This window comes from Acomys russatus, chromosome 1 (genome assembly GCF_903995435.1).
Source record: "Acomys russatus chromosome 1, mAcoRus1.1, whole genome shotgun sequence".
NCBI classification, from domain to species: domain Eukaryota; kingdom Metazoa; phylum Chordata; class Mammalia; order Rodentia; family Muridae; genus Acomys; species Acomys russatus.
The window spans coordinates 86,187,144-86,327,397 of NC_067137.1; the positions used below are offsets into that span (position 1 = coordinate 86,187,144).

The 140,254-nt window shown below is 45.2% G+C and overlaps 3 protein-coding genes and 1 pseudogene across 3 annotated transcripts; 3 read left to right on the plus strand and 1 right to left on the minus strand.

The window, feature by feature from the left end:
* Positions 1 to 3,378: 3,378 nt before the first annotated feature.
* On the minus strand, positions 3,379 to 31,030 carry LOC127196411 (nuclear mitotic apparatus protein 1-like). Its single transcript, XM_051154081.1, is given in 10 exon segments — positions 3,379 to 3,537; positions 6,626 to 6,826; positions 9,647 to 9,853; positions 12,818 to 12,997; positions 16,012 to 16,317; positions 19,008 to 19,143; positions 20,341 to 20,597; positions 25,474 to 25,602; positions 30,895 to 30,925; positions 30,927 to 31,030. Coding segments are annotated over 10 exon segments (1,710 nt in total).
* Positions 31,031 to 31,231: 201 nt separating this feature from the next.
* LOC127190495 (proteasome subunit beta type-3-like) lies at positions 31,232 to 43,473 on the plus strand (annotated as a pseudogene).
* Positions 43,306 to 106,021, plus strand: Mthfd1 (methylenetetrahydrofolate dehydrogenase, cyclohydrolase and formyltetrahydrofolate synthetase 1). The gene is given in 28 exon segments (XM_051147789.1): positions 43,306 to 43,628; positions 55,084 to 55,168; positions 64,858 to 64,917; positions 65,314 to 65,367; positions 65,507 to 65,643; positions 65,762 to 65,862; positions 68,464 to 68,600; positions 69,573 to 69,684; positions 73,863 to 73,990; positions 74,320 to 74,417; positions 74,602 to 74,775; positions 76,160 to 76,296; positions 78,888 to 78,934; positions 79,565 to 79,672; positions 79,782 to 79,856; positions 83,668 to 83,770; positions 87,246 to 87,322; positions 88,074 to 88,214; positions 89,880 to 89,948; positions 90,434 to 90,545; positions 90,667 to 90,806; positions 92,307 to 92,348; positions 96,723 to 96,823; positions 97,654 to 97,831; positions 100,116 to 100,223; positions 100,397 to 100,549; positions 105,794 to 105,815; positions 105,818 to 106,021. Coding segments are annotated over 28 exon segments (2,772 nt in total). The 5' UTR covers positions 43,306 to 43,587; the 3' UTR covers positions 105,850 to 106,021.
* Positions 106,022 to 114,404: 8,383 nt separating this feature from the next.
* Positions 114,405 to 119,844, plus strand: Akap5 (A-kinase anchoring protein 5). Its single transcript, XM_051147798.1, has 3 exons — positions 114,405 to 114,706; positions 117,323 to 118,496; positions 119,289 to 119,844. Exons 2-3 carry the CDS (start codon positions 117,552 to 117,554, stop codon positions 119,631 to 119,633), a joined length of 1,290 nt encoding a protein of 429 aa, XP_051003755.1. The 5' UTR covers positions 114,405 to 114,706; positions 117,323 to 117,551; the 3' UTR covers positions 119,634 to 119,844.
* Positions 119,845 to 140,254: the final 20,410 nt, after the last annotated feature.

Sequence of the window (140,254 nt, forward strand, 5' to 3'; positions counted from 1 at the left end):
TTTTTTTTTTTTTTTTTTTTTTTTTTAAGAAGAAGCTGGGCATGGTAGCACAGACTTTAACACCAGAACTTGAAAGGCAAGCAGTCATTTTGAGTTTGAAGCCAGATTGGTCTACATAGGAAGTTCCTGGCTGGCCAAGAACTGCATAGTGAGACCCTATCTCAAAACAATAGCAAAAAAGAAAGGAAGGAAAAGGGGGGGGGGGAGAGAGAGAATGAGAATGTGGACCAGCCACAGGGAACTTGTCGAATTTGTGCATGACCCTGGGTTCCATTCCAGGACTAAAAAAAAAACAAAAACAAGGGGGGGGGGACAAAAAAACAAAACAAAACAAACAACACAGAGACACTATATTAGGGTAGCTGTAGAGTAGTTAAATTTTGATAAGCTAAAAAATTACTTATTTACGTGAGAAAATGATAAAAAGTATTTTAAATCTTTGCAGAACTGAGTGCAGATGTATCTTAGGAGACCCTTGTACCGGGAGCACGGGCAGAGCTGATGCCAGCACTGCAAAGTTCTGGAAAACCTCCCAGATCCTCGCATTTACAGCCAGACCACAGTCTGGCTGAACCGGTGAGAGATAGTGGAAAGCCACCCAACGTGCCACCAGCTCCTATCTTGTGTTCAAAGAGCAAAGTAAGAAAAGCTACCCGCCTGCCACAGCAGAAGCCAATAAAAGTGCAGTTCTGGTACCCGCCCCTCCACTGCTTTGGTACCATCTCCGCACTCTGATTGGCTGAAATCCAGGAGCGTTCCTTGGCCAACGCCACGCCCTCTTTGGTGCCACACGCCCTGCGCCAGCTCAGACGTGGTAACCTCTTCTGCTGAACCGTAGGGAGCTTTGGGACCTCAAGTTTGGTCGCACCCTGAAAGTAAATTCTGAGCAAGAAGGTGATCTTGGCCTAGGTGGCCCCTTGGGTAATCTGAACCGCAGGCAAGGACATTAGGTAAGGTCTCTTCTTGTGGAAAGGAACACTTAGAGGTGATGGCCAGAGTAAGATGGAGAATTTTCCTCCCCATAAGCCAGTCAAAGGACAGAGCCAGTGTAGAGTACGCCTTGGGACTGTGCCCTCTAGCTCAGGTGCTTCTGGTACCACGTGCTCCAGTAACTACAGAAAGTGTTTTGTCGGAGTGATTGAAGGTCCCACAGTCGCATCATTAGAAATCAGAGATCCAGGCCACATTAGTCTAATCTTGAGATAATGTTCAGATTCTAAGAAGCTCCAGCCTTGAACCAAGCTGATAGGCATCAAGCAAGAACTAAGCACAGCCTTGTAGAATTTATCACCGTGTTTGTCTTCTGACCTTTCTCAAGGAGACCCACTTCCTCAAACGCATGTTTGTCCACCTTTGGCTGCTGAGAAAATGGAGCATCTTAGTTAACATCTCCCTGTTCATTCCCAAAGGAGATCTGAACTGATGGATCTAGTTGCCATACTTAGGGCGATGGTTCATCATTTGGATAATATGCACCTTGGTACAATTATGAACAGTGCCATATGAGGTCTAGTAAATATCTTTTTGTGGACTATGTACACAGATCTGTTGCATATGTAGGCATGGAATTGCCTGTGTTCAATTTTAGTGGATTCTAACTAATGCCTTCAAAATGTCCGGTCCTGGACCTGATTGTATTAAGTTCCAAGGCAGAAGAGGATTGAGGTTGATAATGGACTGACCTTAAAATGGTCAGCCCTAGGGGTGTAGTTCAGTAGTAGAGCACTTGTAGACCATGTGTGAGAGCCCCAGGTTTGGTCCCCAGTTCTGTAAATATAAAAGTTAAAAAGATAAATAGGGACATCATTCTGGATTGTCCAAATGTAATGACAAGGGCTCTGATACAAGAAATAGAAGAAGCACATAAGAGAACCAGAGAAATCGTAGGGTGACCAACAGTGGAGTTTTAAATGAAGGAACTGGGCCTGGAGAGATGGCTCAGAGCTTAAGAGCACTGAGTGCTCTTGCAGAGGTCCTGAGTTCAATTCCCAGCAACCACATGATGGTTCATGACCATCTATAATGTGATCTGATGCCCTCTTCTGGCCTACAGGTGTATGTGCAGAGCACTGAATACATAATAATAAATAAGGCTGGGTTTGTTGTTGTTGTTTAAAGAAGGAACTGGACATGGTGACACATGCCTTTAATCCCAGTGCTCAGGAGGCAGAGGCACGTGGATCTCTGTGAGCTGAAGCCAGCCTAGTTAACATAGCAAGTTTCAGACCAGCCAGAGCTACATCGCTACATTACAGCTGGAGTCTGTAACTCCAGTGTCAGGGGCTCTGATCTCTTCTGGCCTCCACAGACACTGCACACATGTGATGCACATACATGCACACAGGCAAAACACTTGTAACAGTAAATCTTTACAAAGTCATCAAAATGAAGGAAGATCATGAGGCAGGAATGTGAGCAAGCTAAGGCATACCCAGGGCTCAGGTTATGTGATCATGACTTTGAGGCCAGTCTGAGCTCCTTAACATGTTCCTATCTCAGATGCGTGCATGCACGTGCACACACACACACACACACACACACAGAGAGAGAGAGAGAGAGAGAGAGAGAGAGAGAGAGAGAGAGAACAACCTCTAAGTTCTAGAGTTGGTTTCTAGCGTCTAGAAATTGGAGAGACTGTGAATGTGAAGCCAGCCCTCTCTCAAAACACAAATATAAATGAATGGAGAAACTATTACGTAGAAAATGAGCCTACACTAGGCAGACACTATTACATACCAGGACAATAACCTCAGGCAGTCTATTGCCCATTCTTTTTACAAGGAGTCTTTTTCCCCCCCAAGACAGGGTTTCCGCGTGTAGCCTTGGCTGTCCTAGACTTGCTTTATAGACCAGGCTAGCCTTGAACTCACAGCAATCCTCCTGCTTCTGCCTCCTGAGTGCTGAGATTAAAGGTGTGCGCCACCACGCCCAGCCCTTTACAAGGAGTCTTAATGGCCTTCCAAACCCCTAACATGTCATATCTAATATCCATATGCTTTGTTAAGAAGATAGACGCAATTAACAGAACATAACTTTACTGCATTTCTAAGGGTGGGGTTGTTTATCCAATAAATCACTCATTCAAGACATGGGTTATTGGCTATGGTTATAAATATTACAGATAAGAATGTTTATGATTCAGATTCTTTTACCAGAAGGAATCAGATAAGTGCAATGTGTCACAAGTGACAGTACAGACTGAGCCAGGGATCTATAAAGAATGGTCATCACGAAGTAAAGGTAAATACTAAGCACTGGGGAGAAGAGGGTTTAAGTGGAACTTTCTAGATGCTTTTTATTCACAACGTAGCTGTACTCTGGGTGCTGCAGGAAACCGCTGTATGTACGTTCTTGGCAGCAAGTAGAGGCGGAACTTGCTCACTTGTCCTGTCCGCTCTCACAGTGAGAAGCCGTCTTTGATCTCTTGGAGATTTCATAGACTTGAATGACGAGCTTCAGTTGATTGATGACTTCCTTGTCTGCTGTTTTCATGTTAAACCCCAACATCTTCATAATGGTTTCTCGAAAGTCGGTAAGCTATAACAAAGCACCGCACAAATCAGTATGTCACTGCTATGAGTCACCCTCCCGTTATGTACAATGAATCTGGCATGGACTGAAATCTAGTTTTATGAAACATTTCCTTAATGCAATCTATCTTTGCAGGCTTTAAAGGGTCTTGCTGCACAGCTAAGCTGGCTTTAAACCCTCTTTCTTCCCAGTCTTCCAAGTGCTGCAATTACAACCAGGCTTCCCTCCATGCTGGACTCAAGTAGTATTTTCAAGTTAGAAAAACCCATTCAATTACAAGAATTCTTTAAAGTTTCTTATTCATTCTTATCGCTTTCCCATTTAGTACTTCTGTACATTAAGCCTGATTGTATTACTAATTATACTGCATTCATAATGTAATTAAGAGTTTGCCTTTATTTATTTGTACATGCATGCATGCACGCATGTGGAGGTCAGAGGACATTTTTCAGGCATCAGTTCTCTTCTTCTACCATGTGGGTACCAGAGATTGAACGCAGGTTGCTAGGTTTGGCAGCAAGCACCATTACCCACTGTGCATGTCTTGCCAGCATACTTTTTGTATGTGTTCTGTTACCCAGCCTAGCCTTAAAACACCTGGGCTTGAGTGACTCATGAGCCTCAAACTATGGGAACTATTGGCATGTGCCACTGGGTGTGGCAAACTGCCCTTGGGGTTCTGATTTGCTTAATGATAATAGCAGTCCTCAGTGCATATCTCTTAATCCATCCTCCAAAGGCCAAGGAGATGGACAAAAACAGCAAATAAAAAAGCAGCCACAGAGCCAACTGAAAGAAAATGACAGGCTTTCCTTTGCATGTGAGTGGGAACACAAATAGCCCCAGGCAGAGCAGAGGCAGCTCCAGAGGGTGGCGAACTCGATGTCCATGGGTGTGGAGCACAGATAACCTTATTCCCCACATACAATACCAAGAACAAGCTGGAGACCTCGAGGAAAATGAAAAGAAAGAGGCTAGAAAGCCTGTGAGAACAGAAATGGCCTTTTCTTGAAGGCAAGGTTTCTGAGGGGAGGCTGCAGAGTGTGTGTAAGGGAGAGGTGGGGAGCGGAAAAGAGGGAAAATGAAACTAAGGGATTATATAGGAAGAGTTTTGCAGAAGGAGCTGTCACATAGACTCTCCGCCTCCAAATAAAGAGTTGTCAAGAAACCGCTGGCACCTGTAACATCAGCCACAGTTCAGACCCTGCCTGGGCCATAGAAGGAGTTCAATCCCAGCTCAGGCAACTGAGTGAGACCCTATCTCAAGAGAAAAAGTTTAAGTGCTGGCTTTAGAGCTTAGAGGCAGCACCTCAAAAAAACAAGTAAAAAGCGCCCTTGCTTTGACAACAGAAGAGGGCAGTGTTCAGCTAAAATAATCAGATCCTAGTAGAAACCTGGGAAGTGCTCTAAACCAGAAATCTGAAGAGTCTGCTGCAGGTCCAGAGCCAAATTACCCTGAGCTACCTTGTCCTCTTGAGTGCCGTCTATTGCCCAGCTTTATGTGTCACCTGACAGTCTTGTGTCTGTTAGGGACGTCCTTTTAGAATGTACAAACAGGCCCCTCTCTTCCACCAACGCCAAGGCTAAGGATGTCATCAGACAGCACCCGGGACCCAAAGCACAGATTTCCCACTTCACTGTACAGTACACCGGCATGAAACACGGACCAGTGGATTTTAACAGTGGGGGCTGGAGAGATGGCTCAGCGTCAGAGCGCTGGCTGCTCTTGGTTGCAAGTCCTCACGTGGCCGGTCACAACAACCTGTGACTCCAGTTCCAGGGGGTCTGGCACCTTCTTCTGGCCTCCTCGGGCATCATCAGGCACACACATGGCATGCAGACATATATGCACACAAAACACTAGATAGATAGATAGATAGATAGATAGATAGATAGATAGATAGATGATAGATAGATAGATAGAAAGATGGATGGGTGGATGGATAGATAGATGAAAGATAGATAGATGAAAGAAAGATAGATAGATAGATAGGCAAGCAGGCAGGCATACAGACAGACAACAGACAGATAGGCTGGAGGAATGGACCAGTCATTAAGAGCACTGTCTGTCTGCTCTTCCAGAGGACCCAGGTTCAATTCCCACCCACAACTGTCTACAGCTCCAGTTCCAGAGGATCCAATACCCACTTCTGGTCTCTGAAGGCAACAGGCACACACATGATGCACAGACATACATGCAGACAAAACACCTATATATAAAATGTAAATCATGCTTCAAATGTCTTGTCAGGCTAATGGCGCACACCTTTAGTCCCAGCACTTGGGAAGCAGAGGCAGGTAGATCTCTATGAGTTCAAGGCCAGCCTGGTGTACATAGAGAGCTGAGGTCAACCAAAGTCACATAGTGAGACCCTGTCTCAAAATGAATACTTAAAAAAACACAATGTGTCTTTGATTTTTGTTGTTGTTCTGTTACTACAAAATCTTTGTGAAATTGCCAGCACATTGGAACACGGTATTTGGGGTAATGTAACTCTTTGTGGCTAAACCATGGTCACTCACATTTGCCTTCAGAGTATGTTGTGTTTCTTATCACCTTGGAGGTGACAGCTGTGGGTTTGATATCAAAAGTGAAAATCTAAGCAAGTTTGAGTGTGCTAACCCAAGGACTGTGACACAACATAAAACACAGTTTCCTATATCACATGTTTCGGCCATCCTAATTTGTTAGAGGTTATTGTATACACAAATGTGAGCTAAAAGCAGCACACATCTGGCCCTAGCCATATTGGGTTCACAGGGAGAAGAACTTCCCTTGGGGTTATGGCTCCTGTCACAGAACCTAAATACGAAAGTACATGGCCATGTTTCCTGTCATATGGGGGGAGGGGTGGAAACAGCTGCTAGTGAAACCACAAACTGTCACCATATAAGGTATGAGGTGCTGATCATGGTACTCAGGGACGTGTCTGCCCTTCTGAGAGGTTCAGCAATTCAAACCATCTCTGATGATATTAGCCAAAAAAGAAGAAAAAAGAAAAAAATTCCCTTTTTGTCAAAGTAAATTCTAAGTTGAGGTGTGTGTTGATCACGTCAATGAAACTAGTTTTTAACACAGTCATAAGAAAGAGACCTCTTGCTCTCGTCCTGAGACCCCTTTCGGGGGGCTCCTGCCGGTGGGGGGCTCAACAGGGCCCCGGGCTGCCGCCTGCGGTGCCTTCTCCTGCCCAGCAGCGTCCGGTGTGGTTTTTAAGTTGTCTGTTTTGGTACCTGTCTTCTCTTTCACTGTTTCAACTTTTGTTACAGATTGCCTGAGCCTCTCAATCGTCTTGTCCTGTGTGAGGATAAAAGATAGGGCAAAGGAAGGAGGAAAATGTATTTAGATGTTCCTGGAAATAACAGACAAGATGGTTCATCTTTGTTTCGTTGCTTGTTTTGAGGCAGGGTCTCACTATGTAGCCCTGGCTGGTCTGGAACTCGGTACGGAGACCAGGCTGGCCTTGAATTTGCAGAGATCCTCTTGCCTCTACTTCCCTGGTGCTGGGATTAAAAGCTTGTGATACTACTCCTGGTTCATATGCCTTTAATAATAATTTAAAAAAAAGGAAAGAAGGAAGGAAGAAGGAACTTCATAAAATACATGGGGAAAAACTCACCAATTTCTGAATGAAAAGAATATTTCTTCACTATAATATTCATTAATCGCCTACCTTGTCCTAGCAATTTTATATTCGGGACACATGGAATCTGAAGAGGCTAAACACAGCTGGGCGCGGTGGCACACACCTGTAATCCCAGCACTCCAGAGACAGAGGCAGGCACTGATCTCTGTGAGTTCGAGGCTAGCCAGGTCTACAAAGCGAGTCCAGGACAGCCAAGGCTACACAGAGAAACCCTGTCTCAAAAAAGCTTTAAAAAAAAAAAAAAAGGTTTAACCCATTTTCTATGTCCTCTATGTAAACTAATTATCAGAAAAGACAGTAACTGGTTCTGCAGCAGAGCAATATCATTGATAAGTGCAGGCTAGATGGTCAGTTATCTAGTGCATGTTTGAATTTGATGCAGCTACTCCTTGAAATGGTATAGTTTAAAAAGCTGGAAGGCTCAAAAGCAACAAAAAAGTTAATTACTCATGGAATAAAATTGACCCACTCTACTGACCCAATAAAAATACTATAGTAAAAGCTGAATGTGCATACTTGTGACCCCAGAATTCATCGGCTGAGGCAGGAAGGTCAGGAGTTCCAGATCAGCTTGAGCTATTTGGTGAGATCATTTTTCAAACAAACACTACAGTAAAACAAAAGAAGGGGCTGGAGAGACCATCCAGCCATCAAGAGTGCTTAGTGCCCATGCAGAGGACCTGCATTTGGGACCTATAACCCCATCAGACAGCTCACAACCACCCCCCCGATCCCCGACTCTACTTCCCCGACTCTACTCTTGAAATGCCCTATTCCGGCCTCTGTGGGCATCTGGGTGCATGTGGTACACATAAACTCATGTGGGTGCACACACATAAAATAAAAATACATATAAATACAATTTTAAAACCCAAAACAAAAAGCAAGAGGTTTAGAGTCACGACAGACTAACTACTAGTTACTTTTGAGAAGTACTGAGCTGTGCGCCGGCTTCAATGGGAGCAGCAACATTTTGTTCGGTGGCTACACAGACATCTAACGTATTAGCCTATAGCAGTGGTTCTCAACCTGTGGGTCACGACCCCTTTTGGGGGTCAAATGATGCTTTCATAGGGGTTGCCTAAGATTGTCAGAAAACACAGATGTTTACATTACAACTCGTAACAGTAGCGAAATTACAGTTATGAAGTAGCAATAAAAATAATTTTATGGTTGGCACTATCACAATATGGCAAACACTATTAAATAGAATTAGAATATAGGCTACACTGTCCTATAAGCGTTAATATATTCTGCATGTATACAAAATCATTTTGAGATTAAAGCTTTTAGACATTTCTTGTGCGTGGGTGGGAGGGTGTTTGTGCATGCATGCATGTGTGTGTGTGCATGTGTGTGTGTGTGTATGCACATGCAAGCACTGTAACTAACATGACAGAAATTAATATGTTCTAAGGAGACACTGTGTCTCTCAATCTGACTATCAGACTATTTGATGATCCCAAAGAAATGGGAATTTCCACAGAAATCTCATGCTGGGAGAAGGAAAGATCATGGGCTGTGGGGAAACCTGTCTCCTAGGAGGAGATTTTACACAATTTGTCAGACCAATGTACAGGATGGGACTGAGACCCAGACAGTGAGGGATCAGTGGTAGGGAGAATTGCACCTTGACCAGGATTGTGTTCATTAAATGTGCATATTTAAACTGTGATCTCACTTCAAGACCCCAAAGATGGGTTTGGGCAGGGGAGGTGGGGTCGGCGGGAAAGGTGTCACAGGATTTCTTTGTCCTTCACAAGATGGCCAAACTGAATAAATCTCTTTGTTGTTTGTTTGTTTGTTTTCCGCTATTAACTTGGCTCAGTTTTTTTAAATATATTTTTTATTTCTTTTATGTGTATGAGTGTTTTGCCTCCATGTATGCCTGTGTGTACCATGTGTGTGCAATGCCTGAGGAGGCAGGAAGAGGGTCTTGGGGCCTTGGAACTGATTCCGGGTCCTCTGTAAGAGAAGCCAGTGCTCTTAACCCCTGAGCGGTCTCTCCAGCCCCTAATTTAGCCCTTTCCATTGGCTTATTGAGTGGAGGAACCTGCCTTGGCGCACAGGCTGAGCAAGTTAGCTCTCAGTTCCCATGTGGAGATGGAAGACAGCTGTCAGGAATGGAGTCTCCTCTCCCACTACGTTGATCCGGAGAATCCAACTCATTCTGCAGGCTTGACAGCCCGTGCCTTTACCCACTGAGTCACCCCACCAGCCCTAACACTGAAAATGTCCAGCCTCTAGGCACCATTCATGCTCACACTGTGAGAGTGTTCCCCACTGCAGTCGTCCCTTCGACCCACCCTCACTCCTCACGAGCACCCCCACTTTATTCTGTAAACCCCACTTGACTCCGTAATGAACTAAACAAATACAAAGTATAAAAGGTCACTGGGAAACCTGCAGCGAAAACGGGAAGAGCCCCGAAGCACAGGCGAATGTTTGAAAGCCCAGCCTCTCTCACTCACCTTAAGGTCGTTCATTCTTGTCAGTTGAGTTTTCATGTTTTTGTTTGACAACCTCAAATCACTAAGCTGCTTCTGAAGTCTCTGAATTTTCTCTTCCATCCTTGGGGCTGAAGCCATCTTGGAATTCTGCTCAATATCCAAGAACACCCCTAAATGAGCAAGCTTGCTGGGCTTATCTGTGTGGGCAGTCCGAGTCCTGGAGTTTTCCTTTGTAGAAAGTAACAGTATTGAAGTCGAGAACTGCACTTTAAGATGCTGTTCTGGGTGAGGTTTAGTGATAACTGTATAAGTAAAATGTCTGTCAGCATAAATATGGACTGATAAAATAATCAGGAATATAAAATATGCATAGAGGATCATGACTCAATGCTAGGGAAAGTACAGTTAAACAGTCAATTTTATGATCAGTGCTATGTGTTACCACAGATTCACCCATCTTTTTCTGGGAACGTATTAAAATGTATTAAGAATTCGGATAAAGAGTCACACGCAATACGATGTAAAACAATTTGTAATGGGGAAATATGGAAACTACACAAATGTTAAATCAGAACAGTTAAATTATACATGATAAGATGCACATTCCCCTAGAAATTATTTCTAAAATAGCTATTAAACAAAAATAGTGATATAGCTAAATTCAAAAGAGACTATGCTTATTTCAATTATGTTAAAATATACATAGAATACCAGGTGGTGGTGGCGCATGCCTTTAGTCCCTGCGCTATATTGGCATATAACGCTGCTTGCCTCAAAGTCTTGGAGTTTATTGGTGTTTTGGGGGAGGGTTTGTGAGACAGGAGTTCATGTATCCCTGACTGGCCTAGAACTCACCATCATGTACCTGAGGATGACTTTGAACTTCTGGTCCCCCAGCCTCTGCCTCCAGAATGGCAGAATTACAGGCATGTGCTGCCATGCTTGGTTTATGTGTTGCTGGAGATGGAGCACAAACAGCTGAGGTGCCTATTTAACATGTCAAAGTGGACATCATCCTTTAGCTCTTACCTGTTACAGGGTGTGGCTAGCACACCCCACCCTCTACCCTGAACTCCAAATCCTCGGGGCTGGGATTTTCCTCCCGGGGAAGCTCTTCCCTATACAATCCAGACATTTTGGTTACCTCCCCTTTTTGTACCTTTGGCCTCCTGGCTGCTGTGCCTGGGTCCCCTCTCTCCCCTCTCCCTTCCCCCCACCCTTTCTCGTCACATGGCTTAGGGCTGTGACCACTCTGGATTCTCCCTACCTCTGCCTCTCCCTACACTCTCCCTCTTACCTCCAATAAACCCTCTCTTCCACCATACCTAAAGGATGAAGTCGTGTCCTTTCCTTTTTATTTTTATTTTTCCAGAACCCAGGATTTCCTTTATGCTAAACAAGCACATTACACCCGAACTTCTTCAGCCCACGAGTGTATATTTTTATTAATTATCTACCACCCCTCCCCTGCAGTGTCTTATCAAACCCAGTAGTTTTCTTCCTTGGTGTTCTGAGTATCTTGTATCTCCTGGATCTCGCTTTGCTTTCTTACGTTGTCTGTAATGTATTTCTTTTAGATCTCTTCTGCTCCCTCCTCTTTTCTTCCCTCCCCCTCCCTCCCCTCTCCCCATCCCCACTGTGGTGGACATCAAACCAAGGTTTTAAAATATGCTAAGTACGTGCTCTCCTCTGAGTGCCACCAAGTGTCCCTAGGCTTTTGATTTGTTGTCTCTAGATGACAAAGATATTCTTTCATATTTTTCCTGCTCTACTTATACAATTTGTCTTAGCTGCTTTTCTATTGCTGTGGACAGACATCATGACCAAGGCAGCTTATATAGAAAGCATTTAGTTGGGGGGCTCGCTGACAGTTTCAGAGGGTGAATTCATGACCAACGTCTCAGGCAGGCATGGCAGCAGAGCAGGAGGCAGAGAGAGCCTGGGCCCAGCCCCAGTGACACATCCAGTGACACACCTCCTCCAAAGACCACATCTCCTGATCCTTCCCAAAACAGTCCCACCAACTAGGAAACAAGCATACAAATATATGCACCTATGGAGGCCAGTCTCATTCAAAGCACCACACAACAACTGCATATTTTCACCCTCCTTAAGTAAGCTTGCCTGGCTGGCTCTTTTATCTTTCTAAAGAGCATTTTACTAGTTTGTTTTGACATGTATATTATAGATAATGAAAACATAATAGGCTACAATATAATGTCATTATAATTTTTATATGCACTGAGAAACAAGCAAACAAAAAAATGTCACCAGACTCAGTTGGCTGTGATGTTCACTTATTGCAATGGTAAGACACCACAGCAATGTCTCTGAAAGTTGCATGTCTAAATAATTGGTTTCTGGGATGACAGAATCAGAAAGAGGACTCAGACAATTATTACTACTTTTCTGAAATCTTTTAAAAGAATGGAGGGGGAAATGCGCTATTTGGGTTTTCTTAAAATTTGATAATGTTTAATTTTTTTTTTTGCATAGACATCTATGCCCCTCATAGCTATGCCTATGTCTATCTGTCACAGTACCTTGAATTTCACCACTGAAGAGTCATTCCTTTGACTGCATTTCCTAATAATCCTCATTTAAAAGTCAATTAAGATACACATTAGCCAGGGGAGTTGGCACATATTTCTAATTGCTGCTAGACTATGGAGATGGAGACAGAGACAGAGGGACTATACATTTAATGTCAGCCTTGGCTACTTTGAGAGTTTTATTCTAGCTATTATATTGTTAAACTAAAGTGTGTTAAAAAAAAAAACCATTAAAAAATAAGATTCATATTGACAAGAGCCATCATAGTACTTATAAAATTTAAAAAGAGATGGAAGGAAGAGAGGCTTTTTCAGAACACCAAAAGCAATAACATTTTGAATCAAATTCCCCTTTCCTGTTCTCAAGAAAAGTATAAGCCAGATGTGGTGCACACCTGTGCATACTTGGCTGGCTCAGGTCAGGAAGCTGTGAGTTTGAGTATAGCTAGGGCCACACAGTAAGATGCTCACACACACACACACACACACACACACACACACAGAGAGAGAGAGAGAGAGAGAGAGAGAGAGAGAGAGAGAGAGAGAGTACAAGCAGCTTTAGTAATGTTAAAGCTATTGAAAAAATAAACAAAAACGTGAGCATCCTTAGAGAAGCACGGTGCCTTCAGGAAGCTCTTACTTTCTTCCTTCCCACGTCTAAACCCCTCAGGGAGGGGTTGGCAGGAGCCTTTCCTTCCAGATGTCGCAAGTGTCTTTTCTGTTCCATGTAATTTTCTTCAGCAGCTTCCTCATAAAGGCGGCACAGACTCTCAAGCCTCTTGCTGAGCGTCTGAATTTCCTGCTGCAAGGTTTCCATTTTCTACAAAACAGGACATTAAATGGCCACTTTCCAATGCCCCATGGTTCCCACGCCATTTCAAACTATGTACAAGTTCTATTTCTCTAGACACTGTGCCACACTAAGTTACTAGACAGGTGAGTAGATTTGACATGTGCTTTTTAGTTGTGTGTATAGGTGTTTTGCCTTCATGTATGTCTGTGCACCACCACAACATGCATGCCTAGTGTCCAAGGGACTGGAAAAGGCAAAAGATCTCTTGGAATTGGAGTTACAGGTGGTTGTGAGCCACCATGTGGGTGCTAGGATTCGAACCTTGGTCTTCTGCAAGAGCAGAAGGTGCTCTTAATCACTGAGCCATTTCTATAGCATTGTTTGTTTGGATTTTTGAGACAGCATCTTGTTCTGTCAGCCTGGATAGTCTTGAACTCACAGCACTTCTCCTGCCTCAGTTTCCCAAGTACTAGTATCATATCTAGAGATCATACATCCTGATATACTTGTTTTAATAAAGAAGGAGAGCCGGGCGTGGTGGTGCATGCCTGTAATCGTAGCACTTGGCAGACAGAGGCAGGTGGATCTCTGTGAGTCCAGGACAGCCAAGGCTACACAGAGAAACCCTGTCTCAAAAAATGAAAAAAAAAAAGGAAAGAAGTAAAAAATCTTGATACACAAGAATAAGATAGGTTCATAGTATGAAATAAAGCTGCATAACAATTTTGTTGCTGTCCTTTGTGGCAGGGTCTTGTTACGTTGCCCAGGCTGCCCTAGAACGCACAACCTTACCCTCAGCCTGAGATTATAAACATGTGTTGTCATGACTAGCTAATACAGTACTATTGAGCTAATATATTTTTTTATGGTTTTTTTGTTTGTTTGTTTTTCGAGACAGGGTTTCTCTGTGTAGCCCTGGCTGTCCTGGACTCACTTTGTAGACCAGGCTGGCCTCGAACTCACAGCGATCCGCCTGCCTCTGCCTCCCGAGTGCTGGGATTAAAGGCGTGCGCCACCACGCCCGGCTTAATATATTTTTTTAAAGATTGATTTATTTATTATGTATATAGTGTTTTGCCTGAATGTAACACCTGCAGTCCAGAAGAGGGCTATGAGCCATCATGTGGTTGCTGGGAATTGAACTCAGGACCTTTGGAAGAGCAGGCAGTGCTCTCAACCTCTGAGCCATCTCTCCAGCCCCTAAGCTAATATTTAATTGAACTACAGTAAGCATTTATCATGTATCAATGCATTTAATCTTTGGACCACACTGAAAAGTAAGGAATGACGCCTCTTCACTCCCATTTACAAATGGAACTAAAACCACAGGGAAGAAAGGTGACCTGCCGAGGAACGCACAGCTGGCAGATGGGGGGCATGGGGTCAAAGCACAGCTCCTGCTCTGGCCAAGCTCTGGGGCCTCCAATACAACCAAGGGCAGCCTGTTCTCTTCTTCCACCTAGTGATAAAAAATGCAGCCACAATCACACTGAGGAGCTGGAGAGATGGCTCTGTGCTGTAGAGCACTTACCATTCAGGCTCAGTTCCCAACACCCAGGTCAGGGGCAGTAGGCAGGGAAGTTCCTGCCTCACAGAGAAATACTAGGGAGAGCAGAAATGTTAAGCACACAGGGTTATCTCTTCAACGGGAGAGATGTGCAACCTGTTTTCTGCCCAGAAGGCTCGGAGGGGATGTGATTATTAGCCCGGTGACCTTGGCACTATGCTGCACTATGTGTGTGGCCAAGATGACCACATCGCATCCTCCCCCAGGCCCTTACTGTGAGTTTGTCAATCTATAGAAACTGTCTTTATGAAAGATGTCATGTATAGTAAAATCTATAGAGCCCATCTTAATGGAAAATGTCACATGTGCTTTACAAAGAATTTCTTTTTTTTTTTTTTTTTAAGATGTAGTTATTATTTATACAGTATTCTGCCTGCACATACACCTGCCGGCCAGAAGAGGGCATCAGATCACACTATAGATGGCTGTGAGCCACCACGTGGTTGCTGGGAATTGAACTCAGGACCTCTGGAAGAGCCGTTAGTGCTCTTAACCTCTGAGCCATCTCTCCAGCCCTACAACGAGTTTTAATGAAGTTATGTTCATATTGAGCACACAGGATGGAGTTAAGTATCACTAGGAGTTAAGTTTTCACCAAGTAGTGTTGTGATTAAATATGCCTAAAATAAACTACTCTGGGTCAGACTCTTGAATTTTGAACCAACACCCATTACTGAGTCCTACTGAACTGAACCAACTAGCTTCTTGTCTCCCTCAGATCAGTACTCTGCCGGCTATGGTAGTTGCTGAGACCAACCCCTGTAGTCAGGCGGCTCACAGCTATTTCTATCTCTAGCTCTAGGGAATCTGAGGCCTTCCTCTGGCCTCTACAGGCACGCATGTGCACAAGTAATGCACACGTTCACATACACACACGCACATAAATAAAATAGAAACAAATCGCTAAAAAAAAAGTCACAACAAAGCCGAAGAGCTTATTAATTGACTAATATCACAATCTGCATATTTAATAAAACAGGAGAGCTGGCGAGACGGCTCAGATGGTAAGGTGTTTGCTGTGCAAGCGTGAGGGACCCACGTTTGAACACTCACCACTCATATAAAAAGCTTAGTGCACACTCAACTGCTAGAGGCAGGCAGAACCCTAGAGCCCACTGCCCAGCCAGACTGCAAATCAGAGCCCTCCAGTGAACACATCCAGGCTCAAGCTCAGGACTCCGAACACATTAGCATGCATATGTGTGCATACACACACACACACACACACACACACACACACACACACACATTTAAAAAAACAAAATCAAAAAAAGAATTAAGCTGGGCGGTGGTGGCACAAGTCTTTAATCTCAGCACTCAGGAGGCAGAGGCAGGCAGATCTCTGTGAGTTCCAGGCCAGCCTGGTCCATAGAGTGAGTTTCAGGACAGCTAAGGCTACACAGAGAAACCCTGTCTCAAAGCAAACAAAAAAGAATTAAACAGGAGAGAATAATTTCTCTGACGGTACACTCACAGATTTCCATAACTGTTTGTTTGTGCCCATTTCCTGGATCCTCTCTTTCACGGCTTCCTCTGTGGCTAGGGTGGGGCTGATGCTGTCACTCAGTAGAGTAGCCAGCTGACGGAGGAAGTTCTGGTGATGGGCTTGCTCGGGTGTGGCTTCCCAGCGGCAGGAAGATGGCAGTCTGTCCACCTCAATTGTCAGCTTTTCCTTGTGGATCGAATCTTGTTGACATTTATCCCCAATGTTTTGTCCATCAATTGGTCCTTCAGAGTAAACAACGTTGTCTCTCTCAAGGTTGAAGGCTTCACCATTGTCCTAAACACCAACCGAGGCATTTAAATCCCCATTTGAAACTTAACATGCAGATATCTGTGTCCCTTCTTAGGAACTATGTATACAGTAATAACAGGAAACCACAAGAGAAAAGACCCTTAATTTGAAACATTGGAGTCACATAAGAAACAAGGGCACAGATTTAAAAGGAGAAATGATAACTGCAAAAAGTAGAAATTGAGCCAGGTATGGTGGCACACACTTGTAATCCCAGCACTCGCGGGGGAGGGGGGGCGGGTCAGAGACAGTCGGAGGAATCACTTCTCTCCTTTTATCACAAGGTACCAGGAATCAAAGTCTAGTATCAGACTGTTTAAAAAAAAATGTAGGGCTGGAGAGGTGGCTCAGTGGTTAAGAGCACTGCTTGTTCTTCTGAAGGACCCGGGTTCAATTCCCAGCACCCACATGGCAGCTCACAACTGTCTGTAACTCCAAGATCTGACACCCTCACACCAATGTACATAGATAAAAGTTAAATAAAATAAAAAATAAATAAAAATTTAAAAATAAATAAATAAAAATTTTAAAAATGTGCTTTTACCCACTGAGCCATCGCACTGACTCTGGTTTTTTTGAGAGTCCAAGCTACTGCAAACTAGAGAGCCCATCGCCCAGCCTTCTCCAGTGCCGGGATTTCAGCTGTGCGCCACCATGCCCAGCTGGAAACCATCATTCTGTGACTCCTAATAACTGACTTGGGCAAGGGTCACCAATGACTACTGAAGCCATTATGTAAAGAGCCTTCAGGGAAATGTGTTTTCATCAGGAATTATACTTCTGTAGGGCTGAAACTGTACCTCAGTGGCAGAGTGTTTGCCTAGCATTCTAGAAGTCCTGAGTTCAATCCACAGTACAGCAAGAATCAAAGAATCGTGCTTATCGACTGTAACGACCTTGTTAATGTAAGTGAAAGAAGTTGTATCTCTTCCTCCTGGACTATTTATATTGTAAATATGACAAGAAAGAAGAGAATGTTGAGTGTGTTGTTGTTGTTGTTGTAACTAACGGGTGTTTATTGTTGTTGGGTAGGTATGGTGTATAGGTGGGTGCAGCGCAAGGATAGAGGTCAGAGGACAACTTTGGGGAGTTGATCCTCTCCTCCTGCCATTGGATCTGAGGGTTGAACAATGGTAATCACGCTTTCTCAGCAAGAGAGATATTACCAGCTGAGCCACGTTGCTGGCCCTGCTAAGCTCCTCCCACGGGAGATGTCTGCCTGCTGAGTCAGCAAGTTCAGTTGCTGTTGGGATGGTTCTTGGGTGAAGTTCAGAGATAAAAACCAAAACAAGGGCTGGGGAAATGGCTCAGTGGTTAGGAGCACTGACTGCTCTTTCAGAGATCCTGAGTTCAATTCCCAGCAACCACATGGTGACTCACAAGCATGTGATCTGATGCCCTCTTCTGGCCTGCAGGGGTACAAGCAGACAGAGCAATGCATACATAAAAAATAAGTAAGTAAATAAATCTTTAAAAAAAACAAAACAAGTATAGTGGAAATCAGGATGAGTTTATATCATTAAAAACCTAGAGGGGAAGAGAAATAAAACTGCTTGGATTGCAATTTTTGGAGAATATGTTTTAGACATGAGAGTTTCATAACAGAAGTTCAAATGGGGGGAAATGTTAAAAAAAAAAAAACAATTACTTGCTGAGAGTTGTGGCACACGCTTGCAATCCCAGCACTCTGGGAGGCAGAGAATCACAGTGAATTTGGGGCCAGCCTGGTTTACAAAGTGAGTGTTGGATAGCCAAGGCTAGCAGAGAAACCCTGTCTCAAACAAACACCCCCTCCCAACAAAACAGAACAAAAAAAACCTCAATTACTTGAGATGCATATAAAAATTGGAATTACATAGAAAGTAGTTGCTGCATGTGTGTGTGTTATATACACATATGTGTATACAGATGTGCACAGCTGTGTGTGTGCACACAGAGGCCACAGAAAGGTGTTGAGTGCCCCCTGCTATCACTCTCTGCTATTTTTTTACTTTTGTTTATTTGTTTGTTTGTTTGGGTTTTTCAAGACAGGGTTTCTCTGTGTAGCCTTGGCTGTCCTGGATTCACTTTGTAAACCAGGTTGGCCTCAAACTCACAGAGATCCACCTGCCTCTGCCTCCTGAGTGCTGGGATTACAGGAGTGCGCCACCACACCCGGCTCACAACAAGCATTCTTAACTGCCAGATGATCTCTTCAGCCCTTGATTTTTTTTCCTAAGGGATCCCCCACATTGACTGAGTCACACAGCACACTGTGATCATCTAAGCTCACAGTAAACATTCATGGCCCCCTTGACAATGACCTGCCTCCTCCCCTCCTCTTCCAAGTGCTCTTCCTCCTGGAATCTGCAGTGCTAGACGTTAATCGCCAAAAATTGATGACCAGCAACAACTTGGCTTGAGGTGCCTGGGCCTCCTGCTCCACATCCAGACACACAAAGCCCAGTGTGTTCATCTGCAGGAGCCAATCTGAACAGGAAGTGGGCAGCTCCAGCATCTCATTTCCTCCCTTCCAAAGCTTTCTGCAAAATCACAGAGACCTTCCAGGACTCCTGGCAGCACCACTGGCGTCCGGTCCACCACCCTTCTTTCAGTTTCCCATTCACAAAAGAACTGGTACCCTGTCCAACACTTACCCTTTTCTCCCAGGGAAATAAGTCAAAACTCCTTCTCACCTTCACTGGGAAAATATCCAAGGAGTCTTCTGGTCCTTTCAAATGTACATAGGGGGAGCACCTGCTGGGGCAGGACCACCTTTTCTCCAGAAGCTGAGCCTTTCCTTCTGCCTTCTCTCTTTCCACCAGGTGCTCTCTGTGTCGGGTGCCAGTGGTCAGTGATGCAATGAAATTTGCTCAATCAGTTTTCAATATGACTAAAAAATTGTTTTTGTTGAAACAGGCTTTCTCTGTGTAATAGCCCTGGCTGTCTTGGAATTCACTTTGTACACTAGGCTGTCCTCAAATTCACAAAAATCTACCTGCCTCTGCCTCCTGAGTACTGGGATTAAAGATGTGTGCCACAATGTCCAGACATATATTTTTTTTCACATTTAAAAACATTAATAAATGAGTCAAGTAAAAAAAAAAAAAATCTAAACCGGGTGGTGGTGGTGCACGCCTTTAATCTCAGCACTCGGGAGGCAGAGGCAGGTGGATCGCTGTGAGTTCAAGGCCAGCCTGGTCTACACAGGACAGCCAAGGCTACACAGAGAAACCCTGTCTCGAAAGAAAAAAAAACTAATAAACCTGTAACTTCAACACTATAAGACAAGTAACAAGGTGAGAAAAAAAATCTATATATAGAAAAATAGCTCTTGATTTTTAATAAAAATAAAGGACATTAATTGAAAATCCAGTAAGGTTTGCAAATCTGAAACAGGACACACCACAGTCAAGCTGCTACCAATTAAAAACTGTGAGAGGCCCATGTGAACTTCAAAGAGCAAGGCAGATGGCGACTTTCCAACAGAAATAACAAATGACAGAAAAGAGCATCTATTTTCCGTCTATTGCTGTGATACAGACTATGAGCGACAGCAACTTGGCAGGAAAAGAAGATTCTCCTGTTTTACATTTCCATGTTAGAGGGTAACATGGAGACAAAGGCAAGGCAGGAACTCAGGGCAGGAACCTGGAGGCAGGAACTGAAGCAGAGTCCGGGGAGGGTGCTGCTCACTGGCTTGCTCCCCATAGCTTGCCCAGCCTGCTTTCTTATATGGCCCAAGATCTTGTGCCCTCCCATATAAATCACCAATGAAGAAAATGCCCCACAGTCTTGCCTACAGGCCAGGCTTATAGAGATGCCTTCTCAATTGAAGTTCCCTCTTCCCAGATTATCCACACTTTTATCAAGTTGACAAAAACAAAAACAAAAGTAACTCGCACACACTGAAAGCATCAGGTACTAGGTGAAATTCTATTGCATTCTCTGATCAGAAATATGGGCTTATATGAGATTTGGAAACATATGGCAAAAGACATGTTGAAAAACAAACTAGAAAATCCCTACCTTAGATGGTTCTCTAGGTCTACCACTCGCTCGGTTAGGTTCCAGTTGCCTCTTCCAAGATTCTGCGAATCTGTGTTTTTCATAATCTTAATTTTCATTAGAGAAGCAATAAGGTCCTGAAGGTTCTTAATGTCATCTCTCAGAGACATCATCTGCAGTGACTGCTGGGCGTTGCTTTCTTTGTAACTCTCTAACTCAGTCTTTATCTTTTGCAATGAAGTTTCTTTCATGAAAAGCTTGCTTTGAAGATTTCTCAGCTAATGAGAAGGGGGAAAGAAAGTGCAACTTAAAATAACCTGTCATGATGTTAGGTCCCTACAGCATAAAGTGAAGCCTTTCAAATCTATTCCTTAACAGTATATCTTAATGTCTAAAAGCCCTTTAAAATAAAATACAATGGAGTTGTGCATGGTGGCACATACTTATGATCCCAGCACTCAGGAGACAGAATCAGGTGGGTCTCTGTGAGTTCGAGGCCAGCCTGGTCTACAAAGTGAGTCTAGACTGGGCTACACAGAAAAACCCTGTCTCAAAAACAAAACAAAACAAAAACCCCAAAACCAAACAACAACAAAAATAAAATAAATATAAAATAAATACAATACAATGGAGCAGTACATTTGGAATAGTTTATCAACATTAAAAACCCTAAGAGTCTTTAGTACTTCTGTAACTCCTAAATTACAGGAATAATGGGTTTGGGGATTTCTGTCAGAGAGGAGCGATGCCAATGCCTTAGCTGTCGTGCTTTTTGGTGTGGCTCACAGGTGTGTTCACAGGTCTGTCTCGGCTCCTCATCTCATTTGTGCTAGTGGGAAAAATAGAGGGAGAGAATCCAGACGAAGAGCGGATTAAAATGGCTAATGGTAGCTGGGTGTGGTGGTGCCTGTCTTTAATCCCAGCACTTGAAAAGCAGAGGCAGGAGGATCTCTGTGAGTTCAAGGCCAGCCTGATCTACCTGGTCTACATAGTAAGTTCCAAGACAACCAGGGATATGTATAAATAAATAAATAAATAAATAGCTGTGTGATGAAGGAGAAAGATGGCTCAGCGGCAGTTAAAAGCACTGGTTGTACTTCCAGAGGACCCAGGTCCAATTGCCACCACCCACATACAATCTCATAACTGTCTGTGTTGCCAGTTCCAGAGGAACTGACACCCTCTTCTGGCCTCTGTGGTGCACAGATGCCCATGCAAACACGTATACACATAAAAGAATAAAATAAAAATGTAAAGACAGATAAAGGGAAGAAGAGATCATAAAGTTATGAAAAGAAGTAAGAGAGACAGCTCGCTAGAGGAAAAGCAAGTCTAAAACCAGCAGAGGTCAGTGGAGGAGACCACCAGTGGGGTGTGGCGGCTCGCACTTGTGAGAAGATAAGGGTATTCATTCAGGCCAGCCAGAGCTACATAGAGAAAGCCTGTCAATCACGGTCGTCGTCATCATCACCACCACCACCACCACCACCATCATCATCATCTTCGTCGTCGTCGTCATCCTCATCACACCACCGCCACCCAGTTAATAAAGCCACAGTGATAGATCTAAGCCCATGCTCAGGTTCCAAATGAAAATGTTTAACAACATGAACTCATCAGTCACCAAATCTCCGGATTGAAATCCAGGTGTGTCTAGTTTTGTTTTGCAAACATCCGTTTTGCTCTTGATTTCACCGGCTCAACCGTCTACATGCTGGAAGGAATGAATCTACCTGCCTGGTTTCAGAGCAGCTCCTCCGAAGTGCATCAGCCTGACAGAGCACGGCACATGCTGCCGGCTAGTCCTCCTAGGGCTCAGAAGCTCACTCCACCAGAGCCCAGAGCCACAGACGACCCGGAAGACAGTCAAAGCACGGTCTTGATGGCATTAGACATTGCGCTGATGCCTCAGGCATCTCTCCTCTTTGCCAGGCAGGGCAGGCCGCGGGTCTAGTAATTGGCCACTGGCTCACATGACCGCTGAGCTCCACCGGTCCCGGCTAGGCAGAGCACCGGCCTACTTCCTGTAGGCAGCGTGTGAGAGAGGCTCATTGGCCCTATGTTTTCTTTTCTTTTTTTTTTTTTTTTTTTCTTTTTTTCTTTTTTTTTTTAGTTTTTCGAGACAGGGTTTCTCTGTGTAGCCTTGGCTGTCCTGGACTCACTTTGTAGACCAGGCTGGCCTCGAACTCACAGCGATCCGCCTGCCTCTGGCTCCCGAGTGCTGGGATTAAAGGCGTGCGCCACCACGCCCGGCCTGGCCCTATGTTTTCTATTGTTCCCAAGGGCTTCCCGACACCCTTCTGCATCGGGATCTGGTTCCTGCTGTGTTTGCAGAGACTGGTAAGATGTGTTTCACCGTCTCGCTGTGTTTCTCGTTAATAATTGCGCCACTGTAGGGAACAAGTGAAGCCCCGAGCTACGGAAGTTCTGAGTGTGTGTGCGCATTGTTTGACAAAAGCCTGTCATGCCAAGGACCGAGGAATCAGACCCATGGGGAGAGGCCACTCCACTACAGAGACGTCCTGTGGAGACAGCTAACTCCTCCCCCAGTGCTGCACCTAATAAACGTGCTGAGGTTTCTGATTATTACGGTAGAAGGTGCGGTTCCGTTAGTGCACGCACGGCCGCCTGACCCCAGCTTTTCTATACATGCGTCTGTGTGTCAGTCATCTCTTCATTTCCTCTCCACTCCTAGTCAGGGTTGCAGACCCAAGCCATAGGGGAGGAGTGTGGACCCAACGTCTGTGTTTGCTAGTAAATAAAATACATGCTTCATTTAAGATCTATAGTGACTAAGTAGATCTCTCTCACTGTGTGTGTGTGTGTGTGTGTGCGCGTGCGTGCGTGCGCGCGCGCGCACCTGATGAAGCTCTATGCACACATAGGACAAATATGCCACCACCGAGCTACATCTGCCTGTCCTAAATAGTATTTTGGGGTTTTTTTTTGTTTTGTTTTGTTTTTTGGTTGGTTGGTTGTTTTTTGTTTGTTTGTTTTTGTTTGTTTGTTTGTTTGTTTTTGAGACAGGGTTTCTCTGTGTAGCTCTGGCTGTCCTGGACCTTGCTCTGTAGACCAGGCTGGCCTTGAACTCACAAAGATCAGCCTGCCTCTGCATCCCAAGTGGTGGGATTAAAGGCTGTGGTACCACTGCATGGTTCCCAAGTAGAAGCCTATTGCTCCTATTCTAATCTAATAAACATTACAAGCCAAAGCCAGAGACAAGGGTAAAGGCCTGTCTCCAAGACTGACAACTCGAGTTTAGTCCCCAGGGCACGCATGGTGGAAAGAGAACCATGGCATTTCACACACACACACACACACACACACACACACACACACACACACAATGTTAAAAATAAACATAAATCAAGCCACACACAGTTGTACACTCCTATAGAGCCAGTTGAGTGAATAAGATGTTAAGGCTAAGATTAGCCGGGATTGCCTAATGAGACCTTGTCTCAAACATAAAAATTTGGTGACAGTTATTATTATATGGTATCCTCAGGTTGATGTCATAAACAGAAGTTTTGTGATTGCAACAGGATACCTGCTCCTCAGCATGAGTCATCTTTGCCTTCCCCAGAAACCTAGCATTTAGTCCCACAGGGACCCAATTGTCTCGATAAGGTAGTTCTTCCTCTTCACGGCATGCATTTCAATTTTTTGTTATAATTAAGCTTATCTCTTTGTATAACATACAAAAATAATTGCAACGTGTTCCTGTTCTACAATGGAGAAACAGGTGCAAGAGATCTATATTCGGATAAGGCCAGATATAGAAGGAATAAATATGAGCCTTTTCAGTTGGTGGTTGAGTGGACTGGTTTAGCAAGTATACTGTTGAGATAAAATTCTTGCATAGGTGGACTGCAGCAGTGGTGAGTTAAGAAGTCGCTGGTAATATATAAAGTCGAATATTGTGAGTTGAATAGAAATTCTGTGCATTTTAAAAGCGTCTACCTGCATGTATATGTGGCTAAAAGAGGCTGTCAGGTCCTCTGGAACTGGAATTGCAGACGGTAGTGAACTACCCTGTGGGTGCTGGGTGCTAGAAATGGAACCTGGATCTTCTGTAAGATTAGTGGGTGCTTTTAACCTGTGTGGGAAGAGGAGGACTTCCCAAATAAAGCAGGTGACCACTCTGCACAAGGCTGGACAACAGGAAGAGACGATGGTGCTCCCGCGGAGCACGTCCCGTCGTCTGTCCCTAACATGAAACAGCTCCACGTATCCCCATCCTCGTGCTCCCCTTCAGCCCTCAGGGCTGTCCCTCGGGAAGGCCATCATCACAGCTGCTCGGTGCTCGGTTGCTGAGTGCAGCACGGTGCAGCTAGGAAGTGCGTAGGGCTCCCCGAGGGTCACCTGCTTTCCTTCATATGTCCACTTGAAGCTGGATCGTCTCGGGTGTCAGTGGAATCCCCCTGGAGTTGTAATGGAATCATCAAGTCTAGTCCTTGCTTTTCCTTTTCCCTCATAAACTTGTGTTCTGCACAAAGCCATCCATACTCAGTGTCACTCATACCAGCAGGAAGAAACCCCACCCCAGACTGTGATTGGATGAGGTGTACATTCTTCTAGCCACTTCTACAAATGCTGGCCCTGCTTAGATGTGAAAGTTCACATTGGTTATTATTAGGCCATAATTTTTTATTTGCTTAAAATATTTTTTTAATTTTATGCGTGTGGGTGTTTTTGTCTGCATGTATGTCTATGTGCCACGTGTGTGCACGGTGCCTGTGGAGGCCAAAAGAGGGCACCAGATCCTCTGGAACCAGAGTTACAGACATCTGAGAGCTACTATGTGGGCTCCAGGAACTGAACATGGGTCCTCTGCAAGCACAATCAGCACTCGTCACTTGCCGAGCCATCTCTCTAGCCCCCGTGTCATAAAATGTGGGCATGGTTTTCCGTAAGCAACCTGTTGACTTTCAAAAGCACTGAACTAGGCACCATCTTCAGCATAGTGTTAAAGGTGGCCATGAGTCCAAACTGTGCTCATCAGTGATGGGAGAGTTCGGTATGAGGGGATGGAGGGGGGGGGGCACAGGGACAAAGCTGGGTTAGGATAACGCCTCATGCTGTTAGCAGAAATTTTTCTCCCAACTGTTATGGAAGACATAATACCCACTTTTATTTTCGTAAGCTGTATACCTCAGCTAAAAGAGTCTTGTTTTTCACCAACAAGCTGGCAAGGTCAGGCTGGACTGGGTCAGCTGCCTTTTTGTTGTATGTGATTGGGTTCCCGGTAGAAACCACTTCCAAAGGTACATCAAAACAAGCCTAGAAAGAGAAATGGCCAGTTAATTAACTAAATATGTGCCCTGCGGATCAAAACCCACAAACATCGTTGTCCACACAAACTCATACAATTGCAAACAGGACCTGGATTTAAGATATTTATTTATTTTGAGCCAGGCTCAGTAGTGTATGCCTGTAATCCCAGCAGCACTCAGGGAAGCAGAAGCAGGTGGATCTCTGTGAGTTCAAGACCAGCCTGGTCCATAAAACGAGTCCAGGACAGCCAGGGCTACACAAAGAAAATTTGTCTCCAAAAAAAAAAAAAAAAAAAAAAGTATTTACTCTGAGATACTATCCTAGTAAATCCCCAGTTTTCAGGGAAATAGCCACGATCATGCTAACCTGCTTTACTTTCTGCTAAACGGAATACTCACCTGTCAAAGTTTCTACTGGCAGGAAGCAAATGCAGACTGTCTGAATTGTGTGATGTGATCTCCAAGAGTACAGGAATCAAGACAACGTGCAAAAAACATCTGGAAACATTTCCATGTGTATCTAATAATTCTATAGAGGGCTCAATGGGCAAGCATGAGATCAAGAGTTCAGATTCCAGCAAATCAGAGCCCTGAATACACCTGTAACCCACCCAGGGCAGGGCAGGGTGGACACAAAAGGATTTCCCAGGCTTGCTGGCTGCCAGTCTAGACAGGCGTGGGGGCTAAGGGGGCGGAGGCTTAGAGCTCCAAGCTCAGGGGGCAACCCTGCCTCAAAGAAATAGAGGAAGATAAAGAACTCCCAACATGCTCTTCTGCCTTTCAGGCATGTTTGCAGATGAACACAGATATAGACATAAGTGTGCATATGCCTCACACATACACACTAATGCATGTGCACTAAGAATTTTTAAAGTAGTTTCTGGAGAGATTACAACTTAGAACACATGTGGCTCTTGCAGAAGATCTAGGTTCAATTCCTAGCACTGGGATGGTGACTCATATCTATCTGTAGTTCCACTTCTAGGTGATCAAATACCTTCTTCTGACCTCCAAGGGAACCAGGCACACATTGTGCAGCTACACACATGAAAGCAAAACATTCATGCACATAAAATAAATCTAAAAAGAAAGAGACAAGTCATATCTAGGGCTTAGAGAAAGGTTAGGGGCACCTGATGGTCTTCTAGAGCATGGCACACAAGTCAGGTGGTTCACAGCTACCTGTTCAAGAGAGAGAACGAGATAACTTCCTCTTTTTGGCCTCTGAGAGCACCTATACTCATGTGTACCCACACACACTGGGGGTGGAGGCAGAAGAATAAGACATTCAAGGGCCTCCTCAACTATATGTTGAGTTTGAGAGTAGCCTGGACACAAGACAAGATAGTTGAAACAATCGAAGTGATTTCTCGCTAGTGACCCAGAAACGGGAAAATTGCAGAATGGTGTCTTTAATGTACTAAGAAAAATGTACCATATTGCATCCATTCCAAGAAGCATAAATTTTCATAGTTTCCTTTATGGGGTGTGTGTGTGTGTGTGTGTGTGTGTGTGTGTGTGTGTTTCCTTAGGTGCCATCCACCTTGTTTTTTTTGTTTTATTTTTCAGATGTCTCTCACTGGCTTTTTGCTCATCCAATAGGGATCTGCCTGTGTCTGTCTATTGTCTCTACAGCGCTGGAATTTTGGGCTCATTTGGCTGTGCCTGTGGGCTCTTGTGGGTGCCAGAAACTGACCTCTGGTTCTCATGTTTATGATATATGCAGTTTACAAAGGGAATATCTCTCCAGCCTCCCACATTTTCTTATCTTGGCAGTTGGGGTGGCATCTTAGAAACAATTTGCTTTGTTCGTACTTAGCTGGAAATATACGCTCATACTGAATTAAGTTCTGTCTGGGTGTGTGTTTGAGACAGGGTCTAGATATGCAGTGCAGGCTGGACTCAAAAAACTGTGACCCGCCTGTCTCCCAAGTACTTGGAATATGTGCCTAGATTATTTTTTTACTATTAAGAACAGGCCAGGTGGGCGGGAGAGATGGCTCAGAGGTTAAGAGCACTGGCTGCTCTTCCAGAGGTCCTGAGTTCAATTCCCAGCAACCACACGGTGGCTCACAACCATCTATAATGTGATCTAATGCCCTCTTCTGGCCTGTAGGTGTACATGCAGGCAGAGCACTGTATACATAATAATAAATAAATAAATCCTTAAAAAAATATTAAAAAAAAAAAAAAAAGAATTGGCCAGGTGCATGCCTTTAATCCCAGCACTTGGGAAGCAGAGGCAGGTGGATCTCTGTGAATTCCAGGCCAGCCTGGTCTACAAAGCGAGTCCAGGATAGTCAAGGCTACACAGAGAAACCCTGTCTTGAAACCCCCCCCCCCAAAAAAAAATTAAGAACAGAATAAAGACATTTTATACAAAGAGTTTACTACAACGTGTCCTTACTTTAGAAAGCTTCTAATGATGCACTCCGCAAAGAAAGAAAACAAGCTTATCAAGTGTGAGACACAGGAGGCAGACATGCTGGACGCTGTGGCTAGTGCCTATAATCCCAGCACTTGGGAGGCCAAAGCAGGAGCATTGCTGTGAGTCTGTGGTCAACCTGGACCCACAGAGTATTGCCAAAAGAATCGGGAGGGAGCACAAAAAGAAGAACAGAATAGAATATGGTGTGAGTCCTAAATGGTAGTAGAAAATAAAGGCACTAAAAGGCTGGGCTAGAGGGATGCCTCAGTGGTTATCTCCAAGGCTGGTAGCTGGCTTCTAGCCTAGCAACTGTGTTCAGAGAGATACTGGCTCAAAAGAATAATCCAGAGAGTGATGGAGGATCCAACTCCCTCCTCAGGTTTCCACTTGCCCAGGCACAGGCTTGTACACTCACAGGCACATGTGTCCATATACCATACACAATTACATACATCACAAACATAACACACACACATACACACACACAGTGTGGCAGCTTGAACAAGGAATGCTCCTCCAATCCCATTAGGGTCAAGCACCGGAACACTTGGTCCCCAGTGGCTGACACTGTTTGGGGGAGGTGCTGCTGGAGGAAGAACATCACTGCAAAGGCTTTGCCAGTTTAAAGCATCGTGCCACTTCCAGCTGCATCTCTCTGGGCTTGTGCTTGAGATGTGATCTCTCAGCTTCCTGGTGCTGACATCACTCACACCTGCTCGCTTGCTGCCATTACTTCCCTCCATGGTGCACTCTTAACCCTCTAGGGTCATAAGCTGAAATAAACTCTTCCATAGTCCCTTTCTGTTGTGATGTTGTATCACAGCGATAGAAAAGCAGCAATACAAGCACTTTTTTTTTCTATTTAGAGTCAGGGTCGCACCATGCAGCCCTGGCTCCTGAAACTCAATTTGTAGACCAAGCTGGCCTTGAATTCATAGATCTGCCTGTCTCAACATCTCCAGTGCTAGGATTAAAGATGTGTGCCATCATACCCTTCAGAAATTTCTTTTTTAAAGGTACATTCATTAAGAATAGAAAAAGAGCTAGGCGTGGTGGCACACCCCTTTAATCCCAGCACTCGGGAGGCAGAGGCCAGCGGATCACTGTAAGTTCGAGGCCAGCCTGGTCTACAAAGTGAGTCCAGGATGGCCAAGGCTACACAGAGAAACCCTGTCTCGAAAAACCAAAAAAAAAAAAAGAAAGAAAAAGAGCCGGGCAGTGGTGGCTCATGCCTTTAATCCCAGTACTTGGGAGGCAGAGGCAGGCAAATCTCTGTGAGTTAGAGGCCAGCCTGGTCTACAGAGTTCCAGGACAGCCAGAGCTGTTACACAGAGAAACCCTGTCTCAACAAAACAAAACAAACAGAAAAAGAAGTTAAAGTACTACAAAAGTTTAATATTAAAAAATTCAAATGACTAAGATTTTAGTTAACCCCGCTGAATGAATATATATATATATATATATATATATATATATATATATATGCTACTATAATAAAACTATTAAGAATTTCATAGATGCATAAAGTGTGTTTTGATCAAATCCACCCCAATAATAAAAGCTTTATAGGTGTGGAAATAATCCCCATCAAGGTCATGAACAAAGTCTGTGAACCCAGCAGCACTGCAGTGCACCAGAGGAGAGCTGGACCATCTTGCGTTGCTACTAAACCACTGTGGCTGCTCTCTAGTGGGATTTCCTAGTCTATAAAATGGTGAGACCAGAGACCCTCTGCAGTGGGCTTTCATTTTGACTGGGAGTAATGGGCACTAATAAACTGAACTACCAAAAGTAGGCAGCCCCAAAACTTATTGGAGGTGTCATTAGATCTAGATGATTCGCTTTTTTTCTTGATCTGGACTTAAACTTATGGCTCAGCAGGTACAGGCACTTGCTGCTAAACCTGAAGGCTTGAGTTCTGTCCCTAAGACCCATGTGGTGGAAGGCAAGAACTGACTCTCACAGGTTGCCCTCTGACCTCCATAGATACGTAGTAGATAAATAAATATAACTTAAAAAATGTAAATGGAAAAAGACTGGCATGATAGCCTACCTGTAATACCAGCACTAGGGAAACAGAGGCATGGGCATCAGCATACGTGTGAGGCTTGTCTGATTACGTAGAGTCAGGCCAGTCATGAATACAGTCTCAAAAAAAAAGAAATACAAGGGCTAGGTATGGTGGCTCACACCTACAATCCTAGAAGTCTGGAGGCTGATGTAGGAGGAGACATAAATGTGAGGCTAGCCTAGACTATAGCCTGGGATATAGGGAGAGAACATGTCTCAGAAAGCAAACAAGAAAGTAGAATAGAATTTAACCTCTTTTTTTTTTTTTTTAATTTATTATTATGTATACAGTGCTCTGCCTGCACATACACCTGCTGGCCAGAAGAGGGCATCAGATCACATTACAGATGGCTGTGAGCCACCATGTGGTTGCTGGAAATTGAACTCAGGACCTCTAGAGGAGCAGTCAGTGCCCTTAACCTCTGAGCCATCTCTCCAGCCAACCTCTTTTTTTTTTAACATTTGTTTTTGTGTGTATGATCCAGTGTGTGCCACAGCTTGCATGTGGTGGTCAGAGGACAACTTTTGGGTCTTGGTTCTCTCAGTCCAACTCACGGGTCCCGGGAATCAAACTCAGGTCGTCAGACTCATGCAACAAGCACCGTTACCTGTTGAACTCTGTCAGCAGACCCCTGAATTTATCTTTTGTATAATTCTGAAGGAAAGAAGTGCTAAGCACACCGACAAATGGACAACCAGAAGCAAACCTTCCCTTTCTTAGATTGGCTCTCAACAGTACCCAAACAATAGTTTGCTTCCTTCTGAAAATGGGGACACAAAACATGCCAGGGTCCAACTCACCACTGGAACATTTTGCCAGGCTGCGAAGTGACAGGTGGCTGCCTTCTGGTGGCTTAGCCTCACAGGCCTCTTTGCTTAGGTTATTAGCAAGCCTCCCTGGACCCGAGTGACTTACAGACTGGAGTGGCCTTGACATGCTAGAGGCACAGGAAGCATGAAACGGATCCACCGGTCACCCACGGTGCTTCCAAGGGAAGTTTCTGTATAGTGCTCAGGAGGAGAGGTTATCCTCTGTCCAGGGCCAACAGCAAAGACTTCTAGAAGGTTCCAGTAGTATCTCAGTGCTTAGGCAGGCCTCAGAAGGAGCTGCCTGCCGAACTTGTTTCTTGGAGACAACATGGACCTAGTTCTGAAAAGAATGTAAAATAGTTGAAGGGTCATTTGGAGTTATATGAATGTATTTTTTCTAAAATATTTTTATTTACATTATATTATACATTTAATTTTTAATTATGTATTTCTAATATATGCATAGATATACACATCATTCCTAAGGCTATGTCTGAATCATAGCTCTATGACCTGTGAATTTCCCTCATTTTTAATTTTTCAACCTATCAAAAATACTAACTATAGCACTCAAGAAACATCGAACCTATAAAAGCTCAAATGTGAATTAATAATGTGCATATGATAGTTTATAGAGTTCTTTGTGCCCCAAAGGGGAAAAAAAAAAAAAAAATATATATATATATATATATATATATATATATATATATATATATATATATATATATATATATATATATCAGTGTTCAGGATCAAATCCAAGGCCCTTGAGTGTGCTAGTGTTACTGGAGGCCAGGGTCTGGGCTGGGTGTTCTTTTTTAATATTTATTTTATTATATGTGCGTGTGTGTGTGCCTGAGGTCTGTATGTGAAGTGGGTATGTATATAAGCCCTCAAAGGTCAGAAGGCGGCACTATGTTTCCTGGAACTGAAATTGTGGGTAGTTGTGAAAAACCATGTGTGTGCTGAAAATCGAATCCGGCTCCTCTCCGAGAGAAGTGAGGGTCCTTCATCACTGAAGCCCTCTCTCCAGTCCTGTGTTCCCGGGTTCTTGGTGTCTTACTAAAAGCACTGAAGTAAGCACACACAGATATGCAGAGCAGCAAGGAAAGTGTGTGAAGCAGAGGGCTAGCTCACATCAGACTACCCTAGAGTGGCGGCCACGCACGTCAGGGTACTCAGGGGCCCTGTTCATCATTTAGAACTTCCTTTTATGGCAGCTCAAGAGAAGAAAGATCCAGGTAAGGCTGCTTGCCACCACCGAACGCCTGAAACCTGAGTTTTGATTCCTAGAACTCATCTGGTAGGGGCAAACTTGGCCCCTGAAAGTTGTCCTCTGACCTCCAAATGACATATGTACTTGTGTGTATACACACACACACACACATACCCCTCCTGCAAGTTGTCCTTGCACAATGCTAAGTACACATGTGCACATATGAAAATAAAATTGTTTTATTTAAATGGAAGCTGAGTTCTAGCTAAAATTATTTACAGTCCCAAGCTTATTTTCTACAACTCTGAAAACCTCACCTCATGTTCTCTGTGTGTCTTACTTTCATACACATAAGATATAGTTTGCTATGGTTCACTTAGTAGAAAAAACAAAACATTTTTTTTCTTTTTTTTTTTTTACCATATCACGATCAAGAGAAAATCCCAAATCCAGGATCAATTTCCAGGAGACACCTAAATGAGCAGGCATCCTGAACAATTTGCCCGTGGAATGTTTGCATGCCATGGAAACCGTTGCTAGGTGAACGCATCACAGAGAGCAAGGAAGGCAGGGCCCTCTCAAAGGGGCAGTTAGACCACGGTTATTTTCCTAAGGAAGTAAAAGCACAAAGTCTTTTTCACCAAGGGTTAGTGAACATTAAAAAATAAACAAACAAACCCAAGCAAACAAAAACAATGCTTAAGAAAGTGAGCCTACCAAAGTGAACAAACAATCCATCAAACATAAACATCCTATTTGGAGGCTTTTGTGAAATAGATCCCTAAGAGGATAGAAAATGATGGTTCTACCCACTATTCCAAAGGAAAAGATTATTATCTCAAAAACTAAAATTTTTATTCTAGGAAAATACTTTCACAGCAGAGAAAGTTTGTCATATGTATATATATATGTGTGTGTGTGTAATGTTCTTGATGCCAAAATAACTAAGAAGACACTTCAAATATCAAATATATTGATAGACTGACCTCATTCCAAGTTCTGAGTCGAGGGTGGAGCCCAGGCATAAATATTTTTTAATCTATAAGGTCGTTCAAATGTAAGTTTAGGGATGAAACTGACTGTCCACTGTCTTTATTTCCATATAATAAAATTAAGCAGAAAGAAATTGATTCACAAAAATGAGATTAGTAGATAATTAAACCAGGAAAAACAACATTTTCTCTGTAAGATTTCTAAAATGAAATCCTCTGAGGTTTGGGTGTAGTTCAGTGGTAGAAGGGCTTCCCCGGAGGCACAGAGGCCCTGTGCTTTCAGTGTTGGTAAAAGCTTGACTCAATTCTGAGGCCCTGCTTTTTCTAACTTTTCATTCTTGAAAGTGGCAGAGAAAAAGATCTGCCCTGCAGCACAAGGTGACGTCATCCTGTCAGCACAGGTGTGTAACAGGCCTGTAAATCCAGCACTCAGAGGCAGGAAGTTTAGAAGCTGTAGGCCATCGTCAATTACCTAGGGAGTTCAAGGCCAGGCTGGGCTTATGAGACCTTGTCAAAAAAAAAAAAAAAAAAAAAAAAAAAAAAGCCAAGGAGAGCGTTGGCCCAGAGAAAGCCAGAGCCAGCTTGCAGGGACCATAGTGGTGGCCTCTAACAGAGAGACCATCATGATCGTGAAGGGAAAACTGTGTGGCCATTGCTGCAGACAGGCATTTTGGGATCCAGGGCCAGATGGTAACCATAGACTTCTAGAAGATCTTTTCCATGGGTGACAGGCTCTACATAGGCCTGGCTGGGCTGGCCACCGACAACGTCCAGACAGTCGCCCAGAGCCTCAAGTTCTGGCTGAACCAGTACCAGCTGAAGAAAGGTCGGCCGATCAAGCCTTACACCCTCATGAGCAGAGTGGCCAACCGTTTGTATGAGAAACCGTTTGGTGCCTACTACACTGAGCCTGTCATTACTGGGTTGGACCGGAAGATCTTTAAGGCCTTCATTTGCTCTCTAGACCTCATTTGCTGCCCCATGGTGACTGATGGCTTTGTAGTCAGTGGTACCTGCTCTGAACAAATGTACAGGATGTGTGAGTCTCTCTGAGAGCCCAGCATGGATCCAGAACACTTGTTTGATACCATTTCCCAGGCCATGCTGAATGCTGGGCACCGGGATGCCATATCAGGCATGGGCGTCATTGTCCACATCATTGAAAAGGACAAGATCAAGCCGGGCGTGGTGGTGCACATCTTTAATCCCAGCACTCGGAAGGCAGAGGCAGGTGGATCGCTGTGAGTTCAAGGCCAGCCTGGTCTACAAAGTGAGCTCAGGATAGCCAAGGCTACACAGAGAGACCTTGTCTCGAAAAAAAAAAAAAAAAAAAAAAAAACAGGATACTGAAGGCCTGGATGGACTAACCCCATTTTCCTTTTCAATAAACTCGCCTCTTAAAAAAAAAAAAGCCAGGCATGTGAGATATACATGTAACTGATTGAGAATTTGAGGCCAATCTAGACTACACAGTGAGATCATATTTCAAAAAACATGTAATGACAGAAGCAATAACAAAACAGTATGGACATATGTTATCTGTCTTCACATGTGTATCTACTGTTTCTTTAGCAAAGAGATAGGTTATGATGGAAACCTTTATGTTTACTATTAGTATTAATGTTCTGATTAATAATGCTTTCATATATACGTCTTTCTGTGTAAATATTACCGTAGGATAAATTCTTAGGGCTGAAAACCTAAATTCCCATTTAGGTTTTTTGTGGTCTTTGGTTTTTTAGTTCTTCAAGACAGGGTTTCTCTGTGTATCCTTGACTGTCCTGGACTCACTTTGTAGACCTGGCTGGCCTGGAACTCACAGAGATCCCAGTGCTGGGATTACGGGCATGCACCATCCAGCAGGCTTAGGTTTTTGTTTTGTTTTGTTTTGTTTTGTAGCACAAAATCTGTTTAGCCTAGATCAGCCTTGCACCTCCACAGTGAGGATCTTTGAGGCACTGAGGCATGTACCATTTCACCCTGACTTTTAAATAAATATATATTTAAAACAAGGTCTCAATTATGTAGCTCTGAGCTAGAACTCCCTAGGTAGATCAGCCTGGCCTTGAACTCACAGAGATTCCCCTGCCTCTGCCTTCCAACTGCTGGGATTAAAGGCGTGTGCCACCACGCTACATTTAAATTTTTGATAGATATTATGACATTAAAAATGGGCCTAGGCAAAAATGATACAGAGTATTAGTAGTGACTGCTATTATTAAATATTTTGTCTTTCTAGTCTCAGACAAAGGGTTGTTTTTGTCTTTACTTATTTGCTCTGTCTTCAGTATCCTGCAGAACTGCCTTTTTTTCTATGAAATGCATCCTCATTTGCTTTTTTTAAATTTTAACTTTTTATTGATTCTTTGTGAATTTCTCATCTTGCACCCCAGTCCCACTGGTCTCCCTGTCCCTTTGTACTTGCCCTCCACCCTTGCAACCTCCCCAGAAAAAGAAAAAAAAAATCTCATTGTGGGAGCTGTAGTGTATCACAGTGTGTCTGTCAGTCTGTCCACTTTTGTCCACACTTCTTTACTTGAAATGTTCCTTGCAATGAGTCATTGGTCTGGTGGGAGGCCTCTGGCTTCTGCTACACCATCAATACTGGACCCTCACGGCCACTCTTCTCGGATATCTGGCTGTTGCCCTGTATCATGAAGATCCTGCCGCTTTGGATCTGTAGGACATGGCCTTTCATGCACATCAGAAGTTCATAGATGGGGTAGATGCTGTGGTGGGCCAACTCAAAGCCCTGGCTCTCGGCTTGGATGATAGCTGTTGGTCAGCCCACCAATTCTCCTGCACCCACACGTCTAGGGTGAGCTCTCCAGCACTGCTCTGGCTAGCTCACCAAATGCCAAAGCTGGCAAGGGGCAGAGCTAGCTCTCTTGCTCTTATGCCTTCAGAGCTGGCTCACCTGAGGGTACACCAGGGAAAGCAGGCCCTGTCTAGGCTAGGTGCAGGGCCTGCCTTCCCAAGTGTTATAGCCTGTGAAGGGCAGGCCCAGTTCTCCTGCTCTCACACTCCCATGATGTCCATGTGAGGAATGGGGCCGTGTCTGCACAGCCCTTAGATATCAGCATGCCTCCAGGTGGCAGCCCAGACCAAGGACAGCTGCCTGGTCTTTGCTGGTAACAGACCCCTGCTGCAGGGCCACAGACCCAGATATGGCCCTCGGTGGCCGCATAGGCCAGGACCTCACCATGGTCTTAGGTGGCATTGCCAGGTACTCATATCAGGCTGTTCCTAACTACTCTCCAGTCTCCAGATCCTTCTGCTTCTATAGTGAAAAGTTTTGGCGTCTTAAAAAACTCAGTTATGTTCATATAAACATCTTTTTGTTTTAATCCCAGGTGTAGGATATAAAGCTTATTCAAATTGTCCACAGCAGCAAACTTTTTGCCTTGTGCAGGCTCTGAGAGGGCCTCTTTGCCAACTGCAGATAGTTTAATTCTTAGCGCTCTGGAGAGGGAATAAATGCCAGAGCCAGGAGAGAGACAGGGGGTGCTGAGAAAGAAGGAGGAGGCTGATGCTGCCCCTGCTGCTCCTGGTTGCCGTTGATGCAGCTTGGCGAGAAGCTGGAGATCTCCTGAAACGAAGATTGGACTTGCCCCAAGGAACTCAGTGACCCTAACCAGCAGGAAGTAGTGAAAGAGAGCTATGCCCTCTTTCCCCCACTAACCTTTTCTCCCTTACCTAGTGTTGGGGTGTTGGAAGGATTGGGGTGAAGGGAGGTAGAGGCATTCCAATTGAAATAGTTTTTTTTTTAATTTTATTAATTTATTCATATTACATCTCAATGGTTATCCCCTTCCTTGTATCCTCCCATTCCTCCCTCCCTCCCATTTCCCCCTTACTCCCCTCCCCTATGACTGTGACTGAGGGGACTCCTCCCCCTGTATATGCTCATAGGGTATCAAGTCTCTTCTTGGTAGCCTGCTATCCTTCCTCTGAGTGCCACCAGGTCTCCCCATTCAGGGGACTTGGTCAAATATGAGGCACCAGAGTACGTGTGAAAGTCAGTCCCCACTCTCCACTCAACTGTGGAGAATGTTCTAACCATTGGCTAGATCTGGGTAGGGGTTTGAAGTTTACTGCCTGTATTGTCCTTGGCTGGTGCCATAGTTTGAGTGGGACCCCTGAGCCCAAATCTGCCTATCATAATGTTCTTCTTGTAGGTTTCTAGGATCCTCTGGATCCTTCAACTTTGCCATTCTCTCATGCTTCTCTCATCTAGAGTCCCAATAGGATGTTCTCCCCTCTGTCCCAGTTTCCTGGTTAGTGAAGACTTTCATGGGACACGCCCCTTGGGCTAGTATGCAGATATAAGTGAGTATATACCATTTGACTCTTTCTGAAATAGTTTTTTAAAGTGTACCTCCAAGTTTCTTTTTCTCTGACATCTTTCCACCACTTATTTGCTCAGTAGTAGTGCCCAGGGCTTCTGGGTGTCTGGGGTCATCTCAGGATTGCTATATCCCAGCATGCCATGTGGCACGGAGCAGGGGACATCTTGGTTGTAGTTTGGCCACCCAGGCCTATTTGGCACCGGGCTAGGGGTCTTCTCCGGCTTCCTCCTCAAGTGGTGCCAACTGGGGGTTGCCTCCTTATTTGCTTTCTAAAATAGCAGGCGTTATGGTTTTCCACTCAGATGTTAGACTCTCCTTTCCTTCCTTTTTCCCCTAGCTCCTCATTTCCTGGAGGTGTGTGTGTGTGTGTGTGTGTGTGTGTGTGTGTGTGTGTGTGTGTGTGCGCGCGTGTATGTGTCTGGAGAAATAGATGGCTCAGAGGTTAAGAACACTGTCTGTTCATTCAAAGGTCTTGAGTTCAATTCCCAGCAACCACATGGTGGCTCACAATCATCTACAATGAGATCTGGTACCCTCTTCTGGTGTGTAGGCACACATGCCTTTAATTCCAGCACTCCGGAGGCAGAGGCAGGAGGATTGTTGTGAGTTTGAGGCTAGCTTGGTCTACAATGTGAGTCTAAGACAGTAAAGGCTACACAGAGAAACCCTGTATCGAAAAACCAAAAATTATAAATAAATAAATAAATAATAGATCTTAAACAACAAAAAGATTTGTGTGGAGGGAGTCTAGAGAAGTGTGCGTGCGTGCGTGCATGCGTGCGTGTGTGCGTGTGTGTGTGTGTGTGTGTGTAAGGTCTTATGTGGAGTCTCAAGAAGACACAGAGATGAATTGTTTGAAAGTAAGGAGAGAAGAGCTATTAGTGCCCTGGACAGACAGACAGACAACAGCATGGTGGGGACTCTGAAGAAAGAAAATCAGAGCTTATGAAGCAGAAGCAGGATTCTTCCCTTATACCTTCCTGAGGGTAGATACAAACACAAACCTGAAGCCAGGCCCTCAGATTCCCAGGCAGGAGACAGAGAAGGTGGTGGGAAACAGGATGTGAAGCCACTCATGCCCACTTTGATGGAAGCCCACTCCCCCAGATCAGAGCACGCCACCTGAAAGTCTAACCCAGAAAGACTCACAGACAGTGGCTCAGCAGCATGCCTGTGGGTATCTGTGTAGGATGTAGAATTGCTTCAGGGTACTGTAGCCTGAGCCCTGGCTGGATTCTGACATTACATTCTTTGTGTGTGTGTGTGTGTGTGTGTGTGTGTGTGTGTGTGTGTGTGTGTGTGTGTAGGCCAAAGGATAACTTTCAGGAGTCACTTCTCTCTTTCCAGTTTTGAGTCAGGGTATTTTATTGTTTCCACTGTTTCTAGCTTCTACATGATTCTCCTCTCACTGCCTCTACCTCACGGGAGGAGTGCTGGGTTGACAGATGCACCCCAGAGCACCCAGCTTTTCACTTTGGGTCTAGGTTAGGACTCAGGTTGTCAGGCTTGCATGGCAAGTGTTTTTACCCAGGGAACCATCTCACCTGCCCATCTTCTGGGATTCTAAACATTGAGATGGTCTAGGGACCGGATGTCCAGGAGGCATCTAAAAATATTTTAAATGGTTTGAGAATCTTACCAACAGCCCCCCCCCCACACACACTGTGATCCTTTCACCCCAAAAGCTAAATATGGTTATTCTACCTGCTCAGGCCAGATTCTTGCTTTCTCTCTTACCTTCCAAGCCCCTTGCTTGAGTTGGGTTTCTCTCACATCAGGTGCCCAGTGAAACCTCTCTCACCACACCTGTAAGCACAGCACTTAGACTGAGGCTGCAGCACAGCAACTGAGCACTTGTCTAGCGTGTACTTGTGTGCATTTCAACCTTCAGCAGTGTAAACTAACAAACATACAAAACCCATCATTTCCTCATCTCCTCTGATGTCACCTCCTATTCTTTTAGCTAAGGGTTTGTTTTCTTTTTTAACTTTTGTTCTTTTTGTTTGTTTGTTTGTTTGTTTTCAAGACAGGGTTGTTCTGTTTAACAGCCATGGCTGTCCTGGAACTCATAGGCCTGTGTCTGCCTCCTAAGTGCTGGGATTAATGGCGTGTGCCACCGTTGCCCAGCTCTGATGGCGAGAATGTCCTCCACAGGCCCAGATGATTGAATACTTTGCTCCCCAGTTAATGGAGGACTAGAAAGTACAGCCTTACTGAAGGAGGCACGTCACTGGGGGAGGGCTTTGAGGTGTTAGAGCCTTTGTCATTCCCAGTGCACTATCTGCTTCCTGTTTGGGCTTGAGATGTGAGCTCACAGCTGCTGCTCTACCTGTCAGTGTCATGCTAGCCTGCTGCCGCGCCTCCTGTTGCAGTGACGCTCTTATCCCTCTGGAACCGTAAGCCCAAATAAAACCTTCTTCTTATAAATTGCTCTGGTCACAGTAACAGAAAAGTAACTAGCACACTGGCTTAGCTGACTTTCATTTTTTTATAGCCTGTCTCTGGACTAGGAGACAGTCCAGAGTGTCTGCATGTAGCGGTTAGTATTGCGTTTGCCCGGCAGGTACGGGATCTTGGGCTTTCATTCCCTAGCACTGAAAAATAAATTGTAAAAATAGCACGACTATTTTTCATCTCTAAAATTACATGTACAATTGATGTTTGTATCCTCCACCAGAATATGAGGTGGGGTCAAAAACAGTACGCTGTGATTCTGGGCATTTGGAGCAGAATTATGGGCAGGAAATGGGTGTGCAACAGTTATTTGCCTGATGGATGAATTATACAGGTCACACATAGATACTGTAGCTGAAATCCAGTCTGTTGAGATGTCAAAGGCAACAGACTTAGGGGTGAGGCATCAAGGGTTGGAGCCGAACCTAGGCATAGCTTTGGCTTGTGGGTTTATGAGGTTGGGCCTCATCCTCACAAACAAGCCAGCTAAATTGATAAAAATCTCCTTTGAAATGCAATATGCAACACTAACTGCAATTTACAGGACCATGTTCTTCCACTTAAAATATTTATTGTAGGAGGCTGGAGAGATGGCTCAGAGGTTAAGAGCACTGGCTGGTCTTCCAAAGGCCCTGAGTTCAATTCCCAGCAACCACATGGTGGCTCACAACCATCTCTAATGAGATCTGGTGCTGTCTTCCGGCCTGCAGACATATATGCAGGCAGAATACTGTATAAACAATAAATAAATAAATATTTTAAAAACATTTATTGTATGTGTTTGTATATGTATTGCTTGTGTGAGCTATGGATGTCAGAAGATGGAGTTGGATTGCTTGGGACTGAAGTTATAGGTGGTTGTAAACTGCTGTGTGGATATGGGACCCAAGCCTGGATGCTTTTCTTTTCTTTTTTTTTCTTTTTTTTTTTTTTGTTTTTGAGACAGGGTCTCTCTGTGTAGCCTTGGCTGTCCTGGACCCGCTTTGTAGACCAGGCTGGCCTCAAACTCACAGTGATCCACCTGCCTCTGCCTCCCGAGTGCTGGGATTATAGGCATGAGCCACCACGCCCGGCCTGGGTGCTTTTCAAAAGCAGCAAATGTTCTTAACTATGGAGCCATCTCTCCAGGTCTCTCTCTCTCTCTCTTTTCTTTTCTTTATTTACAGCACTTGGGAGGCAGAGGCAGGTAGATCTCTATGAGTTTGAGGGACCAGCTGGGTCTATAGAGCAATCTTCAGGACAGCCAGGGCTACATAGAAAAACCTTGTCTTAAAAAAAAAAAAAAAAGAAAGAAAGAAAAGAAAAGACAGAAAGAAAGACAAAAGGAGACGCTTGGGCTGTAGTTCAGTAATAGAACTCATGTTTAACCATAATAGAGGCCTTGAGTTGGATACAAAAAAAAAAAATCACCAACCACCACTGGAGACAGTGACAATTCCCTAATTGCATCATGGTGATGATCGCACAGCTCTGTAAATCTAAACTTTGTAAAGTAAAAATCATAGCCTTGTGTTCTTAAAAATGGGCAAATTAGCTGGGCACGGTAGTACACGCTTTTAATCCCAGCCCTTGGGAGACAGAGGCAGACAGATATCTGCGAGTTAGAGGCCAGCCTGGTCTACAAAATGAGTCTGGGACAGCCAGGGCTACACAGAGAAACTCTATCTTGAAAAACAAAGGGGGGTGGTGGCAAATTACACAGTATGCACATTATCCATCAGTTAAACTGCTATTGAAACAAAAAAGATTTTCTAACTATATATGAATGTGATTTCAGGCAAAAAGTTACAAACTAAAATCCGCACACTAGGGCAGAAAAAAAAAGTTAAGTTCAGTACAAGTTCTGTTCTGGCGCTGGAACCTAGCTGCTGGTGGAAGCACTTGCCTAACATGCAGGCCCTAGGTTAAAGGTCAAGGGCAACCACATGTCATGCCATTAGTTGAAAGGTGGCACTCTAACAATGATTGATACATCAACAGCTATGTGGGGAAGTTCCAAGGACTTATCTTTAGAGCTGAGTGCAGAAAACGGCAACCAGAGAAGGGTGAGAATACAGGCCAGTTACAGCAGCAGAACAGGCAAAGCCATGACCCTGTCCTCCTGGGCTCTGAAGGAAGTGCTCACATTCATTTCTGCATCAGGGCAGACAGGGAGAGGTGTTGGCCTTACTGGCTTCTAGCTAATGCCCGAGGTGGTCTCTGCTGAGAGCAGAGGATCACTCACCCTGACTCCTGATGCCCGCCCTCCCTCCCAGGGCAGGAGCCCTACACCCGGCAGGCTGAACCTGCCTCTGGGCTTCAACCCTGGGAAGGTAGCCAGTAGGACTGACGTTTTTAAGTTATGGAAAGCTAGATTCTAGTTCAGTGGTAGCGAGCTTGTCTCTATGCCAAGACTGTGTGAGCCTCCCTAGTTGAGAGTCAGACCCTGGGCCCTGACAATCCAAGAAACCAGGTTGACCAACATCCGCACCTCCCCTTTTTATTTTTTATTTTATTTTATTTTATTTTATTTATTTTTGGTTTTTCGGGACAGAAGTCCCTGTGTAGCCTTGGCTGCCCTGGACTCGCTCTGTAGACCAGGCTGGCCATGAACTCACAGTGATCCGCCTGCCTCTGCCTCCCGAGTGCTGGGATTAAAGGCGTGCACCCCACGCTCTGCTTGGCCACCATCCTTAATAAGCCAATTAAAGTAATGGTAAAATACAGAAAAAAAGAGATTTATTCAAAGAGGCCACATTGGGAAGAAGGACAAAAAGAAATCTTATCTTCTGGATCTTAATGTGCGGGTGAGGCTTAAGTAGGGAGTAAGACTTATACAAGAGCGGAATAGTTAAAGTCAAGGTGTGGTCCCGTCCGTCACTCTCTGGACTTCTCCGGCAAGGTGAGCTGTGTGAAATCTCTTTTCTGGAAAGAAGTTTCTACTCCGGCTGACACTAAGCAGCTTCTCTTCCGACAAGATTCTAGAAGGAAATTCAATTCCCTGGGATGTTTTTGTTTCTCAGCAGCCGGCAGAATATAACTGTCCCATTAGAGTGTCCTCATTCCTGCTAGGAGGGTTACAGCGAGGCAAAGTTACTACACGCTCTGAAAACTCGGGACTGATACAGTGGAAAGCAGCATCACCGGCCTAAGGCCCCCAACAGCTCCTAACCAGAAAATCCAGGACGACCCGAAAATCGCGCCACGATATACGACTGCACACGACACTATCACAGCAACCCAGAAAAGTCGCGGGAGTCAAGGGAACTTGCTCAAACAGGCCCATTCCTGCTCCGGCTCCGAGCAGACCACGCTCCTATCACCACGCCCCTTAGACAGGGCTTCTGATTGGCTAAAGGCGAGGCGGGAAGCTCCCGGCCCATCAGAGGCGGGCTCTGCACAGGCTCTTTCCACAGCCAGTCACAGCAGCCAGCCAGTCTTCGGCGACATTCTTCTTGCTGCCTGGGCCCACCGGTTCCCGCAGACTCCCTCAGGCCTCCGCTGTCAGCGGGTCACGACGTCATTCCGGGTCGCCTGCGCACCTTCGGTTCTGGAAGCGCGGCGCAAGCGCAGTGTCTGAATTTCCCCGGGAGGTCCCCTGAGCACGTGGGTTGTGCCGTCCAGCGCTCGCGCGGAGGGACCGGAACCTGATTTTTGCTGGTGTTTAATCGTGGGCAGCAGACTGGTAAAGGCCATGGCACCGGCGGAAATCCTGAACGGGAAGGAGGTCTCCGCGTAAGCACCTGCCATTGCTGATAAGGGTGGTGGGCTTAGAGCAGGGCGTGCGGGTCCCCAACCACCCAGGCTCTGCAGGAGAGGTGCTGTTGCACAGTCAGATGGGCTTGGTGGGCAGAGAGAAAGAGAGAGAACATCGACACGGCCCCTAGAATCTGCAGATCAGTTTCCTGAAGCTAGAGAAACACATTCTTGGCTCAATGTATGATTGCAATCGGCTGCCTGGTGGCTGCGTTCCTGCGTTTTGGCGGCAAGTCCTGACCTGACCTTGCTCTCAAAAATGTAGCTGCTGGCATCTTTCTGCCCAGGCATGGGCTGCCTAGAGAGTCAGAACTCAGAAACCCAGCATAGCTGCTTGTCTTGCAATTCGATGGTGATTCGATTGTGGCACAACTTGACTCCCGGCCTGGAGCGTCTCTCAAAATCCGACACATTTCCTCACTACACTACATGCAGTTTTTTTTTTTAAACTTTCTCTTCCACCGAGTCAGTGTTCAGCTTCCTACAGGCTAGGGAAGCACTGCACAGCTCAGCTGCAACTCTAGCCTTCTCGTGCTCCACGCGTTAGCAGCCACCTATCCGACCTGGCACTAAAGTTATTTTTTAGTTTAGCCTCCTGTGTGCCATATTCCGTTACACCTTCCATTTGACCTCACCTGTTCTGGCCCTGGGAATCTGAATGCTTAACTAGTGGAAATGTTTGCCGAATGTACTCCCAGAAAGTAAAGCCCTTTTTGCTTTTTAAGGAGACAAGAGTTGGGAATTGAGCCCCTAAGAGTGCTCAACCACTGGGCTACGTCCCCTGCTTTAATTGGGGAGTGAGTACTGGAGAATGGTGAGGGGGAGGGGAGAGAGAAAAGTGTATGTTTGTGACCTCGCTGAAGGTTCTTACGTGAGGTATCACTGGTTACTTATTGACTGCTGTGGCTAATAGTAATTGTCCAGTAAATTATTTGCCTGGTCAGAAGCTTTGAGGGAATGGTGGTGAGACCTACCCAGGGCAAAGTGATCCTTTATTGAGGACTGGCAGAGTAAACAGAGAGGAGAAATGTAAACTAGATGGTGAATCTTGCACGAAGGCAAGAAAGAACCCCAGATTTTTGGACTAGAAATCATAATACATACATCTGAGTGCTTTTTTTTCCTTTTATTTATCATTTATGATCATTTAATTATCTTTGGTTTTTTTGTTTTTGTTTGTTTTGTTTTTGAGACAGAGTTTCTCTGTGTAGTGTTGGCTGTCCTAGACTCGTTTTGTAGACCAGGCTGGCCTCGAACTCACAGCTATCTGCCTGCCTCTGCTTCCCGAGTGCTGGGATTAAAGGCGTGCGCCACCACACCCAGCTTTATCTTTGGTTTTTTGAAACAGTTTCTCTGTGTAGCCCTGTCCTGGACTCCCTTTGTAGACCAGGTTGGCCTTGAACTAACAGAAATACACCTGCCTCTGCCTCCCACACAAATGCTAGAGAAAAATATGCACCACGAAACACAGCTGCTTTTTTTTTTTTTTAAAGACAGGATGTTATATAGCCCAGGCTTGCCTCAAATTCAAATGTAGCTGAGTCTGGCCTTGAACTACTGATTCAGTGCTTCCACCTTCCAAATGCAGAGATTACGTGGTTCTGTGCTACTACACTGGACTTTTTTCTTTTCTTTTTCTCAAGACAGGGTCTCTCTATGTTATCTTGGCTGGCTTGGACTCACTTTGTAGACCAGGCTGGCCTTGAACTCACAGAGATCCACCTGCCTCTGTCTCTCAAGTGCTGGGATTAAAGGCATGTGCCACCATGCCTGGCTGGATTTTTTTCTTTCTTAAAATCATCTTTAATGTAGGGACTGGAGAGGTGGCTCGGGGTTTAAGAGCACTTCTTCCCGAGGACTCAGTTCAGTTCTAAGCACCCTGACTGGACCACTCACAAGTGCTTGTAATTACACTTCAGTTCCAAGGGAACCCGATGTCTTCTGGGTACCCATGTACAGGCATGGCATACACTTATACACACACATGCACATTAATAATAACAACAACAACAATTTAGTAGGTATATTTGAGGTTGGCCACATGTAGGATGCATTTAGGCAGTAAATATATATGGTTACTATAATGCAGTAAATGCATGTGTAGTTACCTCTTTTGCAAGACTTGCTAAAATACACAGTACTCAATACAATCCTGGATACAGTATCCTTTGATTACCCACAGTCCTACGGTTTTCTCCTAGAGCTCCCAGCTTGTTACTCTAACATATCTCCTACTTTGTATTCTTTGAGATCCCTCTGGGTTTTAACCTCCAGCCTGCTCAGATTTAGCTTCACTGTAAGTGAGATTATGTATCACTTTCCTGGCTGTGTCAGGGTTGCATCCTCTGGTTCTATCCATGTGGTGACAAGGTCTCCTCTTTCAAGGATGAGTAATAGTCCACAGTGTGTCTACATTCTTTTTACCCTTTTGTCTCTTGAGGCTGAGGCTATTAGTTCAGTGGTAGAGGACTTGCCCTGCATGTGCGATGCCCTGGCTTCAAAAGAATCTATAGTGTCCTAAGACTCACAGGTAACCTAGATGGGTTCTTCCCATATTTTCGCTGTTGTGAATAATGTTTGAGTGTGCATACTTCTTCGTGAGGTTGTAATTTAATTTTCTTTGGTTACACACCCACAAAAAGGATTGTTAGTGCGGCAGTTCAATTTTGTTTTTAATTTTTAAAACTTGAATTGATTTAAAAAATTTTAATAGATACATATGCTGAACATATTCATAAGGTACCATGTAATTTAAAATTTCTTTTTTAATTTTATGTGTATTGGTGTTTTGCTTGCATGTATGTCTGTGTGAGTGTGTCAGATTCCCTAGAGCTGAAGTTAAATAGTCATGAGCTGATGTGGGGGTGCTAGGAATTGAACCTAGGTCCTCTGGAAGAGCAGACCACCCGACTTGCTGGTCCTGAAAAGATGGCTGTGGTACTTTTTGTTCTTGTTCTTTTGTTTCAGTTTATTTTTGTTGTTTGTTTTTTGGTTTTTCGAGACAGGGTTTCTCTGTGTAGCCTTGGCTTCCTGGATTCACTTTGTAACCAGGCTGGCCTCGAACTCACAGCGATCCACCTGCCTCAGCCTCCCGAGTGCTGGGATTAAAGGCGTGCACCACCACGCCGGGCTTCAGTTTATTTTTGAAACAGTGTCTAACTATGTAGCTTTGGTTGGCTTGGAACTTGCTATGTAGACCAAGATGGTCTCAAACTCACAGGCTTATCTGTCTGCACCCCAAGGGTCCGGATTAATAATTTGAACCATCAAGCCTGGCTGTTCCAGGTATTTGTGGGTGTGGAACATTTTTTCTGGTAGAACACTGTAATGTGCACATTTCTGTCAGGAATGTGTCTTAGACTTGTAGGGGCTGGGTGGGACATGCAAGATCAGGCTCTAATAAGCTAACTTTTTACATTGTTCCAATGAAGAGTGACCAGTTCTTATCAGTACTATTAATTCATCTGAGATGGCTCAGTGCTTAAGAGCACTTACTGCTCTTACAGAGGACCCAGATTCAAGACCTAGGTTTCTTTGTGCTTAGAAACAACTCTTTTCTTCTTTTTGAGACAGGATCTTATATAGCCAGGCTCGCCTTGAGCTCAACCATGTAGATAGAAAGCTCTAGACTCCTGACCTGTTGCCTCCCATCTCTGGAATGCTGGGATTGCAAGCTTGTGCCACTACCTAGTTTTAAGGTTTTTATTTGTTTGGTGAGTGCTGGGATTCAAACCTAAGACCTTGTTAGGCAAGTGTTTTGCTTTTAAATGATATCAGCCAACCATAAAGAGTTTTCTTTTTAGTTTAATTTATCATTGGGTGTGTGTGAGCACTGATACACTAGTGCCATGGAACACATATGGAGACCAGAGTCTGTCTGATGTTCCCCCACCTCTCCTTTCCCCTCCACTACAGGCTCCAGGGATCAAAGCCATTATACTCTTAAGGTGGCCTTTGTCACTTTGATCTTCCAGCAGAGCTTGACTCCAGGAGCTGGTATGCCTGTTGACAGGTCTCAGAGAACAAGAATTCTGGTAGGAGAGAGGGCCTGCCTTGCTCAAGTCATTCCATCTAGGCCTAGATGCTTGGGCCATAGCTGTGGGAATCTTGAACCAGAGGTGTTCTTTCAGCTTGAGACGGTTGAGCTGTACGTACATAGAGACTCTTGGTAGTAGGTTGTCCATACTTTTCCTTTTGCTAGGCCAAAGACATCCTCACCTCTGCCTGGTATTAGAGACTAAAGCTAGGGCTAATACTTACTTTGAGCTATGATCTCCTTAGTCCTTTATTTGTTTGTTTGATTTTTTTTTTTTTTTTTTTTAAGACTGTGTTTCTCTGTATAGCTCTGGCTGTCCTCGAATTAGCTCTGTAGCTCAGGCAAGCCTCAAATTTGCTGTCCTGGGCCTCATCCTCTTACCTAGAATTACAGCATTCTGCCACTAGACTCAACCTTTTTTGTTTTTGTTTTTGTTTTGGGAGGAGAAAGGGAGGTCTTACTATATAACCTATACTATCCTGGAGCTTTTGTGTGTGGGTGAGGTGTGGGCTTTGAACTTTTTCAGACCTACTTTACTTGAGGTTATTTATTGATTATACCTCCCTTCCAACCTACCTATCCTAGATAGGAGAGTAAAGAGGTTAATAGGAACAGCAGAAGTAGACCTTTTTACACTCAGTTCCTTGGAGAATTTCACTGGCATGATATGCAGGATTTCAGCAGACCCATTAAACAGCAAACCAGCAATTCAGCAAAGATGACTGTGACCACAGCAGCCGGAACCTTGAGCAGCATTCACTGGAGCAATTCTCTCTAGGAGCCTCTCAAAGTGGAGCGATGCACAGCCAAACAATGGGAAATGATGTCAAGACCAAAAGGCCCCGCCTCTTGCTTTGGGCTCACGTATATATCCTCCCAGAGTCCTTACTAGGATGTTTATCAGTTGGCAAAGACCATGCCCCTGCAAGAGGCAGTTCCTCTTTTAGTGGACAAATATCACGTGCTCTCTCACATACCTGTTTCCAGCAGACAAACACCACACATCCTCACACAAGTCTGTTTCACATCCCATACTTGGGATCAAAACAAAAACACGTTTACATCCACTATAGCGAGGCCTGGTGATAAAGTCAGCTATGTGTCCTTTGGAGTATCTATTTTCTTACTCGCAGTATCTGTGTGATTGCTTTATGTCAGCATGTCTTCACAGCCCATGATTCTAGTAGTGAAAAAAGTAGCCCAAACCTCTCCCCTCATAGAGTTTGCTGACCAATGGGTACATAGACATGATAAATTAGATGTCATCTAACAAGAAGTGCCAGGGAAAAACCAGAGCAGGGAAGAAAGCTGGGGATTTCTATGTTGTGGGCTCAGTGTTAATTAGAATAAATGCCATACTCTCTGTCAAAGAACCTATGGGCTTGGGCTTGGGCTGTGAGCCTGTCAGTGTTATGGGGAAAGAGGATCTAGACCAAGAACCAAGAGTAGCCTGTGCATTGGACCTTTGACCTCATCAGTTAGTAAATAACCACTTTGGGTCAGCAGGGATGGCTCCATGGCAAAGTCAGTGGCCCCTCTTAAGTAAGTGGCAGAACTGACTTCGGAGGTGAACTTTGCCCCAGGAATAAGGGTGAACACTATAAGAGGGTGCACAGCACAGGAGAGGGTCTGCCGGTGTCACAACCATCTTGCTTTGGTTCTTAGGCGAGAGCATAGTTCTTCCAGGGGGTTGTTCTGTTTCATGTGTGAGCTGTTTGGCTTTCCCTTTGTTTGCTTGTGATTAAGCCTGCACTTCTTTTAATTCTTATTTCTAAAAAGACTTCTGTAACTGGGCATGGTGATGCACTCTTGTAAGCCCAGCACTTGGCAGGTAGATGTAGGAGGACCAGGAGTTCAATGTCATCTTTAGCTACATAGTGAGTTTGAGGCTAGCCTGGGCTACATGAAAGACTCTTTAAAAAAATTTTTTTTCCATAAAGCCATTTTTGAGGTATTTGTTAGTTTGTAGTATCTTTTTGTTGTTGTTGTTGGAGGTTGGTTTATTTTAAGACAGAGTTTCTCTGTGTAGCTCTGGCTGTCCTGGAACTCACTCTGTAGACAAGGCTGACCTTGAACTCACATCTTTCTGAGTGCTGTCATTAAAGGCATGCGCCGCCGCCGCCACAACCACCTAGCATTAGGATTCATTTTATTTTTAATTGTGTGTTTGTCTGTCTGTCTCACTGTATATATATATGTGTGTGTACATGTGTGTCTATACCCTTGGAAACCAGAAGAGACTGTCAGAGCCTCTGAAGCCAGAATTACAGGAGTCTGTGGGGGCTAGGAACAACACCGGTACCTTAACGCCTCAGCCCTTTGACCTAAGGTTTTCCTTTAGTCTTCTCTAAAGCAGGAATGTGGGTCTTTGGGATTTTTTTTTTTTCTTGTACCAGCTCCTGCCCTCTCTTCTTCAAGCAGATATTGTTTGGACGTCCATGTCTGCCACTGGTGATAGTGACCAGGTTTACAGGGGACTTGAACCTATTCTTTGTCGTCGTAACCAGCTCTGGCAGGCAGGTGTGCAGTTAGGTACTGATAGAGAGACTAACTCTGGTGTGTGGCCTATGCTGGCAGATCCACTGGCCCGACTTTTCCTTGTTGGCAGATAGTTGGCCACAGCCTCCTGGCCTTTTGTATGCAGGGCCATCCCATCTTGTCTCCCAACTCTGTCTTTTAACAAAACAGTGGCTTAGAAGCCTAGTGTTCTGTTTGACTTGCAGAACTATTTTTTAAGATTAGATCACATTGCAACACACTCGTACCTGTAATTATACTTAAAAATCTGGGTGCCTGACTCTTTAAAAGACGATGGAGGGTTGAGCAACGTTCTGTTCTGCATTCTTGCAGGACTGGCATGGGAAACTGGGACTGTGTGTGCCAGGCAGGAGGAGCCCGGCCGCTGAGCTGCACTCCCAGCCCTATGCTCTGAATGCCTAATGTCCGGCTTGTTGGAGTAGGTGCCAGTCCGCTCCTTCCCTGAGTAGGTGGCAGGCAGGGGGCGGACTTGTGCAGGAATCATACCCTAACTTGAATACACTGGGATTCTGATGGTGTTTTTCTCTTTGTTACCCTTCTCGAATGAATTTATAACCAGTCTGTCTGTCTGTCTGTCTGTCTGTGTCTGTGTCTGTCTGTCTGTTTTGAGGTAGGGTCTCACTCTTCTTCACTCTCCACCATGGGGATTCCAGGGATTGAAGTCTGGACGTCAGCCTTGGCAGCAAGCTCTTTTATCCGCTGGGCTATCTCACTAGTCTGGGATTATCAGGCTCTCATTCTGTAGCCTAGGCTAACCAGTATATAGTCCACCCCACTCAGCTTTCTGAGTGTTAGGATTACAGGCAGGAGCTGCCACTGCTGCTCTATAATTTGCTATTGAATTTTTTTTTTAACTTATTAAGATATTTTTCTTGGGGCAGTTGGTTAAGAACCCCAGGTGTTCTTCCAGAGGGTCAGGTTCCTAGCACATGGTAGCTTACAACCCAACCATCTGTAACTCTAATTCCAGGGATATGACCCTCTTCTGTCCTCTGCAGGTGCCAGGCACACACATGGTACACTTACCTGTAATCAGGCAAACACCCATTCACATAAACATATCTTTTAAAAAATTAAGCCAGGCATGGTGGCACACGCCTTTAATCCCAGCACTTGGGAGGCAGAGGCCGGTGAAATGCTGTGAGTTTGAGGCCATCCTGGTCTACAAAGTAAGTCCAGGACAGCCAAGGCTACACAGAGAAACCCTGTCTTGGAAAAACAAACGAACAAAAAAAAAAAAAGTATTCCGTTTACTTTAGTTTTGTGTGTGCGGTGGGTTCAAGGTTACTTTTGTGGAGGGCAGAAGGGAGGAGCTTGGTGTCATGCCACAGCCTGTGTTTGGAGGTCAGAGGTCAACTGGCAGGGAGTCATTTCCCTTCTATGTGTGGGTCCCAGGGATTGATTAAACTCAGGTTGACAGGCTGGTCAACAGGTGCCGTAACCCACTGAGCCATCTCTTCAGCCTTATAGCCTACTGTTTGCTTTGGTTTTTGAGATGGAGTCTTCTCTATTTTGTAGCTCCATCTATCTTAGAACGCTCTATGTAAGACCAGGCTGGCCTTGAACTCACAGAGATCCACTTGCCCGTGCCTCCTGAGTCCTGGGATTAAAGGCATGCACCACCACATCTGCATAATCTACTTTGAAAAGAATACGGTTTTGAAGCCCCTCTCAACCAAATCTATTTCCTGCACCTCCGACTTCCACCCACTAGATGCCAGTAGCACCTTAAAACTGCACTCGTGTCCATGTTTTCACTTCTTGCATCATGTCAACTTGGCTATGACTATTTTTCTGGTGTCCATTGGTCATAAGCAAAGACATTTGGTGCACTACCCTGTGGCTTTGGGTTTCTGTGCACACTTCAGTCCTGACTGCTCTGACGTGGAGACTGACAGTGTCCTCCCTTAGACTGTAGGTGGCCAGTGAAGAGTGCCATGACTCTGGCATGAGTGGTTCTATTCCAGGGACCATGTGTGTTTCCAGCTGTTTCTTTTGGCCTCACTTGGCTCTGAAATCCTTACATGGGAGATCTTGCCCAGGGCAGTGGAGAGACATGGAGGCTCCCGCAGCTGATGACGCCAAGACCATAATGACTAGGAAGTCGTTCTGCTACTGCCCTTAGGCTTGCTGGGAATTTAGCCCATAAAAACTGAAGAACTTAATACCGTTTACTTTACTATAACTTTGAGGCCGGCTTCATGAAGACACGTGAGGCTGTGCCTGTGTTTCCTCTCTGGGCTCCTCCTTTGTAGCTCCTCAGCGTCCAGTGCTCCAGCTGGAGCCAGCTCTTTAGCTTTCCAACCCAGAAAGCACAAGCTTTTTCTTCCTCGGAGCAACAGAAGTAGAAAGGGATCCAGTGAGATGGCTCAGTAGGGAAAAGGTATCAAGCCTGATGGCTTAAGTTCAGGATGACTGGAGTTCAAGACCTACACCATGAGAGGAAAAAATTGACTCTTTCAAGTTGTCCTCTGACTACATACATACTATGGCATACACACACACACACACACACACACACACACACACACACATATATATATATATATCTCGAGGGGGGTGAGGAGGGAGGGAGGGAGAGAAAGCACTCAGATTTCTGTGCTTCACTAGTTAGCCAGTCTAAGTGAATTCCAGGCCTGTAAGAGATTTTCAAAAGACACCCAAGGCTGTCCTCCAATCTCCACACACATACACACATACATATGAATATCTATATACACAAAAACACGCACATTGACAGAAGAGAGCTGTCTGCTAGGAATAGGCGAGGAGAGCCAATGTAAATGGTTTCCAACTAAACCTTTTTTCCCCTAAAAAGGAAAATGCAAGCTTGGGTTCTTTTAAATGGTAGCACAGAACTCTGGAACATTCTGTTCTATGGTCTTATCCTACTGAGCAAAACCAGTGTTTTCCAGTTCACCACTGCTGGCACTAAGTTCCCATTGCTTTGCCACCTGCTGAGTATTTTTATTTTTATTTCTCCGTAGACTTCCGACTTTGAGTCTCAAATGCCCACTTACTTTTAGAGGATTCAGTAAAGAGATTGACTGTGTCGGTATGAAATCTGCTCTGGGCCTTAGAATACTCCCAGTTGGTAGTTTTTCTATCACTATTTGACAGCCCCAAAGCTCAGCGTCTGTGTGTTTGTACCTGTGACAGCTTCTGTGTGCTTCCTGCAGATGGATCTAGAATGCTCTCATTTTTTAAAAATTAACTTGTCATCAGCACTGTAATCCATCACTGGCCTGGACTTGGCAGGGCAGTGGTTCCTTTCTAGTACCTTAGATTGCAGCATCCCTGGTCATTTCCAATTTTCCAACCAGAACAAATGTTTGACAGTGTATGAATGACGTGTGACCTGTATTCAAAACCCTATGATGGGCTCCTGTTACATCAGAAGGAAATAGTCTCTCCATCCTGGCCACTGCTCCCAGTTTCCAGGTGGCCATCCAGGTGGCCCATTCCCAGGCGTTGGCACTTGCTCTTTTTTTTTTTTCCCCCACTTTGCTCCAGGAAAGTCACTGGCCTATTGCGAGCCTGTGTTTCATTTGTGAGTGGCGTACAGAACACCTCTCGTGCCTTCCTACTTGACAAAGGGGTGGTCTCAGAAGTGCCCACCTGTCCTACCATTATTTCTTTTCTTTTTTTCTTGTTTTCTTTGAGCCTTTTTTCTTTTTTTTTTTTTTTTTTAATGTTTTGCTAATAATTGTACAGCGCAGGTTTTGCCTAGGCTGGGATAAGGTAGAAAACATTGGCCTACTGCTATCCTATCCCTTTTCTTGTTGTTTTGGAAACGCATTCTCAGGCTAGATTCAAACTCATGTAGCCGAGGACATTCTCAGACTCCTGACCCTCTTGTTTTGACCTCCCGCTGCTGGGATTAAAGGCACCCGCGTGTACCCTTGCCTGTACCCTCTGCCCTTGGGCAGAGGTTAGAGAAAGAAGAGGCAAGCCTGGGAACTTGACAGCACAGCTCAGAGCTTGCCGTCAGCTCTGTCAGCTCTGTCAGCTCTGTCCTCATGCCGTCACTCATTGCAGTTGACAGGGAGCAGCAAAGGCTGGGACTGCTGGGAAGCAGGAACTTGGCAGCTGCAGGATAGCTTGTTCCTGTTTCCCAGCAGAGCTGTGTGTCCGTGATCCAGGTCAAATCTGGATAAAAAGCAACAACAAACTATGGTCTATCCTTTTTTTTTTTTTTTTTTTTTTTTAACTTTATTCTTGTGTTGGTGAATGCTTTGGGAAAAAAAAAAAACAAGGACACTAACTAGAAATAACATTTGGAAATTTTGAGTAAAACTGAATTTTTTTTAAGTTGGGACATAGTCTTTGCTATATACCGGTTTGCCTGGTACTTGTATATAGCACAAGCTGGCCTTGGATGCTCAGTAATTTGCTTCAGTCTCATTGAATACTGGGATTACTGCTACATCCCAATTTTATTTTTCATTTTAAGGCGGAGCCTCTTAAATTGCCCAGACTGACCTTGAACTCATGAGTAACCTGGGCAGATTTTGATCCCAAGTAGCTGAGCCACCATGCCCAACCCTTCATATCACAACGCCCTGAGGCTGCGTCTTCTGCAACAGCAGTTCTCTCTTAACTGTTGAGTTGCGTCTTCAGCCCCCAACTAAGGTATTTTAAATCAGCTTTCCCTATACTTACCTCTTGGTTCAATTGCTGTCAGTAGAAGCTAGAGAACAGTCCAAGTTAAACTGAGGTCTGGGAAATTGAGATATGGCACACCCAATAGTATCCATCAGTGAAGGGAATTTTAATTTCCATGAGATGTATCCAGTGATCTGCCTCACTTAGGTTCGCCCAGGAAGTAAGTGGTAACTCCCACCTTTTCTTTCTGTCTAGGCAAATCAGGGAGCGACTGAAGAACCAGGTTACTCAGATGAAGGAGCAAGTTCCTGGCTTCACACCTGGCCTGGCGATCCTGCAGGTAGTGTGACATCCTGTTCCCTTTCATGCCATCCCTACCCAGCCTGTCCGCAGCACTTAGAGCCTGCAGCACTTCAGATCTCTGCCTCAAACACAACTGTGGTTTCTCACTGCGGGCTCTCTTCAGGAACCCAGCTTCCGGATGCTGGTTTATCCTGCTCTATGCCAGTGTGGGTGCCCTTTCTCTCAGCATTGTAGTCTTTAGTGTGTGTGTGTGGTTTTGAGGCAGGGTCTCAAGTATTCCAGGCTGGCATCAGAGTTGACCATATAGGCTATGTAGCCAAGACTGACCTTGAACTCTGATCTTCCTGCTTCAACCTACCAACTGCTGGGATTGTAGGCATGTACCAGCTTTCATGGTTCTGTGTGGGCTTCCTGAATGCTAGGCAAGCCCTCTACCCACTGAGCTACATCATTGGCCCTGCCCCTTAAGTCTTCTTAGGACTCTATGTACTCTTAAAATTTAAAGATCTCGCCGAACTTAGCTACTAATAGTTACTGTATTGGAAATAAAATTTGGGTTTATTTATTTACTTATTTTTAAGTACATTAACTCTTATGTTAACATTTTTTGTTTGTTTGTTTAGTTTGGGTCTCACTGTGTAGTCCAGGCTGGTTTGAAATTCCCTATGTTGAGTGGGCTTCATTTGTTGGGTGTGTGGGGGCATGTGTGTGATAGAGAGAGCTTATCTGCCCACCTCACCTCGTGAGTCCTGGCATTAGATGTGTGTACCACCATGTCCTACCCTAAAAGGTTTTTTTTTATTTGTAACTACCTGTATAAGTGTGTGTCCTTGTGTAAGGTGCACATGTGAATACAGGTATGGCTGGAGTCCAGAAGGGGGAGGTATCAGATTCCCTGGGGCTGGAGTTAGTGATGGTTGTGAGTTCCCCAGTGTAGGTGCTGAGAACAATGCCCTGTCCCGCTGACCCAGCCCTGCCCCCTTCAAGTGTTAAATATAATTTGTTTCACAATGCCAACAGGAAACTCTTGGTATGTTAACATAAACATTATGGGGAAAGAACTTTGAGACAGGCCCTGCTTTGTACCCCAGGCCGACAGTGAGCTTGAGATTATAGGTGTGCACCACCACACCCAGGCTAGAACTTTTTGGTAGTAAAATTTGGTGAGAAGACACGTGTTACCTGTTGAGATTTATTTTTTAAAAAATCGTACTCGTTCACTTATGTGGTGTGGGGTGTGTGTGCCGTGGCACTCTTGTGGAGGTCAAAGGGTAACTTTCAGGAGTTGTCTTACTGTTGCTGTGATGAAACACCATGAACAAAAGCAACTTGGAAAGGGAAGGGCTTGTGTGGTTTATATGTCTTGAATCAGGGTGGGAATACAAACCGGCATAAAAATAGAGGCAGGAGCTGATAGTAGAGGCCCTGGAGGGGTGCTGCTTACTGGCCTGCCCCTCATGGCTTGCTCAGCCTGCTTTCCTACAGAACCCAGGACAACCTGCCCAAACTCAGGTCTTCAGGCTTGGTGGCAAGTGCTTTTTCCTACTGAGCCATCTTGAAAACTATGCACTGTTGTGCATAACAGGAGAGCTGGGTCCCATTCTGTCTCCACACGGGTCTCATGCTGTGTGCTGTTCTGATTGAAGTGTAGGAAGAAAACCTGGCTGGACCTGCAGCTCAGTGTAGAGCACTCACCTAGCATGTAGGAAGCTGTAAATTTAAGTTTTAACACAGGCGCGCGCGCGTGCGCGCACGCGCGCACACACACACACACACACACACTGGGATCTGGCCTTACACCAATTGTCTTAAGTTAGGCTTTTTATTGCTGTGATAGAACCTGGGAAGGAAAGGGTTTATTTCAGATCGCACATCACATATTATTTCACTTTCATATCACAGTCCATCAGCAATGCAAGTCAGGGCAAGAACTGATACAGAGGCCATGGAGGACTGCTGCTTACTGGCTTGCTGCCCAAGGCTTACTCAGGCTTCTCTTTTATACACCCAGGACCACCTGCCCATAGGGTTGCACCATCCACCGTGAGCTGGGCCTTCCCATGCCAATCACTAATTAAGGAAATGCGCCCCAGGCTTGCTCGTAAAGCAATCTGGTAGAGCCATTTTCTCAGTTGAGGATCTCTCTTCCCAGACGACTCTAGCTTGCGTCAGGACACCAAGACACAGGAGTCAACAGTTTGTTTTTGTTTTTTAGTGGAGTTTTTGTTTGGTTGGTTGTTTGGTTGTTGATTGATTGGTTGGTTGGTTGGTTTTGAGATGGGATTTCACACTTCAACCTTGCCCAGAATTGGTGGCCACACTACATTGGCCTTGGACTTGTGGCCATCCTCTTGCCTCATCCTCCTAAATACTGGCACTGCAATGTGTAACACCATGCCTAGCTCAGTTGTTCATGTTTAGAAAGTATTTGCAAAACACTCAAGCCTGAGTAATCATTGTTTGTCAGTTCTTTCAAGAAAAGTTGGTTTTCTGTGGGAAAAAAAATGCATCTGGTTTATCTGGCAAGGCAAAACAGCACAAATGCTTTGCCTATTAATAGCCACTGAGCTTCCTTCGCAGACAGCAGGAGTGCTGTGGGAACTTCCTGATTCTTTACATAAAATCCTGAAAAGATTCACAGGTTGAAGTTTAATATCATCGATAATTGGCATTACCTGTCAAGAGCATTCCTCAGTGAAACTGCCATCTATTTTTTCCTGAGGGACCATGGCAGGGTAGAATACATGGAAGAGTAGTGGGGTTGGTGTCCTCAGCCTGATTTGTGCTGCCACCAACAGATTTACCCACTGTTACTTTTGTACTATCAATACAAAAGTCACCATTTTAAAAAAAGGGGCGGGGGAGAGGGGCAAATGGCATGCTACTAGGTAAAGGTTGCCAGAATTTAAAATGAAATTGCTTGTGACAAACCTTGACAAAGAGGTTCACAAAGGGAAAGCTGTCACACGTGACTGTATCATCAAAATATCTACCATGATACCACAACCTTGCACAGAAAACATTTCTGCAAGGCTGTCTACCCGGCAGGTAACTGCCTGTCCAGCTACAGTCAAACCTCATCCTCATGCAAACACTCCTGCGTATCCCTTGAACTCACCTATGCCTTCATCGTCATCTGGACCCTGTCTATCCCAAGCTTCAGCCTCAAGGGCTACAGCTACAGGTATGCAGCACCCATCGTGGCTGCCACCCTTGCTGTGGGCCCTTCTAGCCAAGGGCAGTGGTATCAGAACAACTTAAGGGACTCTCGCTTTGCACTTAACAGTCACGTCTTCTTTTGCCTCCCTGAATGTGTGTATCATTTACTATGGCAGGTGTATTTCCATTGCAACATTCATTTCTCTTTGGAGAATTCTTCTCCATTCATTATTTAGACTAGTGAATTTTATGAAGACAGCCACACTCTTCTTAGAGGAACCCTTATTTTAAAGAAAGACAATCGTCTCTATTCACTTTAATGATAATCCCTTTAGTCAGGGTCTCACTCTGTAGAGTAGGATCAACTCAAACTTAGACTAACCATCCTGCCTCTGTCTCCCAAGTGCTGGCATCTCTCTCTCTCTCTCTCTCTCTCACACACACACACACACACACACACGTATATGTCATCGTGTTTGTACCTTAATGTACTTCAGTGTAATTTCTTTTGCTTGCTTTCGTTCATTCATTCATTTATATTTTCAGACAGGGTCTTACTGTGTATGTCTGGATAGCCTGGATAGCCCTCATGCCTCAGCCCCAAGTGCTGAGATTAGAGGCATATACTGAGCTTTTTCATCCTTTTCTATCCTTCATGGGGGGATATTACCAAACTCGGGTCTCTCTTTCTGGTTTTCTCCCTGATCTCATGATTTGTCCACTAGGAGGCAGCTATCTGCTTGGGCAGATGTACAGATGGGCGTCTGAAGGGTTAATTTCTGTGGCAGAAATAGCTTTCATTTGACTCCTCCTTCAGAATCACCGTCTTCCTTGTCCCACATTCCCTCCGTGCCTGTCTGCACATATGCCATTTAGTCTCTTGCTAAGCTTCTCTCCCTTATGTATCAAAAATTTCAGAATGAGTGGTAGTTACATATCACCTTTCCCCCCCAGCCCACTCTGCTGTGTATCTAAACAGCCTGAGCAGAGCAGAAATGTCCATATAGAAGGCTGTGGCTCTGCCTGCTTGTGCTCCCAGCTGGGGTGGCTTTTTTTTTTTTTTAAACCTCTCCTCAGATAACTATGAACCAAAGATTTGTGTGGTGGGTGTATACCCAGTACATTTGGGGGCTGGCTCCTTCTTGGCTGGTCTTAATTGTTTGTTGTGGGAAGAAAGACATTCATAGGCAATTGTGACTCCGAGCTGAAGGTGTAGCTCAGTGGTAGAGCACTTTCCCAGCATGCACCAGGCCCTGGGTTTATCCTCAGTTAAGGAGAACAAAGAAAAAAAAAATGAGAGAAAGAAAAATGAAATTCGTTTCTGTAAATCATTGGACTGAGCTACTTCACTGGGTCCAGCAATTCAGTGAGAGGTCAAAATGGAGTCAGTCATGCTAATGTTCAGTGCCACTGAGCTATTTATCTGACCTGAGGGAAAAAGCAGCCAAATTGCCCAGACAGGCCAGTTTCAGTTGTAGCCTGCCGTTGCCCAATCTGTTCTTTTCTGTAGTTCTGACTCCCTGGCCCTCTCTGCCACTTTCCAGAGAAAGTAACTTTGAAATATACTGCTTTCTATAGCCTTTTTCTATTGGCAAAACCAAGCCCCTCTGTTTTGTGAAGCGAGCATGATTGTAGAATTGCAAAGAAAACCAGCTAAACTCTTTCCATTGTTGTGGTTTCTTCCTCCTCCTCCTTTAGGGTATGTTTTTGTTTTGGAAGATTCATATGAAGCTCAGACTGGCCCTTTGTTCATTATGTAGCCAAGGATGGCCCTAACTGCAGATCCTTCTGTTTCTACTACCCTACTGATGAGATAGCCACTGCCTGCCATGGTACCCAGCTTAAGTTCTTTTAACCAAACCTTTTCTTAGTGTTAATTTTTTTTAAATTGACTTCAAATTTACTGATTTTTGCAAGTATCTACTGTAGTCTAAGCAATTTCTGCTGTTTGTGTCTCTTAACAATAAAACAATGGTGTGGGTGCCCCAGGCTTGCTCTTTGGCTGTGAGGCTACATAAAATATTGCCGTCCCAGCTTTTCCTCGGGACCTCTTATCTTTTCTGCCCTGAGATTTTGATGTCTTCTACACACCCATGCCAGAGATCTAAGGTAACCTCTATTCAAAACCTGTGTAGCACACGCCTGTAATGCCAGCATTGGGGAAATGGAGGCCTGAGGACAAGTAGTTCAAGGCCAGACTGTTCCTGTGTCAGACACTGTCTCCAGAATGAGACAAATCTCATTCCCAAGGAGCTGTTGTCCTGTGGAATCTGCTTCTTGGATCTTGGAATCTGTTCCATGTTCTTCCCACTCTGGGTCACCCCTGTGACGGCTCACTGGTTTTCTGTTTCTAGTCTAAACATCTCCATCTTTTTTTATTTTTTTAAGTGTATGAATGAGCCTATATCTATGTTTGTGCACTACATGCATAGCTGCCATCCATGCAGGCCAGAAGAGACCGTCAAGTCCCCCTGGAACTAGAGTTTACAGCTGATTGTGAGCTGACATATGGGCACTGGGAATCAAACCTAGGTTCTTCTGAAAGAGCAGCCCGTGCTCTTAACCTCTGAATCATCTCTCCAGCAGGAAGCACTCATTTAAATACAAATCTCGGGCTGGAGAGATGGCTCAGCCATTAAAGGCTAGGCTCACAACCAAAAATAAAATACAAATCTCATCCTAACCCACCCAGATACAATTCCCTATTTACTGATGGAATGGCAGTACTACTTGCATAGCTAAGTGTTTATTGTGGTTCAGAGGTTCTGTTTATATTCGTGATTGTACCAATTGATGCCCAAACATCTTGTGGTCTTGCCCAAAGCCAGTCAGAAAGGATGAGAGTATGGCATCCCAACCAAGCACTGTTTCCAAAACCTGCTTGTTTTTCTCATTTGTCACCATAAAAATCAACTCTGCTTAAGGAAATAGCAAAGCAGTTTATTCTGAGCCAATTACAAGTGGCCATGATAGGTCAGAAAATATGGATTCAAACCATCTGAATGATCAGCCAGCATGTTTACAAAACACATAGATGGGGCGCTCAGGTTGGTGAGCTAGCCCAGAGCAAGGGAATCTACTTAGATACTGTCTGTGCCATTTTTACTTTTAGGGTTAATGGAGGCTAAACTCAAGCTTCTTTCTAGAGTTTTATCTAAAGGTTGTGAGGAAGTCAGATATAAGATGGTTAACAGATGGAGCTATAACAATAGCCAGAGGTCATCTTGGCTTTACCGGCAGCAGTCTCCTCACATCCAGAATGTCCTGCTTAGCAGATCAGCAGGCTGCAGGATCTCAAGCTCATTAGCATTCTCTTACAGAGCATCCATGTAGCCAGGGGTGGTGCGCAGCTGTGAATTCAGTCCAGACTCGAAGAACAAACTGCAGGATAAATCATGATCTGGCCCAAGTGTGCTTTTTTGTTTCCTTTCTTTCTTCCTTCCTTCCTTCCTTCATCTTCATCTCAGACTTCCCTCACTTTTTGGTGTAAAAACCCTTATGAGGCCTGGGTCCCCTCAGTGGAGGCTCTGGTGTGAATTTACACAAGATGGTGAGTGAATTCCTCCCGGGGAGACATGGTGAACACAGTCTCTTTGTAGAAGTTGGGGGCCAGTTAGTTGTAGCTCTTAGAGATGGCTTTCAAGGTGGTCCTGGCGAAGTTGTCCAGGGTCGGAGTGCAGCTTCTGGCCGATGTGTAGCATCATCAACACTGGCTGTGGAAGCAACTTCTCGGGGACAGGAACAGGAACAGAGATCATGCCATTGCCTCTGTGGGCAGGGATGAGGCACAACAGCACAGAGCCACAGTGGCTGTCACCTTGCATGGCACCAGGAGGGGCTTGCCAATCCTGTCCCTAGAGTAACCTGTCTACAGAGGGAGGATGGAAAGTTTGGCCAAGATGATGGCCCCTTGGATGGCACAGGTTACCTCCTTCGAACACCTAACATCAAGGCCAACATGACTGTTGTAGCCCATATTTAGGGATGCTCCCAAGAAAATATCAGTGATCACAGGTCCCTTGATAGGCAGAGAGAACAGCTAGATCTCATTCGGGGACTTGATCTCCGTGTCCTTAACCAGCTTACTGATGAGGGTGCACTCATTGTCTCCAGTTTTACCTCCATGACCCCTGGGGCCTCACACTGGCCTCTAAGATTGATGGCTGAGATCCCAAGCCTGGGCACACACCCCCCCCACCCCCAGTCCTCTGGTTGCATCAGTGTCATCCACCATTTGGTATATTCTAGAGGAAGAAGCTGGTAGGTTTTTTGGGTTTTCTTGTTGGCAGTGGTGGTTGGTTTTTGTTGTTTGTTTATTTGCTTTTGCCTTTAGACAAGGTTTCATGTCACAGAAGCTGACATCGAACCTACTGTGCAGCCAAGACCGGCCTTGAACTCTGCAGCCACCTCAAAAATGCTGGGACTACAACTGTGTGTTCCGTGGTTTAATATTGCATGTTTTAAATCCCAGTGCTCAAGAGGCAGAGTCAGGCAGATGTTTGTGAGTTCAAGGCCAGCCTGGTTTACATAGCAAGTTCTAGGCTAGCTAGGACTACACAGTGAGATCCTGTCTGAAAGAGAGAAGAAAAAACAAACTTTAACATACACTCTGTCTGGCCTGTTATAAAAAGTGTTTGCAAAGGAGCTGAACCAGGGTTTATAATCCTACCATGTGGAAGGCAGAGGCAGGAGGATTAGGGCTAGCCTTGGCTACATAAAAGATGCTAGCGGCTGGAGAGATGGCTCAGCAGTTAGTAGCACTTGCCTGCTCTTCCAGAGTTCCTATGTTCAATTCCCAGCAACTATCTATAATGGATCTGATTCCCTTCTAATATGTATAAAGACAGAACCCTCATATACATAAAATACATGAATAAATAAATTTAAAAGGGGGTGGGGCTCCTGGAGAGATGGCTCAGCTGTTAAGGGCACCGCTTGCTCATTCAGAGGTCCTGAGTTTGATTGCCAGCACCCACATGGTGGCTCACAACCATCTATATGGGATTTGATGTCTTCTTCTGGCATGCAGGTATACATGCAGATAAAGCGCGCATGCGTGCACACACACATTTTTTTTTTTAAAGATTCTAGGCCAGTTTGGGCTACATGAGACCCAGATTGGTCTCAAACTTACATCAGTCTCCCTCCTACCTCAGCCTTCTAAGTGCTAGGATTACAGGTGTGTGCTACCACATCTGGCTTATTTTCTGATGGTATGAGGCACAGCCCCTTTGGAGGAAGAGATTAGCACTCGGGATGGAATGCTTAAGTAACATTCTTGATAAATGATACTGGGATTAAGATGCATTCTGGAGAACTGGTCCACCACCCACCCACTTGACTGCCAGTCAAGAATTTAATGTTCTTTAAACATTCTTGCATCTAGTCTATCATTAATTATATAACCAGCTCCTCTCTGAGAGGCTTAGAACCAGGGGTATATTGCAGGCTTAGCACTTACCTAGCGTCCAGCATGCAGGTTCCTCAATAGGACTCTCCTACTTCCTTGGAAGTTCAAATTAGTCAGCAAAGCCGAGAACCAAACGAATATGGAACACCCAGAGCTGGGATTCAGGCCATATTCCTGAGAGCCCAGGGCACCATCAGACTGTCCACACAGAAAATTCTGGAGATGCTGTTAAGAAGGCCAGCCTCCATCAGCCTGGCCTCCGTGCTGAGGTCTTCACTTAATCAGCACTTTGCCCTCTACAGTGTGTAAAGAGGCAACACTTACTGCAAAGAGATGTTGACCAGAGCACAGGAGAATATTTGTGACATAAATTTTTACAGATAACTGACTGCCATGAAGAACTGCAAGCGTGGTCACTTATATGCTATAGTGGGGTCAGGGGTCAAAGGGTGTGAGGTGGGCACTGGGCCCCTCCCCCATGTCTGTTCTGAATAAGCTAGCCCAGCTTCCTGTCTTACTGGTTTCACTACAGTATGGCTGAGGGTGAGCATTTTCCACTGCCTCTGTGGGTAAGAGAGTGGGTGGACTGTGCCTTGGGTACTTCTGCCTCTCTGTGTCTTTCTGGACTAAGGATAATTTCTCAATTTCAGTCGCTGTCCTATTTGAACTAATCCCACATTTAGGGTGGCCTGGAGCTCCCTTGCCTTGTTTACAGTGCACCTCCACAGCAGTAACAGCCACATATCTTTTTGTTTGCTTTTGTTTTTAAGGATGGGTTATCCTTGTTACCTAGGTTGGCCATTGTCGGATAGGTTTAAGCAACTGGCTTTCAGCCGTCTGAGTAGCTTGAAATTACAGGGTCATATCATTGCTTCTTTCTTTTGGCATTGTCAATGGATTGTGGGAACCAAGTTAGAGGGTACAGAGTAAAGCCTTTGTCTGCACCCTCAGCCCGTCTCCCACCCCCCAGCTTCCTTTGTCTTCCATAAAAGTTCTTTTCATTAATAGTAACATGACTCAAATATTCATTTTATCCAAACTAAAATTGCAGAAGTTTCTCTGTACACTCTGCCTTTCCCTGTCGATTAATTGCAGAAGTTTCTCCGTACACTCTGCCTTTCCCTAACTGTCTGACTTGCATCTATTTATTATTCTAGGTTGGCAACAGGGATGATTCCAATCTTTATATAAATGTGAAGCTGAAGGCTGCTGAAGAGGTAAAGCCCCAAGCACCAAGGCTGGCATCCTTCCTCACGACCCCGCCAGGGGACTGTTGGTAACCCCTTGCCCCATGTGCCCCTCCCCACAAAGCTAACTGCCACCAGCAGGCTGTAATTTAACCATTGGGCAGGTCAGAGTCAGGTGTCCTAACACAGCTTGGTTTCCCCTGTGTGCGTGATGGTTTTCTCCCCAGAGATCCAGATGAGTGGACATGGAATGGTGTTGAGTGTGATAGTAGCAAGTGAATGACAGGGCGGGTGGATTCTTCTCCACGCATAGAGGCCAGATGGCAACCGGACAGTCCTTTGTTTTAGTCATAGTCCTTGCAAGGAATAGGGCCCAGGTCTCAGTCTCTCTTAGCATTTGGCTGTTTCTTGTGTCTGTTTCTGCAGATTGGGATCAAAGCCACTCACATTAAATTACCGAGAACGTCGACGGAGTCTGAGGTGAGAGCCTGAGTGAGCCTGGTGAGGCGCCTCTCTGTCGGCTTGCTTTGGCTGAATCTTAGGGGAGATAGATACACTTTGTAGCCAGGAGATCTCCAGGTTCTTTCTTCACAGCCCTCACGTGTGGCGCTACTTCTAGGTGTTAAAGTATGTCATCTCCTTGAACGAGGACTCCACCGTGCATGGATTCATAGTGCAGCTACCTTTAGATTCCGAGAATCCCATTAACACTGAAGCAGTCATCAACGCTATCGCACCCGAGAAGGACGTGGATGGGTGAGTGCTGCCCACTGGGTTTGTATAGACGGGTCTTTTGTTGTGGAAACATAGCACTTTTGTTTCTGAAGAGCAGAGGCTTCCTTCCTTCCGCCTTATTTTGACTACTTTGCTTTAGGTTGACTAGCATCAACGCTGGCAAACTCGCCAGAGGCGACCTAAGTGACTGCTTCATTCCGTGCACGCCCAAAGGGTGCTTGGAACTCATCAAAGAAACAGGTGAGGATGAGCAAAATCAGCAACGGGAAGGCGCCGTTTCCTAAGAAAGAGCCTTCTAGTTATGCAGCAGTGCAAAGGAAGTGGGCTGTAGGGAAGTGGTCTCAATTCACACACACACACACACACACACACACACACACACACACACACACACGCTGAAGAAAGTGCTTGGTTTTCTCCCCAGCTTTTAGAGTATACATGCTGTTGTTTAACAGCCCAGAAAACAGGCTCAGAACCGGTGTACTTGCAAAAACACTCACAGCCCTAGTACTTGGAAGGCAGAGGCAGAAGGATCATGAATTTGAGGCCATCCTGGGCTATGTAAGAACTTGCCTCGAGAAGGATAGCAGGCTACCAAGAAGAGACTTGGTACCCTATGAGCATATACAGGGGGAGGGGGTCCCCCTCGGTCAGTCATAGGGGAGGGGAGTAGGAGGGAAGCGGGAGGGAGGGAGGATACAAGGGATGGGATAACAATTGAGATGTAATATGAATGAATTAATAAAAAAAGAAAAGAAAAAAGAAAAAAAGAACTTGCCTCAAAACCAAGGACTGAGAGGCTCAGCCCCCTGCACTAAAGCAAAAGTAAGCAAGCAGACAAAAGATCAGAGAAAGACTTTTGTCCAGTAGATAACAGAACCAAGATTTGAGCCCAGGGTGATGTGCATTCAGAGCGATTTGTTTTGGGTGAGGGTAGGAATCCTAAGTGGCAAGAAGAATTCAGATAGTACAAAAGTGAGCAAAGTGGTGGGTCCCTGTCCCAGGAACCAGCACCAGGTCTACTGTGATTCCAAGACCAGGCCGATGGCTGGAACGGATCTCGTGAACAGTCACCCTAGTCACTTTGTTACATAGCAAGTACCTTCGTGTTTTAGTTTTGTTATGAATACTTTTAGCAGAGCTTCTTCTCTGCAAGGAAGCAAGTCCTGTTAGGAAGAAGTAGGTCAGAAGTTTCAAGTGAGGCATTTGGCCTGTGTTAGCAATGAAAGTTGTCTGTTGTTGGCCAGCAAAGGTGAAGCCAGAAACCTTGGCCCAGCTATGACAGTTCCAATGTACAGTTGATATTCTTCAGTGTGTTTAGCCAATGATTATTACGGCTTTCTAGAAACGAACCCCATGAGCTACTACACCTGTGGCTCCCCAGTGTCTCAAAGATGAAGCTTCTGTTGCCTTAAGGTAGCTCCAGATCTTTGCTGAGTCCTAAGTAGTAAAATAAGCTATCATCCATTGACTGACTGACTGACAGTGCTGAGGATGAAACCCAGGGGCTCCAGCAGGCTAGTCAGCTGCTTTACAGTTGAGCCACCAGCGCGGCACTGTACTTGCTAATCGGTTCAAACTGTGAGGACTTCAACTCTTCTATAAATACCCATGCTGTTAACATCCTCCAAGCCCTGGCCTTCTGATGAAATTGATTAATTTGAGGCCATCCTGGACTACATAAGAACTTGCCTTGAGAAGGATAGCAGGCTACCAAGAAGAGACTTGATACCCTATGAGCATAGACGGGGGGAGGAGTCCCCCTAGTCACAGTCATAAGGGATGGGAGTAGGGGGTAAGCGGGAGGGTATTTTGAAATCTCAAGCTGCCTCAAGCAAGGGTTCAGAGCTTTTCAGCCTTGATGGGGTGGGTTGAGCCGCCGGGCAGAGTTCTCCCGACAGCTCAGCTTCCTTCTGTGTGGGCAGCTCCTTTTCAGGCCCCTCCTGATAGCACCGTGAAGCCCCGACCCTGCTCCATCCTCATGCCAGACACACATGGACTGCATGTCATAGGCCATGGGGCGAGGCAGGGCACTTGTCACCTCTGTGGGACAGCAGGTTTCACCTCTAAAAAGCACATTAGTGGGCTGGGCCTGGTGGTGGCAGAGGCAGGACCATGAGTTCAAGGCCCACCTGAGCTGTAGTGAGTGTTCACGCGCAGCCCAGGCAACTTAGTGTCTCAAAATGGAAACAAGCTTCAAGGTGTCGTTCAGTGGAGGAGCTCAGGCCTAGCGCGCGTGAGGCCTTGGATTTGGTCCCCAGCCTGGGGCAGGCGTTAGGGGGTGTTGATACAGTGTCAGAAGCATAGGTGCTGAGTCAGCTAAAAGGCTTTCCTGTCACAATTCTCCTTGTCACTTCTCTACAAATAACCCTGTGCTTCAGGCCCTAAGCCAGGCAGAACTTTGGATGAGAAACAGCTCACCGAATTTGGAAAGCCTTATTGGTAGTAATCTAATTTCCTCCTTTGCTCCGACCCTGTTCCATACGCCATAGTTTTCATGACTGTTTTGCCCATGTAGTTTAATCTGATAACTATATCCATATGGCTGTTAGCTGTATGTCGAGATTTGTTTTTTTTGAGTGTAGGATCTCTTCCCACTCCCTATGACTCAATGAACAGGTCTTGGCCTAAGCAGATCTCCAGACCCCACTGCAGGAAGGACAGTGCGCAAGTCCCAGTCTGAGGCTGCTACTGAGAATGTGATTGGCAAAGGAGCGCTCTTAGGATTTCCGTTTGCAAAGAATCTGCTTCTGTGCCCTGCGCCTCTGTTTTCCATTCAGGTCGCGTACGAAGGGCAGCTGCTGCTTCCCCACCTCTGATGTGTGCCGGCTTCTCTTCCAGGGATGCAGATTGCGGGAAGGCACGCGGTCGTGGTTGGGCGGAGTAAAATAGTTGGTGCCCCCATGCATGACCTGCTTCTGTGGAACAATGCCACGGTGACCACCTGCCACTCCAAGACTGCCCATCTGGACAAGGAGGTAGGAGGTCCAGGGTAGAGTAGGCATCTGGTGTGCATGCCTGCCTGCGTGCGTGCATTTCACTTAACTCAAGCAACTGTGCTTTGTTTCTTGTCTCATTTTTGAAGAGGAAGGAACAAATTCAAATCACAAAGTCACTAAGAGTTATCCAGATCTTTCTGACGTTCTGACCATATACTTCCTACACTAGTATGCCCTGTGTCAGACAGGATTTAGCAGTACAGTGGAATTACGTCGTGTACAAACCTGCCAGGCACGACAATATTGTTGGCCTTGGGGATGGAGGTACTCCAGGAGAGGTTGAGCCGTGGGCAACTTTATCTGTTCTTTGTTATTTCATTCTTGTTATTGCTGTTATTGTTGCATTGCTGGGGCTGAGCTCCATCCTTAGCCCCAGCAGCGTGTTCTTGATCCTTACCTTGGTTGAGTACATGAATGTTCACATGGCTGTATCCCTGTTGGCAGGATAGTTTTGTGCGTGGACAGAGAACAAGATAGGGGCCTGGCATCCTCCCTCTTTAATAGTCTCACCTCCATGGTGAAGGTGGTAGCATTTGCATTCCATAAAAGAGGGTTACATCACCAGGAGTGTTGTCCTGAGTCAGTGGCTCCAAACCTGTGCTCCTTCCAGCCCCATTGGCTTTCTTGTTAGGGAAAACACCTAGCAATAAGGGGCTTCTGGTGGGTATAGAATTGAGCACAGGGTGGATGGGCCAGCAGGAACTCTGTGGTTTGCATTTGAGGCCTTACCCAGTATCCCTGAAAGTGTTGTTGCTAACTGAAAATTTAATACCACAGCTCAGCATTTTCCTTTCTGTGTACGCGTGTGTGCGTGTACATGTTTGCGCACATGTGTGAATGTGTATATGCGTGCACATCTGTGTACATGCATGTGTGCGTGTGCACATGTGTTTGTGCACATGCGTGTGTGTTTATTTAACTTCTGAAGTCTGGCTCCCTTCCCCTTCCTAGGTAAATAAAGGAGACATTCTGGTGGTTGCGACGGGACAGCCTGAGATGGTAAAAGGGGAGTGGATCAAGCCTGGGGCTGTGGTCATAGACTGTGGCATCAACTATGTCCCAGGTGAGTGGTGCAGCGGAGAGAGCCTCAACTCCTTTCTATCAAGTGCTGGGGCTCGGTGAGCCTGGCTTTGTTAGTGGGTGAGGAGTTGTCGTTTGTGGGCTGTCCTCTCTGGGGTCAGAGGTATGACTCTCCAGTGTCCTACTGGAATTGACTTAGTGCAGAGAGAGTGGAAGAGGCGCAGGCACATCATTGCTTGCTTGCTCATTTGAGACGAGATCCCCTCCTGTAGCCAATCGTGGCCTTGGATACAAGACGTCCTGGACCAGGCTCTTGAGTGTGGGCTTATAGATGTGCAGGACCCCGCCTAGCCTCTCTTCCACCTTCATCTATATAGAGCTGTCACCTTTATTTTACACTGGTCTTTCCTTATTATGATCTTGCTTCCCCTGGTTTCAGTTACTCATGGTCAACTGGGGTCCAAAAATGTTAAGTGGAAAACTCCTAAACAGTCAGTGGGGTTGTTTGTGTGTTTGTTTTTGAGGCACGGTCTCACTTTAGTCTTGGCTGGCCTGGAACTCATATAGATCAGGCTGGCCCCGAACTCCCAGAGATCTGCCTGCCTTTGCCTCCAGGGTACTAGGATTAAAGGCATACACCACCACGCTTGGGCAGTTAATGCATTTTAAATTGCTTGCCATCTTGAGTGGCTTGATGAACTCTTGTGCCATCCTTCTCTCTCTGTCCCACTTCTTCCTACCTGGGACAGGAACCATCATCCCTTTGTTGCCTGTTTCCATGCCAACCAACTACTTGCCTGTTAGTCTCTTGGTAACCTCCACTTACTGGATTTGAACTTATGTCATTAAATTTGATGGTGAGTGCTTTTACCCACTGAGCCATCTTTTGTCTGTACGGCAGGTTGTTCTTTCAAAAGTAATCTTCAAGAACAGCATGCATGTATGTATCATATATACTGCATATATATATATATATATATATATATATATATATATATATATATATATATATATATATATTACTAATTTAGTAGCTACTTCTGTGCATTGAACTCTATGGCAGGCCTTAGGCTCCATGACAGAGTATGGCCCAGTTATGAACTCCACTTAGCTATTTAATCATTTGTTCATTCGTTCGTTTTATGGTTGTGGGAATCAAGCCCAGGGCCTTGTGCACGGTAGACAAGTGCTTTCCTATTGACCTGCAGCAGCAATCACCCTTCTCTGTATTTGGACTCCAAATAGCTTCTTCGTTTCCTCCACTCCAGTTCTTCCTAAACCATATCTGATTTCCGCTCATCCTGCCATGATCTTTATCTCCTGAGAATCCTTCTCTCCCTGGCTCCAGTCCCCACAGAACTTGGCCCTTTGGGTGTGTCTTATGCCCCTTGGGGGCTCCACAGTCAACTCTCAGAGTCTCTGCGCTGCCTTGTGGCATCCTGCCTTCTGACACTAGCTCTGTTGAGCTGTTGCAGCAAGGATTTCTTTTTTTCTCCCTTTCCATCTGAAGTTTAAAACGCAGACAGTGAGCTGCCAGGAGCATTAGTCACTGTCAAGTTCTCACCGTTTCTAACCTCCCTCCCACTCGGCCTCACTTTTAAGACAGTAGGTCATAATTGATCGCTCATATTCTGGGTGTAATTATCTAACAGGTGTGGAAGAAGTTGCTCCCTGCATCTCCCCACTGTGAACACTTACAGTGTGACATTAAGCTCAGTCTGCTCACATCCCCTCATCTCTGGATCATAAACTACTATGGGCATTAAAAAAAAAAAGACATGAGATAGAAAAGAAAAAACAGGGAGTCAGGGTGCAGCTCAGTGGTAGAGTTGCCTAGCTGTACCAAACCCTGGATTCAATCCTTATTAGCTCAGGGAAAAGGAGATACGTATTTATTTATTGGAGATGATAAAATGAAATGATGTTTGAAAACATAGGTCAAGATTTAGATATGTCTGAAACTTCAGCATAAATATTGATTTCTCATGTAGAGATGAAAACACTATAGGTGGTCATCCATATTTTCACTGGTCCTAGGCATATAGGCACATAAATACCAGTAAGGCTGGACGGGAATGGTAGAATCATGTGGTTACATGCCAGAGGTAGGCTTCAAGACTCAAAGAGTGATCTTTGAATATCTTCACTTGATGAAGCAATCTAGTCTATCCCTAGGATACTTCTTAGTTTATATTTTTTAAATTGTTTGCTTGAGAATGAGTCTCAGTGGTAGAACAGCTTAGCTTGCACAAGACTCTGGGCTTTATCTTATTAGAAAAATAAAAATTGAGCTGTGCAGTGGTGGCACACACCTTTAATTTCAGCACTCAGGAGGCAGAGGCAGGTGAATCTCTGTGAGTCCAAGGCCAGCCTGATCTACAGAGGGAGTTCCAGGACAGCCAAGGCTACATAGAGAAACCCCGTCTCCAAAAAAAAAAAAAAAAAAAAGCTGAGAGAGAGAGAGATAAAAAATAAAAAGGAATAAATCACTTTACAGATTAGGAATGAATTAATGCGCATTAATGTATATATTTTTCCAGTTGTTTTTAAATTTTGATTTGCAGTGTCTAGGAATCAAACTCAGGACTTTGCACATTCTGGGCAAATGCTTCACCACTGAGCCACATCTCCAGTCACCTCAAAAGAATATTTTTTAGGAATCCAGTGGAGTGAGCAGAGTATTGGCCAGAACTGGTGAATGTGATGTTCCCCGCTTGGTTTACTAGTAAAGATAATTTGAGAAGTGCTAATGTTTTATTTAGAAGGAATATGAAAAGAAAGGACAGAGTTCCCCATCACACCCAGACCCAGTCTCCACTCGCCCAGGATAATAGCTTCTGTACTGGCCTCTGTAATTAGTTAGTCATCTCCAAACTAAATGTCAGAGCCAAACTCAGCTGAATTTTATGTTTGGAATTTTCCATTGAAAGAGAAAGTCTAGGGCTAGGAATGGATAACCAGGTGATACGTGGTCGCTTTCCCCGCTGAGCACACAGTGTCTGTGAGGCTCGTGTCCTTGGGTCAGCAGGTAATTAAGTCAGCCCTCTGGTGTTTGGGTGCTGCCATCCTGTATCCCTGGATTACAGGTGCATAGCTCCGCTTTTGTTCTCTGAACTCTCCTTCCCACCTCCTCAGCATTGTGAAGTGGCTTTGAGGACTCCATCGAGACTCTGTCTTGCCAGTTCATCCTCTTCAGTAACCTCAACATTTTGAGCAGCTGTGTGTCAGGCCTTTGCAGTTTTGTTCAGTGCGGAGCCTCCAATGGGCAGAGGACAGTTAGCGAAAGGGCTCATCCCAGAGACACAGCCTCTTGGTTCTGGGTTGTTTTGGTTCTGGTTTTGGATGCATCTGAAAACTTCCTCTTTGATGCAGCAACATGCCCAAAGAGAACTGGCAATGTGGCTAAGATTCTACCAGATCTTCCCCGGGAACGTCAATGCTTCCAGGTCTAGGCCCGTCCCTCAGCATCTCCCGGAAGTGCACCAGAGCAGAGTGTAGGATGTGCTTTGTGTGAGTGCGCAATGGTGTATCACTGAGTCTGTTCCCTTGAATAGCTCTTCTTTGCTGGTGATATTTGTGCCTCTGGTCCTTTTAAGGGAAGTGCAATTATATTCTTTGCCTTGAGCAAGCATTTAAGTAACTGCTCAGCCTTTGGAACCGGCTGTTGAATTGTTCCTCCAGCTCCTGCCTGGAGCTCACTAACTGCTGACAGTTGCTGTAGAAACCGTATCTGGCAGCTGTGACATAGTTGGAGCTTTGTGTACCTTAAAAAAAAATTCTTTGTAGGCCTTGGCAAATTAACATTTTAAAAGGTCGTCAGTTTTAAGAATAAGAAATATTTTATTTATCACCAGAGGGACTACAAAAGTATTCTCTGGGATCTGAAAAGCCCCTTTTCAAAAGTGCTTATTTTATTTATTTATTTTTAAATTGTTTTAATTTTCTTTTCTTGCCACTTTCACATCTTATGAGGTTTTTCAGTTAATATAATTTTTTTCCCCTAAAGAACAAGGAACACCTGCCATCTATCTAGCACGGGTGTGGGGGAAGTAAACACTCAAGCCACACAGGAGTAATGCCCTCTTAAATTTTACATAGATCTTTTGTGGGGTGGGGAACCAAACCGTCATAATTAATCACTGAAGTTGGGGATGGACGCCATTATTGTGACTCTGAGACTTTGATTTTTTTTTTTTTTTCTCTCTCTCCCTTCTGACCCAGATGATACAAAACCAAATGGAAGGAAAGTTGTGGGAGATGTGGCATACAACGAGGCCAAGGAGAAGGCAAGCTTTATTACGCCTGTCCCCGGTGGTGTGGGACCCATGACTGTGGCCATGCTGATGCAGGTACGGTGTAGACAGTTCTGTGATTGTTCTAAAGACCTTTCTACCGGAAGTTAGGCACAGATTGAAGAAAGATCCAGAGAACAAAAAAATGCCATCTCACACTAGTAGCGGATGCAGCGCCCTTCTTTGGAACTTAGAACTGCAGTAGAAATCCACCGACTGGCTATACACCTGCTGGTGTGGGTGAGACAAAGGCCTTAAAGTGTGGCGCCTCCTCACGTACAGCCAGTTGAGGTTTCAGTTGGACAGAACTGTAGCCACCAGTGCTAGGAACTGATGTGTGGAGTTAAACACCTCTTCTCTCTCTCTGTTCCTGTCACTTGCCCCAGAGCACAGTGGAGAGCGCACAGCGTTTCCTGCAGACGTTTAAGCCAGGAAAGTGGACAGTTCAGTATAACAAGCTGAGCCTCCAGACGCCTGTCCCGAGGTGAGATGGAAGTGTTCTCGGTCAGAGCTTTGTGGCTGGTTAGGGTTTAACTGCTGGGTACCGCGGGCCCATGTGTCCAGCTGCTGACAAGCGCCGTTGACTGGGGTGAGCAGAGGGTGTTACTAGCATGGGATTAATTAAATGTAGTGGCTAAAGACTGACACCCGCCCTTGTGTTTTTAAAGTGACATTGCTATATCACGATCTTGCAAACCGAAGCTCATAGGTAACCTGGCCCGAGAAATTGGCCTCCTCACAGAGGAGGTGGAATTATACGGGGAAACAAAGGCCAAAGTCTTGCTGTCAGCACTAGACCGTCTGAAGCACCAGCCCGACGGGAAATACGTGGTGGTGACCGGGTACGTACATCTGGTTGCTGGCAGAGCCTTCACATTCAGGCACCCCATTAGCACCAGTAGCGGCGTTTGCACAGGTGTGGTCGAGCCATTAGCTCAGTCTTTTGTTGTTGTTGTCATCGTTGTCGTTGTCGTCTTAGGGTTTACTTTTTAATTTATGTGAGTGTGGGTGCCCACAGACTCCAGGAGATTGATTCCAGGGGTTCTGGTGGCCTTGTCTGGCCTCTGGGGGCACTGGGTGCACATGTGGTGCACTTAACATGCACGAAGCAAAACACTCATACACATAAAATAAAAACAAATATTTTTCAAAGGGAGGGAGAGGGCTCAGTGATTAAGAGCACTGGCTGCTTTTCCAGAAGCCCCAGGTGTGATTCCCAGCACCTGTGTGATGGCTCACAGCTGTCTCTAACTGCAGTCCTGAGGAATCTGATGCCCTCTTCTGGCCTTCGTAGGCACTGCATATAGTGCACACCCCGGCAAACCCACCCCGTCCCCCCATACACATAAAATAAAAATTAATGTAAATTATTTATGTATTTATTTATTTTGGTTTTCCAAGGCAGGGTTTCTTTGTGTAGCCTTGAGTATCCTGGACTTGCTTTGTAGACCAGGCTAGCCTTGAACTCACAGTGATCCGCCTGCCTCTGCCTCCCAAGTGCTGGGATTAAAGGCGTGGGCCCCACCGCCTGACTGTAAAAAAATTTTTTTTCCCGTAAATTTTTTAAAAAAGACATAAAATCATGGGATATCATGCTGAAGTGCCAGCTATATTTCTTATAGTGAGTAGAGCTAAAGTTCTTTAAAATTGTATTTATTATTGTGTATATAAGTGATACATGCATGTAGGGCTGCAAGTGTGGGACTGGAAGGACAATTTTGTAGTTGGTTCTTTCATGCCACCTTTATATGAGTTCCAGATGGAGCTCAGGGTAAAGCTTTGAGACCACGGAGCCATATGGTAGACCCCATTTTTTGTTCTTAATGTTTTTGAAAATTACAATTAGGATTCCTAGAAAAGATCTCTCAAGGCCTTTGTTCTTTTTTTTTTTTTTTTTTTTTTAAGATTTATTAAGTGCCAGTGTTTTGAATGCATGTACACCTGCAGGCCAGAAGAGGGCACCAGATCTCATGATAGATGGTCGTTGCCACCATGTGGTTTCTGGGAATTGAACTCAGGACCTTTGGAAAAACAGCCAGTGCTCTGAGCTGCAAGCTTAGGTGGCTTGTTAGATACGTGGGCTCTGGGATTTGAACTCAGCCCTCCGAGAGCCGCAAGTGCCCCTAGCCACTGGGCCGTCTCTCTAGCCCCTTGTTCCTGTTATTTAGAGTAGCCGTTGATCTCTAGAGTGTGCAGTGAAAGTGATTGTCTTTTGCTCTCTTGAAGAATAACTCCAACACCCCTGGGAGAAGGGAAGAGCACCACCACAATCGGGCTGGTGCAAGCCCTCGGTGCCCACCTGCACCAGAATGTTTTCGCGTGTGTGCGGCAGCCTTCCCAGGGCCCCACCTTTGGAATAAAAGGTACTTGTGGCCAGAGGGACCTGCTTCCCCTGCCTTTCTTTAGTCCCCCGACGCCAGCTTTCCCCATGGCTGCTTATGGGGGCTTCCGCTTGTTTAGATAGTTGGGATGTTTGCTTCAGACATTTGTGTCGTGATGCATTTGAGGGAGGCTTTTGCTGTTACCTCAAGCTGGGTCACTTTTGACATATGCGTTCTTGGGGATGTGTCCAGTGGAGTTCAAAGGGCACTGATATTCACTCCACTGTCACAGTAAAGGAAGTCACAGCTACTGGTCCAGGCTTTACAATGAAGCAGACCAGCCCGCCCCCCTCCCCTCCCCCACGCCCCCAGAGGTCTCTCTGTTGGACAAAGGAAAAGCCTGCATTCGTCTATTGTATGCTATGTGCTGGCTATTGTGCTAAGCATTTTGTGTGTACGCCGCCCTCTCCTCCCATATGGGATGATGTCATCACCTTGTATGACAGCAGCAATGAGACTTTACTGGGAACTTTGTTAAAGGCGCCATGTTGCAGCGTGGTCTGGTGCTTCGTGTTTGTTAGTTGCTTGCCCCTCGAGATTCTTACTGTTTACGAGAAGACTGTCACGTACCCCAAGCATTGCTGTTTAACCTTGCCTCTCTGTATGACTGATAAAGAAAGCCAATACCTGGGCAGGGCCAGAGGAAGGTAAGAGTGTGGCAAAGGTTATTGGGTTTGGGGAGAAAAGGATCTTGGGAGAGAGAAGGACGAACAGGCACTGGAGGAGGAGCAGGACCACCGCTATGGGTTAGGGAGAGAGCACATGGCCCGATCCATGTGGATGGAAGAGATGGAAGACATTAGTAAGTATTTATGGATTATGGATGGGAGGTGGCTCAAATAGAAATTATTTGAGGCAGATGGCATGGGATAGAGGCTGGGAGATAATGGAAGGTAGCTTAGGAGGTAGTATCTGCCGTGCCCCAGGTGAGCCAAAGCTATTCTAAAATAAAACAGGTGTCTATGTCTTTTATTGATTGATAGAGGGTTAGAAAATGCCACCCTTTTGAGGTCGCATATCAGATACTTACATTATGATTTATAACAGTAGCAAAAATACAATTACAATTATAAAGTAGCAGGGAAATAATTTGATGGCTGGAGGTCATCCCAACATGAGGAGCTGTATTAAGGGGTCACAGCAGTAGGAAAGTTGGGAACCATTATAACTCAGACCACAGCAACCCTTGCCCCACACCTATTTCAGGCACTAAGCCACAACACACAACGCTTTTGATTAGGTGAGAACACTGGCTTGGCGATCATATTTAACCTCCCAAGTTTGATAACTATGGTTCTGTAATGATGCTCTTTTTAAAAACATTATTCATTGATTTTATTCATTATTTATTTTACATACATGTGTTACAGATAAATTCGGAACATCGCACACGCTAGGCAAATGCTGCCACTGAGCCATACACTCAAACAAGTTCCTGTTTTTGTTTTAGCTTTCATTGTACATATTGATTGTACATGGTACTATGCTACATAAAGACACTTTCACACATACGCACTGCCACACCCCATGCCCCGTGCTCTTCCTTTTCTCATTTTTTTGCCCCCCTCCCATTTCTCATCTTTGTTTTCCTAGACTGTTTTTCTTCTACTTTCAGAATGTATTCTTTTAATTGAACCTATTTTGATTATTGTATGTTCTCAGAGGTAGCGTTTTCATTTGCTGGGACAAGCTATCCTGTTCTGCTTGTTCCCGTAATTGATATGAATGCTCTCAGTACCCTCCCCTCCTCCCAGCTCCGACTTGTTTCTTTCCAGGTAGTTCAGGCTGGCCTGGAGCTCACTATGTAGCCCAGGCTGGCTAGTATGCCATCTTCCTGTCTCCTAGGTACTGGAATTATGTGTATGAACCACTGTGCCCCACCTCTGAGCTTGTGGTACTAACCCCTCTTTGACTGCAGGAGCCTTTTCTTTTATTCTGCTATGAGAACCAATTGTTCTCTTTTCCTCCTGTTGACTCTCCCTCTGCATGGTCTCTTCCTCGCAGAAGTCAAAGCTGTTTTTCACGCTGACATTTACTGCAAGTCATGTTAGGGCGCTCTGGACATCTGAGCGGCCTTTTGTTAACCACACTGGCCACAGGACTCCAGCAGCAATTCAGCTGTTCTCTGATCTATGACTTCTGTTCTGGAAGCATTGATGGCTCTGGGTTGGGTGTGTACCTTCCAAGATTCCTTATTTTGGAAGCTACAGAGTAACTTTGTAAGAGTAGGAAGTGAAACAGGCTTGCCTTTATGTAACTGTCACTTGGGCTTTTTAACATGTTAGGAATCGCAGGGAACCTGCTTCTAAAGATAATGAGTAGGTATGTGTGTGTGTGTTCATGGTTTTGTCGTTTGCACTCAGATTTCAACTGAGAGACTATTCAGCCTGAGCGTGATCAAGTGTTTTAGTGTGATAAGGAAAATTAGAAAACACCTGCTCACATCTGTCCAAGTGATGGGAGAAAATAAACAAACAATGCTCTTAGTAGTTAGGAAAATGGGGTTGCTCTTCGCGTTCCAATTCATGGAGAAGCAAGTTAACCTGAGTCCCCGCCCTTGGTCTGTCCCCTAGGTGGCGCTGCAGGAGGTGGCTATTCCCAGGTCATTCCTATGGAAGAGGTAAGGCAGCCCTGGATGAGATGAGATGCTTTCAGAATGCTTCGTGGGCAGTCCTCTTGTTTCTTGGCAGGAGCAAAACATTAAACAGAAACATGTTTCTCTATAGGCTTGTGACAACAGTTTGGTCTCAGGGTCTGCCTTTCAGTGAGAACAATCATTTTGACCAAGTCAACACGTGCTGTACCATCTCCAGGAGCAGTGTAGGGACTCAGAGGGGAGCAGCTGGTCATGCTCCTTCTTGCTTGCGCAGCCTCTGTTGACCTCAGCAGTGGGGAGCGTGCTCTGCTCTTGAGATACTTATGGAGACCTGATAATTCTTTCCTCGGGAGGAGTTGTTTCAAGGGACAGATACCAGACAAAATCTGGTATTCGCTATGTAGCTCAGGCTGGCCTTCGACTGGTGGCAGTCCTCTCTCAGCCTCCTGAGGGCCGAGGTGACAGGCATGGGCTACCTGCCTGGTTTCAGGCATTTTCTTTTCTTAGAGAAGCCCCCACTGGTGAGCTTCAACCAGTTCCCACTGCTACTGCTGGCAGTGTAGGGAATGAGGTCGGTGGGTGTGGGGGGATGGGAGGGTGCAGGCTGGAAAGACAGATCTGCTAGAGACTGCTGTGGCTTCTGCTTTTTTGTAGTTTAATCTCCACCTCACTGGTGACATCCACGCTATCACTGCAGCTAACAACCTCGTGGCTGCTGCCATCGACGCTCGGATATTTCATGAGCTGACCCAGACAGACAAGGTAGGATGCAGAGAGAGAGAGAGAGAGAGAGAGTGTGTGTGTGTGTGTGAATGCAAGTGCCATGACATAGGAACCCTCACCTAAAGCTGTTTTCTTCCCTTTCTTTAAGGCTCTCTTTAATCGGTTGGTACCTTCAGTAAATGGAGTAAGAAAGTTCTCTGACATCCAAATCCGAAGGTTGCGGGTAAGCTTTTTCCTTCTTGGTTGTTGATACTGTAAGAAAATTGTGAAAGGCAGCAAGGATGAATGGTAGGGGTTTTCCCCTCAGTTCTTTATTAAGTATCTGGTTGGCCCTATAGTAAATAGAGTGCTGACAGTCTGCCCTCAGTGGAGAACAGAGAGGGCAGGTGCTTTTTATCATGAGAGGAGAGGAGAGGATGGCATCATGGAGACATGCAGCTTCTGGACATGCCAACCCTGGCATCTTGAGCAAACTTTCTTTGTGGGCCGCCTCTTGATTCAGGCTTCTATAAAATGAGCTTAATAATAAGGGCCCTGTGTAGGTAAGGGACTCTTGGAGTACCAGTGACTTCTGTGCCTTATTTGAATTTCTGCAGCATATTATGCAGCCATTTAAAAATATTAATCTATGTGCATTAAATGTAGGCGCGTGTGGGTCCCAGCAGCATGGAGAGGTTAGAGGACAACTTTTGGGAGTTAGATCTTGCCTTTGGTGCCGCAGGTTCACACCCTTGTTTCTGCTGCTGTGGTGTATAATTCTCCTGTGTCCTCTCAGCTCGCTGTAGGAGTGCTGGGGTTGTAGGTGTGTACACGCATCTGGCTTTGCATGGCTTTGAGGAATTGAGCTCAGGCCATCGGGCTTTCAAAGCGAGTGCATCTACATTCTGCGTAGTCTACCCAAACCTATATGATCAGTGAGCACATTTTACCACACAACCTAGAAATCCCACTCTTTGATTTTTTTTTTAACATGAAAAATGAAAATTGGTGTTCACACAAAAGCCTGTACATGAATGTCTTAATGACTCTATTAATAATCTCCCCCAAAGTGAGAGAAATCTTCAATGGATGAATGGCTAAACAAATTGTGCTGCATCTGTGTGGTAAAAAGAAATGAGCTGCTGATGCTCACAGCAACTTGCTTGACTCTCAGCGGCCGCATATTGAATAAAAGAAGCCGGTTTCTGAGGGCCCTAGGCTGTGCTTCCGTCTGTGTGGCAGCCTCGGTGAGGAGCATCAGACTGTGCGCCAAGAGTCATGAGTCAAGGGGAAGGTGTGACTAGAGAGGACCAGCCCAGGGGTGCTCAGAAGTAATTGTACAGAAGTAAGGGGAAAGTGTGTTTGTGTGTGTGCGTGTGTGTGTGTGTGTGTGTGTGTGTGTGTGTGTGTATGTGTGTGTGTGTGTGTGTGTTTACATGTAAGCACTCGCTGAATGGAGTGTACTTTTTATCAACAGCTCTAGTCACTTTATGTTTAATTCTTTGCCACCTGCCTTTTCCTGTGGTACTCAGGATTGAATCCAGGGTCCCATACTTACTAATCCCCCTCCTGAGCTACACCTCCAAATCCTGAAACTTGGTGGGGTTGGTTTTTTCGTTGTTTTGTTTAATTTTTATGTAATGTATGTGGGTGTGTACCTGGTGCCCTCAGAGGCCAGGAAAGAGTATCAGGTCCCCCTGGAATTGGAGTCACAGACAGTTGTGAGCTTCCATGTGGGTGCTGGGACCCGAACCTGGCACCTCTGCAAGACCAGCAAGAGCCCTTAACCTCTGAGCCTTCCATGTAGCCCTGAGCCACTCTGTATTTTGACTCTGCAAGAGTAACCGTGGAGGTTCCTTTACCCAGATGTGTTGTTTGCATGTTGCTCTAAGTACAGTTCTGTTGATAATTTTTGTATCACAGTTCTTTGTTGTTGTTTTGTTGCCCACTAAGAAAACACTAGCTGGCTTTCAAGTAGTTTGATGTTCCTTGGCTTGTTTTTTATACCTCCCCAGAAACCTGAGTGTCTGGCACATCAAGTGTTACTCCATATCCTGTGGCTTGGTGGGGAACCGTGGGAGGAGCAGATGACTTGTTACCCTCCCTTTCCTAAAGGGACCTCCTGTCAATAGGGAAAGGGGACAGTTTGCTCAAAGATTTTTAAGTCAAGAGATTTGCCCAGTGCTAGGAATCAAAATAGAGCCTGGGTTCCTGTCCCTCCCTCCTAGGCAATCTCCATGGCATAGTGCTTTGTTGTTGTTTATTTGTGTGTGTGTGTGTATGTGAGAGAGAGAGAGAGAGAGAGAGAGAGAGAGAGAGAGAGAGAGAGAGAGAGAGAGAGAGATATGGAGGTCTCTCACTGTATAGCCCTGGCTGTCCTGGAACTCACTTTGTAGACCAGGCTGGCCTCAAACTCACAGTGACCCGCCTGCCTCTGCCTCCCATGTGCTGAGATTAAAGGCGTGCGCCATCAGGCCCAGCTACATAGTGTTTTCATAATCCGCTCATAGTGCACAATCAAAAGTGGGTTACTGCCTTAGTTACTCTTGCTGTTGCTATGATTTAAAAAAAAAAAAAAAAAAAAAAAAAAACAGACAAAAGCAAATGAAGAGAGAAAGCTCTATTTTGGCTCACAGTTGGAAATTAGAGCCCGTCTTGGTGGCCCAGTCACAGCAAGGGAAGGGGAAGGCAGCTGGTCACATTGTCTCCTCCAGAAGCAGAGAGAGCTGCGCAGGTTTGCTCAGTGCACTTTTTCCTTTTTGTACACTGCAGAGTGTCATCTGCAGTGAGTGGGAGTATCTACCCACCTCCTTTCACCTATTCATGATAAATTCCCCCGTGGGCATGCCCAGGGAGGGACCCGTCTCCCAGGAGACTCTAGACCTCATCAGACTGACAGCTGGGATTGACCACCGCCTCCAACATCAGACTGTCAGCAGGTGACGGTGGGTTTGTGGTCTGTTCAGTGTTAAGTTCTAGGGTCGTGGGGCATCTGAGCTTTGCCTAGTCTCACTTATAAGAAAAGGACTGTCGTGGTGCACACCTTTAATGCCAGCCCTCGGGAGGCAGAGGCAGGCGGATCTCTGAGTTCAAGGCCAGTCTGGCCTACAGGGCTACACAGAAAAACCCTGTCTCAAAAAGAAAAGAACTGTGGGCCGAGTGGGTCTTGTTTGAGCTCATTGAGAAGTGACCCACGTAGATACTGAATAAAACTTAAAAGTATTTAACTTCTGTAAGGAAGAAAATAAAAACCCTTTTTTGTGTCTTTTTAGAGCAGTAAGAAGTCACAAACATTTCAAGTCATATAAAAAGCATGTTAAAGAGTTTGAGTTGATTTTTTTTTTTAATTGATTGCTGCACATTTTTGCCTTTCCTAAAATTTGACTTCAACTGGGTTCCATGGCTTTTAGAACTTTGCACGTTGCTTTTCATTTCAACATATGTGATGACTCCAGAAATACATTGTGGTACTTGTTGGTTGGGGCTGTTTTCGGCTGGGTTGAGGGAAGTCTCTGAAGGCACACATATCACGTGGGGACAAGGGACAGCCTCTAGGCCTAGCCAGGGCCTCATATCACTATTTTCCTTTCTGGACTTAAGAGGCTAACATCCACCGGATACTCCACCGGCTGTATTCATGGTCCTTACTTCCTAATGGAGACCCTGTCTCACGATAAAAGTCACCTAAATACAAAATTTGCTTCCCTGTTTTGTCCATTTGTTTGTTTGTTTAAGGGAGAAAAATATTAGCTTACAGTTCAAAATATAGTCTATTGTAGTGGGGGAAGTCAAGGCAGCAGGGCCTTGAAGCAACTGGTGTTGTCACATCTATAATCAGGAAATAGAGAGATGAACGAATGAGTGCTCATCTTAGTTTTGGTTTGGTTTGGTTTGGTTTGGTTGAGATGGGGTCTGGCTATGTAGCCCTAGCTGTCTTGGAACACACTATGTAAACCAGACCAGACTGCCTCAAACTCAGAGATCTGTCTGCCTCTGCCTCCCAAGTGCTAGCTAGCTCTTGTCTTATTCTACGTTTTAACTTGCTGTCTTTTCAGAGGCTGGGCATCGAAAAGACTGACCCTACCACCCTGACGGATGACGAGATCAACAGATTTGCAAGACTGGATATTGACCCAGAAACCATAACGTGGCAGAGAGGTATGTACCCAACATGGGCCGCCAGCACCCCTGTACTTTAGTAACCAACGCCCCCCACCCCCGTGCCACCTCCCGCCTCCCAGGGTGCTCATGGGTCAGGATGCTATCCATTCTGGTTCTGTCCTTCGTTCTGTCTGGCAGCCTCAGCTGCTACATAGATGCCCCTTTGTGGGACCGGCTGAAAGTCTTACTGTCTGTTCAGTGTTGATTGAAATGATGGTTTCAAGGAAGTTCACGCAGAAACCAAAAATAACATTTTTAAAGTTTCAATTTTATGCAGAAAGTTTTGGTGTCATGAAGTGGGAAAATGATGTTTAATCACTTGAATCATGTGTGCTTTTTATTCTGAGAACTCTCTGGCACCGGTGACTTGATTTTTCATGTATCTGTCTCTTCCTCCTGTTACTCGCCTCGCATTTTATTAACTCCTCTTGTAACGCACTCACCAGCCTCCAGCATTTTAGACATTTGCCTGACTTCACCACCATATGTTGATTTTCTCTGTGTACAATTAGCGTGGCTTGAGGTTTTGTTTTTTATCCATCTCCTACCTTCGTATCACTGCAGAATAGAAATTTTCACATATCCATGCAGAATGTACCCTAAGGCCAGCTTACCAATGTTTTTCTCGTCTTATTGACACAATAACTGTCAATGTCCTGTTTGTTTGGAGTTTTTGATGTTTGTTTGGATCATGTGGCCCAGGCTGGTCTTGAGTTCTCCATGTAGCCAAGGTTGACTTTGAACTAGCCCTCCTGCCTCCACCTTCCAAATACTGAATTACAAGTATGGGCCACCATCCTGGCCTTATTTATTTATTTACTTACTTATTTACTTATTGGTTTTGGTTTTTCGTTTTTTGAGACAGGGTTTCTCTGTTACACAGAGCTCTGGCTCTGGCTGTCCTGGACTTACTTTGTAGACCAGGCTGGCCTCCACTCACAGAGATGCCTCTGCCTTCTGAGTGCTGAGGTTAAAGGGATGTACCGCCATGCCTGGCCTCGGCCTGCTTTCTTTCTTTCTTACATGTATTTATTTATTATATATACAATAGTATGCCCACATATATGCCTGTACTCCAGAAGACTCCAGATCTCATTATAGATGGTTGTGAGCCTCCATGTGGTTGCTGGGAATTGAACTCAGGACTTTTGAAAGAACAGACAGTGCTCTTAATCTCTGAGCCATCTCTCCAGCTCCCACCTAGCCTAATTTAAATGCTATTAAAAATATACTTTTTAGACTTTTTTTTTTTTTTTAAATGTGTATGAGTGTTTCCCTTCATCTATGTCCATGCACTCATAGAAACCAGTAGAGGGCATCAGATACCCTGGAACTAGAATTACAGACAGTGAGCTCCGTGCCTGTTCTGGAACCCTGGTCCTCTGGAAGAGCAATCAATGTTCTTAACCTCTGAGCTATCTCCATTGCTCCAAAATTACATTCTTAATACCCAAACTATACTGGTATTTCTCCTCTTGCCTCAATAGCTTTAAGTAAATGCTGCAACATATTTAGTTTCTTAGATGTATTTATTTACTTATCATGTGTATAGGTATTTTGCGTGTACGCATGGATGAGCACCATGTCCATGCCTGGTGCCCATGGATATTGGGAGAAAGCATGATAGCCCCTGGAACTGAGTTCCTATGAATGGTTGTGAGCTACCATATGGCTGCTGGGAACTGAACCCCAGTCCTCTGCAAGTACAATAAATGCTCTAAACCACCAAGGCATCTCTCCAGACCCCCACTGCAGTGTTCTTAGAAAGAATAAGCTCACCATTTTTAATAAGAATTTAATACATTGTTTAATCATATACTTTAGCATGGATGTGTTTGGTTGGGAGGGGTTTCATGTGTAGAGAGAGCCTTACTATGTAGCCTACACTGACTTTGAACTCTTGATTCTCAGCCTTGCATGAGGCACCACACTTGGCTACTGTTTCTTTCCTGATGTTTATTGGCTTGTTAGAAAAGAAGCAATTAGGGAAGAGCCTGTTGGAGGCCTACATAAGATCTATACATATCACCCTCCCTGAGCCTTCGTGTGTTACCAGCCTGGAAACTCATTGTTTTATACAACTGGTGGTGGTGGTGGTGGTGGTGGTGGTGGTGGTGGTGGTGGTGGTGGTGGTGATGATGATGATGATGATTTTTATAGGTCTTCACCTCTATTCTTCAATCCACTGGGGGAGTCAGTTCCGTTGCCAATTACTTGTCCTTGTTGGTGACCATACTCCCCTTGAGGGTCTCTGTCCCTTAACATTCCAAGGGCTCTGGGAGCTTTGTGCCATGAATCCATGGCAAAGATGAGATGTACTGTCTTGGATTCTAAACAGTGAGCAGTAGCTAGTCCTGGGAAGTGAGGTTTGAACTGGCAGGTGGTTGATCTTCCCAGCTTACCTGAGCTTATACAAGTGGGTATATATTCTGTCATCACTGGAGAATGTGCTGAGGAGAGGCCAGGCCTGTGACCTGGTCTGAGTTGATGGCTCTTGTGTTGGTGTCACCCCACAGAACAGTGCACACCTTAGCCTTTTCATAACTGGGTGGCTCTGTTTTTCTACTAATATAGAAAGTGCTTGGAAATAGGGTCCAGATTCCATTATTGTTTGAATTCTTCAGAAGGAATGAAGCACAACCAATCCACATTCCTTTGTGTTAAGTGCCATCCCTCTACATTTTTGGTGTGTGGCTGTGTTTCTAACATATATTTTAGTTTTGTTGTCCATTTTGAATTCAAGTATTAATAGACCATCATTAAGTTAAATTTGTTGTTTTAAAAGTCTGTTGCTAAGCTGGACATGGTGGTGCATGCTTTTAATCTCAGCACTCAAGAGTCAGAGGCAGGTGGGTCTCTGAGTTTGAGGCCAGCCTGGTCTATGTAGTGAGTTTCAGGACATCCAGAGCTACATAATAGATAAAGACCCTGTCTCAAAAATAACAGTAAACAAACAGACAAATATACACACCTCTGCTGCTCCCTTTAGCTTTATTATCCCTACATCTCTGGGAGAATTATTTATTTACTTTAAAAATAGGCTCTCATTCGAGCTGGGAGTGATGGCACATGCCTTTTATCCCAGCACTTGAGAGGCAGAGGCAGGTGGATCGCTGTGAGTTCAAGGCCAACCTGGTCTACAAAGCAAGTCCAGGATAGCCAAGGCTACACTTTCTTCTGTCTCGGAAGAAAGCTTTAAATTTATGATTGTCCTGCCTCGGCCCTCAGGTACTGGCATTAGAGATAGATGCCATCTTCCATAGCTTTGTGTTGCTTCTCTCCCTCCCTCTCTCCTTCCCTCTCTCCCTCCCTCCCTCCCTCTCTCTCTCTCCCTCTCTCTTTCAGTGGTGCTTGAGATCAACCTAAGACCTACCCAGTGCTAGAGTGTCCGGCCATTGGATGACTATATCTCCGCCCCTTTATTCACATACCTTTTCTTAAAAACTGTCCCTGCCCTCCCTTCCCACCGTAGTGTTGGACACCAACGACAGATTCCTGAGGAAGATCACAATTGGACAGTCTCCAACAGAGAAAGGCCACACACGCACGGTAACTGGTCCTCTCCAGTAATCGCTCCGTGGGAACTAGCTCTAGCAGCCCCCATCCTCCTCCATCCCTTCCTCTCTGACCACACCAGCAGGTGTTGTTCTGCCTTCTCCCTTATTAAAATGGAAGCGAGTGGGTGTGGCGCCGAGCACTCCTGACAGCTTTTGCAATAACTCCATGTGTCACCTGTGTGGTTTTCTGCCAGCATTCTCTCCTGGAGGTGGAGAGCCCCCGAGTGAATATTCTTGCATGTAAATTAATTCAGATTGTTCCTCTTCTGTGGTCCTTTGGCAGTATCCATCTACAGTGTAAGAGTACCTGTGTTGTCCCTTTTGTGTTAGGGAAACTGTAAACAATACTCCAAGCTTGTTGGTCATGCCACAGCCTTTTTGGGGGGAAGCACATTATATAGCTCAGGCTGATCTCAACCTTAATATAGCAGAAGATGACTTTTAGCTCTGATCCTCCAGCCTCCATCTCCCATGTGCTGAGAGTACAAACATGGACTTGCCACATCGGTTTTATGAGGTGCTGGCGTTCAAAGCCAGGGTTCCCTGCACACTAGGCAAGTGCTCTGTTCCAGTGTTACAACCCCCTAGAATGTTGATTTTTTTTTTTTTAAATAAGTGATTACTCAAGGCCTCTGAACGATGTTGGAAGATTAGTTAGTTATTTCTATCCCGTCCTTGTTAGCTATTTGTCAAAGCCAAAAGGGATGTCTCCTATAATTTGTCCTTTGTCACTTTGCCCACAGGCCCAGTTTGATATCTCTGTGGCCAGTGAGATCATGGCAGTCCTGGCTCTCACCAGTTCTCTGGAAGACATGAGAGAGAGACTGGGCAAAATGGTGGTGGCATCCAATAAGAAAGGAGAGCCCATCAGCTGTGAAGATCTGGTAAGGGACGTGGCCTGGTGTCTAGCATCCTGGGGTCTCTCTGTGATTACGGAAAACAAAGGTTACGATCTATTTAAAATGCCACAGTGAACTCAATGGCTGACTTTGATCATTGCAAAAATTATGAAATTTATTCATAGCTTTCAAGTTCCTCATAGTGAATGATCGTAATGGCGCTGGGCCTTTGGGCTGGCACAGGAGTGTCAGGTGACTTGAGTGATGCCGCCATCCTGCAAATATCTTCCTGAGTAAACTGTGGCTACAGTTTGTATGAAACACCTAGCATCCAAGTGTCTGGTGTCACCCTCAGTGCTTCCTCATGACACCTGGCCTGTAAGGACCCATTGGCCAATTTGGCTGATGGTCTTCTAGTTCAGTCTCTTTCTGTTTTGTTTGTTTGGTGTTTGGTGGTGGTGTTTCTTTAGACAGGGTCTATCTATGTATCTCTGGCTGTCCTGGAACTCTATGTACCCTAAGCTGGCCAGGACCTCACAGAGATCTGCCTGCCTCTGCCTCCAAGTGCTGAGATTAAAGGTGTGCACCACTGTGCCCAGTTCTCTATGTGCATTATATAAAGTTTGAAATAAAAATTCTTAAAGGGGAAAAAAAAAAGATCTTTTTCCAGACAAGGTCTCAACCAAACTCAAGCTTGCTTGGAACTCATCGTGTAGCCCAGGCTAGTCCCAAATCACTAACAATCCTTATAGTTTAGCCCCCTGAGTCCTGGAAATATAAGTGATTCTCAACCTCCTAATACTGCAACCCTTTGATAACAGTTCCTCACATTGTAGTGACCCCCCCCACCCATAAAATTATTTTTGTTGCTACTTTGTAACTATAATTTTGCCCCTGTTATGAATCATAAATATTTTTAGAGATAGATGTTTGCCAAAGGCTTCATGACCCACAGGTTGAGAACCACTGGATTATAAGCATGCGCCATTGTACCTGCTTTAGATCAAAAATTTAAAGGCTTATTTGTATCAACACACACCAGTATAGTTGGTGTTAATGACAGACCAATCTAGAAAAGGAAGAAAAATAATTAGCTTTGTTTTCACAGTTAATAATATGTGTTTTAAATTCTAACACCCAAACCTTAATTTTAGAAGCACATTAGTATTGAGTATAAATAAGAACCGTGGCTTGGTTTTACTTGCCACTGGTTTGCTCAGCAATGATTAGATACCTTTAAAAGGGGGAACTGGATTTAGCACTTGGAATTAGACTTCTGGCTAGTATTTTTGCTTCAGCTTTGGGAAACATACATTGAATTTGATGTATACCCATTTCTGCTCAGATACCAGAGTTATAAATAACTCACTGCTCTTGGAGCTAATGCATCTACGCTAAACTGAATGGATTCCCCACATCCGTCAGCAGCGGAGCTTGATTGGGGTACTTGTTTCCAGCGCCACACGCTTCTTCAGAAATTGCCTGAGAATTCCATTTTCATTCCACTTCCTCTCCCTGCTCAGATCGCTGGTGGCTTCCTAGTACAGCCAGGAAAAATGAGGGGTAAAGATGAATGGCTGAGATTGGGTGGAAGTACTAATTGCTCCGCGATGGTTAAAATGAATGACAGGCGCCAGAGCGCTGAGTTTTGGTTTCAAGAGATTGGCTCTCTGCTAGCGCGAGCTGATGCTTCACTGGCTTGCCTTGCAGGGTGTGAGTGGAGCGCTGACGGTGCTGATGAAGGATGCAATCAAGCCCAATCTCATGCAGACCTTAGAGGTGAGCAGGGTCACTCCCGGAGCCCAGAGTTCACTTCCTCTCCTCAGAGTCAAGAGGTTATAAAGCAGACTCCCCTTGAGGAATCAGACGCCTTTTTTGAAAGATTCTTTAAAATCAGTTATGGGAGCGTTGTGTGTGCCACAAAATGCACATGGAAGTCAGGGGACAACTTTGGAGTCTCTCCTGACACTTTTACTTGGGCTTTGGGATTTGAACTCAGGTCTCCAAGTTCCCATAGACACCTTTTCTACTGCTTGTCGCTATCCTTTACTTGCTTTTATTTGGGGGCTGGGGGTATGGGTCAGTGGCAGAGCATTTACCTGATAATATTTGATTCCCAGCACTGCCACGGAAAAGGGGTGGCTTGGTAGTTTTCCTCCTGGAAGTCTTTTTTCAGATTCCAGCTCAATCCCAGCTCTTTGCCTAATGTGACCCCCATTGTGAAGCCAGGTTAGCATCTGCTCACGATCTCATGGTCTCCACAGGGCACGCCAGTGTTCGTCCATGCTGGACCTTTTGCCAACATTGCACACGGGAATTCCTCCATCATTGCCGACCGGATTGCACTCAAGCTTGTTGGCCCTGAGGGCTTCGTGGGTGAGTCCTTGTGGGTGAGTCCTCGTGGGTGAGCCCTTGTGCCTCCCCAGTGGGTGGCTGTGTGTTATTTTACATCACAGAGGGGCAGTGGTGATCTTACAGTTTCTTATCTGCCTGGCAGTGACGGAAGCAGGATTCGGGGCAGACATTGGAATGGAAAAGTTCTTCAACATCAAGTGCCGGTACTCTGGTCTCAGGCCGCACGTGGTGGTTCTGGTTGCCACCGTCAGGGCTCTTAAGATGCACGGGGGTGGCCCCACGGTGAGGACCAAGGACGGGGATGGTGCTTATCAGGAACATTCCAGACACTCGGAGGGAATTTCATGACTTGTCCCTGGGTCTGCCTGCATTCCACTGCTCTTATTTAACGTCTTACTAGATAGGGTGCCAAAGCCAGGGTGGCCATGTACTGGTCACCTCACCCTCGGTGACAGTCAGTCCCCTTACAGCATTTAAGGGGATCTAAGCTGACTTTGTGACTTACCTATCTAAGTAACCCCCTCTAAGGGCTTGTGCTTGGCCCTGCTGACACCTGTTATTTATAAATCCAAATCCAATTTTCCTTCTTAATATTGATGGATGACACGTTAGCATAAAAAAAAACTTTTAAAATGGATTGGGTGTGGTAGTGCACCCGTGTAATCACAGTACTCAGGGACACAGAGGCAGGTAGATCTCTATGAGTTCGAGGCCAGCCTGGTCTACAAAGTGAGTCCAGGACAGCCAAGGCTACACAGGGAATCGTCTCAAAAACAAATAAACAAAAAACACTAAAACCCTCAACTTTTTTATAGTTTCTGAAACAAAATATTTGTCCATTTTTCCTGTCTCTGCTGTGTCTGGTTCAGTAGAGACAGTGGATTCTCTTCTGCAGGTGACCTTGTGCTGTCACATGACATGTAACCTTTGGAGAAATCATTGTTCGCTCTGGGAGAAAGTGAAGGCTCCCTTAGGGAGATAATTTGGCCTTGGGCCCCCTGGAAGGCTTAGGTTCCTAACACCACTGTGAAGACACTTTTCTAACTCACACCATTGCCTCTCTCAGCCCTTAGCCTAGTTGCCCCTGAGTAGACTTTCCCAATCTAGCACATCCCTTTCTGCGAGGAACTGTTCTCAGGCTAGCCAGTGTTCCCATCTCAGCCACCGGCACACTTGCACATGACCAGAGACAGCTATGAGCGAATCTCCACGAAGCCTTAAACTGACAAAAACAATAAAGATGTGGGGGAGGGTCATTTTTTGTGACTCGATTGTGCCGTTCTTTATGGGGGTGGGTGGCTTTCAAAACAGGGTTTCTCTGTGTATCCTTGACTGTTGTTCCACATCACAGCTCAGTCCCCGTCCCTCCTGCCAGGGCACGAGCGGCAGTAGTCTTTATAGGCGTGGCCTTAGACTCCGCGCTGATTTCACTGCGCTGGTGGCCGGCTTTTCCTCCACGTTCACTGTTACTTCATCCCACTGGTGTGTGCTTCCTTCACGGACATCACTGTCCAGCCACAAGCATAGTCCTGTCTACCTTGGCCCTTCCTCCATCTGTCCCTCCTCACATCACACCACAAAGAACCACCTGACTACTTACAGCAGTCCTGGTTCCTGGTGCCGTGACCCACGGTCTCAGGCTCCAAGTCCTGCAGGCAGGAAACAGCGTCACCCTGCTGCCGTTTCTTCTCTGAAGCATGCAGCCACTTGCCTGTCACTCTAAGGCTCACTTTAAGCCCGGTTAAGTAGGAAGCCCTCCTGACTTTGTCTCCTTTCTTCCAGGTCACCGCTGGACTGCCTCTTCCCAAGGCTTACACAGAAGAGGTAACCACAATTATTTCTTAGCACCTGTCCTAGGAAACCACACCCCAGATCAGCATGTCTTAATCTGGAAAACAATAGGGGGGCAGTCAGTCCTACCCAGGGCTGTTCCTTGGGGTGTAGAAGGCAAAGCCTACAGTGCACTGGAAATCCGCTGGGCTTGCTGGCGCAGGCCTTTAGTCCTAGCACTGGGGAGGCAGAGACGGGTGAATCTCTGTGAGTTTGAGGACAGCGAGGGAGGGCTGTTACACAGAGAATCCCTGTCTCAGAAAAACAGAAAAAGAAAAAGAGCACTGAGGAGATCTGGCCACGGAGGATGGCAGGAAGCCATGCCCTAGAACAGTAGTAGGCAGTTTCACTCCAAGGGAACACAGCTATATCCTGTCGCTTGTTACTATTTGTTACTCTAGCCCCTTAAGTGCTGGGATTAGAAGTATGCACCCCATACCCAGCTACAGAAATTCATTTTAGATTGTTACAACTACTTCCAGAGCGCTGCTGGCATCTGATATGTAGAAAGCAGGGATGGTTGTTAAACAGCTGAGGGTGTTGTAGGGCACCCCACCCCCATTAATAAAAATGACAGTAGTGCTGGAGGTAAGAAGCCCCCCACCCCGTGGTGATGCACACTTTGGGAGGGAGAGGCAAGTGGATCTCTGAGTTCAAGGCAGCCTGGTCTACAAAGTGAGTCCAGGACAGCCAGGGCTACACAGAGAAACCCTGTCTTGAAAAACCGGAGGGGGAGGAGGGGGGCGGGGAGAGGCAGCCCAGCCCTAGACTGATGGACATTTCTTTCTTTAGTTGTTTTTTCCTGCATTGAATAAGTCCTAAATACCATTCAAACCAAGCAAGAAGAGAGTGTTAGAAATAGCCTTTGTCTCTGCAAACCAAGACACTGAGACAGAGCCACTACATGCCCTGGTTGAGTTTGGAGGCACATCTCCCATAAGTGGATTGGGCAAGGGCTCAAAGAACAGTTCTGGGCTCCTTTTTTTTTTCTCCTTCTTCTTCACACTGATATCATTTACCATCAAAGAAACATCCCCAGGGCCACGGTGAGTGGTTACCTAACAGACAGGCCCTGGGATAAGATGCAGGGTCATCCGCTGTCACTGCTGATTCAATGTCACCTTTTGGACACTGTTGCATCACAGTCAGTTACAGGGTCAGCATGCAACCCCCAAATGAAGTTTGCAAAATTGACTGGGGGAAAAAAAAAAGATGGTTGGTGCCTTTAGTCTGCCTGTCTTCAGCATGTGATTTGCCTTTTATGGTCATCTGTGTGATTCATGCGTAGGAGGGGAATTCACAGCTCTGGCCCTCCTGCCACCCCACAGCCTTTCCCGTGTCTAATTACAGTGACTGCCCCGAACTGGCCCAGCTGGTGGCTTCATTTAAGAACTTCAACTTATTTAAAAACTGTTCTCAATCGGACTTATGTATTAATTGCTTTTTATGTGACTAGAGGTAAAAACAATTAGCGTGCTCTTTAGACCATCAGATTACAGTTAAATTAGGGGGGATCCTAAGCAGTGGTTGTGAAATCCTGCTTGTTTTCTGCCTTTGGCCTTCACTTTCCATGCTGTTTTAGGCATCTAAACACCAAAAAGTAACAGTCCTAGGTTTCCCTTATTGGTTCTTCTTCATGTGGTCTCACTTTACAGTGACCTGGAACTTACTCTGTAGCCCCGGCTGTCCTAGAACTCACAGATACATATTCTTGCCTCTTCTTCCTGAGTGGTGAAATTAAAGGTGTGTGCCACTACACCTGGCCATATTTTTTATTTTTAAAAATACTGATACTTTGAAATTACAGGTTTTGGTTGTTTTGTTTTGAGGGGTTGTTGTTGTTGATTTGGTGCTGGGATCAGACTCAGGGTCTCATGCATATTACCGGGAAGCCCTCCCAACTTAGGTGCATTTTAAATGATTTGCCCTTTCTTGGTTTTGGTTTGGTTTGGTTTTTTGAGACAGAGTTTCTCTGTGTAGCCCTGGATATGCCCTTTTCTTTACATAAAGAAAATTAGTCAGGTGTGGTGGCACAAGCCTTTAATCTCAGAGGCAGAGGCAGATCGCTGTGAGTTCGAGGCCAGCCTGGTCTACAAAGCGAATCCGGGACAGCCAAGGCTACACAGAGAAACCCTGTCTCAGAAAAAAGAAAGAAAAATAGACACTATAAGAATGTAAAAGAAGCCAGGTGTGTTGGTGCATGCCTGTAATCCCAGCATTTGGGAGGCAGAGACTGGCAGGTGGCTGTGAGTTCGAGGCCAGCCTGGTCTACAAAGCGAGTCCAGGACAGCCAAGGCTACACAGAAACCCTGTCTCAAAAAACAAAAACAAAAACAAAAAAACAAAACAAGAATGTAGAAGAAATGGAATTCCTTTTAACAGTTAGTACAATTCTCATGACTGGGGAAGTAGCTCAGTTGCTAGTATGATTGCCAAGCACATACAAATCTTCAGGTTTAATCCTTGCTACTGCATAAGGCCAGTCAAGCTAGTGCAGGCGTGGAAATGCTGGGACACTTTCAAAGTGGAAGCAATAGAATGAGAAATCCAAGTCATCCTTGACTAACACAGCAAGTGTGAGGCAAGCCTGGGCAACATGAGACCCTATGTCCATCTACCTAGATCTAGGTAGTTAACATTTTGGGGACATACCTGGTAGAAGGAGAGAACCAAGCCCTGCAAATTAACCTTTGACCTCCACACTCATGCCATGGCACAGGTGAGAGGGCACTCACACAGAGACATACAAATGTCATTTGAAAATAAAAAGTAGCCATGCGTGGTGGCATATGCCTTTAATGCAAGCATGAGGGAGGCAGATCTCTGTGATTTCCAGGCCAGCCTGATCTACAGACTGAGTTCCAGAACGGCCAGAGCTCAGTTAGCAGAGTGCCTGCTTAGCATGCATGAAGCCCTAAGTTTGACCATCACCACCAAATGAGCCAGCTGTGGTGGTACATGCCTGGGATCCTAGCACTGGAGGACATGGAACCAAGGAGGACTGAAAGATATAGAAGCAGGCAGAACATTCCTACACATAAAATGAATGAACCTGAAAAATTAAGTTTGTTCTGGGCAGTGTATTGATATTTTCTCATATTCTGCTCCCCACATGAACTCCAACAAATACTATACAATCTAATATTTAAAGGGAAGTAATGGGAAAAACTAGTAGAAACATTCTTTTTTTTAATTGCTTTTTTTTTTTTTTCCCCTGAGGGAAGTGCTTGCATGTATACATAGGCGCCTGGCTCTCAGAGACAGAAGAGGGCGTGAGTTCCCCTGGAACTGGCTTATAGGTGGTTGTTAGTGTCCCCTGCAAGAATAACCAGTGCCCTCAACTGCTAAGCCATCTTTCCAGCCCTGGCTTTTCTTTTTAAGCTTATTTTTATTTGTGTGTCTCCATGTGCATGCATGTGGGGGGGGAGGGGTGCAGGGGGCGGTACCTGAAGAACTGAAGTAGAAGATGTGCCTTAGAGCTAGAGGTACAAGCTGTTGTGAGCTGCCTGGCTTGGGTACTGAATCCAGACTCATTTCCTGTAGAAGAACAGGAAGTAGTACTCTTAACCACTGAGCTGTCAGTGCAGTCTGGTACTGGGGTTTAAATCGCATTTGCCTTAGTTTGTTAGCCTTGGGAAGGCTCATGGTTGAGTTCGTTAAATGCCTTTTTGGGCTCGGGTCCTTTTTTTTTTTGCAACATAGGAGTTAATCTGATGTTGTTACAAGTTGTCACGAGTTGTAGATCTGATTTTGGTTTTTCGAGACAGAGTTTCTCTATGTAGCCTTGGCTGTCCTAGACTTACTTTGTAGACCAGGCTGGCCTTGAACTCATAACAATTCTCTTGCCTCTGCCTCCCAAGTGCTGGGATTAAAGGTGTGCACCACCACGCCCAGCCTTGTAGATCTAATTTAAATAGAGGCATCAAAGTCATCCCCTTCACATGACAAAGAAGCCATTACTAGGTTGCATAATGGTGTCCCATACCCCATAATGGTTTCAAGGTACTGAGAGATAGCATGGCTTCGCTCCTGTCCTAGAGACAGGAGTCTCTTTTCCTTCCTCCATCAGCAGCATTGTGAGATGTGCCCTCCAGTTGGCCCATCTTCTTGCTCTCTCTCGCTGTGGATGTCTTCTGGCTCAAAGACATACTTTCCATCCATTCATCCATCCATCCATTCATTCATTTGAGACAAGGATTCACTGTGTCCCTGGGCGAATCTTGGCTTCTCTATCCTCCAGCTCAGCCTTCTGAGCGCTGGGATACAGGTGTGCCTGCCACGCCAGGGGACAGTCTCTGTCTTAAAAGGAGGCGATGGCTGTTTCAAGTCAGCTTGCTTTGACCTTACAGGTCTTTTTCTGTTTTACAGGACTTGGACCTAGTTGAAAAGGGCTTCAGTAACTTGAGGAAACAAATAGAAAATGCTAGAATGTTTGGAGTGCCTGTAGTCGTGGCCATGAACGCATTCAAGTAAGTGTAAAGTACATTGAAAGGAGGAACGTAGAAAGAGCCAGAAAATAGCTCCCGTAGCGAGTTGTGCAGCGCCACTTTTAACTTCATTTTGTTCTTCATGTACTGACGTTGGTTACTGCTTGTGGTTTAGCCGGTGACGTGACAGGCACCGTATGTGTCACAGCAGACTCGCTTCCTCACCACTGAGGTCCGGAAATCAGAATTGCTGGGGGGCGGGCGGGGGCTCTCCTCTACTGAGCAATGGGAAGAACGCACCAGCTTGACAAGAAATGTTCTTTTCAGTTGCTCCAAGGTCTTTTGGGCTAACAGAAGAACATAGCCTGCAGCGTGTCTTTATTCCTCGGGGTCAGGTGGGATGTTCTGTTGAGAGAGCTGAATGCATTGAGCCAGCAGTGTTCATGCAAAAGCTGTGTGGGTTGTTTGGCACTTTAGCCCTGTTTAGGGTTTCGCAATAATGCACTCACGGCAGTGGAATGGGAAGCAGCAATTTCTAAAGGTAGTATTTACTGATTCCCAGTGGTGTGCTGGGAATGTTCCAGATGCTTTACACGCATGCCATCTAAGCCTCATAATATCCCAAGGCAGCACTGCTGTGATTTTTTTTTTTTTCCATTTTGTCCTTATGGGAGCCAAATAAGTACAGATGAAGTAACTGGCCAAAGGTCCCCCCAGCTAGTTGGTTATAGACCTGAGCTTAAAAGCCGGCAGGATTAAGTAGTGTCCATTTTTCCAGGTGGCAATCCAAATGGGCTTTAATAGCGTAAGCAAGACCTATTGTCCCCTCCCCAGCCACCTTCCATCCTTTAACACGAAGCCTTCCTGTACAGGACAGATACAGACGCCGAACTGGACCTCATTGGCCGCCTCTCCAGAGAACACGGGGCTTTCGATGCTGTCAAATGCACCCACTGGGCAGAGGGGGGCCAGGGAGCCTTAGCCCTGGCTCAGGCTGTCCAGAGAGCATCACAAGTCCCCAGCAATTTCCAGCTCCTCTATGACCTTGAGGTGGGTTACTTGCCCTGTGCAAACAGAAGAGAGACAGGATGAAGTCTGTGTAAAAATGCCTCAGTGTGGGGCTTGTGTGTAGTTAGCAGCATTTACCTTGTGAGTCTGATTCCCTTAAGAGTGAGTCACCCCAACCACAACCTGGACTCTGAGCTCGGGACATCTGTCTTGCAAATAAAGATGACCTCACCCCCTAACTTTGCAAAGCTTACATTATGTATGCCCCTTTGTGGGTGGAGCCAGCCATTTAAAGCATAGCATGGAAGCCTTTCCCTATAGCCTCAGCCTAGTGTAGTAAGAAATTGACAAGGGACAGGCTATATCTGGCTCTGGAAATTTTTCTGACCACTTCTCAAGAATAGAGCAAAGAAGAGTGCTCCCGAACACACTTCCTGATGTAGTGTTAACTCAAGTTCAGAGAAACCCAGGTGCCAAAACCACAGTGCTTCCACGAGCTTTGTCATTGGTCTCCATCTCTGAGTCAGGTGGATTGCATCTGTCCCGTGACACACTGCAGTTAGCTCAGAGAATGCTGCGTTTCATATGTATTTGGGTATATGTACCCCTGGGGTGTACATTCCAGTTCATTCTGCTTGTCTTCCTGAGGCTACTTTTGGGCTTGGTATTTCAGAGACAATCAGAAACTTTGGGAAATGGCCACCAAAAAGGGTGGAGCCTGGAATAGATGGCTCAGTGTCTAAAGCGTCTGCCACACAACCCTGAGGACCTGAGTTCAGATCCCCAACACCACAGCAGAGCCAGGCATGGTGACATGCACACGGAGCCCTGGTGCTGCAGACTTGCGCATATCTAGAGTTGTCAGTCAGTGTAGCCAAAGCAATGAGCTGCAGGTTCATGAGAGACACCCTGACTCAAAGAAACAAGGTGAGGAGGAAAGGAGGAAAGATATTGAAAGATACAGAGGCTTCCTCTGAGTGTGTGCACATGCGCACACGCACACACACACACACACACACACACACACACACACACACACAAGCAATACTCCTGCGGATGATGACATTTGCCTGTTGAGCTTTGGTTTTGTAAATGGGCTTGAAATGTGGTCAAACAGTCACCCTCCTAGAAAATGCCATAAATACAAATGCCCACAAATGAAAAGTACTTGTAGGGCCCCTCTCCAAGCCACTCTCCACAGTCAGGAGCCCTAGACCCTGAGGGCCAGCAGGTGACCTGAAAAAGCGAGAGAACAAGGGCTTTATAACCCATTTCTCCTGTTTCAGTTCTGGCAAACAGGAGGCTGCCACGTTTTGTATTATTCGGCATCTGCGAGTCTTAAATCACCCCTCAACCAAAGTGGTTTTACTTCCAAAGCGCTAAATGTGCCTTGGCATTTAACAAGCTCCAATTATAAGATGCATATGAGCGTCATCTGCATTTTTTGCAAGCCGCTACTGAAAGTGTCCATTTTATAAAGCTCCCTCAGAAATGGCCACTTTTTAGTAAAAAAGTAAAGTTTGTATGTTGCTCTTTTCAAAATCTACCCAATATATTCATTTAGCCTCAATTGCTAAGAAGGAGAAAGCCCAATAAGTATAGTGTTTGCATATATGTGTGTACATCTGCATCTCTATATGTATATATAGACAATAACTTTACATATGTGAGATGTTTTCCACTTAGCCAAACCTGGAACTTCGTATTAAAATGGTTCTGGGGTGGCAAGATAGTTCATCACGTAAAGGCACTTGTGGCAAACCTGATGTGCTGAGTTTAACCGCCAGAGCCCACGTTATTTAAAGAGAGAACTGACTCTCATAAGTTGTCCTCTGGTCCCCACACAGGAGCAATGGGAAATGCATGCCCACGTGCTTATACACATGCAATAAATAAGTAAGGTGGGTTTTGGTTTCTAAGACAGGGTTTCTCTATGTGACCATGGCTGTCCTGAAACCTGCATTGAACTCACAGAGATCCACCTGCCTCTGCCTCCTGAGTGCTGGTGCGCCACCACTGCTCCGCTAGTGTTTGTTTGTTGTTGTAATTATAAGGAAATGTTTTTAACCCTGGGCTGGGGGGCATGGCTTTGGGGTAGAGTGTTTATCTAGAATATACGAGACCCTGGGTTTTATCCCCACCACCTCCAATAATCAAATTAGTTAAATGTTTATGACCAAAAAAAAAAAAAAAAACCACCTTGTTATTAGCACACCTGTAGCGCATAAAATGAATCGTGTCCCTTTGGGGGACACTGGTTTGGAATATCCTTGTTAAGAGTCCTTGTGTGTGTCTAGTCACAGTCCCCTTCTCTTTTGTATATCAGCTCCCAGTTGAGGATAAAATCAGGATCATTGCTCAGAAGATCTATGGGGCAGATGACATTGAATTGCTCCCTGAAGCACAGAACAAAGCAGAAATCTACACAAAGCAGGTAGGTAGCTGAGCTCCAAACTCTGACCTCTCCCAGCCTTGTGATCACCTACACTCCACCACTCCAGATAACAGCCTCCTCAGAGCCTCCTGACGCTAGTGCTGGCCAGATGAACTTCGTTGCATAGTCAGTGTTTCCGTTGTCTCACTCCTATTCCCCTTTTCCCCTCCCAGGGCTTTGGGAATCTACCCATCTGCATGGCCAAAACACACTTGTCCTTGTCTCACAACCCAGAGCAAAAAGGTGTGCCCACTGGCTTCGTTTTGCCCATCCGGGACATCCGTGCCAGCGTTGGGGCTGGTTTTCTATACCCTTTAGTGGGAACGGTAAGTGGAACCCGTTCATTGCTTCTCCTCTCAAAGGTGTCACTCACACTGTCACAAAGTGCCAGGTTGCCATAGTCGAGGAGAAAGTTGTAATTGGGCCTATCCTGATTGATCCTGGTCTTGATATGGACCATTCGATAATAAAGCTACGCCGGCTTCTACTGAATAAGACTGTTTTCCCAGGGGCACTTTGCTCCTGATCGAATCCAGAATGGGTCTAATCAGGCTCAGATGATGCCAGCATTCACTTTGCTCTCAGTGTACCTGGCTTCAGCATCCACTGATTCAGTTGTCTTGGCATTGAGAAAAGGAGTTGGGTATGTGGCACACACCTGTAATCCCAGCACCTAAGATGCAAAGGCAGGAAAGCTGTTGCTAGTTTGAGGCCAGCGTGGTCTACATAGTGGGTTCCAGGTCAGCCAGAGCTACACAGTGAGACCCGGTCTCAAACAAAACCAGCTTTCCCTAGGAGACACAGTATCCACTTTTGGGTACATCTTATGTGCTGCTACTCTTTGAGAAGTCTACCACCCGTGTGCCTTTCTCTCACCTTAGCCTCTCCTTTTCCTTTTAATCCTCTTGCTTGGGCCTGTATTAAACTACCTTTAATAAACATCTCTAACTTGAGTGGGGCGTGGTGGCGCACACCTTTAATCCCAGCACTCGGGAGGCAGAGGCAGGCAGATTGCTGTGAGTTCGAAGCCAGTGTGGTTGTGAGTTCGAGGTCAGCATGGTCTACGAAGCGAGTCCAGGACAGCCAAAGCTACACAGAGAAACCCTGTCTCGGGAAAAAAAAAAAATCTCTAACTCAGTTTCCAAAACAAAATTGCTACAGGGGAAAAAAATGTGTCCATGTTGAGTAAGTATAGCTATGTCATTTTCTAAATAATGTCGTGCAATGGCTGGTTGTATAGCGTTTAAATTGTACTAGACGTTAAACATTGTGTAGAGATGATATAACATATACAGGGAGGTGTGCGTAGGTTATGTGCCATATTAGACCGTTCATAGATTTGGAGGTCCACAGGGAGGAACTGTCTTCATAGTTCTGTGTACTGAGCATGGTATAGAGGTTAGCCCAGCCCTCCCTGTAGCCACAGGACTAAGACAGAGGCTGTGCCACCCATGCCTCCCTGACAGACTTAGAGCTTATGCTTTTTGTTTTTAACGTGTGTGGCTATTTTGCCTGTATGTACATCTGTGCATAATCTGTGTGCCTGGTGCCCAAGAAAGCCAGGGTGTTGGATCCCCTGGAACTGGAGTTAGAGGTGCATTGGCCTGTCAAAGGCTAGAATTGCAAATATATGCCAACATGCCTGCTGGCTTAATCTTTTGTCTCTCTTTTCTTTTGAAAAACTGTTTACTAAGGAAAAAGTTTTATTATAGATTTAAATATGGACAGTAACAGAAAGCCAGACTAGGAGAAAAGTCGTAGGATACTGCTAATCCCACCAGGTGACAATAAGACCACTACCGTAATTTTGTGCCACATTTGAAACAAGCTTTAATTTAGTACTTAGCAGGATCGTGGATCCTGGCCGGGTCGATTCCTGGGTCATCGTCTGTTGTCATCCCCACCCCACCCCACTCCTGCCCTCCAAAAAGTGGTGACAAGTGACATTTTGCAGAGGCTTAAAAAGGCAACCCCATAAGGCCACCACATTTCCCATCAGGTTCAATGAGGGCCAAGCATATCCTGACATATTTCCTGCTTGAGAACCTCCGCCTACATGTGATCAAGCACATCGGGTGCAGTTGGATCAAACGTGTTTAGATGTGGTTGCTGCCTCTGATAAAAAACAGGCTCCGGCATCTCAGGAGGTTTCTGTCCTTGGGCAAGGGGCTCTCAGGTTAGGGATATTTTTGTTTCATGGGTCTCTTAGGCACGGTAATTAAAACACAAATTAGGCTGTATGTAACAATGCCTATCTCAGGTTTTCTAAGAAAGAATAGAGTGGCTTTTCAGAGTTTTACATCTAGGTTTGCATGCACATATACAAGCCATCCCTTGTTTGTTTTTTCTGCTTATCAGTGACTCGTGATTACAGGGATAGCTCTTCGTCTTTGAGAAAAAGTAAAAGTACTGAAAATCTTACTCAATGCCACTCTGAGAACATCTCCAGAATTTTCTGCCAGCACACGCATGCATATCTGGGTCAGTGGTGTCCATCCGTTGCCTTCATAATGCTGTCTGCTGGGTTGTTCTGCCTCTGAGGACCAGTTCTTTCCTTTCCCTGGTTTGTCCCTACAGCCACCCTTTCTCTCCATCTTACAGAATGCTTTCACAGCAGCCAGTTGTCCAATCCATATACTATGCCTCAGAGAGTACTGATTGGTGCTCAGACATCAAGACTAGGCTCTTCTCAAATATTGATATTTTGTGTTACAGAAAGTGACTCATCTATTTTATGAAGTTTTATAGTGAACTTCAGTCTAAGCTGTCTTTCTTTCTGGGTCTTGTCTGGAGTGTATGTGTATATATTCATTATCTAGGCAATACCACATTTTTCAGTTACAAGCCTTGCAAATAAGCAGATAAATGGCAGAGCCAAATCTTCAGAAAAGAAGCAAGCACAAATATAGCACAGAAGCTTCAAGATTAGCTTTGGAAAGCCTGAAATCAGTAAGAATAGAGACCGTGAGACCATCCAGGCTGTATACAGAAATGCCGTCTTGGCCCGAGTTAAAGGATGCAGATCATAATACCAAGTTGCTGCACCAGAAATCACATGGACAATTCTTTGCAAGACCCACTGAAGGAAAAGTTCAAAACTGACCCCAGGGCCATGCCTCTTTTTGGCTGCTTTGTTTAGCTCTTTTGAGAGATGGTTTTGCTAGGTAGCCCTGGTTTGTGTTGAACTCACTGTGTGCCTCAGCCTGGTCTGAAACTCTCAACAGTCCTGCCTTGGCCTGCCCAGTGCTGCAATTACAGGGTGTGTGCCCCCTTCCTTTTGTCTTGTGAATCACAGCTGAGGCAGTGCCCCTCCACTTCTCCAGCATCTGCCAATGCGGGACACAGGTGGGACTGTGCCCCCCTGCCAAGTCAGCTACAGCTGCTCCATGCAAGAGCAGGCTAAGGCCTGTCCTGTGGCTGGAAGAGGGGCTTGAGGGTCTCTTGCTGGCTTCATATCAAGATCAATGACTGGGCTTATAATGTGTATCAAGAACGTGCCCATGTGCGCGTGCACGCACGCACTCATGCACGCACCCCATTTGTTGATGGCTTAAAAGCTGTGTCTTCTTCTGTGGCTGATGCAAGGTACGATGGAGAAGGTAAATGCTCATTAAAGTGTGTGCGCATGCGCCATGGTGAGTGTGTAGAGTTCAGAGGATGTCTTGTAGCAGTTGATTCTTGCCTTCCACCCCATGGGGCCCAGAAATCAAACTTAGGTTGGCAGGCTTGGCAGCAAACGCCTTTACCCACTGAGCCATCTTGCTGGTCTCTTAAGTTCACTTGTAACGCTGTTCTGCCTCTTAGATGAGTACAATGCCTGGACTCCCCACCCGACCCTGTTTTTATGATATTGATTTGGACCCTGAAACGGAACAGGTGAATGGATTGTTTTAAACAGGTGAGCTATTACTGGGCAAGGGTTTTCTTGTTTGCTTTTATTTTTAAATTACATTTATTTGTTTGCTTGTTTCATAGCACCAGGGAGGCATGTATGCATGGTGTGTGTTGAGGTCAGAGGTGTTGATATTCTTCCACAGTATGGATCCTGGGTTTTCAAGCTTGGTAGCAAATGCCTTTACCATCTCTCCTGCCCTGCAAGAAGTTTGCTTTTATGTTTTTTACTTTGTACCTTATGAATTCTAAGGGTCAAACTGCATCTACAAGCATTCAAATTCTAGTGATTTCCACATTTTTCTCTCCAGATTTCATTGAGAAGAGGTAGTCAGGAAAGATAATCGATGAGTAAAATATTTGTGCTTCAGTCTGGAAGGGTAGGGCTCAATGCAGGTGGCAGTGCAGGGAGAAGGGTACAGCCTAGCCACCATGGAGGCCAGCAGGAGCAGCCCAAAGGCCGTCTGCATACCTTGAAAAGACAGAAGCCAGGTGATGGTGGTGCACACCTTTATGGGAGGTGGAGGCAGGCAGATCTCTTAAGTTTGAGGCCAGCATGGTCTACAGAGTGAGTTCCAGGACAGCCAGGACTACACACAGAAACCCTGCCTTGAAAAACTCAAAAAAGAAAAGAAAGAAAGGAAAAAGAAAAGACAGGCAAGTGTTGGGCTGCCATGTAATTGATGGCGAAGCGCGTACCCAGCCTGTGTGTGAGCCACGGTCAGTCCTCAGGAAAGCACGCCCATACACGCACAGAGACACAATCGCTAATCATCCTGAAAGCAAGGAAGAGAACAACCATTTCTGAAGTTCTCAGACCCTCTGTAATGGGATCCTGGGCACTCGGCACGGTGACACATGCAATTCAGATCTCAAGAATGTCAAGCAGAAAAGTCCTCAGCATTCCTCTCCAAGGAAGAAAAAACCAGCCTGTCTGTGGAAGAATGAGCTGTGGACCCTGCCTCTGCTGCAGCAGTGAGAGCCATGGAAGGAGAAGGGGCAGAGTAGCTGTCTTATCAGCGATAAGGAGCTTTTAGATGACAGAGGAATGTCCCCAAGTGTGTGAGGGAAAGATAACTTTCATCTTGTGTTTACCCCTGGCCAAATCTGCCAAGGTATTTTCAGGGTCACCACCCCCACTTCTCCTAGGAAGTTATTTTAACCATGTCATACACTCCATCAAAATGCGGAAGTAGACCAAGAAAGGGGGAAGGTGTTTTAGGGAACTGGATTTGGGCAAGTAGTGAAGGGGGGATCTGACAGGAGCACTAGGGGGTGCAGATGATGGGGGCACTGGGAGACTGGGGTGTTACAGAGTAATGAAAAAGCAAGCCTGCCCAGGACGTGAGGGTCCAGGTGACAGGTTGTGGTGCTCATTCTAACCCTGAGGGTTAAGATGAGAGCAGTGTGATCGAAACACTTCCTGCGGAGGGGGAATGTGCTGAGGACATGTTCCAGCTCCCTGTTCTTCCTGGCACCATGTTCACTCACAGAACCATCATGTATGGATTGTCTTCAAGTTGAGTTAAGGACAGACCCTGGAAGACTCGCCCAGAGGGGCGGGTGTAAGTGTGGACAGTTTTGAGATGCAACCGGAGAATGATGGCGTGTTGGAAGCAAGGAGGAAACCACGGTGCCTAGAGAAGACATTTATTCATTCATTCTGCTTTTCTTTCCAGGTCACCCATCTCCAAGAGGCTACTTTGTCTGGCCAGTGTCTGTTCAGGCCCACTGAGAAAGTGTGCAGGAAGTCTGCCCCTGCCCTGAAGAGTACCAGAAATAGTGGGAGTTCCCCTAAAACCTTTTACAGCCTTCATTCACAGCACCATGTATAAATTAACATAAATCATGTCTATTTACTTAGTAAAACTCCACAGAATAAATGGAATAATTTTGCTATCTTGGTGTTGAAACATAAATTGCGACATTGACCGGCCTAGGTAAAAGAGTAAAATGGCTGCCATCATCCAATGAGCACGTGGGGGTGGGGGTGGGGATTAAAAAAGCAAGCTGCAGAAGGCACCTCGTGATCTGTTGTCTGGGATGTGGGGGTGCACTCATAACTCAGGAGACCTGAAAGGGTGGGGGTGGGAATGGGGTACAGATGTTGACTTTCCTATTTTATACCTTCCTGTCTGGCGAACTTCCCCAGAGGAAGCGCTGCTTGTATGATGCTTATCTTGACATCTTTGAGATTCCCATTAGAATCATTGCATTAGCGCTTTGTTTGTTTGTCCGCCTGTTTGTTTGCTTTACCAGTGTGTGTGTGTATATGTAATTTTTAAAATTCCTATACAAAACAGATTTCTCATTTGCTTGTTTATTTTGGGGGGGTTGCTGTTTTGGTTTGGGTTTGGGGTTTTTGGTTTGGTTTGGTTTTCAAGATGAGGTTTTTCTGGTAGTGTTGGCAGTCCTGAACTCCCTTTGTAGACCAGGCTGGTCTTGAACTTGCAGTAGCCCACCTGTGTCTGCCTCCCGACTGCTGGGATTAAAGATGTATACCACGCGCAGCCTAAAATATCAGATTCCTGTGTGTGGCTTTGTATACACTTCATGTTGGCTGATCTTCCATCCTGTTTCGTTGTCATCCCGCCCCTTTCCCATGGACCCTTTTCTAGTTTCTTGACCTATGCTCCTATTTACTCCCACCTAGGTGTACATATTTAGCAGGTAGAGGCTAGAATCTGCACAAAGCAGAGAATAAGCTACATTTGTCTTCTGAGCATAGGGCACTTCACTTAATATAACAGTCCATTTTCTTAGTTTTGTTTTTCTCCATGGCTGGATAAAATTCTATTTTGTATATGCACCACATTTTAATTATCCGTTCTGGCGATAGACATCTATGCTGATCTCATTTCAAGTCTCAAGGATGACAGTGCCAGCTTTAAGTCGGCTGTTTCTGCTCCTCCAGTTTAACAAATGTTTGCAAGAGTGCCACTAAGTACCTGGGCTCTGCCTCTCCACACAGAATGACTTGTGATTTTCTGTTTGTTTGAAACTTCTAGAATGTCCTTGTTTCTCGTTTGTCCAGTGTCTTCTGTTTTTCCTCTCCCTGCATTGGCTCCTTCCAGATTCTGCATCCCCCGGAACCAAAGCTAAACATTGCTGATGTGGACAGGGCTCTTTTCCCAGCCATCTTTGCTTTGTCCTATTTCATCCTGTAGGTTCACAGCAATGTTAAAATGTAGTTTTGTGGTCTGAAGAAACAATGGTGGCACTTTGAGGGGCAAATGACTAAAGTCATGAGCATGAACTTAGCTGTTGACTCACACACCTCTCTGTCCCCTCACACACCTCTCTGTCCCCTCACCCTCCCCTCCGTCCCCTCACACACCTCTCTGCCCCCTCACACACTTCTCTGTCCCCTCACCCTCCCATTTGTCCCTTCACCCTGCCATCTGTCCCCTCATACACCTCTCTGTCCCCTCACCCTCCCCTCTGTCCCCTCACCCTCCCCTCTCTCCCCTCACCCTCCCTTCTGTCCCCTTACCCTCCCTTCTGTCCCCTTACCCTCCCATCTGTCTTCTCACCCTCCCATCTGTCCTCTCATCCTGCCATCTGTCCCCTCACACACCTCTTTATCCACTCTCACACCCCTCTGTCCCCTCACCCTCCTCTCTGTCCCCTCACACACCCCTCTGTCCCCTCACACACCTCTGTCCCCTCCCCTACCTCACCCAGTTTATGTAAATAAAGGGACTGCTGCTGCTTCTTCCAGAGTGGTTCTGAAGTCAAGCAAAGAAGTCCTGTACAAAGCTCCTTACGGTGCCTGGCCAATTTGAGTACTCATTTGCTGTCCTGATACAAAGTATCTTCCTAGCAAGTTCCAAAATAGTCTGTAGAATATCATCTGGGATAGGGTTTGGTGGAAATTCAGTTTGTAAATGGGGAGGGATTAGTTTTACGAGACAGTGATTTAGAGACCATCTTAAAGGATGCAGGCCGCCTCCATATTGCCAAAGTTTGATCCTCAGGACGGGGAAGAATAATGAACAAATGAATATAGTGGAGAGAGAGAGAGGATCAATAGAGATTTAAGATGACAAAGCCCTAAGGCAATAATAAATTAAGTTCACTTTTTAAATTATTTTTTAAAATTCATCTTATTTTCATAAATGTGGGTGCTTGTATAAGCTAAAAGATGGTGCAGAATCCCCTGGAGCTGGACTTAACAGAGGTTTGTGAGCTGCCTTGGTCTGGGTGCTGACACTAAACTTGTGTCTTCTAGAAGAGTAATAAGTGCTTTTAACCACTGAGAGTCTCTTCAGCTCCTAAAGTTTCTTTTTTGTTTTTTGGAGGCAGAGTCTCACTCACTGTGTAACTCTGACTGGAGTTCACTATGAATTCCTGGCTGGCTTTGACTCACAGAAATTCTCCTGCTTTTGCCTCCAGAATGGATAGATTTAAAGGCATGGGGTTTGTTTGTTTGTTTGTTTTTGTTTTTAGTTTTTAGTTGCTTTGTTTTGTTTTTTAAGATTTTTGGCGCATATCTTTAGTTCCAGCACTTGGGAGGCAGAGGCAAGCGAGTCTCTGAGTTTGAGGCCAACCTGGTCTACAGAGTGAATTCTAGCACAGCCAGGACTACGCAGAGAAACCTTGTCTTGGAGGAGGAAAAAAAAAAAAAAAAAGCAAAAGAAGGGCTGGAGAGATGGCTCAAAGGTTAAGGGCACGACTGCTCCTCCAGAGGTCCTGAGTTCAATTCCCAGCAACCACATGATGGCTCACAGCCATCTATAATGTGATCTGATGATGCCTTCTTCTGGCCTGCAGGTGTACATGCAGGCAGAGCACTCTATACATACACACACACACACACACACACACACACACACACACACACACATCTTTAAAAAAGGGAAAACCAGAAGAATACATTTTAGTTATGTGCATGTATCAGTGTGGGAGAACAAGCTGGTGCCAGTGGAAGCCAGTGGCATTGGATTCCCTGGAACGGAGTTACAGGCATTTGAGAGCCACCTGACATGGGTTCTGGAATCCTAACTCCAGTCTACGTCATAGAGCAACAAACTCTTAACCGCTGAGACATTTCCCCAGCCCCATGGTTTTTACTATTACAAATAATGTAGCATAAGGCTTCAGGTATAATTCAGTGGTGGAGTGATTGCCTGGCATGTATAAGGCCCTGGGTTTGATCAACACACACACACACACACACACACACACACACACACACACAAGTAAATAACATAATAATGAGCAGAAAGCATGGGAAATTCTCATGTGTCTTTGCAACTTGGTACAAGCATCCCTAGCTAATTCCTGCGAATGAAACTGCTCAAAGGGGAGCCTCTGGCTTCATAACAAGAACTGATGCCTGCTTGGAAATATGTAGGTGACTTGTAATCGATTAGGCTTCTAGCCTCTTTTTTCAGAAAGGCATTTCAGGATTCCAGTGCTGGTAGTGCCTGCTGTCACCTTATGCCAAAGCCTCTGCTCTCTGCTGTCTCTCAGAAGTTCCTAGAAGGCAGCCCTGACCATACTGTACGAAGTAGAAAATTAGGTTCATTCTGCTTGCCTCCAGAAGGAAGAGGTAACTAAGCTGCATGGAAATTTCAGGAAGAAATGAGGTCACAGTGGCTGCTGAGCAGTCCTGATGGGCAAGGATTTTATGCAACTGATTCTTGGCTTTTTGCTCAAAGGTGTCATAGGTACAAGCTTGCAGGGGCTATTTCCATAATTTAAAAAAAGCATAAGGTATCTGCAGCCACACGTTTAAAATACCTAGAGAAGCATCAGTGCACAGGGGACCTGTCAGTGTCACCATGCCTTCAGCGTGGGACTGACTGCAGTCCCAGACTCATTGGTTCCCGCTCTGGTCCTCCCCTCTCCATGTTGGTAGGATCCCTGAGAAGCGGGCTGTGCCTCCCGATTGCACCTCCGATGCTGTACACTGAAGCTGTGTATACACAGAATTTAAGAGTGACAGAAGCATGTATGGGCTGCCAAGTAAAGCACTTGGGTTTGCGTTGGCCCCCTGCCGCTCTCATGATACCCATGAATAACCAGGGACCTAGAGCCATGGTGCATTAGATGGTGTGCCAGAGAAAGGTGCTGAGGAAGGCTTATTCTGAGAAAGGCTCAAGAACATGGGGCTTGTTAAGGGGTTGAGACTGCTGTGGTAGCTAAAAGCTTGGACTGTGTGGATGGGGACCAGAGTGGAAGAGGCGGTATTATCAGTCAGTACTGTTCAGATACATATGTAGGCTATTTTATTGGCATGCTGTATCTATAGCATTAATAAAATATGCTGGTGAGGAGGGTGGTTCCTTGTCAGATTGGAGGGATTATTTATAGCTCATTTCCTAATTACGTAATTCAAATGGAGTAGTAGGCAATAATACAGTAATGGCTTCAATAGTCTTGTCACTTAAGAGTGTTTAGGAATGACAGGTTTCTTTTCATGCATGAAGTACAGGGTACATTGTTCAAACATCTGGCATTGAGTTCTACTCATATGCTAAATAAAAGCCACAATGCAGATTTTTATTTATAGTAATATTCTGTCTCTGTCTTTGTCTGTCTCTGTCTTTCTGTCTGTCTGTCTGTCTCTGTCTCTGTCTCTCTCTCTCTCTCTCTCTCTCTCTCTCTCTCTCTCTCTCTCTCTCTCTCTCTCTCTCTCTCTCTCCTGGGTGTGTGTGTGTATGCATGAGAGAGATAGAAGTTATTGATCATATAAATCTTATTTTCCCTTAGAATATAAGATAAATCCACCTCTTTTTTTCCAAGATAGGGTTTCTCTGTGTAGCCTTGGCTATCCTGGACTCACTTTGTAGACCAGGCTGGCCTCGAACTCACAAAGATCTGCTTGCCTCTGCCTCTGCCTCCCAAGTGCTGGGAATATAGGCATGCACCGCCACCACCACCTGGCCCTTAAATCCACCTCTTACCTTCAACTCTGTTCAACATCTTTGCTTTTAAGAGCCAAGCAAGTAGGAGAGCTACAAGTTTCTTCTTCTTCTTCTTTTTTTTTTAAATATGTTTTTGAGCTACAAGTTTCTAAGCCGCTCTTTCTTGCTGTGGCTTCCACCTGCATCTCTCATTTCCCAGTGCCTTTTTTTTTTTTCCAAGTGGGTCTTACTATGTAGTACAGCCTGGCTAGGGACTTGCCACCCTCCTGCTTCAGCTACCCAAGTCCTGAGATTAAGCTCCCACACCTGGCTCCAGGTGCTTCCTAATAAGATAGCTATGTTATCCCATCCTCATCTGGGTTGGCCTTTTCTTTTCCTAAAATGACTGCCAGCTCCCAGGTCTGCTGGGTCTGAAGGCCTCTGCCACTCCAGGGGCATAGAATTCTTCCAGCTTGTTTAGAGTTCAAAACTGCAGGGTTAACATATGGCCTCCGTGGGGATGCTAAGACACCTTCACACACCTGCGTTTGCTGGATGGCCAAAGATAAATCCAATTCATTTTGGTTTATGAGATGGAGTTTCATGTAGCCCAGGCTGGCTTTAGACTCCCTGTGTATCCATCACAGATGGCTTTGAAGGTCTCATCCTACTGCCTCTACCTCCTAAGTGCTGAGATCACAGGCTTCTTTCACCATGTCCAAACCCCAGGCTTTGTGTTAGCCAGGCAACTGTTCTACAAACTCACCTACATCTTCAGCCCCTCGATCGGGCTTGTGTGTGCGTGCATTCGTGCATGTGAGTGCACAGAACTGTAATGACTGCAGAGGGAGTTAAAGGCAGTTGTGAGTAGTGAGTAGCCTGAAATGGGAATTGAACTCCAGTCCTCTGCAAATCAGGAAGAGCCCTCTCTCCCTCTCCCTCTCCCTCTCCCTCTCCCTCTCCCTCTCCCTCTCTCTCTCTCTCTCTCTCTCTCTCTCTCTCTCTCTCTCTCTCTCTCTCTCTCTCTCTCTCTTATTTTGGGGCTGGAGATGGCTCAACAGTTAAGAGCACTGTCTGTCCTTCCAGAAGTCCTGAGTTCAATTCCCAGCACCCACATGGTGGCTCACAACCATCATGCAGATAGAACACTCATATACACTAAATAAATCTTTAAAAAATAAATAAATAGCCTGGTGGTGGTAGCACACGTCTTTAATCCCAGCACTCCGGAGGTAAAGGAGGTGGATCACTGTGAGTTCGAGGCCAGCCTGGTCTACAAAGTGAGTCCAGGACAGCCAAGGCAACACAGAGAAACCTTGCTAACAAAAGCAAAACATAAATAAATAAATAATTTATTTTATGTGCATTGGTGTTTTGCCTGCATATATGTCTGTGTGAAGGTGTCAGATATTGGAGTTACAGACAGTTGTGAGTTGCAATGTGGTTGCCGGGAATTGAACCCAGGTACTCTGAAAGAGCAGTCAGTGCTCTTAACCACTGAGACATCTCTCTGGCCCATTCTTTTTCTTTTTTTGTTTGTTTGTTTTTTCAAGACAGGGTTTCTCTGTGTAGCCTTGGCTGTCCTGGACTCACTTGTAGACCAAGCTGGCCTCGAACTCACAGCGATCCACCTGCCTCTGCCTCCCAAGTGCTGGGATTACAGGCATGCACCACCACGCCCGGCCCCATTCTTTTTCTTAATAATTGGTTTATTTTTATTTCATGTACATTGGTGTTTTGGCTGCTTATGTGAGGGAGTGGGATCCCCTAGTACAGGAGTTACAGAGCTGCTCTGTGGGTGCTGGGAGTTGAACCTGAGTCCTTTGGAAGAGAAGCCAGTGCTCTTAACCACTGAGCCATCTCTTCAGGCCCCTAATTGAACTCCTTAATTGCAGCCTAACTAGAATCTAGAGTTCCTATTTGACAACTTGTATCACTAACTTTTAAATCTACAGACAACATAGAATCAGATCTGTTTTGTGTTATTCCTTCTCAAGATTGGTAGACATGCAGGTACAGTTACAACGTAACTGAGGCGTTTTACTGTGGTTCCCCCTGCTGCAAGCATTTGATACATTACTGTCTCTGCCTAGCTCTACCATAGTAAGGCAGAGACACTTGGTTTCAAACATTTTTGAAATACACATGTAAAAAGACTTGGAGTGGAGTAAATCTAGACTAGAGAATCTTAGGAAGGTAAAATATATTCCTAGAAAAACTATCCCCAAGTGGACTTCTGAGCTTGGCTCTCCCAGAGATCATGGTCCACTCAGGAAAGAAGGGAGGGAGGTGGGGACAGAGGGGAGAGGGAAGGGGGGAGGGGGAAGGGGGGAGGGAGAACCCTTTCTTCCACATCACCGGAGCTCCTGAGCTCCGTGCTAGGAAGAGCACTGGAGGAGGCTGAGATGTAATTTACAGGACCTCAGTTCTCAGAAACGCCCCAAAGTCACCGGCCCTGAGCTGAGGAAGCCACACCTTGTGTGCACAGAGATATACTTGTGCACTGTTTTTCACCCGAGCTGGCACGCTCCTGTGGTGGGGGCCCTCCTCTCCATGCCCACTTTACAGGAGCAAGGTGAGCAGAGCCCAGGGAACGACCTGAAGAAAACAATAATCCGCCTGAGCTTCTCATGTCAGACGGGCAGTGTTCTGTGCGCTCCTCACCTGTCACGGTGGACTCTGCTCCCACTGGTCTCAGCTTGGCCTCTATAGGTCTGGGGTCCTGTTTGGCAAAGTTGTTTCTGTTTCTTACCTTATACGTGATTTTCTTTCTAGTCAGGTGTGGCTTTTGAGGCAGTGGTGGGCGGATCTCTGTGAGTTCAATGCCAGCCTAGTCTACATAATAAGGTCCAGGTCGTTTGTCCAGACTACACAGTGAGACCCCGTCTCCAAATAAAAGCCACTTTTTTTTTCTCCTTATACGGTTATGAATCTTGCTTTTTAATTTTATTTTAGTTTTGGGGGAGGCAGGCATGTGCACGTGAGTATATTTTGCCTGTAGAAGCAAGAGATCACTCGAGCTGGTTACAGGTGGTTGTGAGCCGCCTGATGTGGGTGCTGGGACTCGAACTCTACCTCCTCTGGAAGCAGACTCTCTGAAAGTGCAAACTGCTCTCTGCTGAACCATCCTACCAGCCTCATCAATCTTTCTTTGAAGATATGCTGTCTACCTTGCTTTAATGTTCGAGGTGGGTTATGGTGGGAACATAAATTCAAACAGGGTTTTTGTGGCTATGAGTCTTAGGAAATGAAGGATCCTCTACCCTCTTCTTGCAGTCCTCCTGCACTGCCTTAGTGGTCCCTCTACCTCAGACCCTGATGTCATTTTGCAGCGGAGGTGCGTCCTGGGCGGGAGCATGGAGGTCTTCTGGGCGGCGGGGCAGTAGGCTGGCAGGTGGCTGGCTGAATTGGCTCCGCCCCGGACCGTAGTCCCGCCCCGGTACTCCACGCGTATTGGCGCGGCCAGCTGTCTCTCCTCGCTGGGGAGGGGGCGCGCGGCTGCGGTCCCTCTGCAGAGGGCTGCGCGCTTCACGGCCTCCGGTGCTCCCAGTTGTTCGGGCCCGTGCGCCTCGGCCTCGCGATCAGGGCTTCCCTGAGACTGCGACGATCTGGGTAAATGGAGACTCTGGATCAGGAATGAATGCGCTGAGCCCCTGGTGACAGCAACAGACCCCGGGGTCCTGGTCATCAGAGAGCGAGGGAGCGGAGACTGCAAGGTCGCTGATCCTCAGGCGTCTCCAGGTGGGTGACCCTGGGCAGTTCTGCCACCCGCTCGTTTCGCACGCGGTGCAGCCGGTGCCTTGGCACCGGTTGCCTAACCCTTTTCCTTCTTCAAGGCTTTTTGGGGGAACTGTGCTTTTCGGCTTCAAGCTATGATAATTCTGCAGATAGCTTGAAGCTAGGCTATCTGTTCCACGCCCCCGGTATTTTCCTTTCTGAGCACTTTATCCTGAGCTCTGTCTCCTGCTACAGGGGCGTCAAGCCTGGAGCGTCCTTCCTCCAGGAGGAAGCTTCGCGGTTTGTGTCTGGTGCTGGGAAAGGTTCTTTGCTCTGTTCGGATAGTGGTTGCTCTTTGCTGCTCAAGGGGGAAAGGGTGTTGTTTTCTGTGGCCTTAGACATGGGATTCTGCCAGGATCCAAGGCGATAGAGCTCCTCTCGAAGGTAAAGGCAAATCATTTGCAGACTTTACACTCTGCAAAGTTTTAACGCCTGCTGGCTGCATCCTTTCCCTGCCTCGAATACACTTGTTGGGGCGTTGATCCCGACAGTGATGTACATTAAAAGGAGCCTCTCGTGCAAACATCTAGACCATTCAGGTTAGTTTCAGATACTTCCCGGAATATGATCTCATTAGAATATTTCTTCTGTCAATACACACATCTCGGCTTAGAAGAAATGCTCGCTCGAGCATCAGGCGCTGACAGCACAGGGAAAGAAGACTTGGAGCCATTAAGACTGGGCTCTAGCGCTATTACAGTATGTGAGGAGAGACAGTAAATGTTATTTTGGCTTCATCATTATTCTAGAATTTTATGTTTCTGTGTAGAAAGATGAAACGCACAATACTTACCCTTAAGAACTCTTTCCTTAGATCTTGAAATGATTTTCCAGGGTTCTGGTTCTACAGAAAATTAGGAGCTAGTACCCAAATGAAAGCTCAGTGAGGAATGTACATGAAACCAGAATAAGGAAGCAGTCCCTTTGCCTAACTCAGGACATCCATCACCTAAAATTCATGGGGCTGTTGTTAGCTAATCACCCCAGGTTCCTATTCTTTAAGCCATGTCATTCTGTGGACGATGATGATGATGATTACTATGTTGGTGGCACTAAGAATCAAATCCAGAACCTTGTGGCATGCTAGGTTAATGCTCTGTCATTGAACTATATACGAGGCCAAAAGCTTAGTTTTATACTTTTTTCTACCTTAAGACAGGGTCTCACGCAGCCAGTGCTGGCCTCGACTACACTACATAACTGTGGATGACCTTGATCGATTCTCCTGCCTCCACCTCCCACTTGCTGGAATTATACTCCTTCCTGCACCACCACAACCAGCCTCAGATTAGCATCTGAAAGCAATTCACTTTCCCATGGACCTCAAAGCACAAGCTTCAGAAGCAGGCAGTCTTGGGTTAAACCTTAGCACTGTCGCCGCCGACTAGCTTTGTAGTCTCAGGCAGGCTGCTTAACTGCAGATGGAGATATCACCGCCTCCTCACTCTGGAACACTGGGGTGCAGGTTAGAGATGCATGAGAAAAGTGCTCAGCGCTGCCTTGTACACAAGAGTTGCGCAACCAACGCTGGCTGTTACAGTCACCAACTTACCTCCAGCTGTGAGCAGTTGCAATGGGAAAGTAGGAGTAGCCGACACTTCCGTGAAGATGTCGAAGTTACACAACCAGTTTAAGAGCAGAGAATGGCAGCAGTGCTGGGTTTTTCTGAGAGCATGTTTGGAAAGTAGCACCTTCTTGATGGAATGTCCATTTTTAGAACAGAAACCTTATGTTACAATGCAAAGAACAGCGGAGAGTCAAGATTTCTACTTCTAACTCTGGTCCCTCATCTAGCCTAAGGCTTTCTGCAAGCCCCACTGCCCACTTGGGAGCTCAATTTTGTCATTCATTAATCTTGAGTCATCTCCCAAGTCCCTAGCAGCACCACAGCTCTTCGCTGTACGTGATGAGAAAGTTGCCTGGCTTGCCTGTCTCGCTGCCCTCCGTTGTTCTTTGCTATTTGCTGAACTCTCTTTGTGGGGGCCATAAACAATTCATGGTGAGACCACTAAGGGCACAGTTGCAGCGTGGCTTCAAGCAAAGCGTTAACAAAAATAATAGAACAAAACGGGTTCACACTAAAATCTTTCTGATGAGGCAAAAACAAGCTTCAATTTATAACCATAAGTTGTTTTAGTATGTACCTCCATGAAACACATGCCCCATATGATACAGTTTATAATAAAAATAATAAGTTTCAGCTGGGTATGGTGGTGCACACCTTTAATCCCAGTACTTGGGAGGCAGAAGCAGGTGGATTGATGTTAGTTCGAGGCTAGCCTGGTCTACAAAGTGAGTCCAGGACCACCAAGGCTATACAGAGAAGCCCTGTCTCAAAACAAACAAACAAACAAACAAAAAAGTTTCCCCAGGGTAGTGATGGCACACACCTTTAATCCTAGCACTGCAGGGAGGAGGGGGTACACAGGCAGGCAGAGCTCTGAGTTCAGGGCCAGCCTCCTCTACAGAGTGAGTTCCAGGACAACCAGAGCTACAGAGAGAAACCTTGTCTTGAAAAGCCAAACAAAATAAAATAATAGGCTCACAGTGAAATAAAACCCCACTCTTTTCTCTCATCAGGTTGATCTTTGAATAAAGGAGAATTTTGTCCAGGAAAGAGTTTTCATTCAAAGAGGAAATTAAAAGACGAGATCATGAGCAACAGATAAACAAGGCATTTGTATCCTGAAGAAGCCATAGAAACAGGGCAGTGTAAAAGCAGGGCAGCAGCCTGGGAGACATTGGACTTGGTGTGATATTTTTGTCATCAAAGACTTCAGGAGGAAGAGAGAAGACACCTTTCCAGAGAATGAAAGAGTGCACCGTAAAAATGGAGGAGACCAGGGTTTCTGAGATTCAAATAGAAACTAAGGATGAGAAGGGGCCAGTAGCAGTGAGTCCTCAGGAAGAGAGACAAGAGAGAAAAACAGCCACACTTTGCTTCAAGAGAAGAAAGAAAGCAAACAAGATGAAGCCCAAAGCTGGTTCTGAGACTGCTGAGGTGACAAAGAAGTGTCCCCCAGAAGCGGGGGTTTCTCCTCAGCTGCAGCCAGCGGGGGCCTGGGCCTCCATCAAACGCTTTGTGACACGCAGGAAAAGGTCTGAGTCTTCAAAAAAGCCTAAGTTATCTGAGCCTGAAGCGCAGCCTGAGGATGTGGCACTTCCTGAAAAAAAGGCAAAATCCAGACTTAAGATTCCTTGCCTAAGATTCTCAAGAGGGGCAAAGAGAAGTCGTCATTCCAAACTCACAGAAGACTCAGGCTACGTCAGGGTCCAGGGAGATGCTGACGATTTGGAGATAAAAGCCCAGACCCAGCTGGCTGACCAGGCAATCCAGGGTAAGTCCACCCAGGGCCTACAGGAAGATGTGTTGGCGGAGGATGGTAAAGAGGGCCGCGAATCACATGTAAGCAACAGTGTCACATCAGCAGAGAAGGTGATTTCCGTAGAACTGGAATTAGAAAACCAGTCTTCTGCTATTCAGATGGAGACTACAGGGCTTGAAACGGAAACTAAAGTGATTACGGAAAAGCCAAGTGTACAAGCACAGCAAGCAAATCTATTTGAGAGCTCAGAAGCAGCTAGCCCGCAGCCAGTGGCTTCTGCGGCTCCTCCCTCACCAGCAGCCAAACAGCGGCGCGGTGTAGAACAACCCAGTGCCAACATCCAAGAGAGTGCACCAAGTGCGAAAGATGAGGGGAGTAGAGGGAGTGCTGCTGAAGAAAAGAAAGCAGAAGAAATTGCGCTGAGCCAGGCAAAGAAAGGTAAACTAATCCAGGCAGAGGAAGCTACAGTGGGCCAAGTAAAGGAAGCTACCGTCGTCCAAGCAGAGGAAACTATATTGAGTCAAGCAGAGAAAGGTAAACTGAGCAAAGCAGAGGAAATTACAGTGGCACAGGCAGAGGAAGCTACAGTCAGCCAGGCAGAGGAAGTTACAGCCAGCCAGGCAGAGAATGCTATAGTCAGCCAGCTGGAAGAAGCTACAGCCGGCCAGGCAGAGGAAGCTACAGTCAGCCAGACAGAGGAAGCTACAGTGTCCCAGGCAGAGGAAGCTACAGTGTCCCAGGCAGAGGAAGCTACAATAGGCCAGGTAGAGGAAGCTACAGTGTCCCAGGCAGAGGAAGCTACAGTGTCCCAGGCAGAGGAAGTTACAGTTGCCCAGGCAGAGGAAGCTGCAATTGGCCAGGTAGAGGAAGCTACAGTGTCCCAGGCAGAGGAAGCTATAGTGGGCCAGGCAAAGGAAGCTACAGTTAGCCAAGTAGAGGCAGCTATAGTTAGTCAGGCAGAGGAAGCTACAGTGTCCCAGGCAGAGGAAGCTACAGTGTCTCATGCAGAGGAAGCTACAGCCGGCCAGGCAGAGGAAGCTACAGTGTCCCAGGCAGAGGAAGCTACAGTCGGCCAGGCAGAGGAAGCTGCAATTGGCCAGGCAGAGGAAGCTACAGCCAGCCAGGCAGAGGAAGCTACAGCCAGCCAAATAGGGGCAGCTATAGTTAGTCAGGCAGAGGAAGCTACAGTGTCCCAGGCAGAGGAAGCTGCAGTAAGCCAGGCACCAGATCTGAAAGAAAATGGAATTGATGCAGAGAAACCCCGATCAGAAGAAAGCAAAAGGATGGAGCCAATTGCTATTATCATCACAGACACTGAAATCAGTGAATTTGATGTTAAGAAATCTAAAAATGTCCCTAAGCAATTCCTAGTTTCAATGGAAAATGAGCAAGTAGGGGTTTTTGCTAATGACGGTGATTTCGACGGGAGAACTTCAGAGCAATATGAAACACTCTTAATAGAAACAGCTTCTTCTCTCGTCAAGAATGCTATCGAGCTGTCTGTAGAACAGCTGGTGAATGAAATGGTTTCCGGGGACGACAAAATAAATGCCCTGCTACAGTGACTGCACTTCCAGATCACAGGAAGAGAGAGAAACCCCTTAAAAGATGGATTCTTTTATACGTTTGTGGCACTTCTTCTCTCTTAGTGATAAATTAGAGGCTTATCTTCTGTGGAATCGAAAGATACAATTCCAGCCCAGAAGTGCTAAAGAATAAATGAAGTTTATAAAACTCCGTCATTGAAACACAGTCAGTTCTGGACGGGGGTGTATGGGGGGGCACAAAGGGGGTGTCAGCTCAGATGACAGTGTGAAGTGACATACAGGGAGGTGCAGAAATGGCAGCTTTGACGAAGTGAGAGTATTTCTTGAGCACTTGGTATGCTAGATGCTCCCCTGGTCTCTACTGTCACAACGCTGGAACGCCGTGTATAGGTGACCACTGCATTCGCTTTTCTTTTCCAGTGTGTGTTCCTGTTGTTTCTAATGGTGAACTAGGCGGGTTGGTTTCTAGCCCTGAACAAGTTCCTGACAAACGCCATTCACAGGTTCCTTCAGCTAGGGAAGTAGTCAACAAGCATAAAAGCCCGGAAACTGGGAGTCTGTTTTCTCTCTCCATCTTCCTTGCCCAGCAGAACTGTATATACCCATCTGTGTGTGGCCCCATCTGCTGAGAACTTAAAAGGGGAATAGTGCTTTCTATCCAGAAGGCAAAGGATTCCCTTAGCAGGGGATTTTTTTATTTTTTGTTTTGGTTTTTGTTTTGGTTTTTTTTTTTTGAGACAGGGTTTCTCTGTGTAATACCTGGCTATCCTGGAACTCACTCTGTAGACCAAGCTGGTCTCAAATTCACAGAGATCTACCTGCCTCTGCCTCTGCCTCTGCCTCTGCCTCTGCCTCTGCCTCTGCCTCTGCCTCTGCCTCTGCCTCTGCCTTAAAGGTGTGTGCTACTACCAGCTGGCCAGAGCTATTTCTAAAGACCCAGGAAACCGTAATATTCTTTTTCCTTTTCTTTTTTTAGTTTTTCAAGACAGGGTTTCTCTGTGTTATCTTGGCTGTCCTGGACTCGCTTTATAGACCAGGCTGGCCTTGAACTCACAAAGATCGGCCAGCCTCTACCTCCCAAGTGCTGGGATTAAGGTGTGGGCCACCACGGCCAGCTCCATAATATTCTTGTGAAAATAGTTCTTCTTGGCCAAATATGAACTATATGCACAACTGAATAAAAAGTCAAAATTCATGTAAGGGCATGGCGGTGCACACCTTTAATCCTAGCACTCAGGAGGCAAAGGCAGGTGGATCACTGTGAGTGGAGGCCAGATTGGCCTATAAAAGCAAGTCCAGGACAGCCATGGCTAGACAGAGAGACCCTGTGTGTGTGTGTGAGGGGGGGGGGAACAAAACAAAACAGAACAACAACAACAAAAATTCATGTGAAAGCCTAGATTTTTAACGCCAGTGTTTTTCACTGTGTGTCGCTGTAACACTGTAACATACTTCCCATCCCCGCATTAGAGTCCATATTGTACAGCATTCCCACCCCACTTTCTAAACTAAGTGACGTTGTTACAACTAGCTACAAAAGATACAGTGCAGATGGTATGGTGTCTGTTGAAGAGCATTGTCCTTAGGCATGAGCACCACTGCCTCTTGAGTGCTGGGATCAAAGGCGTGAGCCACCACTGCCCAGCAAGCACCACTGTTTTTCATCTGCTGTGCATCTACACTGTGTTTATGGATTGCGTATGTATACACTGCTTCTTCCTATACTTTCTTTTTGTAAATACATATTGTGATCTTGTACAGAAGGAATTTAACCAAATGGTGAATGTTTAGCAAGATACTCGGCTGGAAAATGATATTTTCTTTAGGCCTGCCCATCTTCATGTTTTTAATGGGTGATGGGGGTATCATTCAATTTAGCTACATAAAAACACATGACCCCCCCCTCAGTAAATTTCTTTTGTGTTCCTTTTAGATGTAAAACCAAAAATCACTGCTAAGTCGTCTCTGAAAGAGTACTTTAACCCACTGCATACGGTGCTAGCAGACTTGTATACATAGCTACCACAGATATGTCTGAAAATGAACAGTTTTAAAAGCCTAATTAGCGTTGGTGCACTTTTCAGTACTTTAAATAATCCTCTATCTATTTACTATAATATTGGCTCCATTATTATTACTTGTATTACGGTTTCTAATAACTTCTTATGAATGAGTAAAATCAATAAAATATATAGCTCTTAGCAGCTACTGGAGGTATTTTGATTTTGGGGATTTGGAAAAGTAGGTACAAAGTAAATATGTAATCTTGGGGGTAAGAAAGTAGCCCTAGGTCTCAGGTTTTGGAGTGTGTGTGTGTGTGTGTGTGGTGTGTGTGTGTGGTGTGTGTGTGTGGTGTGTGTGTGTTCCCTACACTGTTGTTAGACAACCACACCTTTGGTTAGAATGCATTATGATAGCTTATTTTTATAGGAAAATATATTCTTCATTCTTAAATGATTTCTATGGCTTTTCTGAGGACTTAAATAAACAGAACTTCCATCTGTAAATGTTGTGCCGGACTTAAATGAGGCCCCAATAAACACTAGGAGCCAATACATATGTAAACACACAAGGGTCTTGTTTATTAATCATTCAGCTTACGCTGGCCCTACACATCACCGACACAGCGGATCAGGTGCGAGTCCCTAATGCAAGAAGGAAAGAACGTTTTATAGATTGTGGCAAGTGAGAGAGCAAGAAGGTGGGTTTTTAGTTTGGCAGGCATCCTCTTGATTATTTCTTGAACTAATTGATATTTGTCTGGTACTAGTCCGATGTCAAACCACAAATGATTAACTTCTAAGGAAGAACTCTTGAGAAGTCTGGGGGAGCGTTTACATTTTTAATACTTTATTTTCCAGCGGATTGGCTATTCTTTATCTCTGTGCCAAGTGTATCTTTGTGGGTTTTTCTAGACCCGGAGTTCAAGAGTGTGTCGCTTAAATACAGCAATGAAAGTTTTAAGCAAAATGGAGTTACTTTGGTCCATCATAAACAGAATGCGGAAATTCATTAATGGGTTGTCACCTGATGTGTCTGCTACGTGGCCAAATTATAGTGAATTTAAAGATGATCCAACCTGTTCTGTTGTTATAAAAATAAACAGGAACCATAGATATGGCTTAGAAGTCTACCATAAAATAGTTTATTACAATGGGATGAATTTTAAGCAGTTTGACCTTTTATGCAAAACATTTAGAAAAAGTCAGACTCCATTTACACCCTTTTGGCCTTTAACTGACCAGTTTAAAGGCACCAACCTATGGCACTCACATTAATTTTAATTGAAATCTGCCTTTAATGAACATTTATTAGCTAAGATCAAATTTCTTTTTGAACTCAGAATTTTCTAAGGCTGGGGGCGTCAATCAGATACTTGATGATTTTTCAGTGTATTATCTTCATCCTCTTAAAAGTCTAGTATTATTCACTCCACTTCTTACAACACTGAGAATATGAGCACTTACCTCCATTGTGTGTATGTGTGTGTGTGTGTCACTAGTCACTTAACATTTTTTTAAAGCACTTTTTATGATATTAAAAATAGTACCCAGTAACATTTAAGTAAAGGTAGCGGAAAACAAAAGAACTTTCCAACAGAAATCATGCTCCCTGCCACCCCCTCCACCTCCAAGAATAATAAGCATGTGGCACAAATGGTGCTCTTCAGAAAAGCTGTCTGCATAATCTTCCTCCCAGGTAACGGGCTTGACAGCATGAAGAAGGTGATGATCTTAATTAGTCTACTGTTTAGTGGAGTCTTAGACACGGCTTTACTTCTGAGAGATGATGGTGCAGTCTCACCAATATATTGGGCGAGCCCTTCATTAGCGGTATGGCCTGTGAGAGAGCCCTGGCTCAGCCTTGCCTGTGCATGCAGCCCACACTTCATTTCGTCTGCAAATGTCTGACTTCCAGGTGCCTTATTATTTTTTTTTCCAAATATGTATATAGTTGAGAATTTTTAGGGAGTTGTGGCAGCATTTTACAATGATTGTTACACTTTCAAACCCTGTTGTTTGAAAAGGCTCTTCAGGCAGCTTCACTGAAGTCTACTTTCGAATTTAATACAATACTAAATACATGAGGATTTGGCTTTTCTGCCTGCCATTTTTACATTTTTAAAAATATCTTCATTTAAGTTGTAGAGTTCTTTAGGTTTGAATTCCTGTTTTACCATGTCTCAAAGTTTCTTATATCGAATTGAAATTTTTAATCCATTCTGCATTTTATTGCACATTTTTAAAAAGAATATTTTGAACCAATCCTTGATGACAAAAATTTATTAGAATGCATCTACATAAAGTATGGGTGCCGAGGTTAAGTTAGATTCAATGTGTTAGCTCCTGTCAAATACCCGGATAAAAGGCTTCCTACACCTCATCCTGGGCAGGGAGTGTGTGTGTGTGTGTATGTGTGTGTTTGTGAGTGTGTGTGTGTGTGTGTGTGTGTGTGTGTGTGTGTGTGTGTGTGTGTGTGTGTAGGAGGTGGCAACAGGAGGCAGGACAGGGCATAAGGCAGAGCCACTGCAAAAAGTTAAGTGCCAAATAAGAAAGTAGAAAGAGTGAATTTGTTTGGAATGGAGAAGCTGAGATCTAAATACAGGGGCAATCTGGACATAAACAATGTATCCATTCTGACTTGTGACCACGTGCAGAAATAGGCCTGTGCAAGGCCTCATGTGTCAGTTCTTGGCTGCAGAAATGTTAACTGGATGGACCATTATAAAAGTAACAGTATCATTTTGTATTCTCATTAAAATTAGTATTACTGTGAATCAAAGGCTGATAATAAAGAAATAATACTCTGTAGAGAAAAAGTTTTCAAGCTGACTTAATTTATGTACTAACTACTACAGAATAAATGTTATATTCGCTCATTTATCTGTCTTTAAAAAGGGATATGGTAAATTATGTTTATTTCCTAAAACTGTAAAGATCACACTGATGAGAAAAATTAGTTTTACAGAAAGTTCCACTCTGCTGGGGACTGGACAGACATTCCAACACAGACGTAAAGAAGTACACCTCCAGCTGTGCATTGTGACACAGGCCTTTAATCCCAGGACTCGGGAGGCAGGTGCATTGCTGTGAGTTCGAGGCCAGCCTGGTCTACAAAGAGAGTCTAGGACAGCCAATGCTACACAGAGAAACCCTGTCTCGAAAAACCAAAACAAATAAATAAGTCCACCTCCAGCAGAGAAGTGCAGACTCAACTGGAAAAACTACAAGAGCAAGCAGGTCTGAATCTGATGCCATTTGATCTTGGGCTGTGGGAGCCTAGTGACACAGTACTGCTATATGTGTGCCACCACACCTGGCTCTTAAGAACTTTTAAAAAGTTATTTTTTGTTATTTGAGACAAGGTCTGTGTCACTCAGGCTGTCCCCAAATTTGAGATCTTCCTGCCTCTGCCTGTACCTCATGAGTGCTAGGATTATAAGCATGTCACTCAGCATAACAATTAGTGAAATCAAAATTACAGACTGTACTCATCACCAAGTGTGTTAATTCCTTACAGACTCACCTTCAACCCTAAAGTCTAGAGTCCTCTGTCCCCATCTTGCTTTGGCTTCCTGAGGACTTAATTCATGAGGTACGGGACAAAGTAAGTATATGTGTGCACTGCACAGAAAATCTTCAGCCAAGTCGGCTCCAGGAAGGGAGGGGCTGGGATTGCCAGCCTTAGCAAGGACTCTGTAAATGCCAGCCAATCAGAATGGGGCAAAGCCACTACCTGGTGCTAGCAAGATTCTGCATCCTTTGTTTTGTGGCTAAACTGAAATAGGACTTTCAGCTTTGACATTCACCTGGCTCTTAAGGGTTAAATTCAAGGAGTCAGGTGGGAGCAAGGACACCTTGCACAGGGGCTTTTGAAGTTCTGTAGATAGATGGTCATCATCTGTGCCAGAGAACAGAGTGGAGGGAGAAGGTTAGATTTGTAACCATGTTGGGAATCGAACCCAGAGCCTTGTGCTTGCTAGACATGTGCTCTGCCACTGCACCACATTCCCAGCAGCCTGACCTTCGTGGCCATGCAATTGGTGGGTGGGATTAAGCTTCTGTGCGCTTTTCCCATTTACATGCCAGAGCCTTCCATTTCTGCTTTCCTGGGTGCTACAGAGCACAGGAGGACACTGAAGTAGATGCAGTCATTTGCAACTGCACAAATATATTTTTTCGAGGGGAGGAGATACTAGACTTCAAATTGTGAATTTGCACGTGTCCACCTTGGACTCTATCCCTCAAAACCTGCAGTCTAATCCTTCACTACCGAATTCTTGCGCTGACATCTCTACTTTCATGTGGTGACAGGAAGGTTTGATCAGTATGGTCATCAGTGGGCCACATTGTTAATCGTTCTGATGACTAATGCAACCTGCCTGGCAACAGACAAGGTCCAGGGATGAGCTCTGTGTGGAACTGTGCGCAGAACAAGGGCTTTAGTCACCAAGAATGGCACATCCCTAAAAGAGACCATCCCAAGCTGGGGTGTCTCTAGCCTGTTGGACACTGGAGTGCCCAAAGGCAGCCCTGCACACACAGAGTGCTGGGACAAATGGCCACTGCTTGGTTCAGGTGGAGTTAGCCAACCAGGCATGAGCTCTCTACCAAATACAGCATATAGGCAGCAGTGAGCCCTGATTTCAGAGGAATCTTACCTAGAATTCTTCTTAATTTTCTGGACTTCCTCCTAATCCCTTAATATTTTGACTATCATTTTACCTAAAGGATTAAATATTTGGACTCATTAAACTTCCAATTTTTTCTATCCTGGTCTGTAAATTATGTCAGGCATAATTCCCAGGTAGCAAAATCTACCATTTTATTTCATTATTATTTTATGTGTGAGTGTTTTGCCTGCATGTATATGCATCACCTGCATGACTGGTGCTTGTGGAGACGAGAAGAGGCTGTCAGATCCCCGAGAGCTGGAATTACAGATGGTTGTAAGCTTCCAATGTGAGTGCTGGGAATTGAAGCCAGGTGCTCTGCAAGTGCAACGAGTACTCTTAACAACTGAGCCATCTCTCCAGCCTGAACCCCTGCTTCGACTTTACAAATGCTGGGGTTATAGGTATGTGCCTCCATACCATTTGTGGGGTGCCGGGGATCCCACCAGGCCTTTATTTATGTGTGCTAAGTAAGCATTCTGCAAATTGACCTACAACCCCAGCCCTAAGTTTTAAATCGTCTTTAAAAATATAATTTATTCAGTTTTTAAAATGTTTATGTGAATTGGTGTGAGGGTGTCAGATCCCTTGGAACTAGAGTTACAGACAGTTGTGAGCTGCTGGGTGGGTGCTGGGAGTTGAACCCAGGTCTTTCCGAAGAGTAGACAATGCTCTTAAGCATGCCACCATTTCCCTAGGCCCCACATTTTAAATCCTAGACTTACATACTGCGTTTGTTTTCTTGTTACTGTGACAAAATACTTGGCAAATTTCTTTTCACTCATGGCTGAAGGGTACAGTCCGTCACTGTGGGGAAGTAAGGTGCCGGCTTCTTCGGGCATCTGGTCACACTGGCTCCACAGGGGGCCAGGAAGGATGAACACGAGGGCTCAGCTCATTTTCTTTCTATCCGTGCAGTACAGGACCCCCGCTTATGGACCAGTGCTGCCTGGGTTAGAGTGGGTCTTTCCACTAGTGCCTCTACAGTCTGTTGGCAACACAATTAGCCGGCCTAGTGTGTTGACGCTTGTCTTTAATCCCAGGCAGAGGCAAGAGAATCTCTGAATTTGAGGTTAGCCTGGTCTATACAACAGTTCCAGGAGAGCCAGGGATACAGAGAGACCCTTTAAAACAAACAAAAACAAACAAACAAACAAACAAGTAATCTCGAAGATACGACCTGAGTATTTTCGGTTTTTCGAGACGGGATTTCTCTGTGTAGCCTTGGCTGTCCTAGACTTGCTTTGTAGACCAGGCAGGCTTCCAAACTCAGAGATCCCCCTGCCTCCGCCTCCTTGAGTGCCTGGTATGTACCATTGTGCCTGGCTGCACTACCTGAGTATGTTTAGTTTTATACCATTTCCTATGATAGTAAAACTTGCTATTTGTCAAAATCCAAATAAATTTTTTTTTTTTTCTGAGACAAGGTTTCTCTATGCAGCCCTGGCTGTCCTGGAGTTCACTTTGTAGACCAGGCTGGCCTCAAACCCACAGAGATCCACCAGCCTCTGCCTCCTGAGTGCTGGGATTAAAGGCTTGCACCACCGCACCTGGCTAATTTAAGTTTTTTTAACCTGTGTTTAAATTTAGGCGAACCAGTTGACACACCCTGCACCCACTAACGAATTAATAAGCAACAAAATGCCAGGAGAAAGCACGGCTAGCATACCCCACTGGGCAGCTGCACAGCTAATCTCAAATGCATTCGTGGATGAGCTTTGTTCCCCAAGTGGAAGTGAGTATCATCTCTGGCCATTGTTGTGGCTCTGATTGCAGCCATCTGAGCATGATGCATCCACACAGGTGCTAAAGGTTAGGTTTCCATACTTACTTACTTTTCTTACTTACTTTTTTGTACTTACTTTTTTTTTTTGAAACTTACTTTTTCATCCCAGTTTAAAACACTGACTGAAAGGGGAGCAGGGAGCAGGAAGGACTGTTGGAGTGCTAGCCCGGAGTGTGCAAGACCCTGGGTTTAATGCTCAGCACTGCATGAGGATATGAGGGGGTGTGGTGTGTGTGTGTGTGTGTGTGTGTGTGTGTGTGTGTGTGTGTGTGTGTGTATGTGTGTGTGTGTGTGTGGTGGCATCCACTTGCAGTCCTTGCCCTCTGGAGGCATGGAGACAAGAGGCTTGGTGGCTCAAGAGAAAAAGTAAAAGAGAAATCGCCAAAGTAAGCTAATCGGGAGCCACTTTCTGAGGGCAGCTGAGACTGCAGCCCTGTAGGGGGTGAGAGGGTGACGGAGGGCAAGATTAGCCTAGTAAGAAGAGTTTTGAGTCATTCCCCCCTCCCCAAGTCTTTGGTGTGCAAAGAAGTTTCCCTTGCCCCTAGACTTTAGTCTATGTAGGATTTGGACTCTATACAGCTTTCCCTGGCAGAGTTGGATTCACAAGTTTCCCTTCCTCAATGGCCTGTGAGGCACCCAGATCTTCACCCTGGGCCTTTCTGCAAGTCAAATAGCAGACAAGCATGGAGGTGTGGGCCACCTGGCTGCTCAGGCCTCCTTCCCTGTCTGGGTTTCTACCACCAGAGAATAGACAAGAATAGACAAGACTCCTCCTACGGCACTGCCATTCCTTCAGGGCTTTGGCAGGAGGGGACGCCATGAGATTGATAGCTTGAGGGATACTTCATTTCTGTTGATACAATATCACCAAATTGTTTCAGCTGAAAAAGGCTTAACAGGGTGTAAATACTGGGAGACAATTTATCTGAGAGAAAATCGGGTCATTTTTCAAGAAGATTCAGCTGTACTGAAACTTCAACCTTTGGTACAAAGCCCTAGGAGAATACTAGTAATAACACTGCAGACACACTGGGGCAGGGTACTGAAAAGGGCAGACTATGAGGGCGGAGAGGTCTATTAAAGAGGGACCTGGGTTGAAGCAGGGAAGGAGGGAGTCTAAGAGCATCCCTGCAGTTGGCAGGAACTGTAGTTTTGAAAGGCAAAGAGCTGACAGTGCAGGCAGTAAGTGTGAGGAAAAAGAAGCAAGGTGAAAGCTAGGAGCTACCTTGAGCAAGCTCCGTGCTGATTTCCAATGGCTTTGCCATCCAATGGCTCTGCCAATCTGTGCATCCACCTGCAGTCCATGCGGCTTCCTTTTGTCTCAGTGTGGCTTTAATCTGTGCCTCAGTGATGGCTAAGGATGCTGAGCATGTTTTAATGTTTACTCGCCATTGGTATTTCACCATCTGAACACTGGCTGTTTATTCCTCTAGCCCACTTAGTGACTGGATTGCTTGTTTCTGTTTTGTGTCTGTTTAGCTTTTTTAGATCTTTCTATATTCTGGATAGCAATCCTGTCAGATGCACAGCTAGTAAAGGTCTTCTGTCCGTAGGCTGCCATTTACTCTTTTCCTTGGCTACAGGAGCTCCTCCTCCTCATCTTTTTCTCCTCTCCTTTTCCTTCTGTGTTTTTGAGACTGGGTCTCTCTGTGTAGCCCTGGCTATCCTGGACCTCACTCTGTAGACCAGATAGGCCTCAAACTCAGAAATCTTCCTGCCTCTGCCTCCCAAGTGTTGAGATTAAAGGGGTGAAACACTATGCCTGGGCCATGTAGCTTTTAAATCTCGTGTAACCCCACTTGTCAATTCTTGGTATTGTTTCCTAGCTGTAGCACTCATGGGTATATACCTGAACAATTCTGCATCAGCATGCTACAGAGATATCTCCACATCCATGCTTGTTACACAATTCACGATCGCCTAGGTATCCATCAATAAAGAAAACGTGGTATACAGACACAATGAACTTCCATTCATGAAACAGTCATTTGCTAGAAAATGGATGTAACTGGAGATTGTACTAAGAAAAATGAGGTGGGAGCACTTATTCCCTGCCTTATACATATATACATGTGACATAAGAAAGAAGGGAGAGCTGGGCATGGTGGTACATGCCTTTAAGGTCAACACCTGGGAGGCAGAGGTGCACAGACCTTTGTGAGTTTGAAGCCAGGCTGGTCTACATATTGAATTCCAGAATAGCCAGAGCTACATAACTGAGAGACCTTGCCTCAAATTTTAATTAATTAATTAATAATACATAAAAACAAGCCAGGCATGGTGGCACAAGCCTGTAATCCCAGCACTTGGGAGGCAGAGGCAGGAGGATCTCTGTGAGTGGCCTCAAGGCCAGCCTGGTCTACAGAGTGAGTCCAGGATAGCCAAGGTGACACATAAAAACCCTGTCTCAAAACCCACCCCACCCCCCAAAAACCTTAAAAGGAAGACTGGGGAAGACATGTGGGTAAGGGAAGGAAAAGACTAAGGGGAGAAAATGGGAGGGGGTTGACTAAGATAAAGCACATGAGATACACTTGAAATTGACTTTATGAAACCCAACACTAAGTACAATGAATATATGCCAATAAAAGAATTTTAAAAAGGACCGAGCAAGGTAGGATTTTTTTAAAATGTCTCTATTTAGCTCTCAGGTAAAACACTAACTGAGTTTGATATATCATTAGAAGGGTCAATGTCACTGGAATAAGAAAACCCCATATCCTTAACACTTAATGATTTGCAAAAATCTTCAGACCTATTCAATAGTACAGTCATAAGTATGCTGTTCTCTGATGTATTTCTTTCAAGTCATATGCACAGAGGGATGTCAAGACACTATTACCTAACACCAAACTGATTGTAAGGTAAGGAAAAATCTAAATGCAGCTCATCAAAGGAGCTGCACAGAAAGGAACTGAGGAGTAATGCCAAAACTGAGTAGAACACACATTTTTTTTTAATGGTACGCTGGTGCCATCTTTTGGCCAGATTAAAATCTACACAAACTATAAACTACAATCTTATTTTTCTTTTACAGGACTTTAGAGATACAATTGCTTAAACATTATTAATGGATTCAAAGCTGTTTGTTTATCTATTTGTTTATTTATTTATTAGTTTTTTTGAGGCAGGGTTTCTCTGTGTAACAGTCCTGGCTATCCTGGACTCACTTTTGTAGACCAGGCTGGCCTCAAACTCACAGCAATCCACCTGCCTCTGCCTCCCAAGTGCTGGGATTAAAGGTGTGCACCACCACGCCTAGCTTCAAAGCTGTCTTGACCTAAAAGTAGCAGCATGTGTCCGTGTCTATAATCCCAGAACTCGGGAGGCTGGTAAAAGGATTATGAGTTTGAAGCTGGCCTGGGCTACAGAACAAGATGATTGGGTTTTTGTTTTTAAAGTATGTTAAATTTTAAACTGTCTGCTGGTGAATATATCTGATTTTATTTTACTAGTGTTTGTTCTTGTTAGTGTGGGTAGGTGAGTGCACATGAGTCTCCATCTTTATGTTTTCAGACAAGGTTTCTCACTGGATCTACAAACTTCGGGAAGCCATGTGTCCACCTGTGGCCTCCCATCTTCAGCACATACGGTAGTTACAGGCATGTGTAACAGCATGGGCTTTATATGTGAGTTCTGGGGACCCAAACTCAGGTCCTGATGCTTGTGGAAGTGGCACTTTACCTACTAAACCATTTCTGCAGCTCTGACTCTAAATCATACAATTTAATCAAAACTTCTAAAAGATGAGACAAAGGATAATATAAATAGAATTGACTTTGAAATAAATACATCAGACATCCCATTAGATCAATATTAACTCCAAAATGGGTAGATAAAAATCCCAAACTTTTATGCCCTTGTGCACTACCACAAAATTTAAAGTTTTAAAGATCAGAGCTAGCCAACCTCAAATCTACAGACATCTCAAGTGAGATAGGAATGGGAGATACTCTTTATTATGGCATGTTCAGCAACCTCTGTTTTTCCAGACAGGGTTTCTTTATGCAGCCTTGGCTTTCCTGGAGTCACTTTGTAGACCAGGCTGACCTTGAACTCACATCGATCCACCTGCCTCTGCCTCCCAAGTGCTGGGATTACAGGCATGTGCCACCACATCCAGCTCAGCAACCTTCTTGGTCTTCACTCACTAGATGCCAGTAACAACCTTATCATGCCCTCCACCCAGGAAATTACCCCAAACATCTCCACACTGCCAATTATCCACATGGTGAAGACAGATTTTCCTGTCAATTAAATTTGTGTTGACTAAGCTATAGGATATATATGTAAGAGAGATATAGACAGATGGTTTGGGTTTTTGGTTTTTTGGGGGACTTTTTCTCTGTGTAGCCCTGGCTGTCCTGGACTCCCTTTGTACACCAGGCCAGCCTCAAACTCACAGAGATCCACCAGCCTCTGCCTCCCAAGCTGTCCACACCTCGCCTGGCTTAGCATATATTTTTATTTATGTATTATTTTGCAGGATTGAACTCAAGGCTTTGTATGTGCTAATCAAGCAGTCTACTGATCTGCATTCCCATCCCCTATTCTGGGTGTGTGTGAAGGAGCTTTTTGTTTAGTTTTGTTTTTGAGACAGGTTTTTGTGCTCGGGCTGGTCTCTCTGTAAGCTGGTGATTATCTCACTTGTCTAACTTACTGCAAATACAGTATGTCAGGCATCACATCTGGCTTTGGTGGTGGCATTTTGGGATTGGGGTAATATTAGAACGAGTAGACTGGGTAAAATAGACTGCCTTCATTTAACCAGCTGAAGGCCTGGACAGAAAGGTAGCCTTTCCCTGCCTGAGAAACCCATCTTTTCCTAACTTTGAACAAAAATTCAACATCAGCTCTTTCTGGGTCTGCTAGCTTCTGGCCTGGAATTTATCCCAATAGCTCTTCTGGTTATGTTGTCTTTGGACTTACAATAGAATTATATCACTCAGTTTCTTGGCACTCAGCTTGCAGAGTGCAGCTCTTCATAATTCTGTCTCCATAAAGGCACGAGTCAAGGTCATACTATATTTTTAAAGTAAGGGCTTACTATGTAGCTCTAACTGGCTTGGCACCAAGTAGACTGACTTGTCTCAATCTCATGGTGGTGTTTTGCTTGTTTGTTTGTTTTTGTTGTTTTTTGTTTGTATCTTTGGTTGGTTTGGGTTTTTTTGTTTTTGTTTTTGTTTTTTGACAGGGTTTCTCTGTGTAGCCTTGCTGTCCTGGACTCACCTTGTAGACCAGGCTGGCCTCGAACTCACAGTGATCCACTTGTATCTCCCTCCCCCCCCCCAGTGCTAGGATTAAAGGTGTGCACCACCACACCCAGCCCATGGTGGTGGTCTCTCTGTTGCCTCCCAAGTGCTTGGATTACAAGTGTGTAACACCCCTCTGGCCATAAGTCAATGTAACATATCTACCTGCCGATCTCTTCCTTATTCTTTTCCTCTGGGGATCCTAATATACCCTAATTAAGAACCACTGCTGGAGATCATGTGGCTGGGGGCAGAAGAACAGAGTGTAAAGCAGAGAATAAAAGTGGATCAAGAAGCCTTGGAGAAGTGACTAGAGAGGACTTTCCTTTCCACTTGGAACTTTCTTGATTGGGATAGCACTTTTCTCTTGGCACAGGTTCTGGTTGGTAAGAATTGGGTCCATTCATGCCTTTTGCATCATGCCTTAAAATGTAAGCAGGGCTGGAGAGGTGGCTCAGTGGTTAAGAGCACCCTCTGCTCTTACACAAGTCTGGAATTCAGTTTCCAGCAAACATATAGTGGCTCATAGCTACCTGTAACTCCATTTCTAGGCCAGACACCCTCTTCTGGCCTTCACTGGCACCAGGAACCCATATTGTCTACATATATATGCACAAGAAAACCAGACATTAAAAAAATGTGTTAAAATTAGCCAGCAGAGACTACTTATCCCAATAAAGGTGATATTGGCATAAAATGCTATAAAGTAAGATCATTTCTAAAGTTAGTATTTTGTTGTCACTATATGAAGTCACATTCATAAAACAGACAAAAGCCAGTTTCCACTTACACTGGGATGCAAAACTCTGTAGAACATTCCTGAAGCAATCTGCAGCACATCACATGGAAGCATAACCCTTGTATTGTTCTACATTTGCTATGTATGCCTGATAACATGAGGATTTCATTAGGTCCTTTTTAGTACGAACGTCCTAGGTTTGTTTGAGGCTTATTTTTAACTATGTGTAACTATGCATGGGTATGTGTACACACAGGAGCGCAGGTGCTTTGGAGATCAGAGGTGCTGGATTCCCCCAGAGTTAGTTATAGGTAGTTGTGAGCTGCCTGATATGGTTGTTAAGAGCAAGTCTGGGCCTCTAGAAGAATGGCCAGTGATCTCAGCCACTGAGCCATCTCTCCAGGTCCCCTTTTGTTTGTTTGTTTGTTTTTTAAGACTCATCTCAGCCTGGCCGTAAACTCTGCTTCAGCTTCCTGTGTTCAGATAGAGGTGTGCCACCAGGCCAGGCCTGAGTTTTGTTTTTTTGTTTTGTTTTGTTTTAAGTATTTGAAATTTCAGTTCTGACCTACTCTGGGGAAGTAACTGAGAAGCTGATGGCAGCTGTGCTGGAGGAGGCCCAAGGAACCAAGTGACACACACACCGGAACACACGGGGCTCTTCTGATTTAGGATGAGTCAGTCTGGGATGCTTGCATTTAAGACATGCAGTTTTAGGACTGTGTGACATACAGATTAAAGAAAGACCAATTGCACAAGCATGGTTGAGCACAGAAGCATTTACAGAGTTCACTCCCAGGAATTAACAGCTTATTGACACACCACAGACATATTTAAGTACACTCAAAGACACAAGTTACACTGTAAAAATTCTCCACATGACCTACTTTTAGCAGGCACCACAAAACATCAAGATATTCCTCTCCTCAGGGACCCACATTTCAGTATGAGGAATCGGCCTGTGCAGACAGCTTCAGACACGGTCCACTCTCCAGCTTGTTCTCCTTTCATGACTGACAGGTATTTCCTTCAGCGTTCAAAGCTTTTTCAGATTTACTTCAGAAGAGCATTGATGAGCTCCTTTGGATTATCCTCATCCCATTTCTCATCCCTATTTACTCTTTAGATCACCTGCAACTAAGAAACAATGGGAATTCTTCTTTTTGTGTTTTTGAGACAGGGTTTCTTTGTGTAACCTTGGTAGTCCTGGACTCGCTTTGTAGACCAGGCCAGGCTCAAAGATACACCCACCCCAGCCTCCCTGAGTGCTGGGACTAAAGGTGTGTGACAGCCACACCGGGCATTCTTTTCTTTTCTTTTCTTTTTTTTTTTTTTTTTTTTTGTTCCTTTTCTTTCTTTCTTTCTTTTTTAAGATTTATTTATTTATTATGTACGCAGTGTTCTGCCTGCACATGTGCTTGCACTCCAGAAGAAGGCACCAGATCTCATTACAGATGGTTGGGAGCCCCATGTGGTTGCTGGGAATTGAACTCAGGACCTCTGGATGAGCAGCCAGTGCTCTTAACCTCTGCCATCTCTCCATCCCTGTTCCTTTTCTTATATAAAAATATATTTGGGGAAAGTTTCATTAATGCTGAAATTGGTATATTTTATTCCCAACAATGCCAAATCCTACTTTCTTTGGTGAAAAGTAGAGAGAAACAGTTCAGTAGAGTAATAACTCAAGTAGAATTCCTATTTCCAGACTGTTTTCATAAAAACTGGTTTTCTCAATTAAATTGTCTATTAAGTAGTGCATGACTGATGCAAACATGTTCTAGAATCTACAGGATGGAATATCAAATAGAACTACTTATGTAACAGTTTACTCGTGTTGGTTTTCGTCGGCACACTAACACCATTTTAGAGCAAAGCTTCACAACACCTCTGTGAGGTAGGTGCTGTTGATATCCACTTTCCCTAGGATAAGTAACCATCTCAAAAGTTGTGTGTGTGTGTGTGTATAAAAGCAACAACACTTTTTAAGGCAGACTGACTTACTGAGCTCTCCTACTAAAAACAAACGCTGAGATACTCTCTATTTTTCTCCAGAAAATGCCTACATGCAGGATATGGAAAGAAGGGAAAACTTAAACACTGACCCAAATGGAAAAGACCTATTTAATACCTGCCTAATACACGAATAAGAACTGATGCTTTTGTTTCCCCATGCCATCAAAATGTTTCCCAGCAGACTACTTACCTCAACACAAGAGGGCGACATTTGGCAACAAACTACATATGGCAACTTATGATTCAACTTGGCAACCATTACACAAACCACACTGCTTGGGGGGAGGGGGAAGCTCCATTATGCAGATGTGATAAAAAGTGAAGGTGTTTTCCTGGAAAAACTGTTTAAAATATGAACACCCTTTTCCCCCTAATGAAGAATCATGTCTTTAAAACCAAAACCAAGGGCTGTAAAGGTGGCTCAGAGGTTAAGAACACTGTCTGCTCTTCCAAAGGTCCTCAGTTCAATTCCCAGCAACCACATGGTGGCTCACAACCATCTACAATGAGATCTGGTGCCCTTTTCTGGCACACATGTGGGCAGAATACTGTACATTAAAAACAAACAAACAAAACCAAAACTACCCAGGCTGCGGGCGTAACAGTCCATGCCTGCCTCCCCAGGCACTTAGGAGGTGAACACAGGATTGTTTCAAGTTTGAGGCCAGCATAGGCCATGTAGTAAGACCTCATCTCAAAAACCCAAAACAGGCTGGAGAGATGACTCAGTGCTTAAGGGCACTTTCTACTAATGCAGAGGACCTGGGTTCAGTTCTGGCACTGACATTAGTTCCAGAGAGTCTGATGTCCTCTTCTGGCCTCCATAGGGACTGTGTGCATGTTGTGCACAGAAACACATGCAGGCACAACACCCTAACACATAACATAAATAAATCTTTTAAAAATCAAAACAATGGCCTACTATCCACATGCTTGTAGAAATTATGTTTGGGGAACTTTTCTTTTTTTCTTTTTTTAGGTTTTTTGAGATAGGGTTTCTCTGTGTAACAGCCTGACTGTCCGAGACTCGATTTGTAGACCAGGCTGGTCTTGAACTCAGAGATCCACTTGACTCTGCTTCCTGAGTACTGGGATTAAAGGCATGCACCACCACACCTGGCTTGGAGAACTTTTTCTATAAAATGAAACTAACATTTCTTCACTTCCTAAAATGAACTGTTACTGGGGACTGAGAAAAATTAATTTACTTTGCTCTTTTATGTTGCTGCTGCTTTGTTTTTCTCTTGAGACAGGGTCTTGCCATGTAGCTCCAGGCTAGGCTTGAATTTACACTCCTGCCTTAGTCTGCTGACAGCTGGGGTTGGATGGGCAAGAACCAGCATTCTTCTGTCTTTTTAGTTCTCAGCATTAAAAGGAACTTTATGAATACCAGGAATCAGGTGATGTTCTTAGTACTAAACGAACTTTAAGAATAATGAGAACCAAGTGGCCAGCATTTTCTTAAGGCTCAGAGTTCCATTTATTTATTCTCTGTGTGTGATGGGTATGTGTTCAGGGTGTGCTCACCCATGTGCTGACACCAGAGACTGATAACATGCGCCCCCTCCCACTCACCCTCCCATGTAGCCCTGGCTGTCCTGGAATTGTTCTGTAGACCAGGCTGGCCTCCAACTCAGTGATCCGCCTGCCTCTGCCTCCCAGTGCTGGGATTAACGGTGTGCACCACCACTGCCCGCTTCATGATGTCTTCCTCAATCACTTCTCTTCCTCATTTTTTTGTAACAAAGTCTCACTGAACCTGCAGCTTGCTCATTCTGCAAGGCTGGCTGGCCTGAAAGCCCATGATATCTTCCTGTCTCTGCTCCCCTACCAGCACTGGGGCTACAGGCACCATACCTCACCGTTACCTCAGGTTCAAAAGCATGAACAGCAAACACTTTGCTCACGAAGCCACCTCTCCCCAGACTCTTAAGTATGGTTTCATTTTATTTACTAATATAATCTTATTAACACTTTGAGAGTGTCATACATACAGTTCCACTTTCAACAGTGTCTGACATGGTCAGTAGCTGTTGGCAAACTCTTTTAGCACTTCTCCAGACTGTCTTGAGCTGCTATACCCACTCACCTACCCTGAAGCTCAACTCTACTCCCACGCTTTAGCTATGTAAGAGCTTCTTGTGGGTGAGACTAATGACTTGGTAAGCAGGGAAGATCATAGAAAAGTTGAAGTTTTAAATGAGAATTGTAAAGTTTTACTCTGAGGCGGCTAGGGAGAGCTGGGCGGCCAGGGGTGGGGGAGAGTACCCCTACAATGCCAGTGCTTGGGGGTAGAGACAGGCAGATCAGAAGTTTAAGGCCATCTTCAGCTATGTAGTGAGTTTGAGGCCAGCCTGGGATCAACATTATATCTCAAAAAATTAAAGGTAGGGAAGATATCCTAAATAGCCTAAAATACATGAAATCAGTATTTGTGTCTCTGTAAGATTAAATCATTGAAGATAGTATAAGTAACTGGTTTGATGAATTGTTAAGATAATATGTAATTGTGGCACACACCCCTCACCACCAACAGCACACTTGTTTAACCAATCGATCCTACCATAGTTAGGTTTTGCTCTCAAAACACATTTATCTTGTATCTCTAAATCAGAAATTCAATTACCTTAGAACAATGACCAGTAGGGTTCTTCACTTGGTCCTCAAAAGTTACCAGTCTGAAGTCTAAGGATGTAGGGAGGAGGATAGTGAGTTAAAGACCAGCCTGGGCCAAATAGTAAGGATGTTTCAAAAACCTAAAAACAAGGAAACTATTACTTTGTTTTGGTGTGTGTGTGTCTATGTATGACTTTTTGTTTGTTTGAGAGAGGGTCTCACTATGTAGCTATGTGACCTAAACTCACTGTATAAACCAGGCTGGCCTTGAACTCACAACCTTACAAATTCAGGGATTAGAGGTGGGCATGACCTTCTCTGAAACTACTTTGTTTTAACCTGAATTCAATGTTTACAGGACACCCCCCCCCACAACCAAAAAACACCTTTTGTTTCAGAATTGGCTGGAATACTCTGACCTTCCGACAGTCAAAATCTCTCAATCTCTCTCTCTCTCTTTGTTGTTGTTGTTTTCAGACAGGGTCTCTCTGTGTAGCCTTGGCTGTCCTGGACTTGCTTTGTAGACCAGGCTTGCCTCAAACTCACAGCAATCCACCTGCCTCTGCCTTGCAAGTGCTGGGATTAAAGGCATACACTACCATGCCTGGGGGTAGTCAATCTCTTAAGAAGTGTCTTCGGGGGTATTCTCTCAGGGGATGGGGGTGGGGTTAGCTCAGACATTTTGCTTGTGGCTATAATCTAAACATCAACAGACAGTAGATGTATTTGTGCATCTGTAAGAACCCATGTGCCGTTCAGGCAGTAGGGGCACACGCCTTTAATCCCAGCACCTGAGAGGCAGAGGCAGGAGGATTTCTGTGAGTTTGAGGCCAGCCCCACATGCCATGGTCTAGGCACTTGAGAAGCTGAAGCAGAAAACCACTTGTGCTGTGGAGTTGAAAACCAACCTGGTAACACAGCAAGACTCCTGTGTGTTTCAGGCCCACCTTGACTGTCTGTGAGCTTAGACTTATCTATTCTAGGATAAGGAGGAGAGAGGGAGGCGGCTCTACAATCTTTCTTGCCTCTTGCCTTCTGATCCTTGAGTACAGAACTTCAAGTTTAAACACTTCAGAAACAATAAATTTTGATGGGCTATTTTTTTAGGTACAGAAAATCCATCACTTAGTCCATAAACTTCAATTTTCCTGGGGTTTTAATTTTCTAAGTGTCACCACTATAAAAGTGAAGTGAATATATTCACAAAAGGAGAGCTGCCAGCCTGGGCTGAGTAAACCCACTTCACTGGCTTTCCTAACAGAAGAAATGAAAGCCACACCACTGTACAGTTACCTTTATGAGCGACTTAGAAAACTAAAATCTACCTGGGCAGCCTGGAAAATTCTGCTACATTAAGGTAGAGAGATGATTTGTATCTTATCATTTTCTTCTTTCAACTTAGGCAAACCTCTTGTTATAAAAATCTGAAGCAGTGCTTACGGTCTCTAAGAACACACTGTGGATGTGGCTACCTGCACGGGGGTTAGCTCACACAGACCTGCCTCTGTGCTCTATTTATGTGTATGTTCTGGTTTCTCTAGTCAAGATTTCCTTACCACTGAC

What these genes read in the sequence shown, in the direction of transcription:
- Akap5 (XM_051147798.1), top strand. Translation starts at nt 117,552, where the DNA reads ATGAAAGAGTGCACCGTAAAAATGGAGGAGACCAGGGTTTCTGAGATT. An exon ending in AAGAAATTGCGCTGAGCCAG is followed by an intron (nt 118,497 to 119,288) that starts GCAAAGAAAGGT and finishes GCAGTAAGCCAG; the next exon opens with GCACCAGATCTGAAAGAAAA.